The sequence below is a fragment of the Balaenoptera borealis genome, assembly GCF_965194805.1.
Source record: "Balaenoptera borealis genome assembly, chromosome: 2".
Classification (NCBI taxonomy): domain Eukaryota; kingdom Metazoa; phylum Chordata; class Mammalia; order Artiodactyla; family Balaenopteridae; genus Balaenoptera; species Balaenoptera borealis.
Window position 1 is genome coordinate 158426044 of NC_138867.1, and position 118675 is coordinate 158544718.

Here is a 118675-nt window from a genome sequence, read left to right on the forward strand (position 1 = left end):
GTATCTCCAAGAATGGGCATAATCTTCTCACATATGTGCAGTAAGCTCACTGCTGCCCCTCCAATGCCTGAACAAAATTATTTCCTATTAGGAAGAGCCAATCAGGGGGTGGGGGGAGATGACCGCTTGCAGGCAACCAAGAGCCTGCAATGGGGACAATTATTGCACCCATTTTACAGATGTGAAAAGTAAAGCTCAGTGAAGACTACATACCTAGAAAATTATGAAGTTGAGTTTCAAACCCATTTTTTTTCTGACTCCCAAAAATCTTTCCACTGCCTTGTTCTACCTGTGGATTTATCAATAACCCAGACCTGGGAAAGTTCCTGCAGTAGCAAACATTCAGATACAGATTATAATTTGGACACATGCTGTCAGTAGAAAAGAGGTCACCAACTGGACACCTTGCCTGTGCTTTGCTTGGCAAGAGATCTTTTAAATTTTATAAATTCATGTTTGATATTTAACATTGGGAGAGATTCCACATTAAAATTCCAATTTCTGGGTATAGCTGAAGAAACATGAGAAGATCTGGCATCCCTGACCTGACATTCCCTCCTGGCAAAAGTCACTGGGAGCTGGGTAGCAGCGGCTGCATTTGGATGGAGCAGGGCACCCTGATTTGCCTCATTCCCCACCTTTCTCTACTGCCTTACGCTTGGCCAGTTCACCTATTTGTGTCATTGGCCTTGTCCCAGTTGGCCTTTTGCAGTCTCCCCCATGGATCTGATGCCTGCAGTGCTGATGGTAGGATCCGATGGCATCTGTTCCCCACTCCAACCACCCAGATCTGCAGCCAAGAGTCCTTGAAGAAGTGCAGGGATGGGACAGTGGGAGCATTTGCAGGGAATTTGAGTTTTCCTGTGGGACCAACAGTATGGGGTCTCTAGGACTTCTTCACAGGCACTGCTCTACAGCCCAAGACACAGCCCTAGGCAGGAAGCCTTGGGCATTGCCCCCCGGGTGTATGGTGTGGGTGCGAGCAGCTTGGGCAAGGGGTCTGGGATCAAAGAAGCAGGGACAAGCCAGGCTGCTTTAGCTCCCAGAAGCTGGATTCTGCTGAAGCTCTCCAATTTTCCTGTGCAATTTCACATGCCTTAGACTCTCCATACGTCCCCTGGGACTTGTTTGAGTTGTAAAACATTACCCGGGGACTCATTCTCCTCTTGTTGAAACCACTACCACAGGAAGTTGTGTATAAACTTTGGGCTTCTTTCTTTAGTTGTTCAATTCTGAAATGCTGTTTGTTTGTTGTTTGATTTTTCTTAAGTACACTTATGAATTCATCTGGACAGGGTTGCCCCAAGAGCACTCCCTTACAAAGGAGAAGCAAGAACAATAATAAAAATGCTGCTGACGGTAGTATAGCTAAGAAATGAGGTAATGCAGGGGAAAAGTCCTAGCCCAGCTCTGAGCCAGCTCTGAGGACACAAATACTCAGGGAATTCTCAGTCCAGTGGGAGAGCCAGACACATAAACAGGCCATGACAATGGAATCTGAGCAGGGCGGCTCCAAAAGTAAACAGAGGGTATTCTCGGATCTTGGAGGATTGACGCCTACCCTGAGATGGGAAAGCTGCTGGAGGAGGTGATGACTGAATCTTGACAAAAGATTCAGCAGAGCAAAGAAGAGGAGAAGGATGATCCAGGCAAGAGGAATCGTGGGAGCAAAGGTCTGGAAATAGACAAGAGCACGGTGCACAGTGGGACCTACATGTTCTTGGAACTTGCTGAGGAAGGTTTTGGAGGAGGTTGGAAGAGTAAGGAGCAAGCCAGTGAGGACTGTGGATTCATCTTAAAAGAATGGAGGCGCCATGAAGGGTCTTAAGTATCAATGTGTCACGATCAGACGTGCTTATTGGAATGATCACCCAGGCTTCAGATCTCCTAAGGTGGGAGGACAAATTGGAGTGTGGATCTGAAGCCAGCAACTGCTCAGTACTATTGCCTACTAAGGAAAGGTGGAAACTAATATTCACCTTTCTGTCTCCAGGGTTCTTGATCTCTGTAACTGGAACTTCCATCCATCCAGTTGATCAAGTCAGAAACTTGGACGTCTTCCTTACCTCCTACCTCTCTCTTACCCCCTGTATCACCAAGACATATAAAGACTACATCCTCAGTATCTTCCCAAAGTGCTTATTTTCTCCCTGCCACTGCCAAGTTGACATCATCGTCACCCTTAGTGACCTCCTAACAGGTCTCCCTGCCTTCTGGTGTTCTCCCTCTCCCAGGCGTTCTCCAAGTCACAGCCAAAGTGGTCTTTGTAAAATGCAGACTTATCCTGACACTGCTTAGCAAAAAATGCCTTCAGTGGCTCCCATCAGTCAGGGTTCCTACTGCAATCAGAGCTCCAGCCTATTTACACAGAAGATAAATTTATAAAAAGGATATACTGCAGCACATGAAATCATCAGAAGTTTGTTTGTAAGCTGTCATGTGGCAAAGGACATGACTTACTCTGCTGAGCAGTTCTTCTGTTCCACACGGTGTTGGCAGAGGCTACTTTCATCTAGAGGCACAGCTCGACTGAGATGGCTTGCTCTTGCGGTTGGTCGTTGGTCCTTGCTGTCAGCTGGGAACTCAGCTGGGGCTGTCAAACAGACTACTCTGTTCTCTACATTGGTCTCTCCATGTGGCATGGGCAGCTGGATTCCAAAAGGAAGTATTTCAAAGGTGTGAACGTGGAAGCTGCAAATCTCCTAAAGCCCAGCCTCATGATCACTTCTGCTGAATTCTCTTAGTCAAAGCAAGTCACACGTCAATCCAGATTCGAAATAGACTCTTCATGGGAGAAGAGGCAAAAAATGTGCAGCCATCTTTGAATGCACCATCCCTTACCTGCATAACCTCCTGAATCACCTGTATGGAGTAAGATTGGGAATTGAGCGATCAGTTGATTCCATCATTTACTTATTTATTTATTTGGGAATCACTGACCTTGAAATAGATTAACAGTCTTCTTGGAATAAGTGAGAAGGCAGCTCCATATACTGAAGAGAGCTCACCAGACCTGTGGTCAGACCTTGTTTCTCTTATGACCCTAGGTAAGTCACTTAGTCTTTTTGGATCTCAGTTTGCTCATCAGTAAAATGGGGATAACTATGCCTACAGATGAGAATAACAACACCCACCTCACAAGGTATTTCCAGGTTTCACTGGTCATGTCCTAGCCTTGTTGGTTAATCTTGAGGTGGTATGACCTAGTAGAAGAAAAGCTTAGTCTCCAGAGAAACAAGTTTATTTTGGGGAAAAAAGAAACAAAAACAAAACAAAACAAAAAAAACCTCTTGTGTTACTTTAAAGCAATCCATTTGGAACAGTTAGAACACTATCATCAAAGAAGACACTGACTTTTTACTTTATAAAGATTGTTCATTGAAGAAAGCCCATAACAGAGGTTGCCTCTGGGGGTCCAGGAGTTAGGGATGGAGGGAAAAGCTGTGCTTTAGTGCTTACTCCTTGGCACTGTCTAGATATTTTTCCTCATGTACATGTAGTCTTTATCATTAAAAAAATTAAGAATTTAAATACGGGAAATTCAAACGTTGAAACAATTTCTCCTTGGTCATGATTATTTTGCTGAGCACATAGCTGGTCATTAATACAACTCACAGCTAAACACAAAGAAGATCAATCCCATTTTTCCTGTAACAGGAAGTCTTGAAAAGAGCACACAGAGTGGGACTCTTCACCTGACTTAGTTTCCTCCCGGACCCTCTATTTCTGTAGGGCAGGGGCTCCAATTAGTGAGGGTTCCTGCTGCAATCAGAACTCCAGCCTTTTTAAACAGTAAATAAAGTTATACAAAGGGAATCGCTGTTTTATAATGCTCTTGAAGTGCTGCTGCCTTTGTTCATTAAGTGCCTGTTCAGCCTGCAGACAGCTTGGGCTGTGTCCCATCAGGGCCGGAGATGATGCATCTACACACCCACGGCGTCCTCGCCACACACCCTCCTTGGCGGCCCCTGCTTCTGCTTGGCTGGATCCTAATCTGTGACTTTCAGGCAGCCTAATGCCTAACCTTTTTTAGCAAGATCATGATGTGGGATATACTGGGAGCCAACTGAGGAAGGGAGAGGAGGCCGGAAAGAAACATGGATGGAAGAGAAGAAAGAAGGAAAGAGGGAGGGAGGGAGGGAGGGGTGCTGATTCTTGCCTTTTTGTAGGCTGCTTCTCCAAAGCTTCTCTTCCTCCAGACCCTTGCCCCTTGCCCCAGGCTTCCCTTGTCCCCTCTCCCCTTGCAGTCCCCTGCTCTTGCCTATTACACTGACTGGTGCAGATCAGTACATGTTACTCTGAAACACAAGAAAAGGGGATTTTTATAAAGCCTACTGTCATCTCCCAGTCACCCTCCGCTACCCCCACCCAGCACTGCGTGTGTCCTCAGGTCCTGTGAGTTCTATGAAAATGATCTGTCTAATCGCCCACCTCTTGGGGTCTCCACCACCACCATCCTCGCCTCTCCAATAGGAATGGGTGTGAGCCAAAGTGTGTAAACACTGCTTAAGGTCATTAAAAAAAAAAAAGGTTGCCCTTAAATTTTATTGTGGCTCCTGATCTTTTTCTTTTCGTAAATCTTTTTTGCTAAACCCATCTCCAAGTGGCAGTCAGACCCCTACCAAGTTGACCCCCAGTCTTCCGCGACAGCTCTGTTATCAGTTAAATTGTGTCAATCAAAAAGATATGTTGAAATCCAGACCCCTGCCCCCAGGACCTTAGAAAGTGACCATATTTGGACATAGGGCTGTTGAAGATGTAATTAGTTAAGATGAGGTCAATCTGGCATAGGTGGGCCCCTCATCCAATAAGACTGGTGCCTTCGAAGAAGAGGAGACACATAGACACATGGGAGAAGGCAGAGATTGGAGTGCTGTAACTACAAGCCAAGGGACACCGAAGATTGCTGGCCACCACCAGAAGTTGGGAAGAGGCGAGGAAGGACTCCCCCATAGTCTCAGAGGTAGCACAGCCCTGCTGATGCCGTGGCTTAGGACTTCTGGCCTCCGGACCTGAGAGAGAACAAATTTCTTTTGTTCTAAGCACCCAGTGTGTGTACTCTGTTACGACAGCCCTGGGAAACTCAGCACAGCCCCCCATAGTTATCTTCGAATCTACCACTGAACAAGAGTCTTTCAAAAGGAACTAGGTGATAGATGTCAATTGGCTCAATTTGAATAGAATTTTGGAAGCGAAACACATTCACTTTTCACTGGATACTAAAAAGGCCTGTCTTCCTCTAAATGTCTTATCAAAAATACAGAGACATTCGAAGATGCAACACGGCTCTCTTTTTCTTATCCTCAAAAAATAAGTTCTCAGGATAACAGGGAGCGAGAGGGCAGAATAATGCAGAGGGTAGACAGAGGGAGAACGTGGGATCGCAGAGTCACCTATCAGCTGCGTGCTCTTGGACAAGTGGACCAGCCAGAGCCCTGGAGGAAAGACCATACACAGCACGTGGTTAGGGGACAAGCGGGGATGCCGAGGCAACAGAGGGAAGCTGGGACCAGCCCTAGGGCTGGAGGACAAAGGGAGGAAAATGAGTTATTGGAGGTTATGGAAAATTTAGTCATGGAGGGACACAGCTCCTGGCAGACCTCCCTCTTCATTCTGAACTTAGTTTTTTCCTTTGCCAATGGGGAATAAGACCACTGACCTGATAGGCTTGTGAGTAGTTAACCTGGTAACGAATTATGAGGGACATAGCGCAATGCTCGGCACAGAGGTGTGTCCTCCATAAACATCTCGTAAATGTACAGTGATGGCAGAATGAATACTTTTATAAGACACACATGTAATAATTTTCTTTTTGTAAAAAAAAAAAAGTCTCAAATGATAGACTTGGATAAGTTATGCCTCCACTCCGTGTCATAAAAAGTACAGAGGGAATTGTATAGCATATAAGAGATAATTAACTCCAAGTTGAATCAGGGCTGCCAGAATTCAGAAAGGATTCCTCTAGTCAATCTTGCCCTAAAAAGGCACCGAGGCACACGTACGGGAAGAAAATAGAAGCCAATTAATTCAAAACATTTGGTACCTTGTAGCCTCAAGAGGTTTAGATGGAAGCACTTAGTGACTATGACTGAAATAGCAAGTGCATTGGTGGCACGTGGTAGGTTGGACAGAGCTGATTCAGCCACCATCCAGAGGAGTCTATGGGGATGTCCATTTCCGGTCACTGTGGACTCAAAGGCAAAATGCAACATTAGGGCCAGTGGGCTTGGGAGGGGTGTTGAGAGCAAAGGCTCTTTCTGTCTCTGGGGAATTATATTTGAGTCTACCCAATTGCAAGAGAAAAAGGAAGGGAAATAAGTGGGCTCCTGCAAACGTGTTGGGTGATGGGCTAGAAGGCTCCTGCACGTTGCTTCTGTGAATCCTCATAGCACGAGGAGAGGCAGAAGAGGAAACACACCCAGGGAGGACAAGGGTCTCGTCCAAGGTCCCATTACAGCTGAGTGGCCCAAGAAGAATTCAAACTTAGGTTGTTTTCACTCTTTGCTGTGTATGTTTTCCGCCCCATCATGAGTCAAACGTGTCGGCCCTACTTTTAAGATGTGGCCATAACAACCCATACAGGAACTGTATCGTCATACTGGAAGAAAAACAGAAATCAAACCACCACATAGGAAGAGACACAGGGGACCTGGATTTAAATTCCAGTTCTGCCTCTGCCCCGGAGGTTGCTACCACCATATTTCAATGATTTGAACTCACACTTATTTTTTTTTTTTCCACATTTTAACATCTGAGAAATCAGAGCATAATTTACAATTAATAGCATGTCACAGTCTGACAGTGGTGATTCTTTCTTAGTAGTTCATAAAATAATGGTGTACTTTGTAATTGCTGGTGCCTTTATTTATGAAATACATGATTATCACCTTCATTTCTCATGGATGAGTAATAACCTGCTCACAAGTGAATCAGGGGTCTCCTGCCCATCCCCCTGACCTCCCCTCCTCCTAGGACACCTCCCTCTTGCTACATTTGCCTTCTCTTCCCACCTCTCACCACAAGCTTGTGCCTATTTATACTGGGTGCTGTTGGTTGTCTGGTTAACACTCTTTCCACCTCCCACCACAGCTAACAGAATCCTGATTTGGATAGACGTGCCCACCCGTGGGGCGTGGGGGCTGGTTATCATAGCCCATCACAGTTAGATGCCCAGTCTATTCATGGATAATGCCATTTCTCTCACTTGTGATTGGTTTGGGGCTGGGCTTGTGAGCCAGTTCTGGTTTAAGAAAAAGTGTCCTGTGTGTGTGTCGGCGGTGTGGGGGGGGGTGTCTCCCGGGGAAATCATCTTCTCTTTTCAAAATGACCCACGAGAAGTTTTCTTCCCTCTCCTAGACACAGGTCTGAATGTGCCTGGAACTACAGGCAGCTGTCCTGGGACCCTAAAGGGGATCCAGCCTTGAGATGCTGGGACTGGCAGAGCAGTGACACGCAGAAGACCCTACATTCTAATGATGTGTTTGAACACTGCTGTGTTCCCCGCTTTTCACCCTTGGACTTGAGAACTCCCAGTCAGGGAAGTCAGAAACTTCCTTATCATTTAAGCCACCTTGAGTTGGGTTTTCCGTTACTTTCAGCTGAAAATGTGTGCATAGCCTCAAGGCTTTTCCTCTTGCCTGACCCTCTCCCCCTGGCTGGCTCCACCCCAGCCTTCAGGTCCACCTCTGAGGTCACTCCCCGTCACTTCCCTGTTGGATGTGCCTCCTGCCAGTCACCCCATCCCATCCTGTTCTGTTTCCTGCAGAACCCTTGGGAATTCATGAAACCTCTCTTGTTTAGGGACAGCACCATCCTCCCTTGTGTTGGAACATAGGGCCCATGAGGGCTATTCATCTTGCTTTCCAGGACCTAGCCCAGTGTCTGGAATGTAGTAAGAACTCAAGAAATCATCTCCGGGTGAATGAGAAGTGGCGAGCTGGCATTCTAATACGAGGCACCTCCCACCTTGCTAGACACCACCTTTCAGAACCCTTCCCCTCCCTCCTTTTGGATTCAGCCTCCTTGTTGCCCTAGCAGCGTGGGCTCCCTAGCTTGCAGAGGCAAGTTCCAGTTGATTAACCTGTCTGGTATTTCCCCCTAATGATCAGCATTCTCCCTTTGCACTTGAACCCTTGAAAAACAGACAACCGACACATAAGTAGCTTCCTGGTCTGCAGTTGGTTTCTCTGCCCAGGATTGATGCCTATGGTCCCTAGACTGAGATGCCGGGCCCAGGATTGGAATGGCTCTATCATCCATCTCCCTGCCTTCTCTGCCAGTAGCCCCCACCTGATCTGCTGCAGTGGGGAAAAGGTCACGTTGTCAATGGACCCCAAGAATTCCTCAGAAGATGGAAATTTTAGCTCAGACTGGGAAAATGATCTGGCCACAGGCAGTGAGTGGAAGAGGACCTCAGTTTCCTCTCTTTTCAGATTTCAAGATCTTTTCAATAACCTGTTACATCTCTTAGATGGAGACAGAGAAGACGGGGATCAGACCCCTGAGTTGCCATTACATCCAGGGTAATCTAGAACACGTCATTTAAATTCTGTGAGCCTCTGTTTACCCATCTGCCAATTAGTGCGCTCAGCCAGCCTCATGGCTCTGTGTGTGTGTTTGTGTGTGTGTGTGTGTGTGTGTGTGTTTCTTAGAAGATCATACAAGGGCTGATATAATGCTTATAAAAATACTAAAGCAGCTTCTTCTTTAAGGCCAGTTTCAATGTCCATCTAAACCAGGCATTTAAAAATTTGACCTCTTATAAACATGCATCCCTGTCCTTAAAAGATGCTTAACCTGAAGCATCCATTTTCTGCTTGCCTCGTCTGACGAGCCGTGTCTCCCAGCTCCCGGACATCTGGTGCCTGCAGCTGACCCATTAGCTGCCTCTCCTGCCCCCATAGCAGAGAGATCTGTCCTCCAGCTTGATCCAGGCCACCATGAAATATTTAAGCAGCCCTGACAGCAGATAACTTATTTTGACTGGATTCTGCCAGGATCGTGGATTGGATTACAGATGAGAGGTCTGACCAGCTAAGAGAAGTCGGAGGTCTGAAGCAGGGCTGCCTGCAACATGGAGAATGAACACTTAGAAAGAAATTGCAATTTAGGGTGCTACTTTTTCAACAAATGCAAACTTTGCAAGTTCAGACTTGCTGCAGACTCCTAAAGCAGTGGCTGAGACCTGAGAACTGATTCCAGAGAGAAGAGGATTGCCGTCCTTAGAGTCATAAAGATCTGGGTTCAAATCCAGCCTGGCCATTTTCTGGCTCTATTCCCCTGGCGAGTTACTGAGTAGTACTGAGACCCGGCTTCTGTCTCTGTAAGTTGGGGAAAATAAGGCTTACCTCCCAGTGTTGCCATGAGGTCTCAATGTGATAAGGTCATTTGGAGGTACCTGGTAGGTTCTTACTTTATATAAGTTTCCTCCTCCCATCCAATGTGGGGCTTCTTACCTAGGTCAGCTTTAAGAGACAGCTAGACATTAACTGATGGATATTGGGTCACCTGGCAATGGAACCAAATTCACTCCATCCACACACTTAGAACCTACTCGAGACTCCTAGGATTACTTTACCATTCACCTCATTCCCCCTCAAAAGGATCTGAGGCTGTTGGCTACATAGTGTGTTTATATACACTCCTGTTAATAAAACAGGAGTAGGAATAATAACAGATAATGTTTACAGAGCACTTACTATATAGCAGGTCCTGAGTTAAGTGCCTTACCCACATTAATGTTTCTCCAAAGATTGGGAAAAGAAAACAAACAAAAAAAGGAACGCTCTGGCAAGCAGGTGAAAGCAGACCTGCTAAGCACTGGTGGCCCATTTCTGGTTTTAATGCCAGCGCAGCCCCGAGTTCAGGGCCATGGTTATAAAATAAATTGTTCCGGTGGCAGAAAAAAATAAGGGGGTTTGGACTAGAGAGGTTTAGCGTGGCAATAACACAAATAATTTTTTCTCCAGGAGTCCCAGCAGTAAAAGTGTTTCTGTAGCTGGGTGTTCACAGCCGTAAAACCTAAATGTCAGCAGCTCCTGCGGTGTTGCATCATGTGCTACTCCCCTTACGGCCACCAGCTCTGACATCGGGGCAAAGCATCTTAGGTATTTTTTTATCCTCTTTATCATCTTTTTCAGCCAGTGTTATGACGAAGCCTCTCAAAGCAAATGTTACAACTTCAAAGCCATTCACCTATCACCCTTGTGGTTCCCTCAGGGGGCCCGGTAAGGCCAATTGTATACCGTAAATAATCCATCGGATTATAGCCAGTTTGCACAATGGACACTCACACTACAGGAGAAAAGTCTATGGTAGAGGGCCCAAGGTCTCTCTGAGCTCCCTGGCAGCCCATTCCCCAACGGAAATTCGGTGAAGTCCGGAGGGTGTTGGTGCTTTGGCTTGGCTCTTTTGAAGTGGGCACCATCTACCGGGCTTTGGGCTGGTTGCTTTTTACCCCTCTGGCTGTGGCTTCCCTGGCATGAACACAGGATCTGTCTACCCGAGCAGTGCAGAATGCCCGTAGGATTTGACAGACCCTAGGCTCCGCTCCCATCATGCCCAGAATGTGTCAGTCTCTGTCTACCTGCCCAGATTCCACACACACCATTTCAAGGAATCCTGACAAGTCCCCTGTGAGGTAGACAGTACTCTCCTCTTTGACAGATGAGGAAACAGAGGCTCAAAGAGATAAGGTGAGCTGTCCAATCTCATATAACCTGTGAGTGGCAGAGCCTGGGCTAGACCCCAGGTCTCCTGACTCCACTGCAGCTTCAGAGGGGTCCAAGGATGGGCTTAACAGCACACAGGGGTCATAGAGCTGGGACTCAAACCCAAGGCTCTGGACCCGGGTCCAGCACTCACCTCATAACACAACATGACCGCCTAGCTCCCGTGTACCCATGTAATAAATTTTTGCTGCCCACTTGCCAGGCACTAGGAGCTATTGGATGTCATGAGGATGCAGCTGTGAGCAAGACAGACAGGATCTGTGTTTCTTGGGCTCACCTTCTAGTGGGGGAGGGAGACTCTAAATAAGGCAGCTGATAAATTGACAATCATTGTGGCTGGGATGAGTCTCATGGTGGAAATATGCAGGGTCTGTGGAGGGAAGAAGGGGTGAAGGTGTGGGGTCACTGCTTTAGACAGGAGGTCAGGGAGGGCTTCTCTGCGGAAGTGACATTATCTGAGAACTGCATGATAAGCAGGAGGCAGATATGGAAGAGAGAACAGGACGGGGGAGGGCCTGGAGGTGCGAAGGCTCTGTGACAGGGACAGGGTAGTGTGGCCAGAAGGTCATGAATGAAGACAAGAAGGGCTTGGGGTGAAGTTGGGTTAACCACAGGCCTTGAGGACACATGGAGGGGCTGACTATTTTCCTACGAGCAACACCGAGACACTGAAGTTTTTAGGCATGGAGGTGACATGACCAGATTTGCATTTTAGAAACATTACTCTTAGCTGCCGCCACTGCTGTTGCTGCTGCCGCCGCCATGTGTGTGTGTGTGTGTGTGTGTGTGTGTGTGAGTGTGCACGCATGCATGTACACGCACTGGGGGTGGGGATGGGGGGGTGCAGGTGGGGATCAGGGAAGCCAGAGAGATGCTGCTGTGGGAGCCCCAGCACGCCTGGACTAGGATATGGTAACAAGAATGGAAGAAGGGGGCAGATTTGGGTCATGCTGAAAAACAAAATTATCAGAACTTACGGATGGCCTGAAAGTGAGCAGCAAGGGAGGGGAAGGTGTTCAGAATGACTTCCAGGCTCTGGGCTCAAACCCACCAGGTGCAGAATAGGTCTTCTATTTTGGGGCTGTTAGAATGGGTCCGTGAGGGCGGGGACCGGGGGGGAAGATCAAGGACCTTGCTGGGAGGCTTGAGTTTTGAGTCCCACCCTGCAGCAGGAGTCCTTCCAGCAGCCACCAGACCCCTCCGCCCACAGAGCAGGCAGATAACAATCCCCACTGTGCCCAGAGCCTTCCGGGAGCCCCCGCCAGCCGGGCTCTGCAGCAGCCAGGGCACTGCACTCTCTAGATTGGGTTCCTGGAAAAACTGTTCAATAATTGATAAGGAGCCCTCCTGACATCAGTGAAAGATGAAGAGGCTCTCTCCTCGCTTAAGTAAGGCCTCTCTGGCCTGCAGATCTGGGTCCTGCAGCTCCGCAGTTGGAATATGAGGGAAGTGAGGGAGGGGGCGATGCAACAGCCATAAGAAAAACACTCAGCACAGAGTAATAATAATGACAATACTGTCATAACTATCATTTTCTGAACACTTGCTGTGTGCCAGGCAGGGTTCCAAGGGACCACATGTTTCTTAAGAACTCTAAGAGGGAAGTCCTATAATTATTCCCACTTTACAGGTGAAAAAACTGAGGCAAAGGGAGGTTAAGTAAGTTGTCCCAGGTCACTTGGCTTGCAAATGGTGAAGCCAGGTTTAAACCCCAATAGTCTGGCTCCAGAGTCCCTGGAAACCTTCTCCGCTCTAGACTGTCTCCATGTGCTAACCGAGGTGGGGAGCTGGAACTTGCAGCAGTGGGGGCTACTTTGTCTCTCCTCATTTAAAATGAATTTATTAGATAGAATGATGTGGGAAACATTTAACTAAAGCCCCTGTTTGGGGCTTATGTTCACTACTTAATTTGATTTACTAGCCCCCTGTGAAATGAGGAATCTTGTCATGCCAATTTTACAAATGAGGAAACTGAGGTTAAGAGACATAAGAAGTTTTATCCAAAGCTGGGCAGCTAGGAAAGGATAGACCTGGAACTTGACCCTTGGTCACTTAACTCCAAGGGCAGAGACCTCTAACTTCACTGCACGTGTAGGTATATGTATATCATATCTATAAATTGCTCAAGTTCATTGAACAGAATCTTACTGTTTGGACACAGAGCTAAGAGGCATATCCTGATGCTGTGAGGTGGACCTTCTGAGCGTGTCTATCCCCACAGAGAGCCCAGTGAAAGGTCCACTCGGAAGTTCAAATTCCAGCTGCTTCTGTGCTTTCCTTTCTCTGATCTTGGGGGTGTGCCTGTCTTTTCGTGGCCTTAGAAGAAAGGAAGTTAGACCCTAGACCCATTTCTCTAATCTTCCATCAATTTACTGCTTTGAAAAATTCTGTTATTTCTCTTTATTTTGCTATTTTCAACTGTTTTCAATATCCCTCCTTCTTCTCCTTCCTTGCCTCCTTCCTTTGTCATTCAAGGAGGACATTTACGGAGCACCTGCTCAGCAGCTGTAGCTGCTGATGTTGCACAAAGATCACTGATAGTGGGGCTACACAGCTGGTGCTCAACTCCCAGCTCTGCCCTTGACTAGCTCTGCGGCCTTGGGCAACTTCTTTCCCCACTCCCAGCCTCAATATCCTCATCTGTAAAATGGGTTAATTGTACAATTGATTCCACATGGGTTGCCACAAACAGGAAAGATGGTTGCAGTCACGAAAGTGTCTGACGTGGAAAGTGCTCGGTGAATGTTGATGGACGCTGAGACTTTGAGTGTGAGCGGAGACAAAAGGATCAGATGCAGACGCTGCCCTTGAAGAGCTCCCTGCCTAGAAGGGGAGGTAGGGCTGAAATCAACAAGGCAGACTGTGACAAGGGCCATAGGAAGAGGCACTTAAAGTGTCCTGAGGACTAGCAGGCATTGTCATGGAAATGCCTTAGGTTCTATAGAACAGCCTAGAAACACATTCCTTCGTGTCTCTCTCTCTCTCTCTCTCTCTCTCCCTCTCTGAGGGGTCAGGAAGATGTTTTTCTAGGCCAGATTCAAATCTGGCCTGAATCTTCAGTAAAATAGGGCAGAAGGTAATGAGCAGGAATCGAGGTGATACTACCTGTGATTGAGGCCAGCAGGCTTAAAAGCAGCAGAAAGCTCCCTCGGGCTGGTCTCATCCATGGGCAAGAGACAGAAGTCCAGATCTGCCCTGAGTCCGCACTCTGTCACTTCCTAGTTGTGTGACTTTGGACAAACCCCTCACCATCTGGAAGCCTCAGGCCCATCACCTATAAAACGCAGTTAACAATAAATAGTGCTATCTTCAGGGTTGCTATGAGGATTGAGAGAACTATATGCAAGTTCAGGGCATATGGAATATGCATAACAAGGACCAGCTTTTAACTTTTGTTCTCTTTTTGGTGAGTGGGGGTGTGTTTGGGGCTCTTCTGAGACAGGTGGATTTTATTGGCCAATTAGAATTTTGGCAGCTCCATTGCAGAACAACTGAAGGGTAGGCACTTGACAATTTCATGTTTTCAGTATTTGACAGAGGAAACTGTCAGAAATAGATGTGCTTTGAATCAATGGGAGCAAGCCAATTATGAGAGAGCCAGGTTCCTGCATCCAACTTGGAGCTGAGTTCAGGGGCGGCATCCGTCTGACCCGACCTCATGGTCATATTGCAGGGTGGGTTTCAGGAGAATATACAGGGAGGATATCCATGAGTGCTTTAGTTGGCAGCAGCCATCAACCTGGGATGAACACTGTGAACAGGTCAGCACCATCAGTGATGTTCAGAGCTTCACAAACCACATACACACACATAGCCTCCGCTGAGCTCATTCATGCGGTCAGCTCATGCATATGCATGAAGTTACTGTTCAATGACCAATCAAAGGACACCTTCTGAGCAGGAAAGGAAAGACCATTAGGCTAGGGAAGTGGAACTCTGTTCAAATCCAGGTTCTGCCTCTTTCATCTCTCTGAGCCTAAGTTTCCTCATTTGTAAAAATGGGGAGAATAACAGGGGCTGTTGGGAATATTAAATTAGAGAACTGATATGAAAATGACCTGACGCAGTGCTTAGAAAGTAGTAGGGGTTTAATAAATGCCGGTTAAATTGGAATCTGCTGAGGACTATAGGGACATAAAGATTTAACGAATATTTTTGGGATCCTACAGTATGTCAGTCTCGTGTCAGGTACCAGGCATACAGAGATGAATAAAACATGCCATTGTGGGGTCTGTATTTAAATAGTGGGACACATGCACACAAACATCACGAGAGACATCACAAAAGGGAAACTTATGCCACGTTTGAAGGACACAAATGGGTTTGTAGACAGAGACATCCTATGTTTGCAAAGTCCTCTTTGGCTACTTCTGGCTTTTAAGAGCATATAGCCATAGAGAAAAATGAGATTCAATAGTCGATTCGATTCGAATTGGTGGAGAGACTCCATCCAAAGTGTGCAGGGACAGAAGGTGATGTCAGGCTCCCAGTTTGGCCAACACGAGTCTAATCAGGTACCAGCCATCCAACTCCACATTCCCTGGAACAGACCACCATCCCTAAGATCCTAAACTTCTCTTTGCTTTTGAATCTCCAGTCCCAGGGGGGCAACGGCCTCTCTGTGGTTCCAGTTGAGAACCAGTGTCCCAGAAATCTTCCCTGTGCCCATCCAGACCCATACTCCGCCCACTTTCACCCTGCTCTGTGCCTGCCCCGGGGAGGCTGACCTTGGTGGATTCAATCAATGGAGCCCCTTACCCTCTGGTTCCTGGTTAGGCTCAAACAATGGGAAGCCTGAACAGGAGATGGGAAGGTGGGAGGAAAGTGAGATTGCGGTATTTATTCCCCTGCCTCCGCCTTGCTGGGCCTCTGTGGGTTGGCTGAGTCCCTCTATCCGAGGCCACAGCTCCTGCCAGGTGGAACTCTCCGCACAGTACTCTGTCTCACGGTTCTGGTCACCACTTTTTCCCCTCTCTCTTCAGGCCTAGGGGAGGTGACAGAACTCAGTTATTACCAGTCCCAGGGAATTGGGCTATCTTTGTGGTTCCCCCACACCTTTGTAAATAGCTCTTTTATTAAACGCTCCTCGAATTGCCTAATTTGAGCATGCCATCTGTTTCCTGCCAGCCCCTGACTGACACCTCCAGGTTCTCAGCCTGGAGATCACTTTGCTCTGCGCATATATTTTTCTGGCCCACGTGGAAAATAAGGTTGGAAATTTGGCCATGATGAAGTTGCCCTTCCGAATCTTTGCACGTCCTGTTTGCTCTTTGGTTTGGACCAGCCAGTCACTTTTCTTCCCAGCTCTAAGGAAAAGTGGTTTTCAAGCCTCATGTGAGATCAGGAACCTCAAATGTATGTGTGGACAGAATTCACATAAGCCACCAGGGCCTATTCATCTACCACGCATGGTGGTTCTCAGAATTAACTTGCAACTACACACGCCAAGCCCTCAGGAGAACACCTGGTATACAGTAGGCACTCTTAACCTCATTTGGTTGTATCATCGGCTTGCCTATATTCCCTAATGATTCACAGATTCACACAGACATTGTCTCAAACATCCATTCTGCTCTGTCGCCTTGTCATTTTACATCTGCAACATGTAGAAATATAATCCACATTTTTTTGAACTCCTATGGTAGAGAGTGGAATTGACAGAGTGACTAGACATGCTGACTCTACCCACTCCCCGCCTTATTTATTTACCAACTTGCGACCTTGAACCAGTTCCTTAAGGCCCCTGTTAATGCCTGTCTCCTCATATGTGAAGTGTATATGATAATGGTACCTACCTTCTAGATTTGTTGTGAGGATGAAATGAGTTAGCTGTGTAAAGCACTTATATATGCTTATTATGATTATAAACTTACTTTATCCTCACAGGATTAGGAGCTATATGTGATTGCCAGAGCTCTGCAGGTCTGTCTGACTCCAAAGCCTGGTTCCAGCACACTGTTTCTATGGCCATAGGGATTATTTGGGGGACAGAGCTTGAGAAGGGATGTAACGAAGATATTAACAATGGCTGCCGTGTGTTGGGTCATTACCATGCTTGTCAGGAACTATGCTAAGCACCTTCCATACGTTATCCCCATTTCAACTTCCAATGGTGCAACAAGGAAACCATTATTAACCTCATTGTACACGAGGAAACTGGGGCACTGAGGGTTAAGTTACACACGTAGGGTCATGCATATTAAGTGGCTCTGGCAGGATGGAATCCTGGTCTGCTCTGACTCAGACATTCACGTTCTTAACCACCAAGACGACAGTACCATGCTTCTCAGCTGACAAAACTCAGGGATCCTACAGAAGCCTGTCTGGGGGGATTCTGCCCTGTGAATTCCATCCCAGTATAAACGAGGTTGGCATCATCGTCTGCTGCAGCAGTGAGATGCGTAGCTTAGCACTGAGGCTGGCAAACACAGCATCTGATGTAATCTATTCCATTACTGAATGTGCAGTAGCTCACATTAAAAAAAATAAATAAATAAAAGGAAAGAAAGGAAAAAAAAAGTCTGTAGAAATGGTAGGAAGGCGGGAGGCCCAGAACCCAGACAATTGAAAAGCAGCGGCTGGTATTATCCAAGCTGATCACAGTGGCCATCAAACAGGAAGCAGGGGAGGACCCTAACTGTTGCGGTCATCACCATCCCTGCCTGCGGGACAATGAAGGATGAGGGCACTTTGACAAGGCCCGGTTCAGCCAGGCGCCCACAGCCAGGCCCAGCTGTACACAGCAGTGTCACTGCCTCAGAGGAGACCATCTGGGGGGACAAGAGCCCCAGTATATAGTCTGTCCTCTGCCTCCCCTGGCTGTCTGCACCAGGGCAGGGGGAGACTACCCTGTTTCCTCCTTAAAGGCCTTCACTCACAGAGGAGAGATGGACAAAAAGCAAGAGGAAAATAAGCTCTGGCTTCATCCAACACAAAAGGGGGACAGTGTGTGTCAATCCCAGCATGGAAGAGACTGGGGACAAGGCTGATGAGGGAGGGACCCTCCTGAAAGGGAAAGCCAATAGGACCTAGCAGCGGGCAGCTGCCACTATGGAGGGCTGAAGCCTTGCTAGAACCAGACCCAAGGCAGGTTGACATCTTCTGGCTGGGTTGGCTTCAGGAACTGGATGCCCTGGATTCCACATCCAGCTCAGCCTCCTGGCTGGGCTTCCAGCCACGGAGGCTATCCTCTGTGATCCCGCCCCTGGGCACATTTGATTGGGCTGGGGGAAGAGGTCAGCTGACCTGAGATAGGCCAATCAGAATCTCACTGGAAGGGACACCACCACCAAAGGCAGCATTTGTTTTGTTTTGTTTCTTTTTTTCCTATTTTGTGCAATGGTAAATCCCAAGTGCCTAAGATTATGCCAGGCACAGTACATATTGAACTGAATCTTTCTCTGCACTTGGAATCAGGATTCAGCCAACTGTCCTCTGCAGGGCTGGCACTGAGGGACCCTTAACCCGAGAGCTGAGGCAGCCACAATCTGCAACAGGATTAAGGACTGTGCAGAGGGAAAAGGAGGAGGAATAAGAACTAGAAGGGAGAGGGATGGAGGCAGAGAGGGCCGAACAGGCTTCCAGAATATGTCCCTGTATCCTCATGACAATGTTCTTCTCCCCGCTTTCTCCTTAAGCTAGCTTGAGTGGGTCTTGAGACTTAAAACCAAGTCATTCTAACCAAAACATGTCTCCTTGAAGTCCTTCCCCAAAGGGATTGGTGAAAATTCCTGTGAACCCTTGAAGTATTTTTAGCTGCGTATACTTGGACAACTTTAGCCCTTGTCTGATCTGCCTACTGAGACACAGAAGTGGGAAGGCAGGATGGCAATCTAGAGCCTGACTGCTTGGCTCCCAATCCCGGCTCCTCCCCACCCATCCTGCAACCTGGGTCAGATTATCTCACTTTTCTGAACCTCAATTTCTTCCCCTGCAAAATGGACATTATAATAGCACCTACCTCTGTGGTTATTTTGAAAATATAAAGTGCTTTGCACAGTACTTAGCACATGGTTAGTGCTAGCTTAGTAAAAATAATGTATCCAATACATTGAACAAGCAGAATTCTTATAAAAACAACTTGATTTTTGTCTCCCGTTTCCCTTTAAACCTATTCATTGCAAGTAATCTGTTCCTCACTCCTGAATGAGATTATGAGCAGTCCCGTGAGTTTTCTAATCACTGTTAGGTAATAAAAGGTCATGTGGTCACTTTAAGTCAGGGACAACTGCCTCAATTCATTACTTACTTCTTCTCCCCTCTTTCCACCAGGGCCTGCTGCCAGCAGGATCCTGCGGGTTGGGTCTTTCTGCTCCTCCACTAGCATGATAACCTAGTTTCTGGTCCCTCCAAGGATCACATGCGGATAGAGAAGGAAAGTAAGGGGGATAGGAAAGTTCTCAATTGTTTGGTACTGTCAAAGGCTGGTGTTGCCCTCTCTGAGTCTGACAAATGTTTGATGTTGACAGTTTTGCACTTAGGTTTTCTGGAGATGTCCCTGCTGGACCACCCATGATGACAAGTCCAGGCTTTCCATTTGGCCAGTCTCCGCCATTCCCCATCTTGGCCTCTCCCTTCCAGCACTTCCTTCAGGACAGGATCTCTTTCACAAAGATCCCAGGCTGACATTCCTACTGCGGTTCTGAATGTGACAGCCCCCCAGTCTCCAATACCTGGCCCCCATTTCACCTATCTCTGGTCTGCCATCGTAGGGCCATGTCCCTTCTTCCCCTTCTCTGCTGCCACCAGCCACTGTAGCTCCCTTGAGCACAGGTCAGGCCCAGGCCCATCACGTCCTCCAGCTGCAGGGCACACAAAACAAGCTCTCTGAGAGTCCCAGTGGGCTAAGGCTCAGGGTGAAAGCACAAACTCCTTCTCCAAAGAAGGCTTCACAAAACCTTCCCGAAATTTCAACAGCCCACCCCTTTTCTACCTTCCAAAGTGGTGAAGAGCTTTGAGAAGGGTTTGACTGGTTTTTGGAATTTTCTTTTGTAAATTCTGCACTTGGCTGGCCTTGCCCCGCCTGTGGAATGCAGCAGCTGTCATACCTTGGTGCCTCAGCTAGAACTTCAACTTGAACCTCCTGTTAATAATAAATTGACGTGTGCATCTAACCTCTCCGTTCACCAAATGTGATCAGATGCATTATCTCACCTATTCCTCACAGTAACTGTATCGAGGTGGCAATTCTGCTCTCCCCATTTTTCTGATGAGGAAACTGAGAGGTCAGAGAGCTTATCTGAGATCACTCAGCTGGAGACTTAGAGCCACATTGGTGCTATCTGCCTGACTCCTTTCCACTGTAGCACAGCTTTCCGAGGAAGAAGGCATATCAGGGCTCTGTGCCCTTGCCCTGTGCTACCTGGCACTTGGGCTGTGGGCCTTCCACGGCCCCAGGACACTCCTGACTCAAGGGATATCCTAAAGGCCTGCCTGAAAAGGCAGAAGCCACCTCAATACAGAGCTAAAACACAGACGGGAGACTTCCTTGAAGTGGATCGAGGCAGCCAGCCCTGTGACTGGCAGCTGGGTTCAGAGAAGCAGCCAAAGAAAAGCCTCGCTTCCTTTGCACATAAAGCGTCCATTCTCAGCCACACACACTGGCACAGACACTCACAGACCAGCGCCTCAAAGGGCTGGACAATGAAACAGACACAGGCAAGAGCAAGAGATTTTTTTTTTTCCCTTTCCAAATGTAAAACTCAGATAATACTCAACACATATACAATTTGCATATGAGCTGACATTTTTATAGGAAAGGCAGAGATTTCTTGTGCCAGAGTTTTGGGCAGATGGCTGGGGGAGGTGTCTATAAAGACAGCTTTATAGCCTGTGGCCACTTCTACATGGTGATCAGCACATGGGCCAAAAATACACCAGTTCCCTTTCCCCCCATGTTTCTTATCTTCTATCCATCTTGCTCTCTCCTCTCCCTCTCTCTCCATTATTGATATTCTCTAGTGGCCAGCCCTGGAGATGAGTGATACTCCAACCTGCCCTCCAGGGGCTCACAGTCGGGTAGGGGAGACAGGAGAGGAAAAACCAACAATGAAAATGCAGGATAATAAAGTAAAGATGGAGATGCATGCAAAGTGCTGTGGGACCCCAGAGTGGAGTAAGGGAAGGAGGGATGGGGCGGGAGGTCGGGGGGATTTTCCAGATATTTTACAACTGGTACTAACGTACCAGGCAGAATGGTTGCCTAACCCATCAGAACAGATTCCAGCCTTTACACGGAGTTGGGTGAATATCAGCTCGTGGTGGATTGAGAGAGAGCTTCACAGAGGAGGAGATGTCTGAGCTGAGTTGTGAGGGTTTGGTCATTAGGCAAACAAACTTCAAGAGCGGGGACAGGAGAGACAGTCAGTTAGGGGGACTATTGAGACCTCTTTATCTCTGGTCCCTTAGAGGCCCAGAGTGGTCAGGAGATGTTTGTTGAATGAATGAATGAAATGGAGGCCGTGGGATGGGTAGTCACAGGGGATGAAACTGAAGAGCAGCAATAAGACAATAATGGAGCTGCCATCTATTGTAGTCTGCTACATGTTCCCTGCTGCCTGTCAGAGGGAGATGAATTGCCAAGATTAGAGGAGTGAAGACATATCACCTAAAATCCTCTGGCACGTAGTAAGTGTTATATCGGTGTTAGTTATTATTATCCCAAAGTTACAGATACACATGTGGAAACTCAGAGAAATATGATAACAGTTTGGACAGCCAGGCCTGTCTGACACCAAATCTTATTCCCTTAGCCCATACCCTGCAGGGGAGTAGGACTGCTTCACTTATGTAAATTGCCCTATACATATTTGAAAAAAAACACCACATTTTAATTCTCGATGGCCTGCGCCCTGAAGTAACTATGGGGTGAAGCCTGATTCATCTCTCTTCCCACAGGCCTCTCATGGCCAAAGCATCTCGGTGTGATTTCCACACAGCCAAGTTCCTAAATGCAAACATATACTCCCTTTGGGGCTCAATCAAAGAAACCGTGATCTGGTCCAAAAATGGAAGCTAAACCATCTTACTGTACCACATACATCGGATAGGCAAGTGAAGGCATTTGCAAGGGTGGTTTTTATAATATACATTGTAGTACAAGCTGTAGTATATGGTAAGGTGCAGTTGTGCTGTGTACAGCCTCCAGGGTTAGGAATGGTCCGCTGGTATTTGGGTTAAAGGTCCTTGGCTTGGCGGTCATCCTTATGCCCCTATGTCCTTGGAGTGTCTGGAACCTTCTGATTCTCAGTGGCCAAAACACTCAGATTTTGTCTGAAACCCAATACTGGTTTTCCCAGCTGTGGGAACACAATGAAAATCTAATGGATGGAAGGTTCTCTCCAGAACAAGATGGAGCTTCTGAGCTGAGACCCTTTCTCTTGACAATCTGAACATCAAGATTCAATCAAGGATAACAGCCATCACCTGGACCCATATTTCTAAAGTGACCCAGCCTGACAGGCACCAAATAACATCCAAATATTAACCCACACGGTGAGAAGGAAGTAAAAATAAAATCAGGCTACTTCATCATTAGTCTCTCATGAATGCATCTTATGAATATTTTTCTTTCAGAGACATGTACTGAGTACTTGGGAAACAGTATTTGTGTGTGCTTTCATTAAGTCTCCGACTCCGAAACACATTCTGGGACTAATTATTTTTTAACTAACTAATCAGCATGTTTCATTCATAAATTGGGATTTATCAGTATAGCACATGAAAGGAGAGAACATATTATTCTTTTAATTTGGCTAATATGCAAAAACGCGCTGTGTTTGTAATGACCTGCTTTCAGTGAATAGAGGCAGGCTGGAAATAGTAGCAGCTTCCTCTAATGAGGGTGCTGGCTCCTGGTCCCAGCTGTTCACCACCAGACACTCAATGTGCTCCCTGACCTATCAGAGCACGTGTTCCTCCGGTGAGGACGCAGGAGCGATTTCCTCACCAGGGGAAGAACTGATGGCCTTGTGTTTGTTCGACTGATGGAACCAGTTACACCCGCTTTGTTAGTGAGAAGTAAAAGCCTGGGGGCGGAGGGTGGTGGGAAGGAGTGTTCACTTTTGTTGACTATAACACACAATCACACAATCACACACACACACACACACACACACCCTGAACCTGTCAAGAGTTAAGGCCCAAATCTATTAATAAGAGATTCCACCGTAATCTAGTAATTCTTGTCTTTCTCACCCTGTTGTGCCTGCCAACCAGCGTGCAGCTTGTCGGCTATGCAAATAAATCCTCCGCTCTGAAGTCCCCTGATAAAGGGATTTATTTATCGGCCCGACCTGAGTGTCCCATTTGTTCCTGCAAATTTGCTCCTCCCTGCTCTTGCGCACTCTGATTTAGAGCCATGGACGCAGGTTCGCCTGGTTGATCAGGAGCCGGGACAATCTCCCCACCCCCTCGAAACCCCAGGTCCGGCTTTGAACCCGAATCCTCTTGCGCCTCTGGTCTGCGGAACTGCTCTGGCCTCACCCAGCAGGACGGCGGAGTGGGGGAGCGGCGGGGGCCGGAGTCGCGCTGGCCTTCCCGTGACACACTGGAGCAGGGTCCAGCCGCATTCTTTCTGTCCAGCCCTGGTGCCAGCCTGCCGAGGACTCCGCCCGGGGACATCCTGATGTGGCACATTTTCCAGCCAGGCGCTGCTTTTGTGTTTTAAAGGAGGACGCTTCCTCTTCTGTTTTTTTGTTTTGTTTTGTTTTTCTCCCGTTTGTTTTCAAAACTTTTATTCTAGGAGCTATTTTTTTAAAATTGAAGTATAGTTAATTTACAATGTTGTGTTAGTTTCAAGTGTACAGCAAAGTGATTCAGTTATATACATACATTTATTTTTTTCAGATTTTTTCCATTATAGGTTATTATAAGATATTGAGTAGAGTTCCCTGTGCTCTACAGTAGGTCCTTGTTGTTTACCTATTTTATATACAGTAGTGTGTATATGTTACTCCAAGCTCCTAATTTATCATGCTCATTGTAGAAAAGTTAGGAAAAACAGAAAACTCGCCATTAAAAAAATCTAAATCCCACTGCCAAGAGACAACCAGCTTGTATACTTCCGTTTGGGGTATTTCCTTCTGATCCTCTGTACCTGTGGCAGAACGGGGTCTCTCAGCCAGTGAGAGCAGTCTGGCTTCCTCTACTTGTGAAGCAAGTGCTAAAGCAGGATGGAAAAAAACTGTGCTGTATTTTAAATATTTACAGGCAACAATCAGAGTCACATGATATTAGCAAGAGTATATCTGTGACTATGTGCGAGTATTCAGAGTATCCCTGTGATTATTTATAGAACTGCATTTAGAGATGATGTCAAAAATCTAAATCTGAGATCTTAGGTGGACATGAGGCGCAGTCAAATAGCTCTCCTGGGTCCCTTACCCCACCCCCATGGGTCTTGTGTATGTGCATTTGTGCTTATACCATATTTGAGATCATTCTACCTTCACCTTTTTATATTAATATGACTTTGGTCACATTTTTACAAGTCAACAAAATTCTTCTGCAACAGGTTTTGATGGCTACTCAGCATTCCATTATGCAAACTTACCATTTAAGCTTTCAGCCATTACTGTACATTTCAGATGATTCCCTTTTTTTTTTCACTCTGATAAATAATACTGCATTGAACACCTTTATATGAAAATCTTTGCAACTCTCGGGGGTTATTTCCTTTGGCTGGACTCCCAAGAGGAAAATTACTGGGTCATAGGGTAGGAACATTTTAGTGTCTTGTTTCATGTTGCTCAGTTCGATTCTGAATAAGTGGTACTGATTTACCCTGAAAGAACATTTTCACCGTTTTAGTTAACCTTTAATTGCAGAAGTCATTCACAGCATACACGCTCCTTGTAAAAAGATTTAAAAGGTAAGGCCTGTATCTCTTATCACCACTTCCTCCAATCTCTGAACCCCTCAAAGGCAGCCACCGTTTTCAGTTAAAAAGCCCTTAATCAATGCATTTAATTAGTTATCTGTGTGCTTATGTAAAATGTATATCTATGAACTAATAAGAACTCTCATATCTCTGTAACTATAGAAAACATGGTGGATTTTGTGTGTGGAATTTTTTTACGTGAATGGTATCATATTGTATGCGTATTATGTGACTTTTTCCCTCAGCTATCTGTCTCATAGCCTTTACTGTGTATATATAAATCAACCTTACTCTTTCTAACTTTCCATACATTTCTATGGGATAGATTCAGCCTAGTTTTGACAGCCGTTCATCTATGCATAAATATTTGGGTTGATCCCCACTGTTTTTCATTTTGACAAAAAGTGCTGCAATATACACCCTTTTACACAAGCAAGTGATTTGAACAGGTTTTGTCTCTACAGTAGGAACCAAGAAGTAGAATTTCTGGGTCATGGGATATGCACACTTTTTATTTTAATAGATATTGCCAAATTGTAGAGGACATTTTAAATTACTTTAACTAGGGATCTTCTAGAATGCCTTGGATTTGAGCTTAATTATCAGGATGTAGTTCTGAAGTATCCTATCAGGTAGGATGTCACCCGAAGGTCTCTTCATGTATTCATTCACTAGCCTAGCCATTTCTGTCTTCTGAGGACCCAGCATGGCCCCTGATACATAGTGCAGAGTCATTAAATGTTGGTTAGGTCCTCTCCTGTGCACCAGCCACACCCTCAAGGGGCCTCAACCCGACACCCGATTCCTTTCCGCAGCTGCCAACCCCCAGCTCAGCTTTCCAGACAGCTCTCAAATATCCCCTCTTCTTGGAAGCCCTCCCTGGAGCTCAGGCTAAGTAAGGCAGCTTCTCTTCCGTGTCCCCATGGCACCCTTATTTATTGGCTTGTCATGCTTATTGCAATTTGGCATTTAGTCACCTCTCCCCTGTTATACTGGATAGTCTCAGGATTTCAGTGGTGCATGGTATTTAGGCATCACCTGATCAGTGTCTGTGGACCGCTGGCAGCACAGCAAGCATGTGTGCATGGCAGTCTGTTGGCTCTGAAAGAGAGGGGGCCAAGTGTGTGCAGCATTCTTCATATCGAGCTTAACAGAAAAAGGCTGTAAAAAATTAGGTGGCAAATATTTGACCCTTGACAGTGATTATGATGTTGATAAAAACGATGAATGATCGGTAAGTAGGGTAAATCACAGACTCTCGCACGCACAAAAATTTAGAACCACATCATTCACCTCTTGGGAAAATGTTTGTAATGCTCGTCACCAATATTTCTCCATGAAGTCTAGAAGTTTCTTATGGAATTTATCTTTTAAAATGCATCACGGGGAGTGACAAACAGCAGCCAGAAAGCTGCTCAGATTTTGGAACATGGCAGCTTATTGTCATCAGTCTCTGGGTAGGATTTCAACTCTGAAAAGAAACATATGAAAAAAGACTGAAATAAATATATCAAAATGTTAATAATGGCTTTACCAGTGGAATTAGGGTGATATGTGATGTTCTTTTCTTCTTCTTTTTACTTTTTCTAAAAAACCTTTCGGATTATGTTACCGTGTACATAAATTCATTTTACATCAGAAAAACAGAAATAACCAAAATCATTTCTAGCAATTAATGAAGTTGCTAAGGAGACAATTTTAAATTATCTGTGATGTGTGGACATCTATGACAGAAGATAATTCCAAGGGGACTAACCTGAACTATCAACTCTCAGGTTAGACAGTCACTCATTCAGTATGAATTGGGTACCACAGCCGAGGACTGTGCTAGGGGTGAGGGGATAAAGTGTAAACATCAGGTACACTTCCCACCCTCACGAAGCTCACAGGCTATGGGGAACCACAAACTCAGCACTAATGGGGGTCAGGCAGCAGGGAGAAAGGAGTGAAATCCACCAGCAGGCCCACTCCTCATATTTTGCAGGCCCTGGGAAAAAGTTGAAATGGAAGTCCATCTACCAGATCCCTAAATACTTTTCAAGCTATAAATCGAGTTAACAAATTGAAGTAACTTCTAGTCTCCTACCCTGACAAATGTACCTTTATAATGACCTGGAAGGCCAAGTTCAATGTAGAATTCTCAGACTCCTCAGGGTTCCTTACCTGAAGATGATGGGGAGAACTGGTCCCCAGGCCAAGGGCTTCCCCACCCCGCTCAGCACACCGTCTGCTCTTCTTCTCTTCCCATGCCTGACTCCATCCCCCACAGCAAGGAACTCTGTACAGGTGGATGGACACCAGGGCCTGCACATTCAAGCTTCAGTCCCTTCCCTCCCTCCAGCTTTGTCTTGGCCACCCCTTGGGCACGGGGTATACTCCCTAGCAGTGCTATTCGCCCTTGGGAGAACTCACTGGGAAAGAGGTCTCTGCAGGCTCTGGAAGCAGGCTTGGGTCACGTGGTCAGGGAATTCCAGGGCCCAGCAGCATGGTCTAGAAGAGGCAGTGCAGGCATCCCTTGGTTGCATGGGGTCAAGGGCAGGGGCCCCACTTGCCGGAGTCTTAGGGCAGCACCGTCGCCTTGGGAGTGTTGTAGAGCAAATGCCCCATCTTACAACAACAGCACCTACTCAATGCCAGCCCTAACTTGCCATATGTGGGGAATGGATTCAGATGGCTACATCTTCCACTTTTTTTAAACAGAGAACACAAATCTGGGTTTTCCTATGCAACTGCATAATTTTTACATTAGCAAGTAATAATAATAATGAAAAAAACACAAAAATCATCCAGCTGGCCAAATTAAAAAATATCTGTGAATCACTGTGACCACTATGAAAGGAAAGAAAATTAAAATTCAATTTACAAGTTGCCTGACCACCATTTAGTTTTGAAAATGATATTCACCAATTCATTAATGTCACTTAAGCCCATAAGTAAATGGTATGTCTCCACTGCTGTATATACGTCTCAATTTCATGCACTTTCTCCTCCCCAGCAGAAATTCAATTTACTTGGTACCTCCTAGTACTGATGCATGTCCCCCATAAGCTATCAGGAAAGGCCTGATTTGGGGATCTGCACATTCTTCTTCCCTGACACTGACTTTCATCATGTTCTCCTCTGGCCTGCCATAATAACCTGGGAACCTACCTCTCACTGCACTTCCCATGTACCACTGTCATTCACTCTGTACACGTCTGTCACTTCAAGAATTACCTCCATGTCCCCAGGGCCTACCACAGAGCCTGTCATATGGTAGACACCTAGCACATTTTGTTTGTTCTGGACTGAATTTGTTGGTGGTTGGTTCTCTGTGATGACCCACATCTCCCCAATCACAAATGACTAATAATCATAGGTGACATTTCTTGGACGCTTGCTATAGGTAGGCACCATCCTAAGAACTTTACATGTATTACCTATATAATCCTCTCAACTAACTGCTCAACAATATTTTATCCCCGTTTTCCAGATGCAGAAACTGTGGCTCAGAGAGACAAAAAGACCTGCTCATGAGTCATTCAGCTGGCAAATGTCAGAGGTGGGACTTGAACCAATCTTGCCTGATTCAAAAGGTACGTATCACTCAACCAGTAAGCCAGGCTTCCCTAAAAGTGCCACCGACGGTAAAGACACCGAGATGTCTTTAGATGGCACAGAAGAACTCTTATTTCTATTACTAGGCATTTGCTTGACTCATTTATTTTAGTGTGGGTTAGGAAAAAATAAATGACAGCATCCATTTATAGCATGGTGTATTGATTTTTCTATTTACATTAGTGATAACAGAATTTTTCTTTCCAACTTATTTAGTTAAGTTCTAAAAAATTGGGTCCATTTACAAATAATGTTGGGTGGATAATAAATAAGATAGGTCATACAACAATAAAGCAAAAATTATGTGTCTGAGATAACAAAAAGAACTAGAATTTGAAAAACACTGCCTCATCAATTGCCGTATATGGATTAAAAAGACATACACACACACAATGAAACTAATTTTTAAACTCACTTGCTTAAAAAAACACATCCCAGAGCCTGCCTAAGAGGACTCCAACTAGCCTCTAAACTTCTAAATTTGAAGCATGTTTCTTCTTCCTCTTTCTATTTTTGGAATTTAAATAGCCAAATGGATTTTAAAAAAAAAACAAAAAAACCCCCTGCCTCTAAATAAGAAATGAGCTAGGGGCCTGGAGCTCTCCTCTGCCTCATTTCAACTCCAAGCAAATGGTGAATTACAACACCCCTGGATATAGTGGTTTATAACTACCAAGCTGCCAGGCTTTTAAATAAGAGCAGCACAGAAGTGCGGCCATAATGCTACCTATTTCCCTTGCTAAATTATTTATGCATTTATTATATTTTACATGGGCTGTTGAACCTGAAGGTACTTCTGTGGGGGCCAGGTCATTTCAAGAAACCCATTACTGAGAATTAACTCAGCTATGCTAGAAACTGGCACATCCAATTGTATGTGATATTGCTCGTTAATATTACATAATTACTGCCTCTGCCATTGTTTTCAGGTGGTGATAACTTTGTGTGTGTGTATGTGTACGTGTGTGTATGTGCACTATTCAATGGCTTCAAGGCAATCCACTTCATTAACAGGCTGTTTAACACTGAGGGTATATCAATAAAGACTAGCTTTCTGCAATCGTGGAACTGCACCTAAGATGACTTGGCCAAATGAAGCTATTACCCTGTACAGTGTGTTTTACACAAGACTGAAAGGGTTTACTAAGTTTATAAAGCCACTTGCCAGGATTTACAGTGACTAATTTGCCAAAAGATCAGCAGTGTGGTAGAAGTTTTATGCTATGCCAATAGAAACTTGATGTACGCTATTAGGAGATTCCCCAAATTTTCCAAGGCTTGTTGTTAAAGTCAACCTACCATTTATTACTTCGACTTCCTTATGACTTGTATATCAAGAGGAAAGAAAACTGATTAATTCACCCTTAATTCAACAAACACTCATTAAAGGCCTACTGTGTGCTGGGCATAATGCCGGGCTTAGGGGATACACAACAGAAAAGTGCCTGACCCGGAGGAGCAACTCCACTGGGTGGATCTAAATAGCCAATTACATAAATAATCAGTTATGTGGCCAAGTGTCTGTGCCAACCTGGGAGAAGATGCCCACCTCTGCTGGGGGGTCAGAGAAGGCAGTGAGGGTGCTTGAGTCCGAGCTCCCCTGGCAAACGAGATAGTTGTTCTTGGCAGACAGACATACACTGAAAGGCCTAAGAAAGTTGTGTGGTGAGCATAGGACACACTTGCTGATTCCTCCAAAGACTTTCCTGCTCCTTCGCTAGCAGAATTCTGATTCTGCTTGTTTCACATTGGGGTCCTTTGGTCTCAGGGAAGGTGGGCCCAGGTCTCGTCTAGATCAAGGCATGTGACCCCATCCTGAGCAAAAAGATATAACAGGAAGTGTGCTTGGAGGGTCCTTGAGGAAGACCTTTCCTCCCTGATCAGAGGAAAGCTCGTGCTCAGAAACTCTCAGCTCTTTGAAGCCCTCTGTGTCTTGCTTCTGAATGTCATGGTGTGGTAACTGGGGCTGTGGCAGACATCTTAAGACCCTGAAGGTGAGGCCAAGAACATCCAGAGATTCCAACCCACAGCCCTGTCGTACTTGACCGGCCAGCATCAGCAACTGCTCACCTCTAGACTTCTTGATGTGTGAGAAAAATCACCACTTACTGTTTGTCACTCTTACTCATGCATCCTGTTACTTCCAGCAAATAGCATTCATGACATTGTAAGTTCTTGGAACCTTAAGTTTTTCAGAATGGTCGGAACAGTGCTGTCAGAGAGTGGCAGGAGATGATGCTAAAACGTTAGGCAAGTGCCAGTTCATCAGGTGCATGGGGTACCACATTCAGGAGTCTGGCAGTGCTTTCCAGACAATGGGTCCCTTCCCAGTGGGGTATATGAGATACTTGTAGGTGGTACACAGACAAGACAGTATATAATCTTGAATCACACAATGAGAAATTTCACTCCTTTTCCATTCTTTTTCAGGCCTTCTCATTATGTAAGGATGACCTTTCCAGGTTGGGCTAGTGTCTTTAGCACCTCTCTCTAACCTTATTAATCTTCCTTTTTAACAAAGAGAAAGAAAGCCTCAGACTTAGGGCCTGTGATATACTTACAGGATCCAGGAGCAATTCAATACCATAATTTTGTTTTCATTATTTTAAATGTGATAATTACCTTTTGGTTATAGCATTTCAGGTGGCTAATCAAGTTGTCTTGACTGCATATTTATTTGTTTGTTTTTAAAAGATAAACCAGTTTATAAAAAATGTTAAAGGAATGACAATGCAGGAACTACATCTATATGGCAAAAACTGGGATGCTGGAATGAAAATCACTCAAGTTTGAAAAATAGAGTTGAATACATAAGGAAGCCACTTGAAAGTATTTAAGCAATGGAGTAAGGTCTTTAGATTCTCTATTTAAAAAACTTCAGTGAGCAAGTCCAGGAAGGAAATCCAAAAAAGAGGGATATGTGTACGTATAGCTGAACAGCTGATTCACTTTGCTGTACAGTAGAAACTAACACAATATGATAAAGCAACTATACCCCAATAAAAATTTAAAAAAATAAAAGTAATAGGGCAATGAAAGAAAGAAAAAAAAAAGAAAGAAAGGAAAATTCTTGGCTCTACCCCATACCTATTCAATCAGAAATTCTGGTTTAAATAGTCTTCCAGGTGATTCTGATGCTTGCTAAAATTTGAGGACCACCGAGTAGAGGGAAGAGTTTTGAGTCAAGATACCTGGGCAAAATAACTGAGTTATTTTAGACAAGGCCCTTCCCTGGGGCCTTGAGTTGAGTTTCCTCAACTGCAAAATGAGGGCATTGACTTGGCTATTAGACCTCAGGTAGTCATGAAACCTCTCTGGTCTACATGCCCCACCCCCAATATCCACCTCCCTTTGCTTCTTTGATAATAGAATATCCATTTTTAGCTTAATACATAAAGCATGAAATAAAGACTATACTTCCCAACTTCTTTTGCCATTAGGTGTGCCCATATGGCCAAATTCTGGCCAATGAGAAGAGAACGAAAGTGACGTGTATGTCTTCTGAAGTTCCCTCAAAGAACGGTTGTGTCCTTCTTCATCTTTTTCTATTTCCTGTGGTCTGGAATACAGACGTGATAGCTGGAGCTAGATCAACTATCTTAGATCCTAGGTAGAAGTTGAATTCTGAGGAGGGAAAAGCAATGAAATAAAAGGAAACTTGGTTTCTGATGACTTCTTGAAACTACCCCACCAGCGCTATATGGACTCTTGCAAACTTCTTTCATGTGAGAAAGGCACTTTTTTAGGCATCTTTCATTTGGATTTTCTGTGCTTTTGCATTATTATGAGAAAATCTTTAGTACCTTATAACTTTATGAGAAAATACTATGAGAAAACAATCAGAATATCATGGGGGCAGGGTCTGGGAATTTGCGTTTGATGGGCTCCCATGGGGACTGCATGCTAAAGTTTGAGGTTGGATGCTTACGAATCAACTCTTATAATTGTTCTTTAGTTATATATATATATACTCCAAGAATAGGGGAGCAAGAAATTTGGACATAAAAGGAAAGGACCATCTTTAGTGTTTTTTTATATAGATGACTTTCTTTGAAACTTTATTGCTTACGGGTTCCAAAGTGAAACTCCTTTGGCAGTAAAAATTCTGGCTGAAAGGAAATCATCGGACAAACTGGACCAGTGCCTGTGAGTTCAAGGCTATGTTGGGGCTAAAATTTTGGCCTCTGACTCCCAGATCTCTGATCTCTGGACTCTGCAGCTTCCCTGTGAGCTCCAAAAAGCTCTTCTTTTTCCAGCATCGCAGGTGAAGATCCTCTAGTCTAGCCACAGAGTGTGAGATGGCAGCTGTTTGGCAGCCTGGCCATGGTTTTGATACAGGGAAGTGCAGTGTGTCCAATCAAAACAGCCAGGGGTAATCTAGGTCAACAGCCCATCCACATATGTGGCTGGAACCACAAAAGAATCCAAGTCATCCCATGTGATACATGTCACAGTTTGGAAGGTCAACCCTCCATTCCAGCTCACCTAAATCTTTGCCGGGATATGGCGAAATCAAGTGAAGCACGTCTCTGTCCTGGACCTTTCCAGACCTTTTGTTCAGTGACATTGCGTTGGAAGAACTGACTTCACTGCTCCCCACCAAAATGGGTTGTTAACTATGGACTCCATGTTAATGACAACACCTTAAGTGGGAAAGCAGGAAGAAAACAGTATTTAAAATGCAGAGGGCTTGTGCAGGTTATAAACAACAAACAAAAGGAGAAAATGTAACCCAGCAATTAACTGTAAAAAAAACCCAATGGTGCTTTCTAAGTAAATGTGCCTGCTTTCCAACACTGAAACAGGGTGAAGATCAGAGGTGGGTTTAATGAAACCTGCCTTCAGGACGTGGTTCTGTTTCTGTCTGTCTTGCCTTCTGGTAGTGAGCTTTCGGGTAGTTTTGGAAAAGAGGATATTCCAAAAGTAATTCCATCTTTCTCTCTTCCCCTACCTTCACAAGACCTGCTTTTGAATATTAATATTATATTTTTTTCGTTTCAGTAACATATATATTCCTCTACTATATTAGAATTCTTATTAACGCTGCTAAGCAAAATAACTGCTGGGTATTACTCTCTTAGGGTACTGGACCATGTACTTGCCTGGACTTGTCTTCTCACTACAGCTCCCCACCCAAAACAACACCAAGGACACGGTGTCCTTCAGTTCCATTACAGAAAGCTCCTGGGCCACCAAATCTAAAAAGACCAACTGCTTTACATATTTCTCCATGTGATGAGCATGTGTTCATGTAATTTATGGTAGTACCTGGTGGCTTTGTGTATGAGTGTCATATTTCCATAATGTGCCTCGGTGTCTCATGGAAATGAACTAAAGCAGGGCCACTGCATTGTGCAACAGGGGGATGGGCATTCACATCATAGTCTGTGGTGCCTTATGGAGTTGCACAGTGTACAACCTGGGCAACGTTGGGTGGTGGCCCTGATTGCTAAAGTCATTAGACAGGCCCCTGGGGAGCTTGGGTGTGTGCTGTTGGGAGAAGACAGTGTGCTTCAAGGGCAGTGGTGGAGGACATTAGCTAGCGTGGGGAAGAGTTCACTCTGTGTGATTATGGGGTGAGATTTATATCGCCTGCCAAGCTTTAAGAGAGGCTGATGAAGGAAATATTAGGGCCCTGCTTCCTGGGAGGCTCCGACTTTGGGGTGTGGTTGACCTCAAACCCCAGAGGGGGCTGGGCTGTAGCCAGCAGTGTCCATTCACTAGCCTACAACTTTTCTGAAGGTGTGTCAGCCCTTAATGGACAGGGAGGGAGGGTTTTTAAAAAAATCTTTTTAATTAAAAAAAAATCTGGTAGCACCTTAACGTTCAGGGAGAGCTTGCTTTCTCTGCAACCTGAAAGCTTCCCAGTGAGCATGTTTCATGGGAGGCGCTCTCTTCTGCCAGCAAAGTGTTCAAGCCAGCACTCATCTGCAACTGTTGATCTCTTTGGAAATCCTAAATAGAGCTGCTGAATTGTTGTCATGGTTACCTGGGACAGTTTCTGAGGCCAGAATGTTTTCAAGGAGGGCAGCCCTAAGCTGGGTATCCTGGGTTTCTGAGTAGGCAACTGACTCAAGAGAATTGCTTCCTGCTTCCTTCTCCCATGCTCCTAATCCCTAGCCAGGAACCTGATGTCTGCAGAGATCATTTTAGCTTCAGCCCAGCCCAAACCTACTGCCCATGCTTGATTTAGCCTTAAAAGATCAGGCTGACCTAGCAGCACCCTGACTATGGCTCTGGTGTGTCTCCTCCCTCTACAAACCAACATAGGTTCCTGGATTCACTCATGCATGCAGCTTCTAGGCAAAAGACACTTGAGAAGTGCTTCTCTGCGCTTCATATATTAATAAGGAACTGACATTTTTGAAAACCTCTTATGAGCCCAGCACTTCACTTGTATCTCATGTAATTTACCACCTCCTAGCCAGGGAGGAATATCATTCACATTTTATCTATGAGGAACCAGGGGCTTGTAGAGGTGATGCCCAGAGCTCTACAACTAGGAAGTAGCAGATCTGGGATTCAAATTACCTGTTTGGTTCTAAAGATAGCCCTCTTTCCTTCAAATACGGCAGCCATTTTAGTCACTAAGAATTGGCAGCCCCAAAAGACTCTCAACCATCTACTGTGCATTGAAGATTCATTCATTCATTTATTCAGTAAACATGTCCTGAGTCTGCTCTGTGCCAGACCCTCTGATGGCCACTGGGTACACACAGATAAATCAGACACAAGCTCTGCTTGCGAAAAAACTAACTCACTGACAACCAGCAGTGAGTAAATGAGAGGAATCTATAAGATGCTACAAAAAGGAGCAGTCAGGGAAATCATTTTGGAGGAAGTGACACCTAACTGAACCAGCTAAGTCTCAAGGTATGTCCAGTTGTGGGGAATAAACAGCAGAATCAGACCCAATCCCTAACACTTAAGGAACTCAAAGTAGAGTTACAGAGACAAGACTCATGTTCATGACACAACGAAAGACAAAAAAATCATCGATTAAGGTCCCAAACAGGTGTTCTACATGGAAGTATGGGAGGATTGATAAACTCAGGCAGCAGAAGTTGGGGCATTGAGGAAAGGCTTGGGAAATGAAATGGAAGCCACCTTTTTTCATGAGATTCTTCTTAAAAGCCTTTGATCTCTCCCTTTTTTATTCCCTACTCTTGCCATAGTCACTTGTGGCTCTCCTCTGATTTCTTTTCATTTCTCATTTTCTACTAAAGGAAAACACTCACTTATTCAACATCTTTAGAGCGAGTGCTGAGAGCAAGGCATTAATCTAGGTCCTGATGGTGGTCATAGTGGTGAGAATGTACAAATATGAACAAGACATGGAGCCCTTGAGCAGCAAATGAATAACCTAAATGATTAAAGTTTGAGAGATGTGAGTCCCAAACCAAATGGCATAAGGAATGAAATTACGCAGATTTGGAAAAGGGACTGTCGTTCAGGAAAGATTTCATTGTAGTTGGTTTGTTCACTCATTTCTTCAGCATTCATTCACTGATGACTCCTATCTACAAGGTTCTCTCCTCAAAGAGCCCACAGTTGACAACAGGTCCAGGAGACATAAGCAACCATTACAATAGAGGGTGATAAAGAAGCATGAGACGTACACTGGGCCATGGATGTTCGCAAGAGGGAACTCGGAAGACAGAGTTGGTAGCTTTTGAACCGATTCCTAAAACTAAATAGGAGTTTACCAGGTGGAGAAGAGAGGAAAGGGAAGGTAAAAAGGCGCTGAGATTATATTTGGAGCACCTTGGTGTGTGGCGGTTGGAGGGAGACGAGGTGTTAAGATATACTGCCCCCAGAGTGGAAAAGCCTTGAACACCAGACTAAAAAGTTTGGTCTTTTTCAAGGAGGTAGTGGGCAATCGCAGAGAGATCTGAGCAGGTGAGGACCCTGACAAGCTTTTCGTTTTGGAAATGTTCCTCTAGTAAGCGGGAAGGGTGCACTAGAGCCGGATGGGGATGAGGGCTCAACCACGGACGTTTACAGCAGCTGTATCTTTGTGCCTGAGACTGCACCAGATGAGAGCCTAAACCAAGCAGGAGGAGTGGGGGTGGGGGAGTGGAAGGTGAAGGCAGAGTCCCGCGTGAGGGCTACATTCAGGACAAGGACATAACGCAAATCCAGGCACCGCACAGCTGCCGGGAAAACCCGCCTCCTCTTCCAGATCCCTCTGGGGAGGAGCTCCGGTCAAAGCACGTGATGCCTGGGGAACCACGTTTACTATGGGCAGTCCTCCCGTTCATCAGCGGTTTCAGGGGTTGCCCCACCGATCTCCCACACCTGGACTCTTTACCGCAGTGCTAGAGGAATCCGTTCTCTTCCACGCGTCCCGCTATACTCCTCCTGCAGAGCGTGGTTAGGTGAGATAAACAGCGCAGGAGTCCTTTGCCCATACTAAAGATGGCGACCAGTTGCGCTCACTCTGGGTCGGGGGAGCGGGTTCCAGGCGCCAGGCCTCACTGGGCGAGGCGCAGACGGAAGGGGCGTCTCTCGAGATAACTTTTCGACCTTCCTGGGAGGGCGCCTGAGCCGAGGGGCGTGGCCTCATCTGAATTCTAGCATCTGATTGGCCTTTCGGCAGGTGGGCGGGGTGTCTGCCCTAACCCACCCCTCCCTCTTCGAACCGGAAGTGTCTCTCGGTCTTTCCAGCTGGTTGTCATTTCACTCGGCTCGGTCCTGAGGAGAAGGACTCAGCCGCGGCTGCTGAACCCGGGCACCGGGAGGCGGTGGCAGCGGCGGCGGCGGCAGCGGCGACAGCAGAGGAGGAAGGAGGAGAGAAGAAGAGCCAGGCGGAGTCCGCAACTACGACAGCGGGGACTGCGGGACCGGGGTAAAGCGACGGCGGCGGCGACGACGGCCCAGCAACCGTGAGGAGAAACAAAAGCCTTCTAAATTACAGTTTTTAAAAAAATCTGGGGGAAAAAAAGAGAGAGAGCGAGCAAAGGGGGGAAGGCCCTTCTCTTTTAGAGTAACTACGCTGGTGGGGTTTTCCTATTTTTCCTCTTTTTTCCCCCCTGCGGAGAATCGAACTGAGAGAACTGAACAAACCGCCCCTGGGTCCCATGAGGGAAAAAAACCCCGGAGCCGCAGAGAGGGGTAGAGGCCGAAACCGCAGGACCTTCCAGGTCGCCCCCTTGGTCCCCGCACCCCGGGGCCGCCAGCTTGTCCTCGTCGAGTCTCGCTAATCCGTCCTGATCGCGACACCCCCAAGAGGGAGAAACGGGTGTTTCCAACCCATTTCATGGGGGAGAGGAGGCCGGGGGGAGCCCCAGGAACAGCGACCGCAGCAAGATCTGCACCCAGAGCTTCAGGAACAGCCCAGAGGCCAAAACTGCACCCCGTGAAAGATCAGAAACAGGACCAGGAACAGCAGAAACTTCCCTGCAATCATCTTTCCATTAGTCCATGCTGATTTCCTCTCCCGCAACCAGGAATTCGCCTCCCACCCCAAATAACCTAATATAATCTATATATATAAATATATAATATATAATGTTCTTAAATTATTCCTGAATTTTTTTAACCAAGCTGCCAAGAAAAGAACGTATTCTCCCCTTAGCCCTATTCTAATTTTTATGTGAGTGAATCTAAACTGCTGAAGAAGACCATATGTGATTGTTAAATTATATATATATATATTTTTACTCCGCGCAATGCTTATTCTTCTACATCCATAGATGCTTGAGAAGCTGTGTTTTTGTCATTCATGTACGTTTTCCTTTGGAAAAAGAAAGCGCCTATTTTACTAACCAAAGACTTGATTTTTACCCTCTTCGTTTTTATTCCCTCCTAGAATAAGTTGGATTCATGTCAATGTTTTAAGACATTTTTTTTTTTTTTTTAGTTTTTTTCTTTTTTCTTTCAGAGACCAGAATTCCAAATCTGAACTATTTAGGGTGATAAGCTGCGATCTTTGAGCTAGCTAAAAATAAGACGTTTCAAACAAACAACTTAAATTTGGGGTAGAGGATACAAAGGCGTGAGACATCAGGTTGTTGTTTTTTTTTTTAATCATAAGATTCTGGGCCTAAAAATAATAAATGGGGGATTACGGGTTTGGAGTGCTAGTGCAAAGCAATACTGGGAATAAATCTGCTTTTCCAGTCAGATTCCATCCACATCTGCAGCCTCCACACCATCACCAAAATGCCACCCCCAGCCCCGCTGCTTTTATAAATAATAACACAGCTGCCAATGGCAGCAGTGCCGGGTCAGCTTGGCTCTTTCCTGCCCCGGCTACCCATAACATTCAGGATGAGATCTTGGGATCAGAAAAGGCAAAAAGTCAGCAACAGGAACAGCAAGACCCTTTAGAAAAGCAGCAGCTCTCCCCCAGTCCAGGTCAGGAAGCTGGAATACTGCCTGAAACTGAGAAGGCAAAATCTGAAGAAAATCAAGGGGACAATTCTTCAGAAAATGGCAACGGGAAGGAGAAAATAAGAATCGAGTCACCAGTGTTGACAGGGTTTGATTATCAAGAAGCCACGGGGCTAGGTACTTCAACCCAACCCTTGACATCTAGCGCATCGTCTCTTACTGGTTTCAGTAACTGGTCAGCAGCGATAGCGCCTTCTTCCTCTACAATCATCAATGAAGATGCAAGTTTCTTTCACCAGGGAGGGGTCCCGGCTGCTTCGGCTAATAACGGTGCTCTGTTGTTTCAAAATTTTCCCCATCATGTCAGCCCTGGCTTTGGAGGCAGTTTCTCTCCTCAGATCGGGCCTCTCTCACAGCACCACCCTCATCACCCTCATTTCCAGCATCATCACAGCCAGCATCAGCAGCAAAGGAGGTCTCCTGCCAGTCCCCATCCCCCACCTTTCACACATAGAAATGCTGCTTTTAACCAGCTGCCTCATTTGGCGAATAATCTTAACAAGCCCCCCTCTCCATGGAGCAGCTACCAGAGTCCCTCTCCTACACCGTCTTCTTCCTGGAGCCCAGGAGGTGGTGGATATGGTGGCTGGGGAGGTTCCCAAGGCCGAGATCACCGCAGAGGGCTGAATGGAGGAATAACGCCCCTGAACTCCATCTCGCCTTTGAAGAAAAATTTTGCAAGCAATCATATTCAGCTCCAGAAGTACGCTCGCCCCAGCTCTGCCTTTGCTCCTAAATCCTGGATGGAAGATAGCTTGAACAGGGCTGACAACATTTTTCCTTTTCCGGTAAGATTATGTTCCATTAATAGATTAAGATGAAATAAGGAAACAGCAGGGTGTAATATCTATGTAACGAAGAGAGTTTGAATTGTCTGTATTCATATCAGAGCTCTTCTTAGAAAATTACCAGACATTATTTTGGCAGGAGAGGAGTATAATTTGGAACAAAATATTCAGCTTTTTTTTTTTTTTTTGGTAAATTTCTAATTGTTATCTTCCCTTAGATAATCATATAAATTAGCATAATTATGAATACCAGGTAGCTAGTGATGTCATGATTATTAACCATAATACCTTTCCAGCCTGCCAAGAGAATCGTGGTTGGTTTTTCCCTACTTATTTAAGTGAGAATAAATAATGTAGATATAAATATATTTCATTGTGGAAACTGATGAGCATTTTCTACCCATTTGCATAACTATATAACCTCGCAAATTAATTTTTCTCCACTGTAAGGTAGTGATTCACTGAAAACCAGCTATTGAATTATAGTTTTCTCACTGGTTATATTTTAAACCTGAAACCTCTCTGAACCCTGCGGCCTGAACAGTTTGAATTCATCAATTCGGCAATTCCTGTTAAACCTTTTTGCAAATTCTGGCCTGCCTTGTGTCAGTAAGGACTGCTAGAGAAATGATCTAAATATTTTCTTCATCCCCAATTATTTTTGAATACTATGAAACTGTTGATCTCAGAGTGACTCTTTTATGATGCCTTTCACCCATTTGTTTATTTTCCAGTGTTAACACTGGGGGTGTAGATAATTAAACCATTCCTAAAAATAGATCCAGGGAAAGATCACTTGTCTTTCTTGCCACCAGTGTATCCTTATTCTGCAAGAGTCACATTGTTTCATGTTTTTTAATTAATGAGCAGCCAGTCTAGTTGATAGACATAGGATAAAGGGAATTTCATAGTTAATTGAACATCAGATGCCCCACTAAATTTGTATACTTTGGGGGTATGATCATTTATATGTGTTTAGGAAATTTATATGGGTTATAAGCTAACATTGAATCAGTCCTTAGAACAAACCCCACAAGATAAGTTCTATTATTATCCCCATTTTAGAGATGAGAAAATTGAGTATCAGCAAGATACAATAACTTGCCCAAGAGCACACAGCTGGTAAGAGTACAAACTCTAGGTTAAAAAGCAAGGATTAAAAAATGCTACATACATGTGTACACATACACATGTGCTATATCTAGAGGGTTATTTTAGAGATCTTTCGGCAAAGGCTCAAACAGATTTCAAAATAAGTGCAATGTCTCCATATATGATGTCAACATAAGTAGAATTATCTGTTTTAATTAATAATTTGCTCAGAGGGAGGGGAAGTTTGCTAAGAGAACCCTGTGTCATTCCAAGGAATTAAATATCCCTTCTCTAAGGATTCAGGTATAATGATTAGGATGTATCTTAAAATATTTGGTGAAATCTAGTTTAAAAAAATTTTTTTTAATAACTTTTTTGCCCAGGTGTAAAAAAAGCTGTTGGCTTTTGTTTTTAGAAAGGGTTTCTACTCAAACTGAAGAGAGCAGTTATCATGCTTTAGTGGTCAGGTGAAAGGCTGTTGAAGACATTGGCAATCCCATGAAGTCTATTTTTAAAAAGTTGGTTTTGATATTCCTTTGAACATAAATTTAAGGGAAATTTAATGCAAAGGTAACTTTTATGAATTATTTATATATTCCTAATTGAAAAAAATCTAAGACGGCATTCTCAACATTTTAACTGGGTTAAGATTGGCTCAGAATTAAAAATACTTTTCTTTTTTATTTTGCTACTTATAAAGTGACAGAATGAATTTATGTGACCTCATAGTTTGTTTTCCATTCTCAGTTTACTGACTTTTGATAAAGGTTTGCTTTGGGAAAAATAAAAATTTCAGAAAATGAATAAACTATATGTATATGCACATTATTAATATTTTTATGGAGCTAATGGGATGTGTTTAACATGTGAAATTTTTTTAACCAGATGGTTTCTTAGAGAATAAGCTGGTGTATGAAATAATAGTAGACTAAGGTTGATACTAAAAGATACTGTTACAAACTAACTCTTCCCTTAGAATTGTTGTCTATTACGCTGAGGATGGAAAATGGATGAGTCAATATACCTGGCTCAAATTTGGTAGGATTAGAAACTAAGTTGTTGATTTCTGTTCACCATCCCCACCATTTTTAGGAGAGTGTGTATATTTCTGTGTGTGAGAGAGTGAAGAGAGAGAAAAAGAGAGGTTGGGAGGTAGGGAGCTGAGAGCAAGCATTGGGTTGAGTTGAAAGTCACAATAAAAATAAGTGATTTGAAAATAATCTTTATGACAAGAAATTCCTAATAGGGTTTTGAAAATATAAGAAGTCAGTTAACTGAGTACCGTGGTGCTTACTTAAATGAATGCAGTTCTCTCTGTGTTTGTGTGTGTGTGTGTGTGTGTGTTTTAGAGACTTATTCTTTTGAATAATTTTTTGGCAAAAATACTGTTTTGAGTTGATATGAGTTACTTGGTTAAATCTGATATGAAAAGATTTGAAGAAACATTTATTTGACTGGGAGCCCAGACACCTAGGTTGTGGGCTTGGCTCTATCAGTGTCATAGCATTTGGGGACCTCAGTTTCTTCATAAAATTGGGGGTGGTGGTGACCTAGGTGATTCCTAAATTCCTTATGATTCTAAAGCAAGCTACTGTGAAATTTAAACTGCTGCAATCACAGTCCATACTTTTTTCTAAACACTGCTATCTTATTTAAATTTATTACCTTAAACACTATTAATTTTAGGAAAGACATTTTATAGATTAGTAATTCAATTTCCCTTGCTTTTAGAAAGAATTCCTTAGTTGTTATAGAGGGATCTTAAAATTTACCACAGAAATTACAGGATAGAATTTACATGGCTATATTATAATATTGGTATTAAATCAAAGGCTAGCATGGAATTATTATATTAAAAGGAAATAATTTACCTGAAATGTAACTAATACTGGGCAGTGTTTATTTTAATTTGAAATGAATCAGAATGGTTTTTACATTTGTTTAATACAGGTTTGGGTACATACAGTGAATTAAAATTCATGATGACATTTTAAATTAATTTTGGGGGCCAATCTTAACCTTCTCTTTTATCCATGTTTATGGAGCAGGAGCAAAGATTCCAAATATGTGAATAATCCTCTAAATAACTGATATGACAGGCATTATATTTTGGGATTTTCTTTGTATTAAAATTTGTTTTTAAATTATTTTTGCTTAGCTTGAAGTTTTCATTATGTGAATGCAGATAACATGCCTGAAATCCAGTTTTCAGATACAACTAAACTAATATGTATTTAATAATAGCTAACATGCCTATGATAGTCTAAGTGTTTTACATGTATTAACTCATTTAATTCATTCAACAATCCTATGAAGTAGAAATTATTATTATTATTGTTATTATTACTATTCACACATGAGATTTGGCTTTTAACCATTATACTACAGTGTCTTTTCACATAGACATGTTACAGATGGGGGGTGGTAAATGCCTTCTGGAAGCATGTAAGATGAGAGAAAAATTTTTACAGTGAATCATTGATACCTGATGATCAAAAGCTGATTATAAAGTTTTAAAAGTGGAAACTAATAGAATATATTTATCAACTTTAAAATATTAAACAAATAATATTCAAATCAATATTTTTTTGTTTTATTTTAGTACGTACTATATACTAGGTAGTGAGCTAGGTGCTTTCACATATGTTATCTCACTTCGTGTATAGGATTTCTCAACCCTATGAGGCTTAGTTTTATTGTCTTAATTTCAAAATGAAGAAACAAGGGCCACGTTTATGTGACTAAAGGCATGATTTGACCCTTACATTAAGGGGAGAAAAATCCTACCCATCCTGCCAAACACATCCTGGAATCCTGATGTCCAAACCAAATAATATATTGGGGCACCTGCCAATAATTAATTTGAATATAGCATTTCTTTGGAGGGGTGCCTAGATCTTCTGTCCTTACAGGAATGTAAAGGAGAATTGTATGCTATATATCCTAGTACTCTCTTATATTCAGCTCAGTTACGCCCCCATCTCCATTAGCTAAGAACCAAGAAGTAGACCAAAAAGAAAAAAAAAAAAAAAGAAAAGAAAAAGGAAAGGGGGGAGACAAAATCTGTTACAAAGATGATCCTAAAACTTGATTGATAGGGAGACATTTTAGGATTTGGAGCCCATTTGCTCTTACTTGGTCACCATGGATTTGCTAAGTTGTCTTAACCAGGCAAATAATTTGTTACTTTAATAACTCTCCTTGTGTTTTCAGTTTATTGATCCTCAAAATTATATATGGCATCTTATATCTGAAAACAGAAAGTTACTGCATGGCTTCAGGTCTGAAAGTAATGGTGAATTATCAGTATTAAAATTATCTAAAGTGCAACGTTATTACATTTTTTGTTTTTTTCATATAGTCCCAAGAGGGATATAGGAAACATTTTCTTTGACTTTGTATTAATCTATGTTAGAAGACGGGAAACTAATTTTTTTTAACTGTAAAGTATGGGTTGGATGGTTCTGGCTCCAGCAGAATTGAAATATTGGAAAAGTTTGGGAAAAGGCTACCAGATACCATTTTACACCTTTTTGTAGAAAGCCTTTTAACTAGGTTTAATTGCTTTTCTGATGGAATTGAAACTTGGGCAGGGTAGTTTTTTGATTATTTTTTGATGTGTCTTCAGGGAAGCCATGGAATATGATCAACACACTGTTCCAACATCTTTCAGGAAAAACCTGGTTATTGCAAGCCTAGTGAATGCGCTTGTTGCTAGTTGCAACTAGAAAGATGCTGTTTAGTTCATGAGTTTATGCTTTTGAGAATAATTTTTGTTGGTGTTCATGAGAAAGAAATGGAAAAGTAGTCTTAAAGTTAACATATGCCTATTTTGAATTTTACAGTCTAAATCTATTTTCCTTACGACTTTCTTGCTCTTTCTATTAAGGAAAATAAGCTTGAGGTTCCATTATCACATTTTTTCAGCACTATAGTTTACCTCAGTTTTTGGTCCCATCACAGATGAGATAATGTATATAATGCATTTCTCTTTAAGGCAGGGAGCTTGTAACATGAGCATTCATTTTAATTTTTCCTGACAAAAGTCATTTTGTACTTAATTGTTCGAAGAAAATTGTTCTTGCGGAAATTAAAGTATATTTTTACCATGATAAATTTATAGCAGTATAGAATTTTTTACTTCAAAGTTAGCGTAGATTCTCATCATATTGTATAATATGAAACAGAAGGACTTACACTTTCAGGTTTTCAGAAAATTCTCAATAGAAAGATAAAGGATCTATAGATCCTGTTTTTAATCAGTTTCTGAAGCTGACACTTGGATAATTACTGAGAAAGGCTATTATTGTGTGAGGCCAAAAATATAGTAGACTGAAGCACAGGCCCTGGATCCAAACAGACTTAAGTTTGATCTGAACTCTAGTTAGCTGTGTGACCTTGAGCAAGTCACTTAAATTTGAGAACACAGACCTAGCAGTGAAGGGTTATTGTAAGGTACTTTAAGTATGTGGCCGTATTAGGTAGCTTACATTTTTTTGTTTAATTTAAAATAAAATTAAAATCTCTAATATTGAGTAAAATCAGGAAATTAAAATAACTACAAAAAGCTTGGGTATCTATGAAAGATTTTGAGCAGTCCTTAGTTTTGCTTATCATCATATATGCTCCACTTCTCAGAGTACTACTTTTAAATAAGCTAGATGCAACCCAGGACAGATAAAACATTTAGCAGAATTATCAGTTTTCTTGAAGAGAAGTTTTATAATTGTTTATATACCTAAACTTTTATTAGCATTGGCAGCCTGCATCTTTCAGTAGTTTGAAAGATTTTGTCTATTTTTAAGAAATTTAGAACATTTGATTGTTTTTGTATACATTAAAGGAGACTGTACTTTTTTTTTTAACATCTTTATTGGAGTATAATTGCTTTACAATGGTGTGTTAGTTTCTGCTTTATAACAAAGTGAATCAGCTATACATATACATATATCCCCATATCTCCTCTCTCTTGCGTCTCCCTCCCACCCTCCCTATCCCACCCCTCTAGGTGGTCACAGAGCACCAAGCTGATCTCCCTGTGCTATGCGGCTGCTTCCCTCTAGTTATCTGTTTTACATTTGGTAGTGTATATATGTCCATGCCACTCTCTCACTTCGTCCCAGCTTACCCTTCCCCCTCCCTGTGTCCTCAAGTCCATTCTCTACGTCTGCGTCTTTATTCCTGTCCTGCCCCTAGGTTCTTCAGAACCATTTTTTTTGTTTTTTTTTTTAGATTCCATATATATGTGTTAGCATACGGTATTTGTTTTTCTCTTTCTGACTAACTTCACTCTGTATGACAGACTCTAGGTCCATCCACCTCACTACAAATAACTCAATTTCATTTCTTTTTATGGCTGAGTAATATTCCATTGTATATATGTGCCACATCTTCTTTATCCATTCATCTGTCGATGGACACTTAGAAGGAGACTGTACTTTAATGAAGAATTTATGATTTTGTTGGTTAAAAGACAGGAAAAGTTACCATAGATTTGAATTGAATATATTTTAGCTTTTATCCTGGAATTAAGTTCTGTTTTTTATATTTTAATTAAGTTATTTAGCATATATTTATTGAGCACCTGCTATGTTATGGACTAGGCATAGGTAGATATCTCATAAAAATTGTTTTGATTTGATTCATAATGTATTTCTGACCTGTGCTAATCTTTGAATGATACTGAACATGCATTTTTTATCATTGTAAACAAATTAGCAACTAGCCCAATAGTTATATTTCATTTTAATCCATGAGCTGTTTAAACTTCAAGGCAAACTAACAGGTTCAACTTTAGGTATAACAGAAACAGTGTGTAAATGACAGTTCCAAATATTTTATTAATGGTCACTTTTATAAATATACACCTGTACACAACATGTGCTTTTCTAAGTTCTGTGACAAAATGGTACTACAAAAGGCAAACTTTAGCCTGTGGGTCGCAGAATTTAGGTCTCATTACATGTCAAGGAAAAAAACTCCATCAGTCACTTACAGGTCCTCCCTCATGTTTGCAAACTGAATTTTTAAAGTTTAAAGCCTTAAGCTAAAGAAGTACTTCTCATATTATAGAGTATTTAAATTGGGCAATTTCTATTTGCTGCATATTTACCAGATATATCCCAGTCATTGCTTTCTTTTAGCTCTAAAATAAGTTATAGTTAATTCCTCAGTATTATACATTTTAAAGCCATATTTATATTTAAATGTTATGCAACATACTTTTAATAATAGTTTTCCCAGGTGTTTTTGAGGAATGTATCTCGTGCTAGTCAGTAAAATAACTGCTGTAGCCTTACTGTCTGTAAGAACCTTAAAAAGAACCAAACAATGTAAGAACAGTTGCTACTCAGAAAAACCTCCTAATTATCATATGGAAGTCAGATCTGAGTTGATCTGAGTTTCAGCGATGGCTCTGCCACTTACTAGCTGTGTGACCTAAGGCAAGCTCCTCAACTTTCCTAATCCTTCATTTTCACATTTCTTTTGTCCAGTGTTTTTGAAGTAAAATGAAATATGCCTAATATTTGGCTTCCAAAAGATTCTGTTGGTATAAGAAAGTCATCAAATAGAAATATTAATTCAAAATTTTGCAAATAGCACAGATTCTTAAAAGGTGCAAACCATTGTGTAACTGGTGTATGGTAATTTGAGTTTAACTCTAAAGAGGAATTTTATAAGCTCAACTATAATTTTGTTTAATAAACTCAGTGTACTTAATAGTGGGAATCAGCCTAGATGATGCTCCCATTTTCTTGAACATTGCTGGAAAATTTAGTGACCAACTGGTTTTTTTGTTTGTTTGTTTGTTTCCTCTTTGGATAAAGGTTTTCCCCCCAGGTCTTTTTCATTTCTTATTATGGAAAAATTTAAACATATTCAATAATAGAGTAGTGTATAGCAAACTCCCATGTACATACACGTCACCTGGCTTCTAACAATGGTCTGCTTCTGGACAGTCCTCTTTCATCTATCTTCCTAACTGTCTCTTCCTGCTTTCATGTTATTTTGAAGCATTTCCCAGGTATTGTATCATTTCATCTGTAAATGGTTTAGTATGTGTCTCTAAAAGATAGTCTTTTTTCCCCCTTAAAAACATACAAAAATATCTTCTAGTTGTTTTTTAAAGAAAGATAGTGAGAAATTGAAGCAAGGCCCACATTTCTGTTGTACCTGCTCAGCCTGTTTCACCACTCAACCTGGTGCTAATCTCTAAAGAAACCACTATTGGCCGCATCTCCCTTCTAGGTCAAGAAGGGTGCTGGTGGTCACATGGCCGTCAAAAAAAAAAAAAAAAAAAGAGATCCAACGAGACACCAAAACATCAGCTGATGACCACAAATTTGGGAGGAGATTGTTCAGTTTTCCTCTCTTCATTTCAGCCTTCTCCTGGGTTCAGGCTTCTGTGGACTTGGGGGAAGGCTCTCCAAAAGGAGAGAGAACAGGACAGGACTGAGAGCGTTTTGGTTGTATTTTTGTTTGTTAATGTGTTTTTGTTTTTCCGAAGGGGAATTTAAAGGTTTGGGGTCTTTTGCAGGCCTTTGGGCTGCATCACACTTTTTTTCATCTCTTGCTCTTTTTCAACCCACAAATGTTTGATGCTTTCAATGGACCGTGTGCTAGGAGTACATGACCAAGGCAGACATGCTGCTCCTCGTGAACTGTACAGTCCGGTGACCTCTCGCTCTGTACCTGCGTGTTGAGAAGTGCCTTCTGCACTGGAGACTCTGGAGAGCTAAGGATGTGGGGGCGGGAGCTGTGAGGGCCCAGAGGCTGACACTGGGCACAGGCTGCCTTTTGATGTTGCTGTCAAGGCTCATGAAAGAGAAGAGACATTATGGATGTTATGGGTTACAAGATACAAGCCTCAGTTTAAGAATAAAGAGTGTGTATTTGGGTGACCGTTCTCTCTGCTGACTCCGGACCCTGATCAGGCCCAGCAGACGTATAGCAGAGGACTGCTGACTGCCAGTAAGCAGCCAAAGATAGAGGAATGGCCAGAGGGTCTAAATGACTTCATTCCTTAGGGCCTAGTTTTCGTAGCTCTTCCCACTTTCCTGAACTAATGACCTCTTGCCCCAAATAGCTTATTAGGTAGGAAATATCTTTTTTTTCCCCTTTTTTGTTTCTCTATGAAAATGAGCTACAGGAAATAGCACAGAACAGCTGAATTATTCAGATACAAACAATACCTAATTTAATATGTTAGTTTTGGGCTCTTTTGCCATTTCACCAGAGAGAGAAAGGGCAGAGGGAATGTTTATTGAGAGGATCTCCTAACTGGCGGGCGTGGTGCGTACCTTGTCTCATTTCTCCTCACCCCAGTTTTATAAGGGAGGTGCAATCCTTATTTCCATGATGAAATCAAGGTTCAGAGACAATGCAGTGTCAAGATCAGTTGTCTCCTAAGTGGTGATTTAAATGCAGGTCTTGGACTAGATTTTAATTATTTCCCTCTGCCAGGCAAGGTGAAAATGAACACATAGTTAACAAGAGGAAGGGGTCTATTGATTTAGGAACTGACTAATCAAGTCTAGAATGCCAAGTTGTGTTTTTAATACAGTCAAGTGGTGACAAAAAATATTTACCACTTTAAGGATTGCTAATGGTGAACATGAATGTGGTTTATTTAGTGAAGGTGGGGTAAAAGAAAATTTTCTCAAAGGCTTTCTGGAGAGATCAGATTCATCAGTTCATGTGGAAGAAAATGGAGCTATTGATCTAGTCAGGGTAATACCCCAAAGACATTGATTCATTTTGTTACAGTTTATTATTCTATTAGGAAGCACTTGGTAGCCCAAGATCTGGAAGACTCTTTGCCTCATTATAAAGCAGTCATAATGAGAAAGCACTGACTGAAGAGGGATCCTGCTAAGAAATATGAGATGCTATTAAATGTGGTTTCTCCCACTTCAGGTAATTACCTCTTTCACTTTAACCTCTGACACTTGTTCTCTGCATTCAGACCCTGTATACAGTGAAGGATTTCATACCTTGCAAGTGTTGATAGATTGGAATTTCTAGGTCATGACAAAGCTCATTTAAATGGACCACTTTTCTGAGCTTCTGCTCTGAAGTCAGACTCCACCACTTACTTGGTGACTTTGAGGGCAAGTAGTTAACTTCTCAGAACTCATTTGCCTAAAATGGGGGTGATAATTGTATCCACTTTACACGATGGTTGTGAGGAACTAATGTACATAAATCATACATCATTCATCTGAGACACAACACAGAGCCAGGAGGGACATGTTAGCCACTTTAATGATGATGGTAACGATGATGAGGGACTTAGTGTACGCTGCACAGTTGCTACAGTCTGTGGCTGTGGAGATGAGTGGAGCTCGCAGTCCAGTGGCGGAGGGGGTGGGTAGCTGTAACAGAACTTGTCAGTATCATGTGGGCTGTCAGCGTGCTAGGGGGATATGGGGAAAAAGGGACTTTCGCCTGCACAGGGATGGAAGGGTCATCTGGTAGTGGAATCTTGAAAGCTGACTATATTGCCAACTTTTGATATCTGTGGCCTTAAATACTTAATCCAAGAAAAATATTTACATTTTGGCAAATTTTGGATTAAAACTCCCAGAGTTACCTTTGATTAATTATGGGCTCTGCTGGCATCTCAAACTTCCTGTTTATTTTGGCAGCTGATACACTGGCATAGACTTTGCCTTTCAAACCAAAATATTTTCCTTTCCCTTCTTCACCAGGGAAAGTTTATGCCGGAAAGAGAAACTTCCATAAGCTGATACAGATACCTAGCAGTCCGAGAAGTGATGCTCACAGTAATGTATGTCTTTATAGGAAGACAATGAGTAAAGGGAGTAGCTGAATTTTGGCTTTGGTTCTTAATAATGTGGGCATGTTCAATTTAGTACATTTTGTGTTTTAGACCAGGTCTAGTAATGCTAAAACATACTAACTCAAGTATAAGAAGACAGGAACAATTAATGGAGTGGTCAAGGTGGTGGTTCTGTTGAAATTGAACTGAACTGTAATCTTTTTTCCAATTTATGCATCTTAGAGCTTGGAAGAGAGGGCTTTGATTTGGGATTTGAGAGCAAAGCCCTTCTCTTCATAAGGAAACCTTAAAATGGTTGATGTAGAATGTTTAAGCTGGACTGCATCACAGCTGTCAACAGGATGTAAGCTACAACTCACCCCCCCAAGTATCTAATGAAGTTAACCTGTGGAATGGAATTGCTTAACTCAGTGGTTCTCAAAGTGTGGTCCCTGTCTTCACTTGGAAACTTGTTAGAAATGTGAATTCTTGGACCCTACCCAAACCTACTGAATGAGAAACTTGACGGGTTGCCCCAGTAGTCTATGTTTTGACAGGACCTCCAGATGATTCTGATATACTCTTAAGTATGAGAAACACTGGCTTACATTATCCATCTGGATTTTTTTAAAAAAGCTACAAAATGATAATTTTGGTTTGTGGCATAATTGCAATCTGGTTGTTCATCCTGATTGTAATAGACCAACAGGTTCACGTGCTTCTTGTGGCTACTCTGGGATGTTATAAAAAGACGTGTCATCAGTTCTTTGCTGATGTAGGTCTTCCTATTTTGCTGTGGCAGTCAGGATTATTCAGGTGTATATTAAAAGGACAGGTCCTGCTCTTTGAAATACTAATTTGTTTTGTCAGAAGGTTATTTTTATCAACTTTGATTTTCATAGCGGCTTGTGTGGTTTTTCCTTTAGAAATTGTCCTGTGAAGTAGAGATGATAGAAACTGAAACCAACAAGTTACAACTCAATATATTAAATACAATTAATTTTTACAAAATAAAAAGAGGTCTGCACATTGTAATCAAGTTTGCTTTGCTGAGCCTTGAAAATAATTGGTGGTCTTTTATTTTCATTCATGATTATTAAGCTCACATGTTCTAGAGTCAGAAGGCCTGGGTTCAAATTCTGCCTTCTCCATTACCTGACGTTGGTAAAGTTACTTAATCATGCTAAGGTTCACTTTTTTCATCTGTGAAATGGAATAATAACTTAACACTTAATTGTATAGGATTTTTGTGAGGAATAAATGAGATTATGCATGTAAAGCATTAGAGCTTGTTAAACGTTAGCTGCTGGTACTATTATTATTGCTATTACTACCACTTCTGCTCCTGTGGTTGGCCGTAGTTAACCTAGAGATGCATTTGTGTTAGGTCTTTAATTTGTGGACCACATCTATCTGTCATCTCAACAGGAAGAAGGAAGATAAGGCTTCTTTATCTCTTCTTATGTTTTTAGTATCTCCGATATTATCCTATATTACTCTTATACATACATTTTGTTCTTTCTTTCATTTATTGAGTTATATTTGAGTGCCTACTGTTTGCCAGGTACTAGCCAGCACATTCCTGCCCCTAGGACCCTTATGGCAGAGTATCTCATTTATTCTAATATATATCTTAATTAGTGTGGTCTTTTGACTGCCATGACCATTACTTCACCCAAGGCAGCCCATTTGCTTTTGGGTGAAACTTGGGCTTGCATCCTGACTAAGCTGCTGAACTAGGCAGTAACCTGTCTGTGCAGTAAACTGTGGATTTTCTCTAGTCTTAGTTTTGGTCATTAAAATGAGAATAATACAATCTAACTTAAAAGGAGATTTGAACATTAATTAAGACAGTATTTAAACAGTACCTAGAATAATGTCAGGTACTCAGTAGATGCTCAATAAAGGGTAGCTCTGCTTTTCTGCTTTTTATCTCTGTAGTCTTCCAAGAGAAACTGGCAGCAGTGGGTTGAAGCAGATGGAGTGTTTTTTTGTTTTATAATAGAGTCTTTGAACTTTTATTGGAAATCAGGACATCCCCCTTCAACAAATTGTTTTAAGTAAGTTTTTTGGAAAATGCTTGTTATTTTGCATTATGTTTAGCATAATGAAAACGCAGTGACTGTCCTTTTAAGACTCTATAAGAGTTCATTTTCTTATTAATCAGTCATTGACCCCCCCACCTTTTTGTGGGCAAGAAGTCATAAACTTTGATCAGTCATTCTTGTTCACATCTTTGATTCCTTCCATACTCATCATAATTTAAACTGCAAATCTTGAAAGAGCACAGACTATCTTAGGATATCGGAAAGCTAGAATACAAGTGTATTTTGTTTCTGGGAAAGGAATATTAGAGATCTAATCAAACTCTTTCCTTTTTCGGATCAGGAAGAGGGTCTAGAGGATGAAAATGTCAAGCTCACATGACACTCCAGGCTTCCTAGTGCCTAATGCTCGGTTCCACTGATTTAGGCTGATGTTCATATTTTGATCATCAGCTCAAGTTCAATCAAGAAGAGCTGTCACTTAACAAGGTTTCTATTTTATAGTTAGTTTACTTTCTGGGAAATGGATTCTAGAAAATAGGTAAGTGGTTATGATATTTGGCCCAATTAGCAAGCCAAAAAGGAAAAATCGAAGAATGAAATATAGAAATCAAAGCACTCTTGACTTGACACTTTGGTTCTTGGGCAGGAAAACCAACATTGTTTGTGCTGTTCTTATTCCTTGGGTTTATTTGTGTCTGTACCCCTCCACCTACTTCTGAATGACACAGACATTTACATTTTGGTCCTTTTTGTAAAATTAGATACTTAAAATAGACAGAAAAAAGTCAGTGAGGGAGTAATCAAGAATAATAAACTTTGGACCCTCTCTGAGAACAGAATGTTTACTTGACAAAATATGTGGCTTGGAACTCTGAATTACCATAGCATCATAAGAAACAAAGTGTTATACAAATGTAAAGTAGTTTATAATAATTGTAATTGCGAATAAGGTTGGATCGTGTGGAGGAGTACATATTAGACCAGGGTTGGCAAAAATGTGGTGCTTGTGCCATTGGGTCTGTATCTTGCACTTACAAATGTCTGTTGAGACACTGTTTTCTTCTAATTCCATTCAGAGCCTGAAAATTCTTCTCAACACATTGCATCTGAGAGTCAGTACCAGTTGATCAGAGTTTGTATATTGGTATTTATTTATCATCCTTGTATTAAATCGTGACAAATGAAAGGAAAGCTAGTATAAGTGTAAAAAGGATAGAGGGTTTTTTGTTTGTTTGCTTTTTAATCCCACAAAGCATTACTGAAAATTTAAATATTCATTTAGGATTTTAGTTTTAATGTACTGTACCAATTAGAAGTCAGTGGTTATTTTAGCAAAAATCTTTATATTCTAGGCAATAGGCTGGGGGGGCGGTATGAAGTGGCTTCGCTAAATTATAGGTGAAAAGGAGGCTTCTTACTGGAAACAGCTGTCATAAAACAAACAAAAACACTGTATAATATTCTTTATCGACTGATTCTCTTGGGTGCTCTTGTCATTCAGTGATTGGCAAAATGCAAGTTCTGGAAGTTCACAGGTTGCTTACTACTTTAGTTGCATTAAAAAAAAAAAAAAAAGGCTGAGGTCTCCTCTTCCATCTCTCCCCACCACCATTACAGTTATTTTGACCCAAAAAACCCCCTACAACTCTATAGCCGGAAAGGGGATGTATAAAAACAAACCTCAAGATAAGGAAATAGGAGAAAAGAAATATTTTCAATATTTAAAATAAATTACTTGAAGGAATTCATTCATTCCTCAATTGAGGAAACATGTGCAGGCTTTCTAAGCTGCCAGGCCCTGTGTGAGGCACAGTGATAACAGATATGTGGAACAAGGCTTCTCAACCTGTTTCACATCATAGCACGCATAGAAAATGATAATATAGAAATAGAAATCATCTGCCAGGGAGTTCCTGCCACATCAGGCCCTCTGGGCAGTCCTGTGGGTTGAGGAGATGATATCTTGGCACACCATCACCCTTTGGGAGTTATAAACATTGGGAACTTTTGATGTAAGACATACTTCCTACCCTTGGGAAACTGACAGAGAACATAGGCAAGGGAACAGACACTGAGCATTAGTGTCTCCAAGACTGGTTTTGTTGTGGAGAAGAGATAGTGGCTGGGCTGATTTTGAGTGTGGTGCATAGATTGTTGGAGGGAGGACAAATCCAGCTACTGCAGAATGAGATAGCGGAATTTTGTCTTAACTTGTTTCTCTGGTTATGCCTCAAATCCACGTGGCTTCCGAAAGAATGTGCAATAAAGTTTTGATTTAATTCAGGGCTTGAGATGAGGAAGGATAAAAACAGAAGAGTTTTTCCTTTTTGTGAACACTAACCTTAGAAATTCTCATTCTGGCCACCTGTCCTCCTGCCTCTCTATGGACCGTATTGAGAAGATGAGGACAATGAGGAAAGGATCAGGAGGAAAAGTGGGAAAGATATTCTGGAAGAGCCATACCAGTTTGGAGCCGAAGAGCATGTTAAGGCATCTACTCCCCTCCTGTCTTCATCCCCCACCACCCTGGGGAAAAAAACCTCTAATACTCTCTACTTTAAATGTGGATTGTATGCCAGTGTAACTGCCCTTGGACCCCTCAGGTTGCAGAAGTAAAAAAAAGTTTGTATCCTAAAACAATTCAGTGAATATTACTGGATATCTGTGTGGTGGGTGGGGTCAGGAGGAGTGGTCCCTATTTCATGGAAGGATAATAATAGTACAGGGTGAGTAGTGTTATGGAAGGACAAAGGAGAAATGTCAGGATGAACGAAAGATAGAGGACATGCCCTATCAGCCTTAAAGTGCTAGAGAAGCTGGAAGGTGGAAAAATGAGATCCCAACAAGTGTGGAAAAAAAAAATAAGGGATAAAATGAGGCGAATCCTTTTACAAAGCCAAAGCTTTGAGTTAAAAAGTAATGAGAGAGAAAATATAATAAAGAGGGCTTTGGAAGCCCCCTTTTCTTTAATACCCTTGCTGTGGTCTTTATATGTGTTATGTGTTTGTTTATTCTTAAGGTGGGTCAGAAACATGTATTACTTCTTCCCCTTCAGTATTTAATTTGAAAACTTTTTCATCTACTTTTCATTATCAAGCTAAACTTTAATTTTAGTTATCTCTAGTACTTTTTATCCTGAAGAATGCCCCAGCAGTTGGGGTGGTTTTATATTTTCAGATTCCTCACCCACTCATGAAGTGCATTTCGTTAAGCCGGGGTTTAGACCAGCAGTGTTCTCCACACCCTGTCTTTCCTTTAATGGCAGAAAAATCAAGAATACTTTGCCACTTAGTGGTCTTTCAGACATTTGATGACTATTTTCAGATCTTGGCTTATAAGTAAATATAGCTATTCTGAATAGCACATGTAGATGCCACCTTAGTAGATTACTGCTGGAACAAGTTTGGGAAGCTTTGCCACATGACTGCAATCTTAAGTGACAGAGAAAGATTATGAATTCTATTTTTACATTTATTTAATATTCTTAACCATATGAAAATTAGTTTGTTTTTGCTTTGTTCATGAAAGTTATGCTTTTATTGAAATTATTATTAGAAATCAAATCAATCTTTGCTGAGCCCTGGGTACCTAACTTTTGTGGTTTTGGTGTTTTGTAAGTGTTAAAAGTAAAATGTAGTAATAATGTGCCTTATACAGAGAGGGAGGAAAATTGCCACTTTTTGATGTGTCCCATCAAATACAGCTTATTATCCTCTTTTATAATTAAATGCTGTTTTAAAAGTGGTTTGTGGCTGTTTGTGTTTACAGGATCGCCCCAGGACTTTTGACATGCACTCACTGGAGAGTTCACTCATTGACATAATGAGAGCTGAAAATGATTCGATTAAAGGTAATTTTCCAAATGTAACTATTTGATTTTAGTAAATAGTTTAAAATGTGTATTATCTATGTAACATGATGAGCAATATGGCAAATATTATAGATTCATATTTTATATCCAGTCAGTTCCATCAATTTTATACATGTACCTCTTTTTGTTCAAAAACAGACATATTTTATGTGCATCCACTGTAAGGCCTTCACAATACCAATTAAGGGAACTACCTACAAGAGTTACTAATTGCTAAGGGAGGGCAGTTAACTGGAAAGATAGGAACCATACTCCTAATTTTTTTTTATCTCTCAGGCAAAACCTGCTAAGTGCCGCAGAACCTTCATGTCTGTTCACCAATGACAGTGCCTGTACACTAGGAAGAGTTCAAATGTTGATAGATTTTTTGGCCTAGTTTCATGTTTTTTAAAATGGCCAACAGTTTCAAAGTTAAAATGAAGCTTTGTAGTTCTTGAAATACTTTTTCTGTATTATGTTAAAAAAAAATAGTGCTATTCCCACTTGGATTCTGGTCTCAATTCTTTTACCCTGAATAAGATATTGCAGTTTGACTAGGCCTCAATTTCTTCATCTTTAATAGGGGACTTAGAACCACTCTTATGATAGGGGACTTAATAATGGGAAGCTTTAAAAATACAGGTGCCTGGGCCCCATCCCAGGTGTGGGGTGGGGCTTATGATATTTTTTAGTGTCTCACGTGATGTTCATGTGTAGCCAGAGTTGAGAATGAACAGATTAGATGTTCTCTAAGGGCCATTCTAGCTCTGATTTTGTGAAAACTACCCCACAAAATAAAATATTTTTCTGCAAAAAATCTCGTTTTACTAGACTGAAGAGTTTTTTTGTTTTTTTTTTTAAAGACATTTGGGTTGTTTGGTATATTTGGTCCTGTCACAAGTTGTTTGTTCGTTTGTTCATTCATTCATTCATCCAATGTTTCTGAGCCTGCTTTGTGCCAACACAGCTTTGCGCTGGGATCAAAGGTGGCAAAGAGCCTGTGACTTCAAGTGGTAACCAGCTTGGCCTAGTTTTCCTTTGAGTTTGGTTTATCATATTACTGATGCAGTAAAACTATTTTTCAGCAAACCTATAACAATAAATTTTTTTATGAGGCATTTTTTTGAGGTCTGGAGAGATGAAAAATAATATGTGAAAAAATATGTGTCCATCTGATGAACTAACTTTGAAGTGGGATTATTTTGAAGGTCTTTACTGAATTCCTCAGGGAATTCTGATGGCCTCTAATCTGATTGCATACTTTGTTTCTGAGGAAAGAGGATCTCTCAGAATTGGCTTTTTTTTTTTTTTTGGTCACTTTTTAGCACTCTGACTTTGGCTAGTCCTTCAGCCTCTTCGAACCTTTGTTTTCCCATCAGAAAAATTAGGAGAGTCTAAGGCCCTTTCTAGCACCAGAAAAACTGCACACTTTAAAATAAAGTAGCTAAAGGAGAAATCTGAATAAAGTCTGTGAATTATACAGTCTCACTTTCCTGGTTTTGTACTATAGTTATGTAAGATGTTCCCAGTTGAGGACACTGGAAAAAGGGTACACAGAATCTCTCTGTACTACTCTTTGTAACTTGATGTGAATCTATGATTGTTTCAGAATTAAAAGTTAAGTACAGAAAAAGTTTCTAAAGGACTTTTTTTTTCCTTAATTGATTTCCTCAGCAACTTTTTTTTTTTTTGAGAGCCTCTTCTCTTACGTACTAGATAATAGGGATAATAATTAGAACTCATTTTCATGATAAGTGCCTATGTCTTTTATCAGAGAAAACAGTTTACAAGTGGCAGCAATATAAACACTTTATTATGTGATGCTTCTAAGAAGTAAGCTTCTAGCTAGTATTTATGTAAGAGTTTGCACACATTATTCTAATAGGATTAACAACATTTCCTTGGTTTATCGGATACAGTGAGGACAACTCAGGTTTATTTTTTCTCTTCTAGTTTGCTAAGTGGCTCATTGTGTAAACTTCTGCCTTTATTCTATATTCCCTTTTAAATTTCTTCTTACCAATTTTTACCTAAATTAGGTTTCTTTAGGCTGATTCTGTAGAGATAATTAAAAGTTGAGTCTGGTGACAGAAAAAATTAACTCTGATTGACCTAACGTGGGAACAAAAATGTTTTGTGAAATTGTAACATATAAGAGGAAGTGTGGCAGGATGGAAAGAACATGGATTTTGGAGTCACATAGACCTGGATTTAAATTGCCATTCTGCCACTACAGTTTTGTGGTAGTTTATGAGGATTAAATGATATCATGTGTCTATAAAATCCAGCATACTGCCAGTTCATTGAGAAGACACTCAATAAATGGTATCGAGTATTACTAAACATCTATTAAGTCTGTTTTCTTGCTTATCAAATGAGAAAACCGGTTTCAATATGACTGCCAAGGTGACTTAAGCATATTAAATGAACTTTGTGTATTTTTTTCCTTCTAAGAGAAGTAAGGAATTCACAGATGAGTTCATGGTCCTAAAATGCCAGACTGCAGTTATGCTTGATTTTTTTTTTTTAAACCAAGATGATGAACTTTATACCATTGTAGTCTATCGCAATGCAGTTTTGCTCAGGGGAATACTTTATTTCTTGTCAAACTCTCCTCTGATTTAGATAGCTATTTTAGGAAAACTATGTTTGATTTTAACAGTGGTTCTATTGTGAAATTTTGTTTAAAGGTGATAATAAAAGCTGAATATCTTTAAAAAGTCTAACACATTGTCCTTTTAAAGTAAGTATATAAAACTGCCTGTCCATTTTGAAAATGAATAAATAGCCTCTTCATGTGCTCTGCTTCCTTAGAAACAGATAAAACAGAAAATGGGCATTATTTCTATGAGACTAGTATAGAATAACATGCCTTTCAAAAAATTAATTTGAAAATTGTTTTTAAAAAACTATCATATGGAGGCAGATTTTATGTTTGGGTTCATTTTATCTTAAAAATAACTTTATAAAATATATTATGAATGACTTCATTTATTTTTATTTTCATTTGCAATTCCTCATAGATATGTGGTTTGTGTGTATGTGTTTAAATAATGAAGCCTAAAATTGATACAAGACCTGTCAATTGAATGGAGTCGTTAAGGCTGTATTATTTATTTAAATTAAAAAAAAAAAAACCCAAAATTGAATTTGCCTTTTCCTTTTGGGAAAAAAAAAAAATCTCCCTTAATGAAGTGGGTTTAAAATTTTATTTTATTTTTGCCATCAACAGACAAGATGTTAATATGCCTAGGAACTTTCAAATATAATTTTTGAGTTTATTTTTTATGAATGTGCTGTTGATTCCAGTTGGCTTGTTTAGCAACCTTTTTTTTTTTTTTAAAGAAATGTGCAAACAGAATAGCTAGCCTTCATTTCATAATTTATATATATATTTTTTTACAGTTCATTTAAAAATAGTTTTTCTAAGAATTTTAAGGCTACTGTCATTTTCTCCATGTACAGAGGTTTACCTCTTTGAGAAGAAAAGGGTCCTCCCTCTGCCTTTATCTCCATGTCCTTTCACTGATGAGCTGGCATGTCTGTCTGTAGTATTTTTATCCACGAAATTATGTATTGCCTTCTCCATAACTAACACCAGTGACAGTCTGTAGCACTTCTTCCCCAGAGAACGATTTCATTTTCCTCACTGCACACCCGGTCTTACAAGCTAAGAGCCTGCTCTGTAGACCAATCTTTGAATTTTGATCTCTGAGACGGCAGCTTGTGCATTGCTACTATAATTGTTAGGCTTATCAAGTATTTTCTTCACCTGGACAGGAAAATCTTTTACTATTGTAGATGCTGAGATGATTATTTGGGAAGTATTGTATCTTACTGTTATTTATGTTTTTTCCTGCCTGTGAAATTGGTACTTATTGTTTAGAAATGGAGCAGCATGAAATAGATTAAAAACACGTGCGAGTGCATCTGTTTTCAGCCCTTATGAAGCATAGTTTGGACACAGTGAAATAAAGATTCATGAAGTGGTATTACATACAGTGTACAGTAGGAGAGACCTCTAAAAATTAAGGAGACTTTTTAAATTTTCTTTCCTGTATGTGAAGGGAATAAAGGAATATATGTATAAACCAAGAAGCAGTAGTTCATTGAATGGAAGCAGAGGGAGACAGCACTGGAATAAAGAGACAAAAACTAGTATTTGAAAATTATCAGATGTCAGAGTAGAACAATTCACAGTTTCATAGTAGTGGTTGAGTGTTTTAAATCCTATATATGAAAACAATTTAATATCCAGTTTGCTTCATTTCACTAGAAAGCCAAATGAGACAGCAAAATTATTGAGAGAACAAAGGCAATCTGTAAATTGTCAAAACATATATAGTTGTTCTTCAGATATTAATTAACTAAATTATGAATCAGAATATCATTTTATTTTTCCTCAGAATACTGTGAAATTAGAGTCTTCCATTCTTCATATTGTTATAGGAAGTATCTTGCTTCCAGTTTTTGGAAGGGGAAGCTCAGCATATCTACCCCAGTCCCTCTGAGTTTCAGGCATTTTAAATACTTAATTTGCATGTGGGCAATGATGATTGCATTCAGAAATGCAAGTTGTTTAAAGTGCCAGTCTTTTACATATTCCCGTGGTGCCCGAGAAACCTATTGCATATGTCAGTCAAGTAAGTAGTGGGAGTGTGTTAGACCTTACTGCCTCACTTGCCTCATGCATTAATTTAATAAGAACTTATTTTAAGAGCTGGACCTACTCCAAAAATGCTATGCATTTAATTCCAGACTGCTGAAGGTACTGTGACCTTGCATTTTAAAATACTTCTGAGATTTTTCTTTCCTTATCTACACATTAAATTAGGGGCCCTCCCCAAACTATTTTTCATGGCTGTGAATTTGTTTGAAACAAATGCTTCAGCGAGTGGGCAAGTGATGATTCCATCTGTGCCTCTTTTCTTTGCTGCTAAGCAGAACCATTTATTATAATCTCTCTAGAAGAAAATCATGAAACTCAGTTGAAAGTTTAGTACATAAAGCCAGTTTTGTTAATTTTCTGTAAGATTTTTTATGTCACTGTGGGAGAGAGTGACTGTTGGGATAATTATTTATATTCTGTATCTTTACAGTAGGGGGAAGGAATAAAGTTAGTGCTGCTTTAAAAAGATATCATAAATAATAAGCAGAAAACCTTAAATTTTCCTTCGATCCACAATTCTTTTAATATTCCTATACTCCAAATTGCAGTCACTTAGCTCAGTATTTTCAAGAACAGATGTTGTATACTGATACAGATGTTTTGAACAGATATTGTATACTGACTTTGTGTACACCGAGATAGCTCTGGAAACCTTCCATGAGAGTTGCTGACAATAGGACTAAATTTAATATCATTCAGTTATAAATTTGAGTTTCAGAGTAAATACAGTTTTAAAAAATGAAAGGGACTTTTACCGAATAAGTTCTGTTGCTATAATATTATTTAAATGATTTATTTGAAATAGTTGTGGGGAGATGTAATCTCTTACAGTATTTAATCTTTTTCTATTTAAATCAGTTTGCCTGTGGCAATTTGAAGAAAGACAACTATGCACTGCTCTGCACCCCACTCCCCAGTCACCTTTTTAAAGGATTAGATGGACGTTTTTCTTCAAGGGATATTTAATGGGCCATGATACAAAGTACCATAAAGAAGACACGGATAAAGCAAAACGGCTAAATTTTACTTGGATTCATAATCAAATTTCTCCTTCCTAGCAAATTACCATTATGTGGTATCAAATGTCTTCTGGTGAAATGGGGGATCTTTAAATATTACAAGTGTTGAAGATTCCGAGTCGTCCAGGCAGCTGCCCTGCAAACCTGGCTGGAGCCTTCCTGAACTCGGCTGGTTCTTTCTTGCTCTGCTTGGATGATACCAAGTAATTCAAAGCAGCATAGCAGGGGAGTGGCTGAGGTCTCTGGGGAGCAGAAAATTGCCTTACTTCTAGAAGCTTCATGAGTAATGGAGTAAGGCACACAGCAAAGAATACAGTTCATAAACTTGGCTACAGTTGAACTTCGCGTGTGGCTATTAGAAGTGAAGTGGTTTCCTCTCCTTCCGCACTCTCCCTTTCTTGACTTCTGAAATGGAACATCCTAAACAGTCTTTCTCTTTTGCTTGGCTTAGTTGTGCCGTAGGATGGGACCTGGGCTTCTCTGCTGAGGTAACTTCCTTTGTGAGGAAGAAGGGGGCAAAGTGGTGGGGCATGATTTTCTGTGTATCACTGGTGCAGGGTGTATTCGTAATTCGGACCCACTGTCTCCTTTCTGGTTTACTGTTGGTCAGGATTTTTCTGATTCCTCACAGCACAGTGTAGGCAGAGTTTACAGAGGTGTCGGTTTCAAACTGTGTGACTACTTTTCCATGTTGAGGATTGCTGTTGTTTTTGGTTTTGTTTTATTTTGTTTTAAATTTTTCAAGGGGAGGAGGGGAAAGGGAAATGCCTGGGAGGACAAAATGTGATGTTTGTGAACACGGATGTGCTCGTAGCCTTGGATTGAAGTCTTCCTTACTCTAGGCTCTGAAGTGAAACCAACTTGGTTGATACTAAATGCTCCTGTGCCTTGGCCAGATCCTCATCTGCCCGATTTTTTATATAATATGTACCGGTAAGTACAAAGTAGTGACCCTCTGTCCTCTGCCCTCCATGTGTTTGTGATAGAATATTGACCCTTGTTCTTATTTGTTCCGAAAATCACACGAGCAGTTGTCACAAAGGGGGAATTTGTCTTTTGCCATCCGTGATGTGGGCCCATAATTACTCAAGCAGTCCCTTATCTTAATCCTGAACATTGAGCACAAAGAGTCTTGAGCCCAGGAAAATTGAGTAGGCATCTTAAAACATTGTTGCAACTCTGCTTGTACCTGGGTGAGAGATGAGGGTACAGGGGGGCAGAGGGGAAAGTGACAGTAAACTTTTTATGCTATTAGAAGGTTGAAGAACCTAACCATTTCTTTCAAAGATGCTTTTAACTCATTAACTTTTTTTTTTTCCTTTACAACTGTATTAAGGCTCATGTACTTTATGGCTGTTGTAACTTGATTTTGTTAGACTCACATTCAGGGCAGGGATTGGGAAAGGAATAAACTATATGTGACAGTTAACACTTAGAAATACCAAATCAAAAAACAAGCAGCAGTCAGGTAGCAAATTAGTGAGTGCTTTTCTGTAATCTTGTACATTTTCACACTAAGTACTGTGTACAACTTAGTAAGTATAGATATTACCATGTGGACAGGCAATAACAATATTATTTTCCATTCAGAAGTGAAATCTGAATAAATTTAAGTAGTAAGGTTTTCAGATTTTGTCAACAGTTTGTCAGTGTCAAATATTGGGGCCCTCCCTACTGTGTAAAAAAGTAGAAGGAGGTCCAGAACATTTATAGAGATCCGTTTTGTTCATGCACCATGTCCAAATTAATAATATATTGTACCTTTTGATAGTGTCACTTATTATTTTTCTGTTTTTTCCTTCTATATTATAAAATTCTGTAGAGAGGTGACTTGCTGTTTCATTTCCTGACAGCTACTAGAACAGCCCTATATGCTAATAATTTGCATAATGAAAGCCCTTTTGATTTAATACAATGGTGAGTTGTCTGTGAAGGTCTTAAGACTTTCTTTAATCCTGTTATATAATCCTGGAATATGTTATTTGCTGACTTTAAGGGAGTTGAAGCAATGCCACCTGATTCATAGCTGTCATAAAAATATGCAGGATTCTCTTTGCATTCAATTTAACAACAGGAAGCAGAATAGTTGCACAATTGTGCCACAAAATTATTTCTTCCTGACAGGCATGGAATTTCTACCTGAATATTGTAGGCAGTTGATCCACTTAGCAGCTGTGTATACCTGATTTGTGAATTTCTTTATTCACTACTCCTTATTTTTTTCCCCTCATGTTGCCACTATCCTCATTACCTAAGTTACAGGAGGGAAAAGAGAAAAAACTTGATGAATTTGTTGCTGTTCAGCAGTAAAAATTTGCAAAAGGAATACCTTTTAGCTAGTTTTAAACTAGTTACTACTTTTTGAATCAGATATGGAGATGACTAGGCTGCCTCTGGGCTTCATTATCTTGTCTGATAGACTGAGTCTGAATTCAGCCCCACACTAGCACACTCTGTTCTAAAAGCAAGGCTTTGTTTTATTCTGGGTGTTACCTGGTAACCAGTCAATTAAGAACATTAGTGGAACTCTGAAGGGAAAGCAGTTCCATAATCTCTTTGGAATCCAATTGGGCTGATGCCAGTTGTTATACATTGGGTAAGAGAAGGAGGAATCAACCAATTAGAGGACCCTTTTTTAATTCTTGAGAAACCAGCACTAAAGTGCAGATCTTCATTCTGAAGAGCAGCCATGATTAATTAGTGTTAATTAGTATAAAGAATCTAAAAAAGAAAAAAAAAATCTAACTTCTACTGGCTATAGTATTCCAAATAATAAATGTCTGGCATGGTTAATTAAATGGAGATATTTAAATCAGCCACTTGGTCTCTTTATTGTAAAAGATCAGAAGTTGTTAGCTTATAATAGACTTTCCCAAATTGTTAGAAATAAAGAGAAGCATTTAGGAGTGTATTAAGACCTGGTTTTGCCATTAACAGTTACATGGCTTAAGTCAGTCACTTCCCTCTAGATCCTGGTTTCTCTACCTGCAGGAGGAAATGGAGGGATTGAACTTAGTGATCTTTAAGTTGCTATCAGCAATTCCACGCAGTCTCTCTGGCATGGTATTTCTCAGTGACAAAGTTGAAGGTTTTTATAGTTGAATGACTGAAAGTAACATACGGATTTCGTGTGAGTTGAGGTGTGGCAGCATTTAATATTGAGTAGCTTGTAAGAAGGGCTATAACCAGAAATCAATCAAATTTATTCAGTTGAGTGAAGGCTTTGTTTCTAGACTGCATTTTTTCTTTTTGAGATAGGCCTAAAAATACTATGTCAAGGAAGCAGTTGTTTAAACTTGGCTTGATGTAATGTTTCTGTTCTCAGTTTGTGGACTACGGGCCTCTTCAGCCATGGGAATTATTTGATGGGGTCTAGGAACCTATTAGAACCAAGCATTCTAGTTAGATGATAGATTTGTCATGTATGTGTTGCATGATTATCTTCCAGAAGCACGTGGATGCTGATGTAATACAATGAAAATATATTTAAAGGTGTTGCTGAATTCATAGTAGCCTTTCATTATTAAGGGTTTTTGTTGTGGTTGTTTTACTTGTAGTATCCACTGGCGTGGGGCTTGAGGGCTTCAGGTGTTATGGTGGGGAGCCTCTCTGAAATATTTTGATTGAAGTAGGTCTTAATAATCACGGAAGGTTATGAAACACTGCTGTAGAGAACTTCTCTAATTGTTCCACTTTAAACTCCTACCATTAGAATGTTCCCCATAACCAAAAAAGAACATAACAAAAAAAGGAATTTAATAGAGGAAATAGTGAGGACGAGGACAGAGAGGAGTGAGGAGGAGTCACTTACCCCATCCTAGATTATCATCTCCACCAAATAGCATTTTGGAATGTTGTCTCTGGCATCTGAAGCCATCTTTTTGCCTTTTGAGGCATGTCTAGGAGTGTGGACTTGTCAGGCTATATCTGGCACAGTGCCAGGGGGCAGGGGGAGCCCTGTGACAGGAGGGGTGCACCCTGGAGTGGGGTAACATGGTAGCCCTTGTTAGGAGGGGGAGATGGCTTTCTTCAAGCCACATGGCTTGGAAGTACCTTACATTTTAGCTTCTGCTTATCTTCCAGCTCCACACACATTTGAGTGTATTCCATGTCCCGAGTAGTAGTAGACCACAGGACACATTTGATGCTGAGCTCCATATTTCTTTTTTGAGGTGGACCTGGACATTCTGTATAGGAAGCAGTGTTAACAGCCAGTTTCAAGTGAAAGGGCAGTTACTTCTGATACCATTTCTCTGGCTTTTATTCTTTGCCCCTTCTGAGAATTATCTCTAATTTAAATCCTTATAATAACCTTCCATGTGAGTTTTGTGATCTCCAATTTACGGCTGCAGAAACTGCAGTTCAGAGAGATACAACCGCTTTTGTAAAGTCACTCGACTAACTGGTGCCTAGAGAATCAAGATAGGAACACATAGCCTCTGGCTTCTGGTTCAATAGCTTAGGTATTTATTGTGTAGCATTTGTGAGGGAAACAAACATTAAAAAAGTTTGTCTTAGTATACTTTAGACAGAGAGCAGGCATTCAGGTTTCTTAATTTCTCTGTAGGAGACTGGGGACAGAATTTAAAATCTGTATTTTATCATAATCTTCTGTAAAAGATTCAGCTCTCACACCTGCTGATTTCTTATTGAAGGGTGCCTTTTGGCGGGTGGAGGTCAAAATAGAATCACTGAGGGAACTTTTCCAAGCTGGCTTATTCTTTTCGCTGATTCTGATTCACCAGGTCTGTCATGAGACTTAAGCATATGTATTCTGGAAGTGATTCAGATAGACTCTCTCCCTCCTCACCCCTAGCCTCACTCTACTTTGAGAACCACTTTAGATACATATGTAAAGTCTGAAGCTGTGGGAGGTTGTTCTTAAAACAAATAAATATCAAGCACTATTTTAGGCTGTTGGGATATATCAGGAAATAAAAACTAAGACTCTTGGCCTCATGCAACTTATCCTCCAAATAATTTGCAGATATCTTTGAACAGCCTGTTTTTTAGTTTTGAGGGCTAATTAATAAGAGGAAGACTCAGTGCCTTTAGTATTGATAAAGGAAAATAAGAACTGGCCTTTTGAGACAACAAAAGATGAAATCAGATTAGGTATGAAATCCAAGTGCATTCTTCATGAAGGTTCAATAAAATCATCAGAATTTATATTAAGTAAGTGATTAGGGTTGATGATAGGTATGTATGCAGAAAGCCAACTACTGACTTTGCTGATTGCTTTTAGGGGTTTGGACTTAAGTAACCAGCATTAAGAATGGCTTATCTCATCTCTAAAGTTCTCAATCATTTGCAAGCAACTTAGTTTATAGTACCTAAGGATTTCTTAAGTTCGTCTTGGTCTTCTTCATGTCAGTACAGAGAGCCATTTCTCAACATCATCTTTACCTTCTGGCCAGTTCTACAATTATTTATTTTTATTCACTGGTTCTTTTAAAATATGTCTCTTATAACACATGCTTCTTTTTTTTTTTTTAATTTATTTATTTTCATTTACTTATGGCTGTGTTGGGTCTTCGTTTCCGCGCAAGGGCTTTCTCTAGTTGTGGCAAGCGGGGGCCACTCTTCATCGCGGTGCGCAGGCCTCTCACTATCGCGGCCTCTCCTGTTGCGGAGCACAGGCTCCAGACGCGCAGGCTCAGTAATTGTGGCTCACGGGCCCAGTCACTCCGCGGCATGTGGGATCCTCCCAGACCAGGGCTCGAACCCGTGTCCCCTGCATTGGCAGGCAGACTCTCAACCACTGCGCCACCAGGGAAGCCCACACATGCTTCTTTTGATCAAACTTTTTGCAAGGTAGAATTTTAATTTACTGCCTTGGCTTTGTTTCTGGATTACTTAAAGCTTTTCTGCTATCCATTGGTCTGTTTTTCCACTTTTCTTTCCATTATATTATCTTTCTTTTTTTTTTAACTGGCTTTGGCTGGTTTACTGTGGATAAAAACTATGCCTAATTTTTTAAAGCTTAAAATATTGCCATTAATCACTGGTATCATAACATCCTCTTAAGGCAAGTTATCTTGTTGCTCTGTCCTCTAAATGTAGCATCCAGAGTCAGAAGGCCTCTGGCAGGGATAAAAATAGCCTTCCTGCTTGCTGGTTTGTTGTTAGATTTACTGGCAGTAGGAAATCTTTCAAATTCCTTAATTCGGTCAGCTCTTTGCTAGTGTCTCTGTAGACATTCCCCGCTGCCTGAAATTCTTAGATGCTTTTAGATCTTCCATCTTTGCACCTGCCCTGAGTTATAGTCAAAGCAAACCTTCTTTTATTATGAAACCTTCTTTTATTATGAACCCTTCCTCAACCTGTAGAAACATATCCCATTGACTTTACTTACCTTAAAGATAGAAGTTCTTTTCTTTTTTTTTTGGCCACTATACATTCTGGTTTTCAGCTATCATATCACAATTGAAAAATTAGATCTAAGCTATTGGTACAGAAGAGAGATCCTCCTTGGGTTTTGTTAAAAGGAACACTTTTAAGTTCCTTTGAATTTTCAAAGTTTTCATTTCCTAAAATACTTCTGCTACTTTGCCTGTTTGGCTATCATAAAAGTAAAGAGTTAGGTTTTTTCTCTTCTCTCCCCCAGAGAAGAATGATATCCTTGTTTGTAACTCAGAACATTAGCAAACTCTCATTTCTCTGAAGCCAAAAATCCCACAGATAGCCACTCCCTTCTCCAAGGTTCCAGTTTGGGTCTTATTTGGCTAAGAGGAATCCTTCCTCTTTCTTTCTCTCACAAATAGAAAACTGTTGGTTATCTGTGGCTTATAAGTTAGTGAGGGAAAAGGAATTAATATTAATTGAGCACATACTCTATACTGGGAGAGTTTTCTGGGCATTCTGCAAAAATTATCTCATGAATTTGTCACATGTAAATAGAAATATCTCTGTTTTACTTCAGAGAAACTAAGTAGTAATTTGACCTAGCTTACAAGATGGGATTGGTCCAACTGTACACTTTTCACTGGGTGTTTCATGGCAGAGAGACCACCAGCTGCTAGCTTTGTTTTATTCACTTATTCAACAGCTATTTATTGAGTACCTTTCTCTGCTCTAAGTTCTGGGATGCAAGACGCAAAATCTATCCTCAAAGATTTTGTTGCTCTAGACTAGGAAGAGAGTTTAGAGATAGGTGATTTAAATATAGTATAATAAGTGTAAAGCGTGTTGTATGGAGCCCATAAGGCTGTCTGAACCGGGGAGCAGGTGGCTTGAGGCAGGGACTTTCCGTAGGATGTGAGGCCTAAGAATGAAGCTACCTGGACAGAAGGGCGGAGGCTTGAGTGGTGAAACACTGGGGGCAGAGAGAAAGGAAGGCATTTCAGATGGAGGGAGGGACCCAGAAGTAAAAGTTAATGGGCTAGTAGTTCTGAACGTGCAGAGTACCTCATGTGGGAAGGGAAATGGCAGTGTGAGAGATGAACCTAGAGAGGTAAGCAAGAGAATTCAAGTATTTTTTTACAAGCCCCGGTCTTTAAACTGAAAGCCAAATCTGTCCTGGAGAGGGGTTTTGTGTAGCCTAAACTGTGTGTGTGTGTAATTTAAATGGCTCTTTTGGAGGGGACAAGACTCTCCATCCAGTTGATGTCAGTCCCAGCCAGTGTCTCCTTCATAATTTTGACTGGAAACGTCTTTACTGGAAGTCGGTTGTATCACAGATAGGTCAGGGGGTAGAATAAGGTTACTGATTATGATTTGGGGAGTTACTTTTAGGTCATTGGAAGAAATTATTAAAAACGATTATCCTTGTATCATTAAATGATAGAACATAATGAACACATTTTTATTCGTTCATATTGATACATGTTCTGCGTTTGTGTAAGTATAAAGCTGGTATTCAGAAATTGAATTTATTCCACATTTCTTGTACCTTGCTTGCGTCATCCAGGCCCCCACAGCGCCATCTTGCTGCAAGTCTCAGGCAGTGTTGGTAAAAACAGCAGATGCAGAAAGGCAGTTACAGCACCTCCTTTAAAAAATTATTTATGGCAGTATAGCTTTGGATTACTTAGATATGAACTAAATAAAATTAGCAGGAGCAGAATCAGGAGAAACATCTCTAGTTAAACAATAACAAATAATGTATATGTGTGTATGTATGTACGTGTGTGTGTGTGTGTGTGTTGTGTCGTGTGCATAAACCTTTTAATCTGTTTTAGAAATGGACCTAAGTCCATGCCTATCCTTTCCCTATGAGAAATTTTTAACGATGTCCACTGAAAACCTCTCCTTTTTCGTTGGAGTATCTAGGTTTTTATACTGTGAGTCAATAAAAATACTAACCCAGAATTTCATGCTTCTTGTCACTTCTTTGGACTGCATGGCTCTATTTTAGACAACCTTGCAGTTATCCCCTGTTATCATTCCTTGGCCTGTACCATGACCCCAACAATGCTGGCATGACTGAAAAAGAGAAGGCCATAGCATGAAATCTAATAGCACTATAGTCCATTTGATATTTTTCATTGCTTGTGTGTTTGAAATGGCAACATTTATTGTATCATTTCCTGCTGAATCATCAGTAGCAATAGTATCTGGGTTAATTTTTAGAAAACAACTTACTTTACCTAATTTTGAAAATTATGGAAACATATTAGAGTATTTCTTTCTGGTCTTTTCTCCTTTCATCTCATTAACTCGGTTACTTTCGTTAGTGTCTTAAAAGAATATGATAATACACACTGTTCTTTTGAGCACCTCCTCCCCCCAGCAATTCTTAGTCATTCTGGTTGATAAATATTGGTTCTTTCCAACTCGCAAATACTTAGCACAGAATTGCCTAGTTCGAGTCTGAATCTTTTCTAGGCTGTAGAATTTGGTAGTGTAGTTCCCCAGAGTCACACTGTATCAGTTGCCTATATTTGGCTAGGTTGAGTCATGTCACCAAATATAGTCTATGCCTTCTGCATGATGTATGCCAGGCTTCTGGCTCCAAATGCCACAGCTGGCCTCCAGGAATGACTGCTTTTCCTGTCATTGCGTCCCTTAAGGTTAGGACTGCTGATCTGGCAGTATTTCTTTGCATTTATAACACAATCAATACCAAGAGCCTCCAAAGATTGAATTTTATCCACTAAATAGGTTCACTTGCCTGAAATCCTAATGCCTCCCTTCTCCCTTGAGGAATTCAATTCTAAATGTGCCCAAACCTGAGTTATGTTTATAGATAGATGAGTTATCAAAAAAACCAATGAAATAAACCCCACAAACACTGGGTTATATTCATATTTAGATATCTCAGGGATTTTTATTTTACTTCACTTTATTCATTTGTGAAGTGCTGGTGTTTTTTTTTTTTTTTTTTTTTTTTATTTTTGGCTGTGTTGGGTCTTCGTTTCTGTGCGAGGGCTTTCTATAGTTGCAGCAAGCGGGGGCCACTCTTCATCGCGGTGCGCGGGCCTCTCACTATCGCGGCCTCTCTTGTTGCGGAGCACAGGCTCCAGACGTGCAGGCTCAGTAGTTGTGGCTCACGGGTCTAGTTGCTCCGCGGCATGTGGGATCTTCCCAGACCAGGGCTCGAACCCGTGTCCCCTGCATTGGCAGGCAGATTCTCAACCACTGCGCCACCAGGGAAGCCCAGTGCTGGTGTTTTAAGTTCAGGAGAATGAACTAATTGAATGCTTACCTGGTGCCCAAACAGGAAACTCGAAGTACCTACATTTAAAAAAAAAAAAAAAAAAGCTCTTGGGAGTTCCCTGGTGGCCTAGTGGTTAGGATTCTGGGCTTTCACTGCCGTGGCCCAGGTTCAATCCCTGGTTGGGGAACTGAGATCCCATAAGCTGCGTGGCTGGGAAAAAAAAAAAAAAAAAGCTCTAGTTCCTAAAGGGGGCTATTACTTAAAAGAGATAAGAAAGTTAGCCAGTAGCTGAAATGATTACGTGAGAAGGTTGGCTGTTGCAATATAGATAGAAATAAAATCTGGTGAGTTAATATAACAAGGGGGTTTCCTTTTGGGGAAAGGCACCCTGGAAAAAAATTTGAAAAACAAACAAGCAAACAAAAAAAGATTTGAAAATATCCTCCATTGGAAACAAAGAAAGAGGACCACTGTCTCAGAGGGAGGGAGGGGGTTGTCAGTAATCTAGCCATGGAATAGAAAATGCAAAAATGCCGGTGAAAATTAGCATCCGTAGAGCAGAGAGAATATTAGAGCAGAAATAAAAGGGGTACAAGGAGAAGGTGAAAGGCTTGTAGAAGACAAGGCACTTGTCCCATGGCACTTATAAATGGGAGCTTTCAGAGAATTTCCAGAAAGGAAGTGATATATGTTCTCCATAATAGATGTCATGAGTGGATGACTCTAGATATTTTAATTACAGAAAAAATTTATAGAAGGAAAGGGCAGGTAGGATGGGAAGCATTATGAAAGTTTTTTTCAAAGGTTTTTTAATGTCACTGCTAATATTTAAAAATTGAACTAGAAAGCATTGCTGCTGGTTTAACAAAATATTATAGGTATCTTTACTACTCAGAGGCCAGAACTGATTCCAGCCTGAACAGGACTCATAAGAACAGGTCGAAAAATAAAAACAAGTATCACTTTGAGAGTTAAGCTGTGAATTTTGCCACTGATTCTTCAGTGCTCTATTGTCTTAGCTGAAGGTTAGAACTACTGTATTTAGAAGTCTAAGGATCAGAAAAAGTCTCAAAGGTTACCTACCTTGCGGGTGGAGGGTGGCATCTCTTTAGGAGGTGTGTGTTGAGGCAGACTCTGAGAGAACTGAGTTAAGGGATATTTTTGTGCCTGTCAAGTTGAAATATTCTTATCTCTCTCTCCTTAAAAGGTACCCCAAAGGTGAGTTTCTGATAAGGTGGAACTTGATTTGTTAAACTGGGCCAGCTAGTTTGGGAATTTTGTTTTCTGGATCCTCATCGTTAATTATCCTTCCTTAGTATCAAGTAAGAAGCATTATAGTTCATATGGAACAGCCCTGGTTTCAATTGGAATGTTAGAGTATCTTCAATTAGATACTCAATTAGAGTATCTTCTTAGAAATAGCAAAACATTTTCTTAACTTCAGTTAATATTGTTAAATATTTTTATTTCTGTGTTGATTTATATCGTCTTTTTAAAAAATGTTTTATGATAAATAAAAATGGTATGAGTGATAGCTGTTAATTCATTTACCAGAGGATTTTACAGCTACAAAATTAATGCAAATGTTCCATCATGGAAAATCAGCTGCTACTTTGAGTTAAGTGATTCAGAAACAGCACTCCCTCCCTCCCTCCCAAGTTTTTAACAGTTAAGGTCATGTTCTTGTTCCAGCAACTCAAGTCTATGCTTTTTTAAAGATAATACTTGTGACAGGTCATATGATCTGGGCTTGTAGTTAAAGCAGTTCAGCTGGAATTCACTGGATTTGGATACTTGACTGTGTGTATATGAGCATTAAATAATGAAGCCAATTTTTAGGAAGAAATTGAAATATCAAAATTAATTTTCACCTCCTCCTTGCCCGTCTTCATCCCTATCTCTCCTCCCTAAATAGGAACATGGTGAAATTTTAAGTGGAGCAATTAACAACTTAATTTTTTAAATCCTTGTATTTGGTTTTAAATGGTAGAAAAATTAAGTTCAGATTTTGTTTCACATGAGACTCCAAGGTTTGCACGTGGATTAATTAAAGCTGTTAGCAACAGAGAACAGTTTTCTCTTTTCATGGCATGAGTTTATTTCTGTGGAGACTATTTCAAAGAAGTAGGATTTTGAGAGACTGCAGGATAGTTGTGGTCTAAAGTTCCTTTTTAAAGAGTTGTAAATGTGTGGCTGGTGGATTGATAGGACCACATATTAGCTCTGGCTCCCACAGTGTTCACTGGAACTAGGTGGAGTCTTCCTGGCATCTTGAAAGGCTTGCCCCAGCCTCCAGGCCTGGGAGAGCCTCTGCTTACCCACCTTTTCATTGTCTTACAGAGTCTGTTGTGGTTCTGTGGAGTCAGAGTTTAGACTGCTGTTTCCTAATTGGAATGTTTGTAATTCTGAGTCAATTTTAAATTCTCACACTACTCCTGATGTGCAGAGTGCTAGATAGTGGTGGGTAATTAACAGTGAAGTTCCCCTGTCCATTCCTTAGATGAATAAGACTTGAGGGTTCTCCACCATTCTTATGAAGGGCATGGGGAATATGGAGACATGAAAATGTTGTCATAGTGAGTTTTGTAACTTACAGCATAGAACTAGTTACATGGTGTGTGGTCTAGCTACCTCAACTTGCATGTAGAAACTCTTCCAAAACAGAAATGCATTTCCCCCCCTTTATTTGTGGCTACCAATTTGGAAGATGGAGCATCCTCCCAAAACTTTAGACTTTCACAAACCCTTTTCTCGAGGATATCTTGGGTGCCCATTTTAGGTTCAAAATTCGAAGGAAATTAACCCAGCATTTATTGAATGCTACTGTGCCTCTGGGCATTGTGCTGTGTGCTTTGATATTTTCTTCATGTGTAAGTACAATGAAATGTGTCTCTTTACCTTCTGTACTTATTCCCCGAAATTTGCATTTAAACCCATTAGTGTGTCTGTACATGTAGGCATAAGACTGGCACTTTTGTTATGAATTATATAAAAAAATGCTACTGCTAACTACATACTTCTAAAAAGCTATGAAAAACTGCACATGAAAGAAAAATTGCATATTTATGGGGAAAAAATATGAAGATTGTTATTATGAGTTGGTATTAGAACATAATGGTATAAAAAATTTCCTTTGGATGGGGATTTGGAAATTAGAATAACCGAATAGTTAAAAATGTAAGGGATATTTTATTTTCCCACTTTGAAACTTTCCCTTTTTGAATGTTTGTGAACATGCTGTTTTGATATGTCAACTGACTCTTTGTGTTTATTAGCACAGCTAAGTTTTATTTCATAATATGGCTTTTTAAATACCTATTAAGCAATTAATTCAGCTTTGTTGTTGAATACATTTAAACCATCTATGAAAAAAAATAAATTTAGTAACGGCCTTCTTTTACCCTCAGGTCGTCTAAACTATTCATATCCAGGATCCGAAAGCTCTCTGCTTATTAATGGTAAGTGATAATTGATTCACCTTAGTGAAGTTCATAGAACTGTAACAAGTTAGTACTGGGTAGAAAATACAGTAGTTAAGCTTCAGCAGGTGGAGAAATGACATTAGTTTGCTCTGTAATGAATATGCAAGTTGCTATTAATCTATCACCTATTTTATGAATAATTATTATTCCTGCAAATTAGAGCAGGAACTTTTTTTAAACTTTGAGAGCCAGCTAATTTGCTGTCTTGAAACTGGTGACAATGAGAATAAATGAGACTCCCATAATGACACATAAAGAATGGCTTAATCCAATGTTAGCTTCTGTAGCACTCTACAGAAGACCTTTGAAATGTCAACATAAAAACCATTTCCATGTAGCTGGAATAGTGTTCCAGGAGAAAGGGAAGGTAATCAGAGATCGAAAGTCAGACAAAACAGCCTGAGACCACAGGGCTTGACACTGCAAAGGACAAGGTCATTCACTGTTTGCTGTCTAATGACAACAAGAAAAATGAAGTTTTATTAGCCTTTGCAGTGCCTTCTGTAAATTCTCCTTGCCTATTCTAAATATTACCACTGCGCTGTTGAGTTCTCTTTTTATGTGCGTATTCTGAAGCAAACTAAATTTCACACGGAAGGAGGGGCCATCTACTCACAGAAGGAATTAAAGAATTAAAAATTGTCTTTTTTGTAGTACTATAGTTTAAAATAATTGGGTGGAATACAGAAGTCTTGTTTACTTCTTTACCACTCTTTTACTGTTGAATATGGATTTCAAATTTGTGTGTTCATAATGCCTTCCATTTGCCAAAACTCATTTTAAGTCCCACCACTTCTATGAATTATTCTTGACCAAATAACTATATTCTGCTCATTCCCAAAACAAAGCAAAACCAAAAAATCCTACTCCTTGTCCATGCTATAGTATGAATGAGGAATTAAAAATTGCTTTTATGACTGGATTTCTTTTTGGTTAGTGTTTAAAATCAGTGTTCTGTAGAATGTAAGACTGTTGAGCCAAGAAATGTTAGAAGGAGATTTGATTTATGAGAGTTACTGGGTGCATTAGATCCTCTGGAGACTATATGGTTTGTAAAAACCTCACTTGTTCATTAGTCTTTCGTCTTTTCATGCTACATTTGCCAGAAATAATGCCAAAATATAATATTTCAGCATAAATGTGTGTAGACCGAAAACCAAACACAGTGGTGACAGTGACATCAGGATAAGGGGGAGTAATATAAGGCTTGCCATTGTAGCATGGTTTCATCTTTTCCTGTGGAACGAGTTCCAGAGTCAAGTGCTGGAAATTGCAGCAAACCAAGATTTGAGATACTGTTGTGTGATCTTAGGCAAAGTGATCAACTCTTTGTTGTCCCAGTTGCTTCATGAAGTCGCTAAATTAGACCAGGTGCCCCTGGGGTCATCTTTGTTGAGATGAGAAAAAGAAACACTCTCTAGTGGGTTTTCCTTAAAGCCCAATTCACTTAATTTTTTTTGACTCTTTTATGAGATTCTTTCCTTTTACCTCCCCCCCCCACCCCCATTAATATCCTTTCTTTTAAGAATAGATTATTTTTTAACAACCCTTACTTGGCAAAGAAAAAAGAAAGATAACTTTCCCCTCTGAATGTTTATGTTTTGAAATTTTATTGGCCCATAGATTCTAGAAGGAGACTAGATGGTTTTTACTGTTGTAGACATGGAAATTTTGTTATAGAAGTATACTGACTGAGGTTAACATTACCTCAGACTGAAAGATAGGATGATAAAGAACAAAAAGATGTCAAAGAGGGGAAACTTGCTGGCTCCTCAGGCAAGACCCAGAATATGGGGTTATGGCTGCCATGCTCTCAGATCCAGTATTCAGCTTTGCAAGGTCCCGGAACTTGATTTTGTCAGATTTGATCAAGTGCTAGTTCTTAATAACAAGCCAACTAGGACCGGATGCCAATTTATGCATTCATAATGAGGAGTACAACTTCTGGGTAGACCAGATGCTAGAATTTACTGATAGACCCATTCTCTGATAGCAAAGTCCAGGTTTTGGAAGACTGCTTAAAAATCTTGAAATTAAAGCAAGGTGGGGGTGGAGGGATGTTAAGACAATTCTTTAGTCACCTTGATTTAGGCTTAGGCATTGCCCATTCTCTTCAGTCAAATTTATGAACCATCTTCTATGGTGGATTGCTTCTATAGATAAATTGATCTCATTCATATGTTGATTCTTAGTAGCTTTGTTCTCAGTATAGCTCAGGTTTTGGGGGTCCCCATATTGAAAATCTAGTGTGATCCATTAATTGTGTTTAATGAAGATAAACTCAAAAATCACAAATGCTGCCCATTTCATAGGACTGTGGTGGAGATTTAAGTGCATGTACAATCATTTAGCATAGCACCTGGCATGTAGTCAAATTAAATAATTAGAATGTCATTTTGGGGGGATTGGGAATATTAGTGCTAAAAATTTACAAGGGAAAAAAACACAAAACAAGGGATTATGATTGTCTATGAATGAACATGCTTTCTTTGTCTATTATTAAGAGCGATAACCTGAAACTTTATTTACTTTTAAATACAGTCCCTTTGCATCTTACATCTGTTCAGCTTTTTCTTAAAACTGAAAATAAAAGCCTAATATGTTGTGTTGCTTTATATTCATTATTCCATTTTAAGACTTTAAGGAACCATCAGGAGCTGTTCTTTCCTGTCCACCTAAATAGTCTACTCAGCCTTTTAAAAACCTTTAGAAAGGTGATTATATAGCTATACTCTACTTTGCTTCAACTATAAGTTTCAGAGCTTTTTCTTCCAAGCCTCTGTTGAGTTGAGAACCATTTCTTGCTTTGTTTGAATAAAAATGTGAAAGAGCTATTTCTTCTCTTTCTCACATGCACATTTGAATTTTGACATGATTTTTATTGTATAACTTGTTTTGAAAATTTCAAGCAATCACAAAGCTTTTTGGAAAGAAGTGGGGTTTAAATCCTAAATAAATTAAAAGAAAAAAAGATTCAGAGTAGTTAGTCTACTAGCTTCAGCAGTTTATATTGGAATAATATTGGAATTTGCATGTACAAAGATAAAAAGAGCTTACTTATCCAGTGGATCAGATTCAGATTGCTTTCTTTTTTCCCCTTGGCTATGCTCAGTCATCAGTTTTCAGATTATGCAGTTACCTTCATATTACCACTCATGACTTTTAAAAGACACTGCCAGTATAATTCAACAAATAATAATTGCATGTTCTAGGGAATTATTATTGTTGCTATTAGTCATAGAGATATTTTTGAGGGGCATTCTTGGGGAAAATCCTTGGATTTTAAATGTATTAAAAAAAAAAAAAAAGCAATTTTCTAGCTGCTTTTTGGATATGGTATTAGTTTGCTAGGACTGCCGTTAACAAGTACCACAGACTGAGTGGCTTAGACAGAAATTTATTTCCAGTCTTGGAGGCTGGAAGTCTGAGATCAAAGTGTCAGCAAGGTTGATTTCTTCTGAGGCCTCTCTCCTTGGCTTGTAGGATAGCTGTCTTTTCCTTGTCTTTACATGATTTTCCCCTGTGTGCAAGTCTGTGTCCTAATCTCTTGTAAGGACACCAGTCATATTGGATCAGGGCCAACCCCGGTGACCTCATTTAACCTTAACCACCTCTTTAAAGGCCCTGTTTTAAGTACAGTCACATTCTGAGGTTCTGGGGTTCAGGACTTCAGCGTATGAATTTTGAGGAGGGAACACTATTCATCCCGTAACAGATGCCGTTTCCTAGTTAATCTTATACATAGTAGGAAGATAGTTAGAATATCCATTTTATGTTATGATAAGCAAGGCTGAAACTTGCTCAGTTTCTCAGCTAAGTCCGAAAGGAGTGCTAAGCATAGGCCAGACTCACCCTATATTCCTCTGGTGTGTCTTGGTTTAGCTCTGAGATAGATATCAGATTAAATGATTAATATTCTTTTTACCCAACCTGAAGCTTTATTTTGTCCAAGAAAACTAACATTTAACCACCACTACCTCTGTATAAAAGTGCTCGTGCATGGTACTTTTTTCCCTAACCTCCCATTTCACTGCTTTAGCCCTTAGGATTAGCTGCTTCAAAAATGAACCTTGTGGCAGGGAAAGTTATAGAACAGCAAAATATTGGGTTGGCCAAAAAGTTCATTCAGTCAGTGAACACGTTGTTCAATAAAGTTCTTCGTGAAAATGAAAAACGCATCTTTCATTTTTACTTAAAACTGAACGAACTTTTTGGCCAAGCCAGTAAATTAGTTTCGAACAGATGCATGTATGTATGTATTTCCTAGCCTCTGTGGATGTCTCTCCCTTAGAAGCATCAGCTAAAATATTTGCTCGTCCCAGAAGAGAAGATTAGTAAAGGTTAGCGTAGAACAACACCTCTTAATTATAGTTCTTTGGAAGGAAAGGGAGAAGATTGTTTGCTTAAAGGGGACGGGGGACAGAAATCTATGAAAAGGGAGGGGAAAATTTACCCAGGAGAAATGTAGATTATAGTCACTTGCTGAAAATGTATATAATATGGTTCTAGTTGCTACAGTAAGGAGCATGTTGAGAGATCCCTTCTTGAAAAAGACAATATGAAAACATACTGTAAACTCTAAAGTGCTCTACAGTTGTTAGCCTTGGAATAGTAGTGGAAAGCTGAAAGTAACTGTTGAACACTAATCTAAGAATTTATACATATGAGTTTACTTTTGAGGAAGAAAATTATTATTTACTGAGCGTCTGTCTGACTGTCTGACCATCATATATACATGTGGTATCTTTTGTGATTCTCTCTTCATTTCTCCATTTTTATAAATAAGAAACTGAGGATTAGGGATATACAGAAACTAGAATTACATTCATACGCTGCCCTTCTGTAAGATAGCTCTTTATAAATAATCCTCTCGTATCTTTATTATACCTTATCAACATTTTTTGAATATTGTTAATGCCAGCAGGCTAGTATAAACAGAAGCCAATGTGACATAGGAAATTCTCTTAAGCATATATCTAAAGTAATGTTGTGACCATGAGCCCATTAATAAATTAGGAGGTGATTTATAAAATCATTTAAAATGATTCTTCGCATCTTTGTTGAATTGTATGCTTTGGTCTTTGTAATGATTGTCTGCTTTTGGGTTCTACCACCTTTATTCTTTTGTTAACAGATCAACTCCTTTTAGCTTCCAGCCTTTGATTTATATCTTTTTAACTGACTTACTAATTTGATTCCCCCACATACTTTTTTTTTTTTTTTGGTTCCACTGGAAAAATCAGTTATTTGATAACATCTTTTAATCTGAGCCCTCTCCCCTTGTTTTTCCAAGTAGCATTGCTATCTGCCTTCTCAACATGGGGGCAGTGAGAGGTAGATGGAGAGCCTGAGGTAGGCCAGAGGTAGTGTGAATAGGATCAGTCTTTCATTGCCCACTAAAAGCTAGTCATATGTTACTCCTTATGGCCTAAAGTCCTATTATTTACAGAGTTGATTAGATGCCCTCGTGTAGGAAAGGATGCTTTTCTTTAATATATCATTTGTTTGTTTTGAATGTAAGTACCAAGAAGAAAACCCAAAAGGGTCCATTAGCAAATATAGTAATATAGTGTACACAGTAGTAATACAGTGTACACAGTAGTAATAAATTTAAATAGTGCAGAAAAGGATAAAACAAGAAGTGGAATCATTCCTTCTTTCCCCATCCCAGTCCCTATCCTCAAAGGTTTTTGTGGTTGTTTCTAGAAAAAACATTTGTGTATATTCCCACATATCTGTTTATATTTCCTTTATTTTTAAGTTCACGTAATAAGAATCATACAATACACACTTTGGCACCTCATGCAAACTACATTTTAGAGAGCTTTAATATGAACACATGAATATTTTTTAAACGGCTGCATTTTTTGTTATGAATATATCACTATGATGGATAATTTGTTCCTTTTGTGACTAACAAATGTTATAACATGAGAAAAAGATACTTTTAAAGAGACAAATAAATGATATTTTCATTTTTATAATGAAATATATATATATAATGTGTATTGAAAAAGACCCGGTCAGTCTTTCTGTACCTTTTTGCAAGTCTAGAATGCCAGACTACTGGAATTTTACTAGAGGGAATTTACTGATGAATATAGGGCATTTTTAAGCAATCTTGTAAAGACACTTTGGAAATAAAGTATTTATCATAGATCTAATAACAACATGCATCCAGAAGTTATAAAAATTTATAGCCATAATGTTTCCAGCCCATTTAAAAAATTCTTGAATCATTTTAATACTGAACATTAAATTATATAAATCAAAACTAAGTAATAAATATAAAAGATAAACATATAAATAGTATTAATCTTAACTGATGGGAACTAGAAGATTTTTATTCAATAATAGTATGCATTTTTGAAAACTTTTAACAGTGTATACTCTTTGGTAATTCAAGAAAAATTCTAAGCAGGGTTTATTTCAGCTGACTTAGCCAGAAGTTTTTCAAAATATAGATTTCTTTAAACATATTTAAAGTGATTTTTTTTTTAACTGCCGCTTCCTCCAGTATTTGAAAAACATCAAATAATGTGCAACACTTGATAATCATGAGATTGGAAATCTGACATTTTCCTCAGGGAAGTGGTGAAGCTCTGTATTATAACTATTTCATCATAATATGCTTCCCCAAGTATAATTTGAAATAGGTGAGAGAATTGTGCTTAAGTACCTCTTCTGTACATAGATGAAGTGGCACCACTTACCATTCTGTTAATATCTGGGTTCTGGTTACATAGGTGTGTTCATGTTATGGAAAGTTCATTGAACTGTACACTTATGATTTGTCTACTTTCCTGTATATATGTCATATGTCAAAATCTATATTAAAATAATGTATAGCATTATAATAAGTGGAAATAAAAAATTTAAACATTCTCATTTTCTGTGCTCCAGAATGTCATTGTTTTTATTTTTTGGTACTACTTTATATTAATTTGCCTATTTGATTAGGCAGTTTTTGTAGCTATAAGCATTGTACACCTGTAACCTGTTTTCCTTAAATGTGGGAAAATGTTTCTAAATATAGTTTTTAGAATTTAATCGTGGAATTTGATCATGAATTCTTTTATATTAACCAGCTTAATTTTGTGGTACAGAATCAAAGTTTGAAAGTACATGTTTGAAGACTTTGAGAGTATTTGATTTTTGCTTTTGATCTATAGCCTTTACTGTTCCTGAAACTGTACTTACTATTGAAATAGCGGAAGCTATGAGATTTTTTAATGTTAATTTTGTAGCTTTTAAAAGCCCACTCTTTTCAAATATCTGTTTTCTCAGAAATCCAAGCAGCATCAATCAACTTTTTAAGATTGACAGAACCAAGATATTCAAATCATTAATTTCCCCAAACTCCCTTGTCTTTGAAGCAGTTGTATGAATAGAATGTTCTTAAACAACTACTTCTGTGACATCTTTGTCTTTCTAACCTCTGTCAGGTTCACTAAGTGAGAAAATACGTCCACCCCCACCCCAAATTTAAAAACTACTAAAGTGAAAATCTAACAGCTGAGGGAGATTTTACTGGTTTTAATCCATTTGCCTAAGTACTTTGGTGAAATTCAATGTTATCTAGTAATGATAGACATTATTTTGGTATGAGACATAATTTTATTTTGGAAAATAGGTACATGGTACTTCTAAGTTATATTTGTAACTCAGTTATAACTGAGCTGTACTTACTTAGCATTTATCGAGAAGGCTAAGAATGAAAACCCTGACCAGTTCGTGTAGTGATCTCTTAAAATGTGCTATAATTTCTAACTGGAAAACCTATCCCAGCTTCCTGTTTAAACTTCCTCTCCAGTCAAGAGACCTCACTTGTTGCATATGTTGCTGTTCTCGGCATCTTTCCTTGAGCATTACAGCACCCCTATTCATGCCATTGCCAGGTCTTGCAGTGCCTTTTCTCTGTTTTCTCTTTAAGGTCCATCTCAGAGCCATACCCTCCCCTCTCTGTCTCTTTAATCAGAACGAGTTTCTCCTCCTCCTCTGCTTCTGTTGCACCTAACACTTAACATGCCTATTGCTGTAATGGTTACATTACCGTTATTTGCTTATGTGGCCAACTGGCCTTTAAGTTCCATGTAGTCAGACCCATGTGCTTAGCAAGCACATGTGCTTAGCAAGATCAGGCATGCATTCAAGAAATGTTTGTTGAATAGAATTAGGGTATTTGGCCAAACTGCACATACAAGTTCCAGTTTGTTTGAGGGAAGACATTTTCTCAAAAGTTTTCTGATTTGAAATTTATACTGCCATTTTCTGAGTATTCAAGTATATACATATAATAATTATATAAGTCTATATTATATTGTATTATACTATATTATATTATATTGTTTTTCTTCTCTTCTTGGTTGGAACCTACTTTGTGATAAAATGCCAAACTTTTTACTTTTCAACATTTGGGCCACGGTGGAAGATTTGATTAGGGACAAGAAACTGGCTAAAAGGAAGTTTATAAATTTCCTAAAGACTTCATTTGTTATGAGTTTCTTTATTAGGGAATAATTGAGAAATAGTATAAAACTGCTGTTTATCCTGTAGTGGCAAAAAAGTCATGAATTAAATATTGAAATATCTACTGAATGGCTAGTTAGCAGGGAATTCTGGGAGAAATTAAGATCAATATGGTAGGAGTTGGTTTAGATCATGTTACATATCCCTTAGTTTCATACTAGTTTGGACCTTGGGTGACAGAGCAGGAAGCTTCCCTTAAAACAAGTAAGGCTCAATACACTTTTTACAGTGTCTTTGAAGAACTTAAAAAAAAAATAATGCAGTAAATTGACCTCTCACCATCCAAATTCCATATTTTTTTGAGATGCTTACCAGGAAATGAGGAATATAGCCAATTTTTTTCAGTTTCTAAAGCTGGTAGATGAAATCACAGTTGATTCTTTTGACAATGTTTGAAAGGTTGTTTTTTTGTTTTTTTTGTTTTCTCATTTGACATGCAGCAAGGACATATGGGCGAAGGAGAGGTAACATTATTGTTTCTAACTTTTGAATGTATCAGTTGTATTTGGAGAGGACCCAAGTTTGCTCAATTTCTAACCCTTGTTGGGAAGCGGGTAGGGGGAATGAAACATAGCTGTGATCAATACATACTTTATGTGTTATAGTTAACATTATAGACATTCTAATTTGAAGGAGTCAGAATGGTAGGATTTGGATTTGAATTGAAATAATTTCAAACTCACCTTATTTATATCTGAAGATTTGTTTCCCTTTTTTCCTTTGTGAAAGGAATTTCTTAGGAGAACAAAATTAAGAATCTTTAAAAAAGAAAATATAGTATGACTGGTCCCAAAATACCTGATTATATTGGAGGTTCAGTTATGCTTGAATAGCTTAAATCTACTTTCAAAAATTTTTATATATTTGTCTATTTATTACTGAGCATAATACTGCATTTTGTTTAAAATGAGACTAAATAGATGACTAATCCTATAAATTTCAAACATTGATGGGGGGGTAAAGCTCTACACAGTTTAGAGAATTTCAAAGAATCATTTCCTAGAGTGTCTGCCTGAATAAACTTTATTTTTGCCTCCTGTACTATAGTTTTGCCTTTTTATAAGAAAGTAAGTTAGACAGTTAAATAACGTAGCTTTAAAATATAAGTGACTTTTGAAGATCCAGAAATAACCTCCAATTTTAGAGTCATTTTTTATCTTCATTATATAACTCTTTTGAACTGTGGTTTTATAGGGTAAATTCATAACAAATATACTGTCAATTGTGTTTAATAATGAAAGTTGAAAGGAAGACAAGTGTGGTGACAAAAGGATATTGGAATGTTTCAGTAAAGGAAGAGCACTTAAGATACGTTTCTGCAGAATCCATTAACGAATTCCTTATGTAGTACCTAGAAGTAAATTGGCAGCCTGAAAAGTGACAAAACAGTGCTTGAGAGATTCTACAGTTCTTTGTAGCTCTTTGCTTTGTTTATGATTTATAAGTTCATATTTTACTGGCAGGTAAGTATGGGAAGAATATTAACCACATTGGCATCTCTGGTCTTTTCTGTTTTTATATTCTGAATGATAGGATTTTTTAACAGCAAACGTAATGACTAGTTTTTAGAATTAGACACTACCTGTACCAGCTGATAATTACTCAACTAAAAGAAAATTTATCTTTAGCATGCCTAAAAATCTTAAATTCTGTAAGACTAGCCAACAAAATTGGATAACAGCATCAAGTGGATTTTGATGGCATCCCATTAGTTAAGGTAAACTGAGTGCTCACTTTAAAAATCAACTTGTTCATTTTAGGGACATTCTTAGAGGAAATTGGGCAGGCTATATTATATGATGTTTTAAAGAAATTTAAGTGATCTAGCATCTGATAGTCAAATTTAATACTTAGTGTACATGTGTAGGTTGCCAGTGGCCATGGGGCCCTGCCAAGGTGGTGCAGTCTGCTGCCAACTGCTTTCAAAAGAGTGCTCCCTCCTATTGTACTTTCACCTCGCTCAAGTTTCTGGATCCCAGTGGGATGGTTGAGCAGCCCTCTATTTAACCATGTACTTTCTCCCTGACTCAATTGGGACCTTAAGGTGATGGAAATTCAAGAGCATATCTAAGTGATTTGTTGTTCAGTGAGAAAAATAAAAGCAGCAGTTTTATTGGATCTGCTGTTTTCCTTGTTTCTCGTGTAAGATAATCAGTGGCAAGGAACATTTTCTGTTAGCTTTTTTTTTCCTGCTTTCTGTTCCAGGTCAGTCTTCACTGTTTCCAATGGAAGATGGATTCTTGGATGATGGCCGTGGGGATCAACCTCTTCATAGTGGCCTGGGTTCACCTCACTGCTTCACTCACCAGAATGGAGAAAGAGTAGAACGATATTCTCGCAAGGTGTTTGTGGGCGGATTACCTCCTGACATCGATGAAGGTATATTTAGAAAGAGCCGTTTATAACGTGGTGCCCAGACTGTGGCGCATAGTAGGTAATGCATAGGTAATGGTTGCTGTCATTATAATAACAGTCTTATCTGGCTCCAAGTGTTCAGTTGTGATTGCATTGTTCTCTTGTCCTGTCTTCCTAACACAGCATGTAAGGTTAGTTCACAGAAGGAAAGGGAGCGGGACTTTGGGAACCAGCTGAAGCAAGTGGCTGGACTAAATCAAAAAGAGTTAAACATCATTGGGAAAACTTCTCAAGGATTCTGTTGTGGGCAAACACAGACGCTAACTGCATTTTTGTCTGTGTGTCCTTCCTTGGCCAAATTCAATTATTCATTTTCCTATTTTCTACCTTTTATGAGTGCTCTGTAAATGTACAGTTAATTGTTTAAAAGTTTAAAATCTTAGAATAAGCCTGGACTTTTGAAAAATATAGCCTAGAGTCTTAGGGAATCTTAAGAGTTATATCATTTTCTGAGTATTTTTTCACTTGTCAAATATTTACATGCTTTCTGAACGTTATAAACTGTTCTTAGGATTGTTTAGAGTAGTAAACAAGATAGAAAGCCCCTGCTCGCATAGAGTTGATATTCTAGTGGGGGAAGGGAGATAAAAAATGTGTGAAAATATTAGAGAATAAGTACTGAAAAGAAAACAGGTTGATGTGGTATAGTGAAGTCTCAGAAGGGAGACTTGTGAGATTAGGTGGTTAAAGAAATCCTCTTTGAGGACGTGATATTTGAGCTGAGACCTGAATAAGGAGCCAGTCATGCAAAAAGACATAGAGGACTATTGTCCAGAAGTATTTTATTCACCTGTGGGTCTAAGTGACCCTGACAAAAATCAAAGTAGCGACCATATAGCAACCACATATCCTTGCTTGCTTTTTTTTCCTAATCTATTTTGTCTTGGTTTCCTGAATGGAAATGGAAAGAAATGTTACGGAGGATAGAAGAGTTTTCTCTAAAAATCTATAAGGTCTAATAATGAGGTTTAATAACTTCCCATTTAGATTGAGATTAAACTTACTGAGCCACTACATTTTCCTTAAGATGATCAGTCTTCTGGAAGGTTGAGACAAAAATGGCTTCAAAACAGCCAAAGATTGAAATAAACACAGGGTTGTTTTTTTTTTTTTTTTGTCTATGATAAAACGTCCCGGAGGAAGCTGTGCTGAAATTTCAGGCCAGACTGGCTCAATCTCCGTTCTGTCGTCAGAAGGCATAGCTTCTGCTCAAAGTGTTCATCCTGGGCTAAACACCTCAGCATGATGTTGTTCACTCCAGTAAGCTCCTGGGTGTGACCTTTTCTTTTCTCTAGCTGGAATCCTCACTTTCCTTAGCATTATGGATTCTAGGTTTTATGAGCCTTTAGAGGTCAAATCTTTAACACTCCTGAGCCCTGGATGGACTTCAATGAGGAAATTATATGCTTATACACAGACAGAGAAGACTGAATTTTATCTGACCTTGCTTGGGATAAGTTCCTTCTCTGGCCTAGTTAGTCTGTATCTTTTAGGAAAATTACTAAGCAATCTTAAATGTATCGTTCCTAAAATTCTTAGAGGCACAGGTAAATTTGACCAAGTTGGCAAAGGAGGTGGTTTACACTGAGCAAAATTAATGGGAATTGTGTTAGTCATCTTGCTTTATCCTCAAGACCACGTATGATGATAAGTCGGTAGCAATTTAGGCAGGCAGCCCTTTCTATTAAAATGTGAAATATGTATTCCTGAAGAATACTGTGTTCTGCAGAATTGTGCACTAAGAATCACAGGGTTTATGGGGCAAAAGGGGCTAGAGGCAGATCACTTAGAACCTAATGAATTTTGTACCAGAAGCACTAACAAAAAGAGAATTAGTACCTTGGAAATAACTTGCACAATTCAGGCAAGCAGCTCAGTATGGTTAGAGACTGCCTCAAGGAATATTGAAAATGCACAAAACCAATAGAGCAGAAATTCTGGCTTGCTAGCTTGGAGGCAATGCAGATGAAAGTGGACCTCTGAGTAGCTGAGGAATGCAAACTCTCAGGACATAAGAGCCCTGCAAGGCTGGGGGGACACCTCTCTGACCAGAGAGGCTTGGTTGCTGTGCTCATTTTTAGTTTTCTTATAATAGAGCTGAGGGGGCTCCTGCCTGCACATCACACAAGCTGGGGGCTTTTTCCTTTCCTGCCGAAGGTTATGGTTCTCCCACTATGCTAGCTCACCTTGCTTAGGAAAAGTCATTTGTGAACCAGTATAATGTCTAGGTTACACTGACATCATTCCCCTATTTATCTATCTCACACGAGCTAAACGGTACCGTAGCAACAGGCATCATAGCTGTCCGAACAGACTACTGTTTCACAATCTGGAGGAGATGAGAACAGTTCTACCAGACTGAAATTTGAACATGTTTCTCATCTCTCTTTTCTGTTCCTGCCCTACTCCCAGGTCTTATCTACATATGCTTACCTACTCTTTCTAGAAGTTCCCTGGAAATTTATTTTCCTATAGTCTGCTCAGTAGTTCTCCAAATATATAATATAGCATAACTGGTATCGTTTACATTAATAGGAAAATACGATCAAGTCTTCCTTGTCCATCCCATGTGCGCTTCCTTTACCTTCTTCATAAGGCTCAGAGATATTGGTGTCCAAGGAAGATGGTTGGTGAGGGGGGAGAGGGTGCCAAGCGGAGGGCGTGTGTAGGTATACACATGGAGGGGGCCTGCTCAGAGGCCTCGGCAGCAGTGTGCATGCTGCCCAGTAAATCAGGGCAATAAGGGCTAGGGTGCAGAGGTGGAAGGTAGAGGAGACTGCCAGGGCAGCTGGCTGAAAGATGGGTTACGTTGAGCAAGGAAGCCAACATATTGAGGATAATGAGAACTTGGTTTCTCATAGCGAGAAGGGAATTTACAAACATGGGAAGGGGGGAAGGCTAGAAAAAAACATGAGATGTTGGAGTGGACTTGCAGTTACCAGTATGAACTCATTTTTATAAATGTACACAGATATAGAAACAGTTATAAATATATCTGTGTGTATATTCATATATTTCCCAGCTTTGTCCTCTGAGAAGTCTTAGAAATAATAAATATCCACTAGCAATGACTATATGGAATACCTAAATCTTAGTTTCTAAATACCGTTTGTCACTGAAAGGAATGAGGATTTCTTGGGCAGGGGCAGTGGGCGAGGGGTGAGAAACGGCTAATTCTAAGGGTAGGGCAGAGAAAGAACAAGATGAAAGCCTGGAGTATCTTCTTGGGCCAGGAAGTATGGAAGCCCTTGAAGGATGATGGGGGGATAGGTCAAAAGGACATAGGAACCCCCTCTGGCCAAATCAGGGACAATTTTGAGGACAAATTGAACATCAAAATAAATGAGGAGAGAATCAGATTACAACCCATTGAATAAAATAGGTCCATACTGATATAAATAAATACATGACTAAATAAATGGGGGAGAAGGGAAAACTCTTCCCTATTGTATAATACTAACTAGTAAATGTAGAAGGATTGATAGAAATAGGTAATCAGCATTTGGCAGTAATCATTGTGGTAGCTGATATAGGTAGGAGTCTTCAATGGATGCCAAGTCTAATGAGGGAACAGGATATTGATGGATAACGCAATATTCCCCCACAAAATACTAATCAAATTCAAAGGGGAAAATGGTTTCTTTTTGGTGGAGAAACTAGGCAGGTGTCAATTTGACCAGCTGATCAACATTAACATACCTAGTGAAAGGACAGGATAACAGCATCATTATGGTGGTTTTCCTGTTTGGAATGCATAGGTCATGCGGAAACAGTACCGACCCAGCTTGAGAGCCATCCTGCAGAATGAATGGTCTGTATATTTTAAAGCTACTAAGCGTGTAAAAGACAGGAAAGAATGAGGAACTACTGTAAACTGAAAAAGACTGATGACCTGGGACATGACATCTAAATGTAACTTGGTTCTGGATAGGATTCTGGATCAGAAAGGAAAAAAGAGATATATTGTGATAGTTTAAAATTGGGATGGAGTCTGTGAATTGGGAAAGAGTGTTGTATCAATGTTGATTTCCTGATTGGAAGCGGCGTTGTTTGGTGGTACATAAGGGAGTGACCTTGCTTTGAGCAGGTGCCAGTAGTTGTGTTTGGGGGTAATAGAGCATCATGTCAGAAAAAGATGATAGATAGATAGATAGATAGATAGATAGATAGATAGATAGATAGATAGATTCGTGCATAGATAGAAGGGGAAGAGGCGGAAGACAAACGCACAAAATGTTAACAGTAAGGGGAATCCAGATGAAGGAGATGTGGGAGGTCTTGGTGTACTATTCTTGTAAATAGTAGATTGGAAACTTTTTTCTAAACTATTTCCCAAAAATGAACATAAAAATATTTAAATCTACTTTTTTGGTTTGTTGTTCATTAGATGAGATCACAGCTAGTTTTCGTCGCTTTGGCCCTTTGATTGTGGATTGGCCTCATAAAGCAGAGAGCAAATCCTATTTTCCTCCTAAAGGTAATTTTTAATATTCAATATACATGCATAGTTTATCCTTATGTTCTTTTCATAAATGTTTACCTTCACTGTACAGTTTTTCATTGTTAAACTTACATTTTCCTAAATATGTCTTTAAAATTTGTATTTAGTATGTACTTTCAATTCAGATTTAATTTTACTCTAAAAGAGGTTTCAAGATAATACCAAACTGAACTTAATGTTGATATTATCAGATTTAGGGTGAGGTTTAAGTTTTAGAGGTTTCTGTTTGTTTGTTTGTTTTCATTTTTTTCTACACCTTTTCCCTTCCTTAGTTTTATGCTTCCTTTCCCTCGAAGAATTATTTTAAAAATAGGAAAAATATAAGCCTTTCAAAAATTTTTTTATTAGGCTATGCATTCCTGCTCTTTCAAGATGAAAGCTCTGTTCAGGCTCTCATTGATGCATGTATTGAAGAAGATGGAAAACTCTACCTGTGTGTATCAAGTCCCACTATCAAAGACAAGCCAGTAAGTGCAGTCTAGCATGAAAATAACTTCTCATTTTTGCCTCTATTTGCTAGCTCTGAAAAACCCACAGACATCTTAATGTTTCTGTTAATTGACACGTTTGTAAGTAGAATCGAAATGAAAAAGTTTTGTTTCTGTCAGGTTCCTAACATTGACATTCTGTATATTTGTGCACATTATTTTGACATTGAATTTTTGGTTAGTTAAAATATTGATGAATCTTTCTATTAAAAGACTTTACCTGGTAATGCATTTGATAAATATAAAGTAGCTGAATTTCCTCTGAATAATAGAACTCAAATCACAAATAGGTCTTTCTCTTTCCTCTCTTTGATCAAGATTTTACCCAATACTATCCTTAACTTTTTGCATATGGTACTCGCCAAGTAAAATGAATTATGTATATACATAAATGTACATTGCATATTGTTTCATTTTGAAGAAGTTTTTCTTTATTATAAAATTTAGTCTTTAGGAATAGCAGCAACTAGCCTGTTTTGACAAATCTGGCAAACCAACAATCTTTTATCGCTCAGCCAGTACCTAGTGATGGGGTCCAGTTCAGAATGGAGACGCCAGTGGGCTCAGCTCAAACAGTGATTTGTGGAGCTCCTCTTAGTGTCTTAGGGTTGTCCCAGAATTCTTATGTGGCTAGTCTCTATTTGACTTGCTTGTTCCCTGCCAGTCCCTAAATTTAGGTATTTAAATTTGGGACATTCTGGCCTTGGGACTTGGTTTGGTGTACCTGTTGGGAATACCCCACTATCAACCCATTAGCCTTTGGTGTGGGCATTGGTAACAGTTAATACACGCAAACAATTGAATTGAGGTACTTGATCCTTGGTTGTTGTAATGGACACACTGATGTGTTTTATCATAAAAAGCTTACTGCAGATATCATCAATATTTTTATTTTGAAATGCTTTTTGAAACAATGTAACAGATTGGTTAGTATCAGGAGTAGTTTGCATTTCCTGGACATAGGACTGGACACACAGTGCTAGTTCACATAGCACTGAATACTGATCAACATCCAATACCGTGCTAAATTTAAATTATATGGCTACTGGGATGTTGCGTAGGAGAGGGGCCCAAATAAGCTGTAAAATAGTTAATTAACTTACAGATAATTAAAGGCATGTTAATGTTAAGTGATTTGGGTTACAATAGGCAATTAAATTGAACTTTCCACCTTGGTTAGTTTACTCTTAAATATGAAATGAAAGGTTGGAATATGGTACTTGTAAATCTTTTCTAGTTTTCCAATTCTCTTGATTTGTAATGACGTGGATTATTGCTTTTAAAAGTAAAATACTCTGTAATAATTTTAAACTTCCTTTCTCCATAAATTTTCTGTGTTGAGAATGAGACATTTTGGTTTGCACACTCTCTAGGTACAGATTCGGCCTTGGAATCTCAGTGACAGTGACTTTGTGATGGATGGTTCACAGCCTCTTGACCCACGAAAAACTATATTTGTTGGTGGTGTTCCCCGACCATTGCGAGCTGGTATGATTAAACAAAGAAAGAAACAAACAAAAAAAACCCTATTTATCCGTTAGCATAAGAAATATACAGATTTTTCAGGATAGATTCTCCATAAGCATTTGAGTTCATGTCTAGGAGCGAGAGTTCTGGAATCCAAGTGTCTGGGCTTGAATTCATGTGCTCTGCTTCCAGTTAATAGCTGAGTAACCCTGCTCAAATTAATTTCTCTAATTCTCCATTTCCTCATCTGTCAAGTGGAGTTATAAGTGTGTCCTTTATGGAGAGTTGTTTTGAGGATTAGATGAGATTGTGGATGCCTAGTGCTTAGTGCACGGTCTCGTAATGCTAATGCTCATCACTCCCATCATCGTCTGAGAGAAAAAAACCCTTCAGGGATGGGTTAGGTATCGAGATGTTCGCTGTTTGTTTCCCACGTCCCCATGTGCTCAACAGCTGCTTACTGAGCTCTGAAATACAGCAGCGTTCCCAGCAGTGCATTGTGTTTTCAGAGCAGTGCTTACAGAAGAAATTTCATCCCCAACTTCAAATAATTTGAGGTTTAATAGTATAAGTGAGATAAAGAACATAAAATGAACATGAATGCAGTTTCAAAATTGTAACATTTCATGGAGAAGAAGATACATTTATTACTTCAAGTTTCTTTTTTTTTTAATTGATTTATTTTTTACTTATTTAATTTTGACCGCGTTGGGTCTTTGTTGCTGCGCGCAGGCTTTCTCTAGTTGCAGCGAGGGGGGCTACTCTTCGCTGTGGTGCATGGGCTTCTCACTGTGGTGGCTTTTCTTGTTGTGGAGCACGGGCTCCAGGCGCACGGGCTTCAGTAGTTGTGGTACGCAGGCTTGGTAGTTGTGGCTTGCGGGCTCTAGGGCACGGGTTCAGTAGTTGTGGTACACGGGCTTAGTTGCTCCGCGGCATGTGGGATCTTCCAGGACCAGGGCTCGAACCCGTGTCCCCTGCATTGGCAGGCAGATTGTTAACCACTGCGCCACCAGGGAAGCCCTACTTGAAGCTTCTATGTGAAAAATTGGCAAATAGCTACACGGTAAGGAAAGGTAAAAAGGATTTTGTTGGAAATATGCTCTAAGGACCCCCAAAGAGCCTGCCAATCAGCTTTCTAGTATTCAAATGATTATTTATATTAAGCAGTACATTGTTAACTGGTAAATATATGGTGCATTGTGGCGTAGAGCAGATAGACCAGGGTGCCAAGTGCAGTACAATCACTTAACTACCCATGACCTTGCGCAGATTAATCATCCTCTCTGTGCCTCGGTTTCCCCAGAAAATTACTACCTACTTCATAGGGTTGTTGTGTAGATTAAAAGTGAACATATGTGAAATACTCAGCAGAGTCCCTGCCCTTAGTTACAGTAGGTTAAAGACGAACACATGGACAATTGGTTATAATAACTAGTTTCATTTTAATAATTATTGTAATGACAGGCAGATGAACTGCTTTTGATGTAAGAGCCAGATGAATTTTCCTGATTTGGTGAGCCAGATGAATTTTCCTGATTTCAAATGTCCTATTTGCTCCTTCCGTATGTAGTGGAGCTTGCCATGATAATGGACCGGCTGTATGGAGGCGTGTGCTATGCTGGGATTGATACCGACCCTGAGCTGAAATACCCAAAAGGAGCTGGGCGAGTCGCATTCTCTAATCAACAGAGTTACATAGCTGCTATCAGTGCCCGCTTCGTGCAGCTGCAGCATGGAGAGATAGATAAACGGGTAAGTCCTGGACTACATTCTGGGAAGTTCTAGAAATGGCCGTCTATGTCATTACCAAGCTTGGAGTGGGGGAATTTTATGTGACAATAAATTGACAGCTGATAGTTATTCCTGTAGGACCCATTAGATGCATGCTCTAGAACACATCTAAGAGCTTCATATGAATTTCTTCTGTCTCTTAGTTTTCTGAATAGCCTAACCAGAACATTACAGTCACTTTGCTTGAGTCCATTTAATCTTTCCTAAGGTATCACCTCCATCCATTCACTTATTCAGTTAGTCATTCAGTGCATATTTACCGAATCCTTTGTACTATGTTATATCAACTATACAAACATGAACACCCTTGAGATCTCCTCACGGTTTTTTCTTAAACCTGGGGTATCAAAAATACCTCAGCAAGCCCTATTTTCCTATGTAACAAATGATTGAGTAAATTCATTTCTAGGACGGCATGTCTAAGCAATATTTCATTGTAACAGATTAAGTAGAAGAACTCAGAATCCTTTCATCTGTAATCTATTTTACTGCCTGAAATTAGGTAGTAGTTGATTAACATTATTTTCACACTTTATATTCCTCTTTGTTGTGTTTATCCTCTGAATCAAAAGGCTGGAAAAAAACCCTCAAAGTTAACTCTTCTGTTTTTTAATCTATTGTATTTGAGACTGTGTGTTCCATTATATGTCTTTTTTCTTTGCATTCACGAATTTCTTATCTTTGTGTTTCATGCATTCAACAAACATTTTAGTGCCTAGGGCAAGAAATCCCTGTCCTCATGGATTTATGTTCTGGTGGATGGAACTCTATCCTACACCAGTACTACTCAAAATGCGGCTTGTGAACCGACTGCCAGTTGGTAAATGGTTTGTTAGGAGTTTGTGGTGAGATAGGAATTTACACCAGAATGTGAATCTGCTGCATTAGTAAGCACAGTGTTTATAGTTCAGTTGAGATTTTTTCATAGAAAGACCTTCTTGATGAAGAAAGCAATGTGTTGATTTACATTCTGGTGTCAGCTCCTCATTTCATGGCAGACGGGCACTTTCATTAGGGCTGACTTAGATATCCAGCACTCCAAGGCATTGTGCTCCGAAAAGTCTTTGTTGATTGACTGTATTGTGCCTTTCTCAATTCAGTATGTAGAAGCTATCAGGTCACTAGTGGTTTACACTTACTGCTTATGTTCCATTTCATGTATATTCCACATCAGTGGCAGCTGAAAATTTCCCATGGTAGTGGTCATCATACTGTGACTATATTAAGGAGAAAGGTGTAGATTCTACTGTAAACATGGAGGAAGGGGGCAGGATTAGTTGCAGTATATGTTAGCATGCCTCCTTGTTTTTTATTCACACGAAAAAATATGTACATCTGAGTAAACGGACACTCCTGCCTCATCACTTCATTCCATCATATCGGTTTCAGAGTTGTAAGGTTAGCCATTAGAAATTCAGACTTAATTTGTTTTCCTCTACGATCCAGTTCTTTGACCGGTGTTCCTGCCGTTCTGTAGATGTTATGGAATGGCCTCGGGGCCAGAAGCCTAATCCTCTGATTACGTCTGCTCTTCCTGCCTTCCGTATCACTCTTCTCTTTTTGTTCACAGCTAACCTTTGTTCAGGATTCCTTGTCAGAAGTGGATGGCACCAGTGGTAGTCATAGCCTGGTGTAAGGGAGTTTCAATCATGAGTCTCTCCAAGACTAAAAATAACCAACTCTTTTCTCACTGGAGAATTAATAGCCAGGTTATTTTTAATGCTTGAGAGGCTCAAATGACATTGGCCTATTGAACAGTGGAACAGACCCCGTTTTATAAATTCACCTCTGACTTGTAGACTGAAGTAAGCCATTCTTCCTGACAAAGAACAAAGCAAGGTTTTAGATTATGAGTACTATGGCTGCATCTTGTTTTCCTGGAGTTCGAGGTTTGTGATTATAACCCAAGATGTGTACACTGTAAATAGAAACCATGACCCAAACCTTATTACAGCTCAGAGGCTTGTGATGCAGAAGTCAGGCAGCTTCCCTCTGATTTGTACATTGAAGTGCTATTTTGTGGCACTGGGAAGCTCTTAGTTGGTCTTGTGTAAATTATAATTCCACATATGACAAGAATCCAGATCCACTAATTAAAGTGACGGTTTGTGTCTGTGAAAACTCTCCTGTGGGTTTAACCTCATAATGTTCTTAAACGTTAAGTTGGCTTCACTCTTAACTTTCTGCTGGGATCTTGCTTTTCATTTGAAAACTGTTTATTTAATAAGACAAAAATGTAAAACAGTGGGCATAAAAGCCTTACCAGTTTCTTAAAAGATGATAGCTAATTTCAGTAAAAGAGTTATTGACCCTTCCTTTGGGGTACCTTGGCACGGACTCATTCAGACAGTGGATGGAAACGTACATACACGGTATAAGAGTTGCCTGGTCCATTCACTGAGAAATGTAAACACCCTTGTTTTATTTTTGATTGCAGGTGGAAGTTAAGCCATATGTCTTGGACGATCAGCTGTGTGATGAATGTCAGGGGGCCCGTTGTGGGGGAAAATTTGCTCCATTTTTCTGTGCTAATGTTACCTGTCTGCAGTATTACTGTGAATATTGCTGGGCTGCTATTCATTCTCGCGCTGGCAGGGAATTCCACAAGCCCCTGGTGAAGGAAGGCGGTGACCGTCCTCGACATATTTCATTCCGCTGGAACTAAAGGATAACTACAGTGCTCATTTTCAGGCCTCAGAATAAGTGCGCTCTTCTGTTAATTCTGCCCCCTTCCTCAACCTCTTCATGCTGGCATGTCCTTTTGTGCAGTCTGTAACTTAACAATAAGTCTAACGGAAAGAATGACCTATAATATAGGCGTTTTGTAGATTCTTGTGTCACTGAAAACAATATGTATGAACTCCTTTTTCGTATTGCCATCATGTTGCATGGAAGTTTCATTCTCTTGTTTTGCTGGAGACCAAGAGAATCCAAACTTCCCGCAACATTTTCTTAGAGGAGAGAGAGAAATATTAAAAGAGAAATGAAACAATAGAGTATTTTGGGTTTTTAATTAAATTATTGTTAATAATGTAACAGATAAGAATACTTTTATTAAAATAACCACATAACAATAACACTATCAATCTCTCCTGACGCGGGGTTTCCCCCAGGGAAGTGCTTTTGCCTTTCTCTTTCTTTTCTTTCATATTTTTTGCCTCTCTCTTTTTTTCCGTCCCCTTTTTATTCTTTTAACAGCAGTGGAAGAAGTTAACAATTATTAACAGGAAAGAGCGTGTTAAAGCAAACACAAATGCATGAGCAAGATTGAAGCAGCATTATAACTAATTTTAAGGGTTTAGAGGCGGAATGTAATTTCATTATGCCGCAAAGTTACTACCACATCAGAAAAAAAAAAAATAGTAAAGTAGGCAGAGCTAGGTTTATTTTCTTTTAAACAGGTTTTTAAATTTAGAATATAAAAATTGGGTACATTTACTTCTGAGGGGAGTGCGCTTATTTATTTTTAAACTTTTACTTATCTGGTCACAGCCCCAGGAAACCTACCAAAGCTAGAGTTAATGACAACTGGTGGGAAAACTAGCATTTCCTCTCCTAAAGAACAAATATATAAATTTTATTTTTGATGTTATATATAAACTCTATATCCTAATTTACTAACACTCATCAGGTGTCAGCCTTTGCTCTCCATTTTGACGTTAAAAAAAAACAGATCTAGAGATACCTCAAGGATATCATTTTTGATTTTGTGTTAGACTACCATGTGTAGCCAAAACTGGAAGACAAAAACCAATATTCAAATTGGCTGCTGATTGGCTTTACTTTTAGATTTAAAGTTACTTTGGGTATCCTGTAATTTAGTTGTAACATAGAAAATGAAAAAAAAAAAGTTAAAAAAAAAGTTAAGTAGTTGCAAAGTGTTTTGCACTGTTGAACTAAGTAACTGTGTAAATCTGTGCAAAGGTACGTATGTTTATCTTACTCTTCCTATAAAATAAAATAACATTACAGTTTCAGAACTTAGCATGGGACATAGTCAGTGTTTGAAGTGCCAACTTCATCAAGTAATGCATGCTTTATTATAAATAAAACTAGCTTTTGAAAGGCGTTATGATGTGTTGAACAGTATGCTTCAGGGGTAAATTGAAAATAGTCTCTTGAAGCCCTGGTCATGGAAGTAACTTTTATTTTAATGGACATTCTCTTATGAAATGCCCTATCCACCATGAAAAGGATTATCATCAGTGTGCAAAACATTAAAAAAAAAAAAAAATCTAATGGCAATCTTGCTAGTTGTGCTACCTAACAGTACCATCTTGGATCCTTCAAAACCAAAGACTTGCCCCAGCAGTGCGGTGGAACCACCTGGCTGATGACCCCTACTCATCACCTTTAGGAAAAGCAGTCCTTTATTTTTAATCCAGGCTTTAATGAACTATATACCTGTTAAGTTCCAAAGGTCAAAATGGAGGCATTTGCTGTCTAATAGATACAGAAAGGGAGCTGCTTTTAAAGAATCCCCTGCAAATATTGAAAGCGGTCATGTGAATGGAGGGTGCTCTTGCGTAGCTGGTCAGGGACTTTGTTTTCTTTTCTCCTGAATGACATAATTCTAATTGGAATGTTCATTTGCCTCTTTTTATTCTTTTCAGTGCTTGTAGGTGGCTTGGGGTGTGCTATCGTGCTGTTCCTACCCAGTAAACAGGTGTGATGAGCTAACAAGAAATAAGAACTAGCTTTGAATAATAATTTTTCCCTTTGTACATGACCTGCTGAATTTCGGTACAGTGTTTTTGTAGCTAACTTATTTTGTCATGCACATAATGTATATTTGTTATGCACTACTTTTGTATATCTTGTTTTTCCAACAGTGAACATTTTTAGGCACACTTTTCACTGACGGGATATCTCTTTATGCAATACCTCAATTTTTCATATTGCAAAGAGTAGCTTTTTGTACTTTTATTACTGAGAGATCTTCATATACTTCATTTTTTAATATAAATAATTTTAATAAATTTTATTTTCTTATATTCTGCTTTTTATACATTTCAGTGCTCTGCATACATTTTAAATTATGAATGTTGTGCACTGGCAATGCTATTTTAGAGTCTGCAGAGAAGAGAAAGCATGTTGCTTAAACATCCTTCCCCAGCACCAGCTATTGGTGTACCTATAATTTAAGAAATAGTCTATGTAAAGTCACAAATTAATGAAAAAAAATTCGCATGAAAATGACAGATAACACTGTAGTTCCTAAAAAAAAAAAAAAAATTAAATGCATAAGCATAGGGTAGAAATTTAAAATAACAAAATTGTCTACAGCTTCTTACTAAGTTTTTAAAATTATTCATAACGCAGACATTTTTGGTGAATGTTTAGCCATTTTTAATATTAATAAATTGGTGTTAAGTGTTTGATTCAGAGATGTCTGCTCTTTTAAATTATATATAAAGAAAAAAAAATAGCCTGCCGTGGGACAGGTGTGTAATGTTAGTATGCATGACTAATGTAAGAAATTGTTATTCTACTAATATTTACTTGTGATTGTGTGACAAGCGTGTTTACAGATTATTTGGTTACACTTCAATTTACAGGGCATAAACAATTATTATCTATTACTCTGGACTTTATTGATTACATGTCCTTCAGATTACATGGGATTGTAGTTGGGAGTTACCATGTAACTCAAAACATAATTAACATGTAATTAGTTTACAGATTTTAGGGTATCACTTCAATGTACCAAGCATGTAGTTCTAGCGCACTAGCATGGCACCAGCCATGTACTTACAATGTAGTTACAGAGTAATTACATGGTTATTTTTGCAATGTAAAATAAAGTGTTTCTGATTATTTTCTATGTAAAGGAACCCTCTCCCTTCCCCTTCTGGTCCCCAAGCTTTGGTAAAATATATATACTTCTCCATACACAGACCTCTGCAGAATGCAAAATAAAACTTGCAGTGAATGAATTTAGCATTTTATGAGAGTGCTGTTGGAAAGACTTGATAATTCACCCTTTTTGTTTTGAAGAGTTGAATCTTCTGTTAAAAGGTGATTTAAAACTTGAATGTGATGAATTGTGGCAAGTTAACTTCAAGTTATGTGCAATACTTATTTCAAACTTTTGAAAGATCTTTGCAGTGTAATTCTTTGTTTTTAATTACAGACATTTAAAAATGTCATTTTCTACTGTTAAGAGTAATCCTCTTTCTTGCTGGTGTTTCTAAAGAAAAGAATCAGAACTCAATCTTTCTACTAATGTAAATTTGAGATTATTTTTAAAAATGGAATAAAAGAGGTTTTGGTCATTTGCTTTATTTTATTATCTTATTTTAAAGCTACTGTGATTGATAGCATTGTAAGAATTGGGACAATATTGTATTCAACTGTTTTATTTTTTATATTTTTAAAATTTAAAGTATAATTAGTTTTTATAATTTTCATCAGATTTTTGTTATATTTTTTGGAAGTGAAACTTTTAGCAAGTGGGTGTCTAGTTTTTACTAATCCCTAATTTTTTTTTTTCCAGTGTATTGCTCATATTATCAGAAGGAAAAGTTATTTAAGTATGTCAGTTAATTGTACTACTTGGCTGAATTTCCATATAGTTTTTACTGTGTATGGGGAGGTTGTAGTATTTATTATAGCATTTTAAATAAGGGTAATTCATTTTTTATTAAAGTCATTTTCACGTTAAGTTCCTATTTTTGTATGTTCTACTCTTAAGTTATATAACACAGTTCCTTTTTTAAAAGAGTTCATTTGTTGAAGTGCTAGTGGAAAATTAATGTTATTAAATAGTTTGCAAATGACTATTTATACCAGTATGCATATAATTTTTAAATATTTGTAATGTGAGATGTTGAATGAATAAAACTTTTAACTCAGCTTTCTTTTAATATACTTATTTATTTTCAACATAAGTAGATTATGCTTCCATGGTTGGGGATATAACATTTAAAAAATATGAGGAATGTATTCTTTGGCCAAAGCAGAAGAAACTGAAATGAAAAGATGTCCGGTCATATAAGTACTCCTGGCAAGTGTGCCTTGCTTATGTAAACCCATAAATGTCAGTGGTGGTCGTCTTTGGCCTGCACTGTTAGTTCACACGCTGCCCTGCAGAGGTCTTTTCATTTGTAGCCTTCAGCATGTGTGTGAGGCCTAAGCCCAGGATCCGAGCGTTCGGTCATCTGCTTTAAGGCCAAATGTCCAATGAAAGTAAGGGAACACATGTTTACTTAATAGGAAAGGTCAGTATTTGAGAGGTTTGGTTTTGGGTCTTTGTCAGTGAAGAACCTTGATTTCTGGCCACTCTAACAAGAGGATCTGGGTTGTTAACAAGTCTCTCTGGAATTTTAACCACCCGGTTCCTCCCTAGATCCTGACATCACAGGATGTGGCCTCTGGGATTATAATCAGTAGAGCATGTGAATTGAAAGTATTATCTTTGGGTTGGTCCATAAATCATGTGGACTACTGAATACTGTGATGTGTTAGTCATTTGTATTTTAGAGTGCATTTTCAAGTTTTTAAGGGTTTATTATAGCATAAAACATAACACTGAATATATCCTGTTTTGTCAAATTTAATTTCTGCTCTTTCCTACCTTGGGTATAGTATTCCTAAGACTAGAAGAAACAGTTCTTGTCCTGAGACAAACGGACTCTGGAGGTCTTTTGCTTCTAAGTTGTCTAAATATTCCCAATATACAACTCTTCCAACTGTAGGGGTTTCTGAGAGTTCAGGCTGAACCAGCAGTGCATAGGACCCCCCAGGAGTAACAGGTCACAGAAGCTTTGGCTGGCAGTAGCCAAAACTTAAGTTCAGAGTTCAGTGAAGGGCCCCTGAGAAAGCCCCAAGGACATAGGAGATGTGGGTGACATTTGGTTGCCACCTCTGCTATATCCCTGGGCATGCTGGCATGGTTTCAGCACTGTAGGAGAGGGGGAAAAAAAAAAAAAACATGAGTAGATTTAGTTTCTTTATTTGAGGAAATATTTATTTTAGGCAAGTGATATGTCAACTATAAGTGATGTAACAATGGTATCTTGAAATAATATGTAGGTGCAGTACTTCTGGTGTCTTAAGTCATGGAATGGTGAATCTGGAAAGGTTGTGTGAGGTTATAAGGGCTGCATTTTCTTATTTTATTCACTGGTAGCTTACCTAAACCCACCCAACAAGGAAAGCTCTTTACTCCGTTCTTAACGGTCCTTAACAATGAAGTTATTTCATAACTTCTTTTGGTAATGGGTTTGTATTCATACACAGTTCAGAAGGAAAATAAGTCTTTTTTTTTTTTTTAAGTTGGAGGAATACTTGAAGTCAGAGAGAAAGAAAGTCATTGGGAAAATAAGTTCCTGATTTTAAAAATTAAGGAACATTGAAGGTGTCAATGAAGTGAGTTAAACACATTGAAAGGGTAATTATTTTTCTGAAGTATGTAATGACAGAATAATAAACAAGAAACTCTTAATATTTGTTTCCCAGATTCTCATCTTCAGAGCACTAAGATAGTCCTTACCACGAGAAAAGGACAAAAAATAAAAAGTTCTGTCATTAAATTAGCATTGAAAATAAAGCATCCTGTTTCTTGGAAAATAGGCAATTGACTTATTAAGGCTTTGAGAAGTTCTACAGTGAAGAAACCTATTTGCTTTGTTTCAAGTGTTTTCCCCCTGAGTTGCTTTGACCGTAGACTCTGTTTCCAGGTAATGCAGGATCCCATATGGCACATACTTTTGGGGTGCACTGCTCTACTTGTTAGTACGTTTGCTGGTGTCAGCCTCAGAGCCCCACTTTGGATTGTATTCTGCAAGGGCTCCTGTTCCTGCCCCGCCTGAGTCATATCCTGGGCTGTTGCCATGGTCTGCATTGAACTTGGGTTTGACATACTTGCCTAGCCTCTAACCCCTGTCCCATTTCCAGTTCACCTCCTTTCTTCCCTCCTCCCTCTGCTCCCACCCCAGGAGAAAAAGAGGCGTTTACTCTGCAGCAGAAACTATCACCTTGCAATGCTGTTTTCATTATGCTCCTCGCTGACTCAGATCGGCCCTTATTTCTCACGAGTGCCACAAATACCACGTCACCCAAGCGACCTGTGCTCTGAATCTGCCTTCTGTGGTGCACTGTCTACCTTTCTGATAACGCATATCATTTCCCTCCTTCAAAAATTTCCTTTGCCCACCTCCCCCAGCACACACCCGACACCCCATGCTCTGAGAATAGGGACCACAGGCTTCAAATAAACTAAGAATTCAGAAAACGAATATTTCTACCCTACTATGAGCCCCTTATCTAGCAGTACCCATTCAGTCTCTTTTATTAGAGAACGTTTTGTTTTAGCTTGCCTGAGTCTTGGTGTATTTTAACTTGGAATCTTTTTCTAGTCAAATTGGGTGTCATTGTTTTGTCTTATTGTGATTCACTGTGGTGACCAGAGTTGGCAAAGTACTGTTTGTTTCAAGGAAGTTAAAAATGAACAGCAGTGTCAAAATCCAATGTGTGCCCAAACCCGCAGTGTTTTCTATTGCGGATAATCTGATTAAGCGTCGGTAAAAACCTGCTTGTGGGTAGGTGGGAGGCAGAGGGTGGTGAATCAGTGAATACAATGCCAGAAGCTCAGCCTGCGCTTTCTTCATCCTTTTCATTGCAGTTCTATTTCAGTAAGCAGGGCTTTGACACCATCAAAATGTCACTGCGATCAAAGCAGATGTCACCATTTTTAAAGAGACTATTTTCAACGCTTCTCCGACCCTACTCCCAACACCAAAAGAGAGAAGAACCAAACATATCCAGGAAGGATCCCCACTAAACACAGGAGGGCATTTAAAACTTGTTAGCAAGAAGGGAACTGGCAGTAACCTGAGTCTGTGAAACCATAAAAGGTTTTAGACAGAATCCAGGAAAGACCTGAGCCTCGAGCCTCCTTATTTGAACGAATGGAGGCATAATTCACCTCTCATATTGGAGGGAAAAGACAAGTGGCCCCTTGTGTGTTTAACTTCGGGGGGTGGGGGAGGGGATGTGGAATGGCTTCATGACCGCGAGGGCGATCGATGGTTTGGTTCTGGAAGAGGAAGCTAGCGACTGCTGATGGACTGTGGTGCATCAGGCACTTACGTACTTTGGCAGGTTAACCCCCATTCCCCCCCTCCCCCCGCGAGGCACTGAACAGAATACAGAACTGTGTCCTGTCCCAGAGCAGTTGGGTGACCTGGAAGCTTACACAGCTAGTATGTGGTGAAGCCTGGACTCCAATCCCCACCTACCACATCCCTTCTTCCCCTATAAACCTCACTGCCCCTGGAATAGCAATGGACAGGTTTTTTTTTTTTTTAAGTTAGGTTTGTTTTCAGAACAAAAAATTTCATTCCTAAACCTAACCTGGGTGCAAGCTCTCGTATTTGAAAGTATAGAGATAGGGTGATGAAGCAATTCACTAGAGAGAAGGTGAGTTTTGACTGGAGTCCACACATGAGGTCACTTGCTCCCCAAGAACTGGTTCTTGGTTAAAGGATTTTGCTCAAGGTCATATAGGTGGGTAGGGGAGGCCAGGTAAGGAGGCCAAAGCTCTTCCCTCTGTGAGGCCAAGGGGGGCTCCCGTTTACCTCTACAATTCTTGTCTGCTCCACTGGCCTCCCTTAAATGTGTGTCTGTGATTCAGCAGCCAGACTGGGGTATACATTTCCAGGAGTAGGGGCAAGGGAGTTGAAATATCATTTCTATTCACTTCAAGGAACTACAGACTCCTTAGTGCATATCCTTTCTCTTTGACTTCACCACCAGGAAAAGACACGTATCAGTTTGGGGGGCAGGAAACAAGGAAAAGGGAAGGGCCTTTTCTCTAGTACTGTGAACCCCCAGATCCCAGAAACACAAGCAGCTCTGGGAGTGAGAAGAAGAATCATGAAAATGATAACATCTACTAGCATCGATGGAGTGCTTACCAGGTGCCGGCATCGTGCCTCTCTGCCTCTGCCCACAGTCCTATGAGGCAGGGACTGTTAGCATGCCCCTTTTAAACATGGTCAAGACTCAGAAAGGTTAACCAGTTTTCAAAATCAGGGTTCACACCCAGGTGCTGTTTCTCCTCACCCCTTGTAAGTTTCCAACAAGAAAGAAATTTTAGTAAAAATTTATTCCCCGCCCCGCATTGACTAAGAGATCACCAAGACGTTATACCGAAAGGATACATACCATTCTAGAAACCCATCAAAAAATTATTTTCCTTTATTTTGTTTGACAAGGATGTCTTTAACGATAAGGTGATGGCTATTCTCTGTGGTTGTTATGTTGTCCGCTAAATTGTCCGGTGACGAAGAAGTGGTCCAACCAATCATCATCACACGGGTGCCAAGGAAGGATCTCTAGTTAGCTGGATGGATGGATGGGCAGATGGTTGGATGAACGGATGGAGAATGGATGGTTACGTGGATAGGTAGGTAAGTAGGCAGACAGACAGACAGATAGATGCAGATAAGGTATACATGTATACAACTATACATCAGATTTTCTTTTAGATTCAAGGAAAATCCCACCAAAGAGAACGGGTTTTACTTCTTTCTATAGAACTATAATTGAACAACACGTTCTATATAGAAATCAAGCCTCCTCATGAATCTCATCCTCTGAGACTCTGCACCATCTCTGTAATCAGAACAAAAATAGTCCTGAAAACCCAAAGGAGCGGGGGAGAGGCTTTCTTACTGGTGTGCCCTGTTGAATTTCAGAACAGCACTTGAATATTTTGCTTCTGGGCTGAGATGTCAGAATCGTTAAAATAGATTTCTACAGAGAATTTATGTTCCTGATTTTTATATATATGTAGAAAGAAAGAAGAAGTGTTTGCCATTTTTAGAGCACCGGAGCTCTGGAATGTAGAGCTTTGATCATTGCTGTAGCCTGAACAGCTGTTCCTGAACAGATGTGACACTGTGGAGCCTGGAAGAACCAACTTAGAATTCTGGAACATAGATTTGCAGCACAACGGTCCTTCTGAGGGAGATACTAAGGCCATAGCCAAATACAGTCATCAGTAACTTCCTTTTTATTTGCCACCCAAAGAATTCAAATCAAGGACCAAATGCAAAATTCTAAAAATTGGAAGGGATGCAAGTGGGGACTCAGATTTAGTGCCCTAAAGAGCCCGACTTAAATCCAGATCAGCAGCCCTCCTCGAGGGGTGTCAGAAAGTGGCGGGGAGGAGGGTAGGTGAAGGGGGGCGTGGAGGGAATGGGAAGGATGGGAGGAGAAGGGCAGTGGAATGCAGCTGTCAGGTGCAACTTAGTGTCCAGAAGCCACTGGCACCTCCCTCCACCCCCATACACCCCATAGCCAGGACACAGCGTCCCACACTCCTGATCGCAATCTCATCTCTCTCTCTCCCAGGGCGAGGCAATTTTGTAGTGACGCTGTAGTCCCCCATAAAGGGGGGAAATTGGAATCTTTTTTGGCTTTCCTTATACTTGTTTTATATCATAATGGTTTCTTTTCTGAATTACATATGGAGAGTGGAGCTCCATAATTCTGAAAAGTTGGATTCTAGCCACGTCTTTTTTTGATAGGAGTTAGTGCCGTGTTATCACAGAGTAAGTACTCAATCCGTTTACCTGTTATTAGTAGCATCATAATGACAGTTGTTGTGCTATTATTATTATCTACACCCTTACGAATTGCCAGTCCCTGTACTAGGTGGGGGGCAGGAGTGGGCTGCAGGGTCACTGGCAGCAGGTGGGACCCTCTGATGCTGCTTTCCCACCTCCTGCTTATTCTCACGGTTCAACCAGATCCAGCCTGGCAGAGTTGCCATGGTGACGGAGAAAGCAGAGACTCCAGGCCCAGTGCCCACTGCTGCAGTGCTCAGTTCCTGCTATCTTCCTTCCCATCTTAGGAACAGGGATCCTCCCATGGGGCGACCACACTCTGCAAAAGAGGGGCTGAGTCTGTGCTACCAACATGAGCATGAACTCCAAGGGCCTATGTCTTGGGACCCTGGTTGTCTGGAATCTTTCTCTTTAGGGAAAGAAGCAGGAAAAGAGGAGTGCGAGCTGGAAAGGAGGACTTGGGTCTCTCAGCTGACAGCTCCATTATACTGCTTTTGAGAAAATACGATTTTCAGTTCCTTGATTATTTCCCCTTTGCCCTAATGAACGGCAAACTGTAGGCAAAGTGACCCAGGCACAGAGTGGGATAGTAGAGACCACATAGGTTTTGAAGTCAGGCAAAGCTGGGCTCAAACCCCAAAGACAGGAGCCACCAGGGTTAAGGACGTGGCTCTGGGGTGAGACGCCCAGGATTTCTGTCCCTTTGCCACCGCTGGCTGAGTGACGTTGGCCACAGCAGGTAACCTCTGAGTATCTGTGGTCTCATTCATCAGAAGGGACAAATAATAATACCTCCATCATCGGGTTGAGGTGAGGATTAAATGAGGCAATCATAAACACACACACACCCCAACTATAAACATTAGAGACTCTCATTATCGTCACCATTATTGCCCCACATCTGGCCATTGCTGGCAGCAACTACCTCGGGAAGGTCCCTTCCCCTCTGCGATATTACACCCTACCCCACCCATCTCTGTACGGAGGGGATGGTGAGGAACAAGAGATGTGAACGCCCAGTGCCCCGCAGGCTGCAGCAGCGCCTCCTGGCGGCCCCTCCCCGCTGCCACACTCACCCTGCTGCAATTCTCCCCCTGCAGCTACAGTGGAACAGAAATCTGGCTTTGCCAGGCTTTGCTAAAACCCTCCAACAGCTTCCCTTGGCCCTGGGGATAAAATCCACGCTCTTCCCCAGGCCCGGGCGCCTAGCGTGTTCTAGCCCCGGCTCCCACCTCAACCTCCTCTCCTTTTTCTCTCCGTCTCCATCATGCCCTCCAGCCACGCAGCGGACGAACCTCTCTCCTTCCTCCAACGCAAGCCCCCTTTCCTCGCGCAGGGTCATCGCGCTCGTTTTTTTCCTCCTGTGAGAAATTATCCACCTGCCCTGCTCTGCCTCCTTCCGCGCTTCAGCTCAACTCAGAACAGACCAGGGTCCTCATTCACCCTTTGGGACTTAGATTAAACATCACCTCCGAGAGAACTTCCTGAATCACTCTTTCTAAAGATTCTCCCCGCCCCGACTCACCATCATCACACTTGATTTGTTATCAGAAGCGCTCCTTCTGACTAGCATTTATTACACTAATTATCACGCTATATAATTTGTGTACCTGCGTTTTTGGGTAGGGGAGACAAACGCTGTCTTAATCATATTGTGTCCTTAGGACTTGTCACGCACCTTGCACATCATAAGTGCTTAATAAATGTTTGCTGAGTGGATGACGCACAGGATCCTGACGTTAGTTCTCTTTCCCAGGCCGGCTCTCAAAACTGCCACTAAGAGGATGGCTGTGCTGCAATGGGGCCCCAAGCCTAAGGTATTTCCCAAGCAAAATAGAGATTGGAATGCTCGATAAAGGCAGCTCAGAGTCCTCAAATGCTAATGGGCGCCAAGTTCACCTGGGGATATTGCTCAAATGTGCGTTCTGGTTCAGCCCCCCTGGGAGCCTGAGACTCTGCACTTCTAACAAGTTTCTCAGACCACGCTGGAGGCTGGAGAAAGAAGCAAGTCCCTGTGGAAGCCTTGGAGTAACAAGGACAGGGATAGTGTGTGTGCTGAGAGAAGAGAGTCTGGCTGGGTTATGGAGGCAGCTTCTGGACAGGAGACTGGGGGACCCAGGCCCCCGGGGGGAGGTAGGGGGAGGAGCAAAGAGCTGGTCTCTCCTGAGGCTAGAACAGACCAGCCAGATACAGCGAGAGGCTGGGAGCTGCTATGTTTTAGAATTTGCCTCAGTCCCAGAGAGAGAATTCTGTCCAGGAGTTTGCTCATTCATTTATTCATTCATTTCGTCAACAAATATTTGCACATTATTCTGAGGATACTGTGGGGATGAGACACATAAAGTCTCTGTCCTCTTGGCATTTACATTCTGGGGACAAAGACCTGGATTTGAGCCCTCAGCTGTGTGTGTGTGTGTGTGTGTGTGTGTGTCTATATGATTTTGGTGAGTCATTTCAGTAATCTGAGCCCCAGTGAAATGTGATGCCCACACCCAGCATTGGGAGTTGTTGGGTGGATCTCAGGAGAAAATGCCTTACAAAGATAAGGTATTATAATTATTCTCAGAACCACTAATCTGAATTCTGAACTTGCTCTCTGTTAGCCAAAGGTGGCAATCTGCAAAGGAGAATCATATCAAGAAGTTTTCTTATTCATTCAATCATTCATCCAAGTGTTTGCCCTGTTTTGCCCTGTTCTATACTCTGGCGATATTATGGGGGCAAAGCCATGAAAGTCCCTATCTTGTTGGCATTTATATTCAGAAGAGGAAATCAGACAATCGCCAAGTAAGCACATATATATACAAGAAAATGTATTACTGTTAGTGTTATGAGAAAAACGAAATTGGATAATATGGTGGAGACTGGGAAGGGGCTACTTGAACTGGGGAGATTAGAGAAGGCATCTCTGACAGGTGAGATTTAAGCTGAGATATGATTAATACGAGAAAAACTAGCCATGCCAAAATCTGAGGAAAAAGTATTCTGGACAGGGGGAACAGCATAGGCAAAGGTCCTGAGGCAAGACTGAGCTTGATATATCAAGGCTGTGACAAGAGGGAGGGGTCATGAGATGAGCTCAGAGAGGTCAAGGGGCCAGATAAGGCAGGGCCTTGTTAGCCAGGGTAAAAACTTTGGATTTTATTTTAAATTAGATGGAGAGCCACTGAAGAGTTGCTGCAGCAGAGGGACGGGAAGTGATCAGTGATCACTCTGGCAATTGCATGGAGAATAGATTGTAGGGGAGCAAGAGTGGGAGAAGAACCATTTAGAAGGGGATGGCAGTGATCTCCGTGAGTGATGGTTGTGGATGACGGTGAATGTCGGTGGATGTCAGTGGATGACACTGGCTTGAGGAAATGTGGGGAGTGAGAAAGATATCTGAGAATGACTTGGATTTTGGCAAAATCCCACATGCTGCACTATTTTTGGAGGAGATACAATTTACCATGCAGTACTAACCCCACTCCCTTGGAACACTTCGGCAAAGGCAAAACCTTTGTGAAAGCAGGAGGAAACAAGGCCCATCCTAATGCTACCCAGATACACAGAAGCTTCAGAAAGGAGGGTATTGATTACAAAGCGCAATCTTTACCCCAGTCCCCTCCCTGTCCTCTGAAGTCTAATTGAAATGCTTGGCTTGTATGAAAGGGCACTAGAGATCCTGCTTTAACAACTAACGAGTGGCACTTAGTGGCATTGAACAGGCTCTAATTCTGATTAAGCGTTATTCTGATTCGGAGAGGGTATATGAAAGGAAGACAAGATAGATGGAGGACATAGATAACTAATCTTAGATATCAGGCTCAAAAACCAAGAGCTGAGGCGTGTGTGTGTGTGTGTGTGTGTGTGTGTGTGTTGGTTTAGTGGTGGTGAGGCAGCAGGAGAGGGGGAAAGGGCTCAGTGTCCCTGCTACCAGGTCTAGAGGATTCTCTCTCAATTCCCCATAGGGTGGAGTCCTCCCATCCATTTGGTCCCAACAAACTGAGTGTTAGGCTAGGTCCCCTGGGACCCAAGATCCTCTCATTCACAAAGGGCCAAAAATGGAGACAGTTGACATTAAACAATGGCCATAGAGATCCAGTGACAAGTAGGAGAACAGAATCGAGCCATCACACACCTTAAAGCTCAGGGCCATTCCTCTGCTTGTAACACAAAGAGTCCAGTCTTAAAAGTAACTCCTGGGATTTCTTGGAGAAAAGCATAATTCTGTTACATTGTATTTTGGGGGTTAACAGCATTTATTTGTTTGATGTAAGCATTTAAAACATATCACAATTTCTTCATTTAAAAATAAAGTATACCTTTTCCCTTGCCTCCCTCCTCCTGCTATGGAATGGGCCTGGGCTTCTTTCTTTCTTGAAGTCCTGGGGTTAGCTTTTGGAAAGTCAGGGTGGGCTTGGCAGCAAGAACCATGTCAGACCCCAAACCCATTCCACTCTCAGGAACACGGTGGAAGCTGCCAGAAGCGTGTGGCAGAGCCAGTGGAGAAGGAAAGAACAACATTTCAGGCGCAGATGAGGTGGGAAGGCCCTTTTCTGACAGTCATCTGTGGCTATCTCCTCAGGGGACCATATGTCCCCATGCCTGCTGCTGGCCAAATGGAATTCAAGACTAGGAATATGCATCTTTTGCTTTTCTGCTCCTGCAGCAGTTTGATGAGGGGTGGGGGGAGGGAGGAGCAAATCATCTCTTTTGCTGGCTGAAAAGACGTCTTGCACAGTTGCTCCCGGTCTTTCTATGAAGGGCACGCCCCAGGCAGGCGCTGAACTTCTTCACCAGCCCGGCGGAGCATCCGGGGCCACGCACTCCACAGCGCCTAGGGATTAGAAACGCACTTTCTCCAAGCACCATTTTCAAAAAGCTCAACCGAAAAGAGTCGAGGTTTGAATTCAGACTATTCATTCCTTGGTAAATATAAAAACTGAGTTCTTTCGTTCTGGAAATGGGGGGAAATAAAGGGAGAGATGATTTTATCTGGGAGGTGTGACTGCCACCTGGTGGCTGATGCTGACTGAGCAACTAAAAGGGCTGCTGACTTTAATGAGTCAGCCATTCAGTCATTTCTTCCCTCTTCTCAATTGTTTTCATGCGGAGAAGCTCGGTGGAGGGGAGGAGAGGGCTGGCCACCGCACAGTGGGATAGATGTTGTGATAGGGACAGTCCTGAGTAGGGGTTAAGGGCGTGAGTGCTGGAGCCACACTGTCCAGGTTTGATTCCCTCCTGTAAGACTTTTCTGTTGTGGCTGAGCTGCTAAACCTCTTCTGTGCCTCTACTTCCTCATCTGTGAAGTGGGGCTAACACTTCCTATCTCATAGAGCGATTGTGAGACATAAACTACACACTCCATGCAAATGGTTAGCACAAATCTGGTGCACAGAAAGCATTCAGTTAAAGTTAGTTGGTGGTATGGTGTGGAGAAAAACATGGGGCTGTGGGCACCTTTGGACCTACTATGTGCTGGGCATGCTGTGGTGCATTGGGGATATGACGGTGAGCAGAAACATTGCCCTGATCTCATCAAGTTCATTGTCTGGAGGGATTCAGGCACAAGCAAGCAAATAACCACACGAGGAGCAAAATAGACATGGTCCTTACCCCCCAGGGTCTAGCTGGGGAGTTAGACCTGTAAATGGGTGATTATAATTTGTAATAACTTTATTCCAGGATGGTCCTCAGTGCCCTAGGAGCACATAAGGAGCAACTAACCCATCTGGGGAGGGGCATGCCTTGTGAAGAAGGAGGCTGTAAGCTGAGTTCCGAAGGATGAGAAGGAGTAGCCAACTGAGGCAAGGAGAAGAGGGTTCGAGCAGAGTTAAAATGCTGCTTGCAATGGCTCACAGTGAAATCAGACTCAGTGCCTTTGAGGAACTGACAGAGGTTGGGTAGGGCTGGAGGCCAAGGGAGAGCTGGGATGAGGATGAAGATGCAGGCAGGGGCCAGCTCCGCAAGGGCCCTACGAGGCCCATGAAGGGGATTGCATTTTGTCTTCAGAGCAATGGGGAGCCATGGTGAGGTTAAGTCGGGAGAGCAAGGTCAAAAGTGGAGAATGACCTTGTCACGTCAGTGGAATAGCAGAGGTGGGACACCCTGGTACAAAGGGTTGATTATGCAGGAGGAAATGTTGGCTAGGTAAATGGTGGAATGAACGAGCACACTCTCCCCCTGTTACCAGAAGACTAAAGTCAAAGGAAGCTGGTGGAGCTGATGTGGGGAAGCTGGTGCCATCCCTTGGAAACACACTTAACGACAGGGGTGGCTTCTTTTGAAATGGCACCAACAAGGTGAGATGGAGAACAGGAGATAATTAGAGATCTGGCCTCTAATGCTAGCAGGGGAAATAAACAGCTCTTCCTCCATAGAGTTTTGACCTGTATGTAGCCACAGAAAATGAATGTTTATCTTCGCTAAGTGACTTAATAAAGAGAAACAGCTGCGCTGACAGAGAGACCCAACTGGGATTGGGACAGGCCCATCCACCCTCGTTCTTAGGACTCAAGTCCAACCACCATCCTCCCCATCAGGTAGGACAGAGCGGAGAAGGCCACCGCCTGCCTGGCGGACACCAAAGGCAATGCTTGGGATTCCAAGACACGAGAAGGGACCGAGGGATAAGCTCCTCCTGGGCAGGGTGAAGTTTTCTGAGGGAGAAGGTGAGTTCTGGGAGGTATGCAGGAGGCTGCATGCAGGGAGGGGTGGGGCTGGAAGAGAGCAAGACCCAGGAAAGGAGGAAACTTGCTCTTTGCAAAGGTCTTGTGTGGAAGAGATGGTTCCTGTGGGATTTTTGCCCTACATTCCTTCTACTCTTGCCCTTTTGTAATTTGTCTGGCCATTCATTTAGTTACAGGCAGAGCTCATTCTATTGCACTTCATTTCATTGCGCTTCACAGATATTGCTTTTTTTACAAATTGAAGGTTTGTGGCAACCTTGCTCGGACAAGTCCATCCACTCCCTTTTTTTCCAACAGCATTTGCTCATCTCCTATCTCTGTGTCACATTTTGGTAATTCTCACCATATTTCAAACTTTTTCATGATTATTATATGTTATAGTGGTCAGTGATCTTTGATGTTACTACTACCACTCGCTGAAGGCTTCAGATGATTAGCAATTTTGACCAATAAAGTATTTTTAAAGTATGTACATTTTTTAGACACAAGGCTATTGCACACTTAATGGACTACAGTATAGTGTAAACATAACTTTTATATGCGCTGGGAAACCAAAAAATTCGTGTGACTTGCTTTATTGCGGTATTCGCTTTATTGCGGTGGTCTGGAACTGAACCCACAATATCTCTGCGGTCTGCCTGTACTTCTTTATTAATACAACAAATGAAAGTGGAAGGCCTGTGTGTGTCAGGCACTGTGTTAGGCACCTGGGTACATGCTGTGGGAACAAAAGGGCCAAGGTCCTCACTTTCATGTAGCAATTGTGGGGTTGTGGGGAGAGGGTGGCACTCAATAAACAAGTAAACCACTAAATGAGAAAGACAGTTTCAGGCCATGGTGGAGACCATGTATGAGGGAGGGACTGGGGACAGGGGCTGCTTTGGACAGAGGGTCCCAGGGTGGGTGCTCTCAGGAGGGGCGTATAGGCTGAGAACTGAACGGTGAGAAGGTTCTGGCTATGTGAACCCCTTTCACCCACCAGGCTCTCTTGTCATCCTGATGGTCGTCCCGTCAGTACGCATCCATGCTGATCTCGGGTGGAGCGCTGCGAAGGCCCCGGGTGACAGGGACAGTGACAGTGAGCTCTGTGATTGTTCCACATGAGTAGGCTCATGAGGCAGTGGCTTCAGACTTCCCTACATTTGTCCCATCCCTGTTCTGGCTTGGGGAACTAGTTTGTGTCAGATCTGTTGACTCTTCCACCAAGCAAAAGATCAAATTCTGAATGAAAAAGGAAATAAAATCTGTTCAAAAGAATTGGAAAGCTACTGAGGTGGTAAGACCTTGAGGGGCCAAGTTTCCAGGGCCAAGACAAGCACTGCAATGACTCAATATTCAGCATAGCTTTCCCCCACCAGACATTGCTGGTTTATGAGTGGCAGCCTAGAGTCTGAGAAGTTGAGAAGAACTACAGGCAGACTTACGGGCTAAATGAACAAACCCTGGAGTCCAGGGCCAGCCAAGGAAGGTCCTAGTAAATGCCCTAGACTTTAAGTTGGGAGACCTGAAGATCTAAGCACTAAAGAGTAAGACCAAATAAGATATACACTCGCCTATGTAAAGACTGAAGCCAAGCTATAAACAACTCACTTTCTGATAGGATTAAGATGAACTCCCCCTACCTTAACTGCCTGCCAGAAACAAAAGTAAATTATAAAAGATAATATCATCCCAACCCTCCAATAAACTCTACAATTTTAATTATACAATATCTGGCATTTAGTTAAAAAAAATTCCCCATCACACCAGGATTAAAAAAAGATCAGATAACCAAAACACAAGAGAGAAAAAAGTTGTTACATTTATCATAATGGTATTGAAAATAACTCTGATCAACATTTCTAGAAAATATTCTGAAGAAATTCAGAAGAAGAAAATTCAGCAGAATGGAAATGGAAATTCTAGAAATGAAAAATATAATAATTGAAATTTAGAACTCAATAAGGGAGTTTAATGGCAGATTAGATGGTACTGAAGAGAGGATTAGTGAACTGCTATACTGATCAGTAGAAAATAACTAGACAGAAGGTTCAAGAGAAACAAGGACAGAGACTACAGACGAGAGCAAAAGAGATAAATGGAACTGAGTACAAAGATTTAACATGTGTAGTGGAGTCTCAGAAAAGAAGGGAAAGACTAGGGTAGAAGTCACCAAAACTGATAAATGATAACAAATCACATATTCAAGAAGCACTATGAAGTCTAAGTAAGATAGATGCAAAGAAAATCATGCTCAGTTGTATCATAGTAAAATGTCTGAAAAGCAAAGACAAAAAGAAAATCTGAAAAACAGGCAGAGGGAAAAAGAGTGTATTACTTTCAAGTGGGGCAGTAATATGACGGACAGCTGACTTCTCGATAGAAATAGTAGAAGCCATAAGACAGAATGTATCAAAGTGCTGAAAGAAAATAGCTGGCAACCTTGAATTTTATACCCAGCAATGATATTGTTTAAAAATACAGTTATAAAAAAAGACATATCAAGTAAACAAAAACTAAGTGACTTCATCTCCAGTGGAACTATACTAGTGTAATGTGTAAAGGTTGTTCTTTAGGTAGAGGGAAAATAACCCCATTTGGAAGAATGGATATGTAAGAATGAATAAAAAACAATGAAAAGTGTAAATATATCAGAAAATCAAAATGAGTATTGACTATATAAAACAATAATAATTTTAATGTCTCATGGTGTTTAAAATATATTCTAGAATTTTAAAAAATCTATATGCTGCTTACAATACACATTATAAACGTAAGAATGAAAAAAGGTTGAAATAAAAGAATGAAAGTGATAACACCATGATACACTAACCACAAGAATATATGACAAGAAGCAGCGTTAGAGAAAAAGAAACAGTTCCTAAAGATAAGAGAGTCAAACTACCAAAACGATTCTAAATGTGTAGGCACCTAACAACAGTTAAAGACATATAAAGTAAATATTGATAAAACCAAAATGACAAACAAATTCAGAGCCGTAGAGGGAAATTTTTAGCATACCCCTCTCAGTAACTGATAGAACAATCTGATCTATTGATAGGGCAAATAGATCAAAGAAAGATCAACAAGTATACTTGGAATAGGAAACCCAGATAAGACACTTCAAAAATATGATCTAATTTTGTATATATATAACACTAGACACAACAACTACAGAATACACATACTTTACAAATGCATACAGATATTTCCCAAAAGTGGACCACATGCTGGGTCCTAAAGCAAGTCTCAGAAAATTTCAAAGGACTGAAATTATTTAGAGTATGGTCACTAACCACTATGGAATTAAAATAAAAATAAATAACAAAAAGTAGAGAGTTCCTAAATGCTTGAAAGTGAAACAATATATTTATCATAACCCATAGGTCTTATAAAAATTATAAAAAAATATTTTGAACTGACTAGTAATGAATATATGACATACAAAACTTGTGGGATGCAGCTAAAGCTATGTTCAGAGGAAAATGTACAGCGTTACATGCTTGCGTTAGAAAAGAAGAAAGCCTTAACATCAATGATTTAAGTATCCATCACAGGATATTATAAAAATAATTAGAAAACAATAGAAGGAATCAACAAAGTCAAAGTTGATTCCTTGAAAAGATTAATAAAATTGATAACTTACTGTCGAGATCAAATTTTAAAAAAAGAGAGCATAAATTAACAGTATCAGGAATGAAAAGGGGACATCACAATGCTCCTAGAGACATTAAGAAGATAATGAAAACATATTTGAACATGTTTTTTGCCATCAAGTTTTAAAGGATAGGAGGAATGAACAAATTCATAGAACACAATTTATTGAAACCGACCCAAAAAGAAATAGAAAATCTGAATAATCTTATGATTACCAGAAACCTTACTCACAAAGAAAACTCCATGACTAGATGTCTTCAATGATGAATTCTACGAAATACGTAAGAAAGAAGCCATTCTCTCTCATGAACATAGAAGTAAAAAATCTAAACAAAACACGAACAAATCAAATTTAGAGGTATGTCAAACATATTAATTGATGATATGTTACAAACAAGTTGGACGTATTCCAAAATGCAGGTTTGGTTTAACATTAGAAATCAATCAATGTAATACACCACATTTTCAGAATAAAGAAATAAAATAATTGTCTCAATAGATTTTAGCAAAAGCATCAGATAAAATTTAACACCAATTTATTACCAAAAACTCTTGGCAAGTTAAAAGTAGAAGGGAACTTCCTTAATCTGTTAAATGATATGACAAAAAACAAACAGCAAATGTTATACTTAATAGTGAAACATTGAAACTCTCCTTTAAGATCAGAAACAAGACAAGGATGTTCGTTATCATCATTTGTATTCAATATTATATTGGAAGTTTTAGCCTGAATCAACTGGATATACATACGGACAAATAATTAATCTTGTCCCTCTACATCATACTATTCATAAAAATCAATTCCAGGTGGATTGAGTATTTAAATGTGCAGATAAAACAGTAAAGCTCCTAGAAGATAACAGAGGAGAACATCTTGGAATAGTCAAAGGTTTATTTAACCAAACACAAGAAGTATAATACTAAAGAAAAACATTGATATATTGGACTACGTTACAGTTAAACTTTTTTATTTATTGAGTTTATAAAGAGAATAAAAAGGTGAAGCACAATTGAGAAGAAAATTTGCAATACATACAACTAACAAATAGCAAATATATAGAATATGTAAGGAACTCCTCTTAATGAATGCGAACATTATGAGAACCCCATATAGAAATAGACAAGAGGGACTTCCCTGGTGGTGCAGTGGTTAAGAATCCACCTGCCAATTCGGGGGACACGGGTTTGAGCCCTGGTCCGGGAAGATCCCACATGCCGTGGAACAACTAAGCCTGAGTGCCACAACTACTGAGCCTGCGCTCTAGAGCCCGAGAGCCACAACTACTGAGCCTGCATGCCACAACTACTGAAGCCTGCGCACCTAGAGCCCGTGCTCTGCAACAAAAGAAGCCACCGCAATGAGAAGCCCGTGCACCGCAACTAGAGAAAAGCCCGCGCACAGCAACAAAGACCCAGTGCAGCCAAAAAAAACAAAGAGAAATAGGCAAGAGATTAAAATGCAAAAGATAATATCCAAATGGCCAATGAGCTCAGCTTCACACATCATCAGGAAAATGCAAATTATAAGAAAGCAATACCACATTGTGATGGTTAATTTTACCTGTCAGCTTGCCTAGGCCACAGTACCCAGATATTTGGTCAAACATGCTAGGTGTGTCTGTGAAGGTATTCTTTAGAGAAGATTAACATTTAAACCAGTAGATTTGGAGTAGA

At 40.5% G+C, this 118675-nt stretch overlaps 1 protein-coding gene and 1 long non-coding RNA gene across 6 annotated transcripts; one reads left to right on the forward strand and one right to left on the reverse strand.

Moving 5' to 3' along the window:
* Positions 1-28246: 28246 nt before the first annotated feature.
* LOC309623863 lies at positions 28247-36765 on the reverse strand. The gene is made up of 2 exons (XR_014241698.1): positions 36518-36765; positions 28247-32849 (listed from the first exon to the last, which is right to left on the reverse strand). It is a non-coding gene; the product is annotated as an uncharacterized lncRNA (long non-coding RNA).
* Positions 36766-36890: 125 nt separating this feature from the next.
* CPEB4 (cytoplasmic polyadenylation element binding protein 4) lies at positions 36891-100974 on the forward strand. Of its 5 annotated transcripts, XM_082381100.1 has the most exons (10): positions 36891-39389; positions 56079-56160; positions 74854-74904; positions 83898-83921; positions 85663-85836; positions 90260-90349; positions 90722-90840; positions 92235-92349; positions 93899-94080; positions 96557-100974. In XM_082381100.1, the coding sequence occupies exons 1-10, from the start codon at positions 38265-38267 to the stop codon at positions 96782-96784; spliced, it is 2190 nt and encodes a 729-aa protein (XP_082237226.1). In that variant the 5' UTR covers positions 36891-38264; the 3' UTR covers positions 96785-100974. The 5 variants fall into 5 exon arrangements, with proteins under 5 accessions (XP_082237226.1, XP_082237227.1, XP_082237228.1 ...); XM_082381101.1 differs by lacking the exon at positions 83898-83921 and having other exon boundaries at positions 36892-39389; XM_082381103.1 differs by lacking the exons at positions 36891-39389; positions 56079-56160 and adding an exon at positions 56202-62781.
* The last annotated feature ends 17701 nt before the right edge of the window (positions 100975-118675 follow it).

Excerpts from the sequence above, each read along its gene's own strand:
- CPEB4 (XM_082381100.1), top strand. The coding sequence starts at position 38,265 with ATGGGGGATTACGGGTTTGGAGTGCTAGTGCAAAGCAATACTGGGAAT. Across the intron at positions 56,161-74,853 it reads TGAAAATGATTCGATTAAAG|GTCGTCTAAACTATTCATAT; the intron begins GTAATTTTCCAA and ends TTTTACCCTCAG. Across the intron at positions 90,350-90,721 it reads ATCCTATTTTCCTCCTAAAG|GCTATGCATTCCTGCTCTTT; the intron begins GTAATTTTTAAT and ends TTTTTTTATTAG.